The 107062-nt window shown below is 40.0% G+C and overlaps 1 protein-coding gene and 1 pseudogene across 1 annotated transcript; both read left to right on the top strand.

Annotated features, from left to right (window-relative positions):
* The first annotated feature begins 41932 nt into the window (after positions 1–41932).
* Positions 41933–64656, top strand: LOC118823556 (cathepsin L1-like). Its single transcript, XM_036593248.1, has 9 exons — positions 41933–41967; positions 50747–50847; positions 53633–53775; positions 53946–54140; positions 57099–57290; positions 58120–58285; positions 59524–59629; positions 63052–63153; positions 64398–64656. Exons 2-8 carry the CDS (start codon positions 50748–50750, stop codon positions 63149–63151), a joined length of 1002 nt encoding a protein of 333 aa, XP_036449141.1. The 5' UTR covers positions 41933–41967; position 50747; the 3' UTR covers positions 63152–63153; positions 64398–64656.
* Positions 64657–74973: 10317 nt separating this feature from the next.
* LOC118823864 lies at positions 74974–86085 on the top strand (annotated as a pseudogene).
* The last annotated feature ends 20977 nt before the right edge of the window (positions 86086–107062 follow it).

Here is a 107062-nt window from a genome sequence, read left to right on the forward strand (position 1 = left end):
TAGAGCCCAAAAAAAAATATGAACATTGACCACTTTTACAGTGTATATTAATGTAATTCTCCTTACCGATACCGACAAGCTGATTGGTTGAGAGACATTCTAACCGTGCTGATATTTCGCCATAACATCATGGGTTTTTCACAAACACTATCACTCCGCTAAAACACCATTGCTAAGCAACAAGTTTGACAGTTGTACAAGACGCTCAAGCCATTTGAATGTTTTTACTTCTTACTTTGCCACAAACAGAAAATGGATACTTTTATGATCACATTTCACCCACAGCCAATTTGTTCATACTATAAAGATGAGACTACACTAAATTCCGAAACTGTCATCACCACTGAGCAGCTTTTCAGTCGGCAGCTGTGACAGAAGAACAACTAAATAACCTGGAATCAGCCAAAAATTAACCCAATACCATTCGCCAAACGTGTAGTCTCATCTTCAGAGTCTGATCAAATCAGACTGAGCCATAAAACTGCAGTAATCAAAAACAAAAAAGCTTGCTCAGTGGTAACAACAGTTTGGGAATTTAGTGTAAGGAGCTGGAGAACAAACTGCCAGCTCTGCAGCGATTGAGCAGAGCTCGTTACTGTGACGTAGCAACAAACTGCTTCTTAAGGAACTGTAAGTTGGCGGAAGGAATTGCTAACATTAAAACATATTAAATTAGACGTTGACGGCCCAATGTATTAATTTCTTGCTTTATTTATTTAACTGTTGTATAAAAGCAATAGAACACTCGAGGTTGTGTGTTATCGCGCCTTCGGCTTGTGCCTGCGACCAAATCACAGCCGTGATGTTATTTTGCGATAGCACACTCCCTCTCCTGTTCTGTTGCTTAAATACACATCAATATAATACATTTATGAAAAGTATTCACACTGCTTTATTTTATATATATATATATATATATATATATATATATATATATATATATATATATATATATATAAAATGTAAATAAACATATAAATACAGTAAAAAGTAACAATATTTTTCATTCATATATTCATACCAGCGCAACACACACTAACACACCACTGCCATTCCTGGGAACTGAATGAGCTGCACACTTCCCATGAAATTTGAAGTGTCCAGGACATGTATGAGAATTTCTTAATCTTGTGTGTGCAGCTCTGAACACTCCCAAACATGCATTTTGTTCAAGATTTCTAGGTACAGTAGATGGCTGATTATACATAAAGAAAGTGTCTGAGCATTTCTGAAAGTTTATATTTTTGTTACAAAATTGTTTTGAAACAACAACAGACACATTCTTACTCTCAAATATAAAGAAATAATTGTATGAACTTCCACATATTTCCATTTAGTCAAACAGGGTCAGCATGTACATCCTCAATATAAAGTGCAACTGCAAATAATACCAACATATTTTGGTTCATTGTTTTAGCATAATTAACATATCTGCGTGTGATGTTCTTGCAGCCTTGAAGTTCTCTGTATGAGTGGGTGATGACTGATGCATCTGGTTTTTATTCTAACTTTATCTGTTTTTATCTGCCACTCAGAATCAATACCATCATCCTGTCCAGACTGGTCTCTAAACTGGACACTCAGAATAAGTCACACAATGTGCCAGTGGATTATGGACTTCCTCACCTGCAGACCACAGTCTGTCAGGATAGGTGACCACACCTCTCCCTCCCTCACACTCAGCACAGGATGCCCAAAAGGCTGCATCCTCTAGCCTATGTTACATATGTACACTCTACACCTACGACTGCATCACAAAAAATAGTTCCAACACCATGATCAAGTTTGTGGACGACACAAAAAGAATCGGCAACATCACCAGGACCATATAGGGAGGAAGTAAAGCTCCTTACAGAGTGGTGCACTGCCAACCACCTCTCCCTCAATATTAGCAAAACCAAGGAGATGATTGTTGACTTCAGGATTGGAAGCAGAGTGCATGCACTACTGAGCATTGAGGGGATGATGGTGGAAAAGGTGAGCAGCTTCAAGTGTCTACATAGCCAAGGATCTCACCCAGTCATTTAACACATCATACACTGTCAAAAAGGCCCAACAATGCCTCCACTTCCTCTGAAGGCTGAGGAGAGTCAAACTGCCACAACGGCTCCTCTGCAACTTCAGCAGGTCAACAGTGGAGAGCATCCTGACAAGCTGCATCACCAGCTGGTATTGGAAGCGCCACTGCTGCTGAACCTAACGCCCTGCAGAGGGTGGTGAAATCTGCTCAGCACATCACCGCAGCTGCCCTCCCACCCATATTGGACATCTACAACAAGAGATGTCTGTAGAAATCCAGCAAACTCTCCTCTGACACCACACACCCCAGCCACTCCCTGCTTCAGCCTCTGGCATCCAGAAAGAGGTACCAGAATATCCTTCCCATAACCACCAGATTCAAGAACTGTTTTTATCCATGAGCTTTTAAATTGGTCGCAACAGGAACACCAAAAATACAAATAAAATAAGTAAACTATGTGAGAGCAGAAAAAAGTATATCTATTGCATATTTACATTGCATATAAGACAGATTTGTTGTATTTACATGAAAGCAGGTATTGCACTACGTGGTATGAGGTAGTTACAACACAATGAGTATAAACATAACTAGAAGTAGCAGCAATGTTTACAGTGTAGAATGTGCAGTGAGAGAGTCATAACAGTAGGTTATGATATGTTGCACAGTGTGTATGAACAGGAGAGGGGATATAGTGATGAGGTTCAGCACAGTTCAGACAGCAGGAGATCAGTACCATCTCTGCAGTAAGGAGACTCAATGTAGTGCTTGTCTGTTTTTCCAGTATAGCATGCAGGGGGTGTGAGGTATTGTCCAAGATGGCTAACAGCTTGTTGAGAGTCCTTTGTTTCGCCACAACCTCCAAAGAGTCCAGCTTGACTCCTACAACAGAGCCCACTTTTGTAATAAGTTTGTTTAATTAGTTCAGGGCACTTTTGTTAACGCTTCTGCCCTAGCACTCAACAGGATAGAATAAAGCACTCGCTACAACAGACTGGTAGAATGTCCATAGGGGCTTCGTGCACACACCAAAAGATCTCAGCCTCCTCAGGAAGTATAGTGAGTGTTACAGCTGCAGTCCAGTTTGTTGCACACCCATATACTTTTAGGTCCCCACCACCTCAACATCAACTCTGTCAATGGTGACTGGTAACAAGGCAGGTTTGGATTTCCTAAAATCCAGCACCATCTCCTTAGTCTTAGTGATGTTTAGCTGCAGCTGAGTCAGCATACACCAGTCAACAAAGTCCCTCACCAGCTTCCTGTATTTCTCCTCTTGTCAATTCCTCATGCACCCCACAATGGCTGTGTCATCTGAGAATTTTTGCAGATGACATGACTCTGTGTTGTACCTGAAGTCAGAGGTGTACAGGTTGAACAGGAACAGGGCTAATACAGTCCCCTGGGGTGCCCCAACACTGCACACCGCCTTGTCTGAGACACAGCCCTGCAGTCACACATAATGAGGTTGTCGAGTCAGATAGTCCATTATTCATGAGATGACAGATTCATCCACCTGCATCAGCTATACCTTCTCCCCTAACAGCACAGGCTGTATGGTGTTGAATGCACTGGAGAAATCAAAGAACATTATTCCAAATGTTTTCTGAATACATTACTTTCTTAAGTATTGTAATGCGGGGGTTCTCAACCTTGTCCACCTCAAGGCCCACCTGTTTACCACTAGAAAGCAGGAAGGCCCAAAAGATAACAAAACTGAACAGTTTTTCTTAATGTCATTTTTGGGAAATTTTCAATACAGTGATATGTGGGGGCCTACTCTTGCAATATGTGATGTATATCAGTGAACATGAAATATATAAATATATTTATATATTTTAGCTGGTAATATAAATATATAAATTAGCTGGTAAAGGCGTGACGCACAGTTACACAGACATACACAGTCCATCTCTTGCTCAAATTTTAGGCGATGGCACTTGCCTACTTGGCAATTACCATGCCTCTAAGTTTCTTTTACTTAAGTGTAACCACACCCAGAATCTCTAAAGGATTATGTGACACTTGAGCAGCGTTCAAAGAAATTGCATACTCATTATATGTAACCTAACAAACCAACCAAAACCTTTTCCCCACGTTAGCTCTGCCTAACGTGGGGATTAGCTCCACCCCTCAAAGTTCTTTCTTTAAAGCCAGCAAGAAAGAGAAACAGTTAGGAGAACGAGAAGAAGAAACAGAAAAACAGGGAAAGTTGGCCCTGAAGAGAGCGAGACAGCCAACATGTAACCTTAACGAAACTCTAAGTAGAGAAGCCCGCTCTCCTCGTTTTGCACTTTAGCTAAGTTCTGCAGATCTTAAATGTTAGTTGTTTGTCTTGTGTCTTAGTCCGTTTTGTTTCATTTTCTCAGTAATCTTAGTGTTGTAACTGTAAGATTAGACTATTGAAGAGCTGCATCTAGCTGTGTTTGTTTTCCAAATTTCGTTAATCCATTTTGAAAGTTTAATTGCCAACGATAGGCCGCTCAGAACCTAGTTTTAGAACAGAAACAGAGGCAAAACAGTGCTGACTGAAATCCACGTCAAGAGCCTGCTCCGAACACCGCCTGCCTCCATCACCAAGCAGAAGATCTGCGTTCCTTACCAGAGAGGCCGCCAAGCATTGCAAGAAGCCTGCCTTGCCAGTGGGGTCTGGTCTAAATCTTTGACCAAGGGCTCACATCTCTAGCGGCCTTGCCTTTGACCTGCAGACCCTTCCTAGCCTGTGTGAGCAGCGGCTCCTCTGCCTCAACGTGGCACACACATCAACCCGGCTCTGAGGTGTCCAGCAGCTTTGACCTTCGACCTGCGGACCCTGCTCCAGCCCATGCCAGCAGTGGCCTCTCTTCCCCTCATCGCGCATCACTGCGGCTCTGAGGCATCCAGGTCGTAGATTCACTCTCACTGCCCTTTTGTGGTCTCGGTCTCACTGATTTTGCTTTTCTTTATTGACACTTAGGCCAGCTTTACACTAGTATTATGGTTGTTCTGTTCGCTGCTCAAAAGCCACATAATTTGGAAAATCAGCTAATCTTGTTACTTTTGTTCAGTATATTCAATATCTATGGTTTTCATAACAAGTAATCCAATATTTAGTGCCTATATAACTTTGTAATCCATCGCTTTGTGTTTATATACCTCTATCAATAAATAACCCTTTATTGCAGTCATCTCTGTCACGGTGTGCATATGAAAAACTTAAATTCGGTTCTGTTCCCTGGATCATGGTCAAGCCCTCACTTGAATTTAATTAAAATATCTGTGTCTTACAGTAAGTAGGAAATTCGGTGCTTTTAAGGCCTTGTACCACTACAGTGGATGTCACACGATGGCAGCAAAACACTGTTGGAGCGGCATGTAAATGCACTCATTGCTGCTGTGGACCAACAGATGGCCTGTTTTCTCTATTGTCCTGTGCTGAATAGTTGTATAGTTGCAGTTGTTGTACATTTAAAGAAGACTTTATTGTATTTATTTGTATACTTTGTATTCATTATATTTATTGTCTGTCTGCACAGTTGTCTGCTGCTGTTCTGTGTTAAATGTAGCACTGTGTCCTGGAAAAATTACATTGTGTTCCTCTCTCAACACGTCTGTGATAAGAAGGAATGACAACAAAGCTCACTTTGACAAAACTTCTGTTCTCATCAGTTAATTCAGTTTTCCTCAGTGTTACTGGTTCTTACAAACTTATTGGTTTCAACTTAAGTCATTTTGTCACAGATACCTAATGACATCTTTATTCAACAATTTAAATCAATTTTAGCTTTAGATTCATTCCTGTCATGTGCAACTCCCAACCTGTCCACCAGAGGTCTTCCTTTCCTGAAAACTAACGGGCTCAATCACACTCTCGTTTCCTATTCCCCCTCTTCAGCGCTCCTACAAATAATCTCACTCCACTCTTTGCGAAGCATTGTTAGTCTCACACTGCAGTCCTGAGCCGTTATCCCCTGTGAATCATTTGACCTTGTGGTTTTTTTGATCTTAGTCATTTTGACTTTTGATATTCGGTTTTGTGTTGTATTTTTCTACCCTGGAACTTGAGTGTTTTTGGCCTTTAACTCTTTGCTCTGCCCCTGACGTTGCTTTTGGACTGTTCAATAAAAGCCTCATTATAGATCCAACAAGTCTGCATGGCTCTGCATTGTCACAGTTCCCTAGGATAGTCATGCCTTGCTGAACAATAAAGACATTTATAATTTTATACAGCAATTAAAAAAGACAAAAACATGCTTTTTAAATAAAAAACAGGAGAGTTTGGGAAATACCACATCAGAGTTCAGATGATGCAACGAGTCTGGTTGCTCAAAGGCGACACACGGGTATGCTAACCTGGTAGCTAGCGTTAGCATTAGTATTAACTCAGCTCGCTTGGAACCTTGACAGAGATTAAAAATAGGACTGGGTACTAGAACGCTCGTCAAGCCGGATGGGAATGGAATGTGACTGCTTAGAGATGCTTTTGTTGGGCAGACACAGCAAGAATGTGTTGGGTTTAAAATTACAAGGATTGAAGAGTTAAAGTGGCATTAAATTTACTAAAAGTAAAGAGTGGATAAACTAAACACTGACAGATTTGATATTTAGTTGTTGACACTTCTTTGTCATTTTCTGTTAATGTTTCTTCTTTTTTATTTTTTAACCGTTTAAAATTAATAACAGGGATTTTCCATCTTGACTGAAAATTAAATAAACAAGAGTGTGAAAGGCTGGTTTTTGACATTTGCATAATATTAATATATTAATGACTATTTGACAAAAGTTCATAAAACTTCTGCAATATAGAGTGATGATTGTCAGAGTGCTTGTCCTCATTTAGCAGTCTATGGTTTCTTGGCAATGAAAGCTTACTTTAAATAAGGGGCTTCAGCCACCCTCTTTTACCTCTCTACCCCTGAAAAATGTGGTTCCCAAATAAATTACTTTTTTTGGATTCTATGTTCTCTTTTGTTTCACTTTTACTGTAGTGCTACAGTAAAAGACCATCCTGGCAAACTATCTTTTTAGTTCTTCCCTTCATTTTGTGATTTCTTGTTCTGAACTGTGACTCTGGAACAAAACTTTCTTTAATGGAATGACAGAATTGAATCAATTATTAGAATTTTTTATTAATTAAATGATTAAATGCTCCATTTTAGAGAAACTTAACGTGGTGATAGGAACCAGATGTCCACCTCTAAAAGCTCCCTCACAGAAGGTTTTGGTCTAAAATGTACTTTAAAATTCCATTCATGGTGGAGGGATACATGCAGGGTGCTGTAAGGCAAAATACTCCCCAAAGCAAATGTATTTTTTCAAATTTTCCTCAATTTTACCATCATTAACATTCCATATCAAACTCAGTAGACACGTGTAGGTTGACTGGTGGTTTTGGATATCTGAGTATGCCATGCACCCATCACCCAGGCCCCAGTGATGGTCGCAAGAGCTGGCAGGAATGCGGGGTGAGGACAGCAAGGGAGTTTTCCTTCTCTCCCCAGCCGTCTTCTTGAGATTTCATCCTTGCTTGGGATTCAGGCCCGCCATCTTGCCGGCTCTCGCAGCCGTTATCGGGGCCTGGGGGATGGGCACATGGCACGTACACAGACCCGGCCATAGCGGACCCCCCCCAATGAAAGACCAAGTGCAGGGCAGGAAGGTGGGAGAACAAAGGTGCGATGGTGCGGCCTGGGTTGGGCCCTCGGTCACCGGCAAGGCTGGAGGCTTGGAAGCTACTGGCTGGTCACGATGCACGGAGGCTGGCATGTCAGAATGTTCAGAGTTGCACTGTCTTTGTGAGCTCATCATCAGCCAAACAAACCAACATCATGCTGCTTCTATGGTTTAGTTATTTCAGTTATTCAGTTATTATCAGAGGATATTGAGTCAGTCAGTCTGTCGTGACAATAAAGGCTAAGGTAGCTAGCAAGTTATTAAATTATCACATTTGTCCTGTAGATTGGATCTGTTTTTCTGGTATGCTATCAAGGGCACATTTTCTTTTCCTGAAAATGTACGAAACAGTTGGACTGCAGTTTTTACACCTTTTTTTGTGCATGCTTACTAAAAGAACCACTGATAATCATCGACCTGATTGTCATTGTCTTGCGGCCTGCAGCTCAATCTGGCTCACAGCCCAGTCAAACTGTGCCAGTGCTGAAGGCTGAGTTTTGCATTTTAGCCCTTCACATGGATTTCTCTCTTTACATATGCCAGTGAACAATTTTTTACATACAACTAAATGCAATGAATACATTATATATCAATTAATAAATGAACCAGTCTAGCTATTTTCTATTTTTAATTGCACTTGAGTAATATAAATTTTTTCAAGTAAATGGGGAGAGGAGAAGTAAAGGGCAGTTGTCTCATGGCACTGCCGAAGAGTGAACTGTTGTGTTCACTGTTGATTGGAAATTAAACTAAAAGTCAACTTCAACACACATAGCCAACACACTTAGCTTCTGTGGTTTAGTTTAGTATATTTCAGTTATTCTCAAAGGACACAGTGTACGGTTTAGGATTCCAAATCACAGACAATGTTGTAATCCAGTGTGTAAAACATTTAATACAATAGTTTTTACACTTTTTTGGTCAGATTTACTACAATAACCATTGATTATTGTGTGCCTAATCATCATCTACCATGACTAAGTCTCCTGGCCTGCAGCTCAGCCAACTTCGCTACTATGTTAAAAAAAAAAGTGCCCTGGGTCATGACCCAGTCAGACTTCCACAGTGACGTGTCCCAGCTCGCAGCACAGTCAACTCTGAAACCACGTTTCTCCTGGCTCACAGCTCTGTCAAATTCTGTAGTGAAGATATTCCCTCTGGCTCACAGCCCATGGGCCAGATAAACTAATTATGGATCTTGGTTTCTTTATATTGACTTAAAATATTAAACACTTAATTGTATAGGGTCAAAGGCCTTTTGGGATAATCTCTTATAAATATATTTGACTATATAAACATATTTATATAGTCAAAACATCTCAACTTTCTCTGTTAGTCAGTGGAAATAGAAGAAAACATATTTATTTTACTCATTTTTATTTGTTTGATTTTGTTACAATTATAAAGCACAGTTCTTGCAGAGTTTATTTGCTGATAAGAAACTGATCTGAATAGATCAAGAAAAAACATTCTCACATATTCTAATAAACTGAACATAAGGCACATGTAAGACACTGCTTATATTTGTTGCTTCAAACAATGTGTACTAGCATGCATATTTCAACATTGCAGTTGTTTGTTTTCTAAACAGAATGTCCATGTAAAATATTTTGTTAACATATTAGTGATAAGTATGTGCTTATTAACACTTTATATATGCAAATAAATGATTTTTCCAGTCACACAAAAGTAAAGTATGGTGTGCTTCAAGGCTCTGTTCTGGGAACGCTGTTATTCTCCTTTTTAGTACTTTATTTGATTTATATGGAAACATGGCACTTTTTATTACATTGGCATTCAAAAGCACACTGAAATAAGCGTTTGGCTCAGTAGTTTACACTAGACACCATCATGGACAACTTTGATATTCTTGGCAAAATTCTTCTGCGTTTACTAGCAAATGCACAAAATAATTAATATTGACTGACTGGTGAGACACAAGATTTAAGTTGAAATTAAACTTTGTTGGAAAGTATATCATCAAAAGCTGGTGGTTGGTTACAGAAAATAAATCTACAAACCATATCAACCAGTCATAAACCATATAGGCTAGGCCAAAGGTAACCAACTTCCAGTTCATGGCGATTTACTTTTTAAATTCAAACAAAATCCAACATCTCTCACCATTCAAGGATAACATACAGGGATTATTGAAACACATCCAGAACGACATAAACCATCTATGAATTAAAAATTTTCACTTTATTTAGAAAGTTCCGAACTTTTTTAAGTGGGAAGTATGAACCAATATACTCAGCAGTTCTCTTCTTGAGTGCAGCATTAGCAATAGTATTATGTACAACTATGTGCAATCATGTTCATGTAGAATTATATACAGTAATAGATACATAACATGCAAACTTGTATATAAATTTAACCAATGAAGGTTCAATCCTCTGCCATATGTTCAAGACATGACTTAAAACAGTTCAAAGTGCTACACTGGCTACATTTCTCTAAAGCTAAACTTGCGAGAATATTCTCAAGGTGCACAGAGACCTCAGCGACCATCTACCATATGTTGTGGTTTTACCCAAAACTTTTCTAGACATCGTTTTTTGACACTGTGACGCTGTAGCAGAATCCAGACGCTCGCGGATAAACAGTGAAAACCAGGTTTATTAGAGTTTAGAAAGTCGGGTCCAAAAACAAGCAAAGGTCGGAGCCAAAAAGACTTATACAGAATCACAAAAGTGATCCTAACACTAAGCATACAAAACCACAAGGATAATCCAAAAACGTTGTCAGGAGAACGGGCAAAAGTGTCGAAAAACAGGTCCAAACACAACCGGGCAGAAGTACCAAAAGGGAGTATCAAAAGACAAGGTCAAGAACACGAAACAAGGGTCATAACAGGCAGTAATAGCAACATAGAAAACGCTCAGTAAGTTCTAATAGAAACAATACCTCGCACTGACTAAGGCTAAAGCCCAGGCTTAAATATTGAACTAATGTGATCATATGACATTGGATTCAGGTGTATATACTCAATATTCAGGAGATTGCAAACGCTGATAGGTGCGTGCGTGATAGTCCGTAGTCATGTGATCTCCTGAGGTATTGTGGTTGTTGGAGTCCCTTCTGAGCTCCAAGTCTGAATGATGTTGCCCAGACATGTGATCTCCCAGTGTATCCTGGGAAATGAAGTCCGATTCAGCCTGAGGTGTGACAGTACCCCCTCCCAAAGAGTCCGGGCGAACCACCGACTGAGGCTGACCAGGACAACCACCACACGCCCCACTGGATGTCCGAACCGGGGTGGAGCCAGGACTGTCGAGGCGCCGGACAGAGGAGCCTTCCTCCTGACAAGTCCTTAGACGTGTAGGAAGAGATCTTGACAGCTGTTTGCGTGGACGACCCCTGGGACGAGGAGCGGGTCTCTGCGGATTGCGGCTGTGGAAGTCCGCTATCAGAGCCGGGTCCAAAACATCTCTTGCAGATACCCAGCACTGTTCCTCTGGACCGTATCCCTCCCAGTCCACCAGGTATTGTAGCTGTCCTCCATGTCTCCTGGAGTCCAGCAACCTACGAACAGCATACACTGGCTCCCCTGCTATCACCTCCGGTGGGGGTGGCGTGACTCCCGGCGTAGCCTCGTCCAATGGCCCTGTAATGACGGGTTTCAAAAGAGATACATGAAAAGATCGAGATACTCGAAAGCGAGGGGGTAAATCTAATCTATAAGTCACTTCATTAATGCATTTTATCACTTTAAATGGCCCAATATATTTGGGCAACAGCTTTTTACAACTTCCCTCTGGCTGTCGGAAGTCCTTCGTAGCTAGCCACACTCTATCCCCGGGTTGATACACGGGAGTTGGGCCTCGGTGTCAGTCCGCTTGCTCCTTGTGTCTTTGCAGCACTTCTTCGATGCGTTGGTGAGTGTCCTCCCAGACCTGTTCGCTTCGAGCCATCCATTCATCCACCGCTGGAACATCTGACTGTACCCCAGTCCACGGGGCTAACGGTGGTTGATACCCTAGGAAACACTGGAACGGAGTCATGCCTGTAACCGAACTCGTCAAAGAATTCTGGGCCATACCAAGTATTTAGCCCAATCCGAGGGATTTCCGTGTGCGAATATTCTTAGAAATTTCCCCAGTTCTTGATTCACCCTCTCGCATTGTCCGTTCGCTTGCGGGTGGTACCCGGAAGTGAGGCTGACAGAGACCCCCAGGTGTTCAAAGAATGCTGCCCACACTTGGGAGGTGAACTGGGGTCCTCTGTCAGATACAATGTCCTCTGGTATGCCAAAATAGCAAAAGACCTGTTGGAACATTGTCTCAGCTGTTTGGAATGCACTGGGGAGATTTGTAAACGGAACAAAACATGCTCCTCTCGAGAAGCGGTCCACCACCGTTAGAACCGTGGTGTAACCTTGAGATGAGGACAAATCAGTCACAAAGTCTATGGCTAAGTGAGACCAAGGGCAAATTGGCACTGGTAAAGGCATGAGTTTTCCAGCTGGAAGCATTTTTGCAAGATCGGAGCCAAAAAGACTTCTACAGAATCACAAAAGTGATCCTAACACTAAGCATACAAAACCACAAGGATAATCCAAAAACGTTGTCAGGAGAACGGGCAAAAGTGTCGAAAAACAGGTCCAAACACAACCGGGCAGAAGTACCAAAAGGGAGTATCAAAAGACAAGGTCAAGAACACGAAACAAGGGTCATAACAGGCAGTAATAGCAACATAGAAAACGCTCAGTAAGTTCTAATAGAAACAATACCTCGCACTGACTAAGGCTAAAGCCCAGGCTTAAATATTGAACTAATGTGATCATATGACATTGGATTCAGGTGTATATACTCAATATGCGGGAGATTGCGAACGCTGATAGGTGCGTGCGTGATAGTCCGTAGTCATGTGATCTCCTGAGGTATTGTGGTTGTTGGATTCCCTTCTGAGCTCCAAGTCTGAATGACGTTGCCCAGACATGTGATCTCCCAGTGTATCCTGGGAAATGAAGTCTGATTCAGCCTGAGGCGTGACAGACACCATTTCTAAGACCTATGGCTATGATATTATGCCTCCTACAACCATTAATATTTTTGGTATATTCTCAGTTCCAGATGATTTCAATCTTCCTGCTCAATTACAAAAGGTCATTTTTCCTTTCTATTAGCCAGACGCTCAGTTTTATTTAAATGGAAGGATGTAACTCCTGTATCGTACAACCAATGTTTCCATTAAGAGATTTCACAAAACCTGGGATCCATTAATAAACTATGTGAATAGGTTACCTGTCCTGGAACTATGAACTCACATGTCTACTGGTGATGTGCTCTATCTGCGCTTAAACACATCATGATGCATGGGGTTTTGTTTGTTTGTTTCTATCTCTATCTTAGACTCTGTTAGTTACAAGGCTGTCTTGTAGAACCTAGTGCTTGACTGTAACAACTAGCTTCAGGTGTAGTTTCGGGTTGGCTAAAGGTGTGAATTGTAGGGGCCGGACTATGAGTCACAAGGCTGATAAATTGAGGAGGTGTTCCCAGGAAGAGTCAGTGCGCTTGTCTTCTGATTGAAATATAGTCTTTCTGCTGGTTAAGGTAGGCTCAGAGTTGAGACTTTCTCTATCTTAGACTCTGTTAGTTACAAGGCTGTCTTGTAGAACCTAGTGCTTGACTGTAACAACTAGCTTCAGGTGTAGTTTCGGGTTGGCTAAAGGTGTGAATTGTAATATTTGAAGTTTTGTGAAAATGTTGCCTGATAAATGGAAAAATCTCTTTAAGAGAAGTGCTTATAATTTTAACCAGTGAATCAGAGAAGATGATTTTTTATCAATTAAGTAATATAAACAATTTATTTGCAAATAAATGGAGGAGAAGAGAGGAAAAATGCCAGTTGTCTCACTGCACTGTCCGGCACTGAACTGTCAGCTCATAGTCACATGTCTTTACTCCTGACTGGTAACTAAACCAAATGTCAGTTTCAACGCACAAACCACTGTCAACCAAACCAACATCAGATTGCTTCTGTGGTTTAGTTGTTTATTTCAGTTATTCTTAAAGGACACAGCGTGTGGTGGAGGTTTAGGATTCCAAATCAGACACTTTTGTTGTAATTGTGTGTGTAAAACATACTGAAAATAATATTTCAACAATAAATCAAACCCAGTTTGATTTAAACCCATGGTCAAAAGTGTCCTGGCCCCTGGCCTAGTCCAAGGATTGGCAACATGTGGCTCTTTTACTGCCCTGTTGCGGCTCCACAGGGCAATTAGATTTTTAGGTAAAAATAAAATAATCCTCCTTTGTAGTAAAATAAGCTCTGCTGATCGTTCAAACACAGTTTTAACAGTAAATAGTCTTAAACGTTGGGGTTAATGTAGAACTGCTAATTCACCCTTTAACCCTGAAGATCAGCAAGCAGACTTTGTAGACAACAATCTTGCATAGCTAGTAGTTAACAAAAAGGCAAAGAAAAAGATTTAAGATGAACATTTATAATTTAGAGACAAATGGACTTATTTGTGGTTATAATCATTCAGCTGGTTTTCTGATACGTTTAATCTGCAGTGAGAAACTGTCAAACACTAAAAAGTCACAAAGCTGAAGTCAGCTTCTCGTTCGCCAGCTTCTTTTTCAAATTTTTCCATTCTACCTTAATTGGTACGTGCTAAAGCTTGAGAGACATAGCTTGAGAGACATATTTACAGCCAATATGGTAAAATGGACATAAACCATTGTGGCTCCCAAGGTGGTTTGATTTTTGCTGAAGGGACAAAATGGCTCTTCTTAACAGTTGGGCCTTGACACCTGCATGTGTCAAAGAGACCAAAGAGATGGTTCCCGCGCTCCTGCCTCCCATCCCCCCTGGCGCCCCTCTCCAGCTGGGCCACCACCTAGTGGGGACCTGCCTGAGCCCATACTATTGGGTAGTGCTGGCTTGCCTGATCATGGTCCTGGGCTTCAATCATTTGAGGCTAGGTGCCCTGGCAACACCTGTCGCCCATCGGGCCCGCACGGGCCCGCTCCTGTCAGGGGAACCAGTGAGGGGCCTGTGTTCCTCCTCGCTCGCTTCAGGGCTCTACTTGAAAGCAAAACTTTCATGGGGCCCTGTCAACACACCACCTTGCAGGCCTTCGTTGACTCAGGGGCAGCAGAAAGCTTTCTTGATGCCATGTTGGCTGCTGACCTGGGCCTACCATTTATCCCCTGGAGCGTCCCCTACCACTTATGGCCATTGATGGCCGGTCTCTGGGTTCTGGGTTCATCACTCATCACACTGGGCCAGTCACTTTGCGAGTAGGCCTTCACAGTGAGAGTACTGTGCTGTACCTCACCCAAGCCCCCCACTTACAACTGGTGTTGGGGTTCCCTTGGTTGAGACAGCACAACCCTTTCATTGACTGGTCCACGCAGTCTGTATATGTGTGGGACCCCCAGTATAATGGTCATTGCTTGGCTGATCCTGGCCCCCTACGAAGGGCATCCTCCCTCAAGGGTCCCACCATGCTGGACCTTTCAGGGGTCCCCAGAGACTACTGGGACCTCCGGGTGGTCATCAGTAAAGAAAAGGCCCAGGTCCTGCTGCCCCACAGGGAACTCAACTGCGCCATCAACCTGCTCCAAGGCACCACACCTCCCTGTGGTCGGTTGTTCATGCTCTCACCCCCTGATACGTGCTGCTATGGATGAATACATCCGAGAAGCTTTGGAGCTGGGTTTCATATGGCCATCTTCCTCTCCCACAGGAGCAGGCTTCTTCTTTGTCGGAAAGCCCTGTCCTGCCCGTCATGTCAACAGCATTTGAGGCACTGCAGCAAGCTGCAATATTCACTAAGCTGAACTTGCGCAGTGCTTACAACCTCATCTGCATTAGGCAGGGGGATCATTCGTTCATCATGCGTTCATCACCCCCACTGGGCATTATGAGTACTGGGTAATGCCCTTCGAGCTAATAAATGCTCCAGCAGTCTTCCAGTGCTTCATTAATGAAGTCCTCAGAGAGGCCCTGGGTCTTTATGTGTGTGTCGACCTCTACAACATATTCATTTACAGCCGGTCCCTCGAGGAACACGTTGTGTATTTTATGCGGATCCTGCAGCTAATGCTGGAGAACCGCCTGTACATTAAGCTGGAGAAGTCAGTGTTCCATGTCTCTATGGTATCCTTTTTGGGCTTTGTGATGTCCAAGGGCACCCTCCGCATGGACCCGGCCAAGATCAGGGCTGTGGTAGACTGGTCCCATCCTGCCTCCCTCTGGTTGGTCCAACATTTTCTGGGGTTTGCCAACTAATTCTGACGCTTTGTGTGGAACTTCAGTTTCGGGGTAGCTCCCCTCACCACCCTTACCCGGAAGACCCCAGGGCCCTTTCATTGGATCATTGAAGCCCAAAAGGCTTTCAAGGAGATCAAGGCGTATTAACATCCCCCACGGTCCTCCAGCCACCGGACCTGGATGAACCATTTGTTGTCGAGGTAGGCGCTTCAGAAGTTGGCGTGGGAGTGGTACTCTCCCAACACCTAGGTCCGGCCAAGAAGCTCTACCCATGTGTGTTTTTCTCCCACCGTCTTAGCCCAGCTGAATGCAACAACGATGTTGGAGACAGGGAGTTTCTGGCCATAAAGCTCACCCTGGAGGAATGGAGGCGCGAATGTAGGAGTTATATCCAACAGGCAAAGTGGCTCAACCCTTGCCAAGCCTGATGGGTGCTGTTCTTTAGCCACTGTGATTTCCTGCTGTCTTCTAGGCCAGGCTCTAAGAACACCAAGCAACATGGACCCTGGACTTTTTGCGCAGGCGGTTTTGGTGGCCTAGTATGGAGAGAAACCTCCGTGCCTTTATTGCGTCTTGCGAGATGTGTGCACACTGCAAGGCACCCAGGTCACAGCCCCAAGGTCTCTTCCACCCACTGCCCATCCCTGCGGGTCCATGGTCTCACGGTCATCCTGGTCCTCGTGGACCGCTTGTCCAAGGCATGCGTTTGTGGCACTGCCCAAGCTTCCATTTGCCAAGGAGACAGCGGAGCTTCTATTACAGCACATGGTCAAGGTTCATGGGATGCCTAGTGATCTGGTGTTTTCCCCTCTGCACTTGGGTCCGCCTCCCTGTCGTCCCATAACACAAACTAGCTCAGCAGTCTTTTTCAGCTGTTTGAAGCCATCAGTGCTGAGTGGAAAAATACTGACTCTTCTTTCTGTAAAAGGCTATCTGAAAGTTTACCCACAAGGCTTCAACTTTTAAAGAAATCAAAAGGAAAAGAGCTCCCATGCTAACTTACTGCATCGTTTAATTCTTGCTAATTTACCGACTTATGATTTGTTTATAAGACCATTGAAAGCTTAATGTGTTGCCATTTTGGGCTGGGGCCCTTTTTTTGCCGGAGATGTGAGAAAAGCAGCTGTTGCTGAGCTAAAGCTTAAATTAGAGCAAAGTTTGCGTTTTTGTTTATATTATGGTTTTTAGCCTATACTAACATATAACATACTGAGAAATATTTCAGTCAATATGGCAAAATGGACACAAGTTCCAATGTGAGAGATGTGATCAACATTAAAGCAGAACAGGAGCTGAACCAACACAACACAATAAAATTAAGAATTAGAAACTAAATGTTAATGACTGACTTGGAACTGAGTAAAGGGTAGATTATGTAAAGAATGTAAGAAAAGTACCTGGAAGTGAGTGAGTCAAACTATTTACCACACACTACTGTTGTGAGAACATTGTGTACATTGCCGTTGAGCAGTTTGTGGTAAGCCGAATGTGGTGAGCAGAATGAGGTGAGCAGAATGTGGTGAGCAGAAAGCAGAACTTTACAAAAAGATAATTACATCATTATAGGAAGAAAAAGAACAAGTCAAAAGCTGTAAAAGTGACAATGAACAGACATAAATCATACGAGCTTTGAGCAGGATCACTAGAAGCATTCACAGAAATCTGTGTGACACTTTATATTATTGCATATTATGTTTTTAGGACACACAAAGAGGAGAACCATATACTCTACATACTGTATACTCCTATAGCTTCTTATATACACTGCTGTGCAAAAAAATGGACCAAGTCCGGAATACTAATAGTTTTACTGATGGTTTTGGTCTGTTCAGAGTCCAAATTTAGACCCTATAGAGAATATTTGGTCTCATATTAAACACAAACTAGCTTTGCAGTGTTTATCAACTGTTTGAAGCCATCAATGCTGAGTGGAAAAATACTGACTCTTCTTTCTGTAAAAGGCTGTCTGAAAGTTTACCCACAAGGCTTCAACTTTTAAAGAAATCAAAAGGAAAAGAGCTCCCATGCTAACTTACTGCATCATTTAATTCTTGCTAATTTACTGACTTGAGTCTTGTTTATAAGACCCTTGAAAGCTTAATGTGTTGCCATTTTGGGCTGGGGCCATTTTGTTGCCAGGGATGTGAGAAAAGCAGCTATAGCTGAGCTAAAGCTTAAATCAGAGCAAAGTAAGTTTGCATTTTTGTTTATATTATGGTTTTTAGCCTATACTAACACATTAGCACACACTGAGACATATTTACAGCCAATATGGTAAAATGGACATAAAATATTGTGGCTTCCAAGGAGGTTTGATTTTTGCTGACAGGGCAAAGTGGCTCTTCTTAACATTTGGGTTGCGACCCCTGGCCTAGTCAAACTCAGCTTCTACAGTGATGAGCCGTTCCGGGCTGCAGCTCAGTCAAGCTCAGCTGCTACGATGAAAAGCATGTTGGCTTGTGATCCAGTCAAACCCTATTTCCATAGTGAAAAGTCTCCTGACTTACAGCCCTATAGCACTGAAAAGTGTCCTGGCTCGTGGCCTAGTGAGCCTCCACTGCACCAGTCAAAAGTGTCCTAGCCCACAGCCCCATATATTGGTGAGTAATGTTTGGTTCCTTTTGGTCCAAAACAAAATGCTAAAGTTCCAATGTGAGAGACGTGATCAACATTAAAGCAGAGCAGGAGCTGAACCAACACAACACAATAAAATTAAGAATTAGAAACTAAATGTTAATGACTAACTTGGAACTGAGTAAAAGGTAGACTATGTAAAGAATGTAAGAAAAGTACCTGGAAGTGAGTGAGTCAAACTATTTATCACACACTACTGTTGTGAGAACATTGTGTAAACTGCCCTTGAGCAGTTTGTGGTAAGCAGAATGTGGTGAGCAGAATGTGGTGAGCAGAAAGCAGAACTTTACAAAGAAGATAATTACATCGTTATAGGAAGAAAAAGAACAAGTCAAAAGCTGTAAAAGTGACAATGAACAGACATAAATCATAAGAGCTTTGAGCAGGATCACTAGAAGCATTCACAGAAATCTGTGTGACACTTTATATTATTGCATATTATGTTGTCAGTACACACAAAGAGGAGAACCATATACTCTACATACTGTATACTCCTATAGCTTCTTATATACACTCCTGTGCAAAAAAATGGACCAAGTCTGAAATACTAATAGTTTTACTGATGGTTTTGGTCTGTTCAGAGTCCAAATTTAGACCCTATAGAGAATATTTGGTCTCATATTAAACACAAACTAGCTTTGCAGTGTTTATCAACTGTTTGAAGCCATCAATGCTGAGTGGAAAAATACTGACTCTTCTTTCTGTAAAAAACTGTCTGAAAGTTTGCCCACAAGGCTTCAACTTTTAAAGAAATCAAAAGGAAAACCCACACTAACTTACTGCATTGAAAGCTTAATGTGTTGCCATTGAAAGCTTAATGTGGGCTGGGGCCATTTTTTTCATGAGAGTTACACCATAGAAGTAGTGAAGTTACAGAATCTGAATCACCAAGATTTAGACAAAAAATCTGAATTTGAAGCATTACTCTTTTAATAATATTGCTGTGAATTCATATCAAGTTGAACTTTTGTACTGTGAATGTAACAACATGGCTGGTGCAGCCAGTGTCTCTCTGGGGGATCATGAGTTCTACACCTGGAAACTGAAGCTTGGTGAGAAATCTACATTGTATCTGTCTTGTGAATAACAAAATCTCCATCTCCATTGATAAAGACTACTTGACAGCATAACTGATCTCGTTTAATAGTAAGTTTGTCCCTCTTTTTGCTGCAGTAACAACGAGCATTCTTCTGGAAAGACTTTACACTAAATGCTAAAACATGTTTTTCAGGATTTGCTTCCATTCAGCAACAAGGGCATTAGTAAATATTACTAATGTCACAAATCTGATGTTGGAAGAGAAGTCCTGGCTCACAGTTGGCATTCCATTTCATCTCAAATATGTTGGAACAGAGAGATCAGGCCGATCAAGTTCTTCCACACCAAACACATCAGATCATTTTTTTTATGGTGCTCACTTTGTGTCCTGCTGAAACAGGAAAGGGACTTCCTTTCACTGCTTCGCAAAGTTAAAAGCACACAATTCTTTAGAATGTCATAGTACGCTGTACTACTAAGATTTCACCAGGACTGAAGGGCCCAAACCAAGGAAAACAGCCACAGCCTATTTTTCCTCTTTAACCAAATTGGTGTTTTGTCAGGTAGTGTTCTCCTGCATCCTCCAAACCCATCCTAGACTGACAGACGAAGAGTGATTTATCACTTCAGAGAGTACAGTTACACTGCTTCACAGCCCAATGCTTAGGAGCTTGTTCAGTGGTTTTCCATGGGGGATTATACAAGCTGTGTGTGCACCACTGCAAGCCTGTGTACATATCCAAACCCCCTCAAATGTCTTTAGTTCAATTATACAATTTACTGAATTCTAGCTGTTTGCAACACTTATTTATTATGCATTGTTCAGTAACTATCATCAACATTTGGGAGGGTCAGTAAATCCTCCACCATCTCCTTCTCCAACTGTCACGCATCTCTCCGGCCTCGAATCCACAAGGACTTCATTTCCCAGAACCCCTTGGGAGATCATGTAACTGATGAACCTCCTCGTTCAACCAATCATCGCTGTAAGTCTCCTGAGTACAAGCCAAATTGCGAGGTATTGTTTATCCTGCAGAACTACTGATCGCTTCTATTGTGTTTTCAGTTTTTCTTTTCTGTATTTCTCATTGTTGTCTTTTGTCTTTGCCATTGTCTGTGGAATCGTACGATAGCTGAGTACTCTCTAGAATTCTGTACCCTGGCAGCAGGTAGCGGATGGAATGAACCAGTGTTACTAGTGTTGTTTCGCCAAGGACTAAACCCAGAAATTCTCACAGAGCTAGCAAATAGAGATGATGACTTAAAATTAGATCAACTTATCTCTCTGGCTATCTGGATTGATCAGCTTATTTGTGACTGATGACATCCGGGAAACAAAAGAAGAAGTAAACCACCAGCTGCGTTACCTTGGGTAATTCAAGAGCCAGACGAACCCATACAATTTGACTGATCTCGTTTGTCGGCTGAGGAAAGACTTTGTTGCGTGAATGAAAGGCTGTGCTTCTACTATAGAGGTGCTGGTCACGTTCTATGAGACTGTACCACAGCGCCTTATATCTGTGCTGTCTGCACAGATAAAAGGCGCCGACCCCTGGAAAGCCAATGTGGGGTTGGTTTCTAAGTCATAGTTCTTAAGTTCTTATGTCTGTGACTATCTACTGCCAAAATCTGTCCTCTATCATTCCAGCCCTGAACGATTCCGAAGCTGAGGGAAACTTCATTCATACAAAATTGGTTGAGCAGCTGCAGATTCCTGTGACTCCCTTGAAGGTTCCCTTATGTATCGCACTGGATGGAGAGCCTGTGGCACCAGGATCCATCATTCAAGAAGCTGAATCTATTAGAATGTGTGCCAGTGTGCGTCACAATGAACAAATTTGCGTCTTAGTCTTAGAATCCTCTGAGTTCTCTGTGGTACAAGGTCTCTCCTGGTTAGAAAAGCATAATCCCAATTTTTCTTGGTCCTCCAGCTCAATAATAGCCTGGTCAGAATATTGTTACCAGAATTTCCTCACCTTCCCGTTTTTTCCGGTCAGCTCTACATGAGTGGAAAGTCCTAACGCAGACAAAACATATAGCATTCCAACCGAATATTCGGATCTCCAAGAACATTTTAAAAAGGGCAAATGCCACTAAGTTACCCCTGCACCGTACATGTGACTGCACGATTGGCCTCATTGAAAATGCTACTTTGCCCAAATCTAGAATTTATGCAGTAACTCAGGAAGAGGAACAGGCTTTGAATACTTACATACAGGTAGCATTGGAACAGGGATTTATCAGACCGTCAACTTCGCCAGCAAGGACGGTGGCCTTCGTCCTTGTATAGATTACAGAGCATTAAACCAAGTGACTAAGAAGTACCCCTATCCTCTCCCACTAATCCCGGTAGCCTTAGAACAATTTGTAGTTATTTAATATTAATATTTTAGTAAATTAGACTTGTGTAGCACATACAATCTAGTGAGAGCCAAAGAGGGAGACGAGTGTAAGAGCATTTGTTACCTCTAGGGAGTACTATGAGCACCTTGTCATGCCTTTTGTTTTATCTAATGCCCCTTCTGTGTTTCAGGCATTCGTAAATGATGTTCTATGGGACATGAGTGGTCAGTTTGTTATCGCCTATATAGACGATATTTTAATTTTCTCCCCGAGACTTAGAAACTCACATTAAACAAGTCCGTTTGGTCCTTCAGAGACTTCTAGAGAACAGAAGCTGTATGTTAAGAGAGAAAAATGTGAATTTTATATGCAGTCAGTGTCTTTCTTAGGTTATGTGATCAGTCAGAACGGTGTTGTAATGGACGACCACAAGGTAGAAGTGGTAGTAAACTGGCCTCAAACTGCCTCAGTTAAAGAAATTCAGCATTTCCTGGGTTTTGCTAATTTTTACAGACACCCTTTACAGATACCCTTGACGGCCCTCTTAAAGGGTTCCTCCTGTAAATTGTGTTGGACTCTCGAAGAATGGGGGCATTGGTTAGAGGGTGCTAATCACCTATTCACCGTTCTGACAAATCATAAGAACCTTGAGTATCTCTGTAATGCAAAATGTCTTAACTCCCATCAGGCATGCTGGTCTCCGTTCTTTTCAAGGTTTGAATTCAAATGTGCAAAGCCTTCTTCGAACACAGGGGTTTCAGTTAGTTTGACTTCTAGGTATCACTCCCAATCCAATGGCCAGTGCGAGTGGATGTGACGCAGTGAAGGGGTCTGGGAGGAGACCCATCAGCGAATTGAGATGGTCCTCCAACAAAACAAGCAGCAGGCAGATCGCCACCATGGTGACACTCCCTCCTACCAGCCTTGGGACCGGGTATGACTGTCGACTCTGGACTTCAGGTTTGCTGAGGGAAGTAGAAAATTGAACCCATAAATATGTTCAAGATAATTGAAAAAATCAATGATATAAGCTTGACTTGCCTCCCCGTTACCATGTGTCATGTTCCTTTCATGTTTCCTTGCTCAAACCTGTTGTCCCAGGTCTATCAGACGAGGCTTCACTGGCTGACGTGCCTTCCTCTCTGGAGGAGATTGACGTGACCCCAGTCTATGCTGGACTCCAGGAGACGTGAAGGCCAGCTGCAGTACCTTGTTGACTGGGAGGGATATGGACCGGAGGAGCAGTGCTGGGTGCCCGCTGGGGAAATCCTGGACCCTGGATTAATCGTGAACTTTCCACGGTCAGCACCCAATTAAGCCGGCTCCTTGTCCTCGGGGTTGTCCATGGGTGACTTCTCCCTGTTCGGTCCCTGATCATCATCATCTGAGTTCTTCATCGGTCCAGCAAAGAACCAGCTCTGGGCGTGCTCCCTGTCAGGCCTCCGAAAGTGTGGGATGTTGTTGTCACTGTCGGCCTCGTTCTGTGGCTGTGCCAGACTCTTTGGGGAGGTACTGTCACACATCTCTCTGGGCTCGATACACATAAGGATTCCACTTCCCAGAACCCCTTGGGAGATCATGTGACTGATGAACTTCCTCATTCAACCAATCAATCATCGCTCTAAGTCTCCTGAGTACTGATTCTCTACACCTGTGTTCTTTGTCACATGACCTGTTTAGTTTAGCTTTTTAAGCCCGGGCTTTAGTTTAGCCAAATTGTGAGGTACTGTATCTGCTGCAGAACTACTTAGTGCTTCTATTGTGTTTTCATTTGCCCTTTTGGTCCACAGTGCAACTGCAGACATCAAGCAGGCAGAGGGTGCTGATCTGCCCAAATATGTAGATTTGAGGAGCATGAGCTAGTAGATTTGAGGTGCATGACTGAAGTTAAAACCAAGAACAACACTGTGACTCCTGCTGGGCCTTCAGTGTTGTTAGTTACAGAAGGACAGATATGGAAAAACACTAACTGGCATTCTGGTGTTACTAGTGTAAAGTGTAAAGTAATGTCTGAGACAGCAAAGTCAAATGACTTTAAAGTAGTGCATCAAAAATATTAAGCCAAGAGTGACTCTGTGTTCAGAAACTGGCCACTGATGAATGGCTAGGTGTAGAAATACAAGTTTTGGATTAAAACATGGGCTACATTCTCTTAAGGTCACAAGTAAGAAAATGAGTTTATATTACCTGTTTTCAACTATTTTTTAGAATGTATCTATATCCACCCCTTTCAGACATGGGGACAAAGATACCTATGACTGATGCCACAAAGCAATTTCTGACACGTGCATGTGCGCCCGTAGACAGAACTTAACAACACATTGGTGGTGTGGGCTGACAGGCAGCGGTACAAACTCTCATGGCAGAATCTGTAAAAGGACGTTTTTGGTGTGAAGAACACACTAACTGAGCTGCTTACCTGAACGGCTGAGCTGCTTTTTTCAATAATCACTTGTCTGCCGTTGCGTGGTTACTTACAGTCTCAGTTAATGTTATTGAGAGAGAGGAAGGAACCGCCAGACTCTCAGCGGAATGATAGCCTTTAGCCTTGATTTAGCCTTTATCGCAGCAGCCTGCTAGCCGGGCCTGTGCGTATCACTCAGCAGCGGGGTCTTGCGGCCCGTCACTTCAACCAAGCCAGTTAAAACACTAAAAGCCACTGATACTGACAGTGTGAATGATGGTGATATTTACTGAACTGGCGCTCAGAGATGCAGCCCGAGTGAACAAGATGCACGTGAGACAAACAACTTGAGAAATTTGGATGTGAAACAACATTCAGCCCTGTTTTTGAGCCAGAGAAGCTGCTGTGCTGATGTGTAAACACCACAGGTTTAACTGAACACTGTTCGGTTCTGTTTTTAACTGGTTTGGACAACGAAGATATTTTACATTTACTGAAGTTGTTCAACATGGTTCTTATTACTAAATATATACAATCCTATTTCTGAAAAAGTTTGGACGCTGTGAAAAATGTCAATAAAAAACAAAATGCAATGATCATTTCAACCTTATATTTCAGTGAAAATGCTTCAAAGACAACATATCAAATGTTGAAACTGAGAAATTTTATTGTTTTTTGAAAAAAAAAATATGCCCATTTCAAATTTGATGCCAGCAACACATACCAAAAAAGTTGGGACAGGGCAACAAAAGGCTGGTAAAGTTGTGTAATGCGAAAAAACACCTGGTGGTTTATTGGCAACAGGTCAGTAACATGATTGGGTATGAAAAGAACATCTCAGAGAGTCTTTCAGAAGTAAAGATGAGGAGGGGTTCATTACTCTGTGAAAGACTGCACTTCAATAGTGCAACAATTCAAGAATAACATTTCTCAATGTAAAATAACAAATAACTTTTGCTTTTCATCATCTATGTTACATAATAACATAAGATTCAGAGAATCTGGAGAAATCTCTGCATGCAAGGGACAAGGCTGAAAAGCAATATTTGCTGGCCATGATCTTTGGGCCCTCAGGCGGCACTACATTAAAAACAGACACGATTCTCTAGTGGAAATCACTGCATGGGCTCAGAAACACTTCTGAAAACCACTGTCTGTGCAGTTCGTCACTGCATCCACAGATGCAAGTTAAAACTCTAAAACGCAAAGATGAAATCATATAAGAACAGGATCCAGAAACGCTGCCAACTTCCCTGGGCCCAGGCTCATTTAAAATGGACATAGGGGAAGTGGAGATGTGTCCTGTGGTCCAGCAAATCAAATTTTGAAATTCTTTCTGGAAATCATGGACACTGTGTCCTCCGGGTTAAAGACCACTCAGCTTGTTATCAGTGCACAGTTCAAAAGTCAGTATTCATTATGGTATAGGGGTGCATTAGTGCACATGGCATGGGTGACATGCACACCTGTGAGGGCACCGTTAATGCTGAATGATAGATACATGTTTTGGCAACATATGCTGCCATCCAGACAACATCTTTTTCAGGGAAGGCCTTCCTTATTTCAGCAAGACAATGTCAAACTATGTTCTGCATGTATTACAACAGCATACCTCCATATTAAAAGAGTTAAAAAAGAGCTAGATGTAGAAATAATAAAAGTTTTGGATCAAAAGATTTGCTACATTCTTTGAAGGTCATAAACAAATTAGAAAAAAAGTTTTATTACCTGTTTTGAACGTTTTTTAAGAATGTATCTGTATGCATCTCTTTCAGGCATGAAGAAAAGACATGTTTTGGTAGACAAGGAAGCTGGTATCCCTGAACAGGCAGCCATCATGTCAGCCAGCAGGTACGTCATGTCCAGTGGAGGCAGCGTACATCTATCCATACAAGGCCAAGGTGAGGTGACTTTACGACAAGTAGAGCATATGAAATGGACAATTTTCTCTTGATCACAAATGTAGATGTTCAAGCAAAACATGTTTGTACCGGAAGTGTGCTTCTTAGATTTGCTAATGTAGCTAACAAGAAACAATGCTAACTGCATGCAAGTCATCACACACTAGGATCAAAAAATGTAGTACAACAGCATAGCTAAAACAGTATTTGCATCTTCAAGCACAATTTGAAAACCTGAATTTGATCCATAATTATAATTATTCATAATTCTTCATTTTTCAGCTTTAAGGAATAAAAAGAAGTAAACATATTTAAAAGGAATTTACAAAGAAACCCCAATAAATGCACAATATACTAATTTTTAAAAGTATTTTATATGTCCACTGTACATGAAAATACTGAGACTCTTTCAGTTCTTCAAAGAAACCTGTTGGGATACTTTGCTACACCTTCACAGTTCAGTCTTAGACACTGGTTGCTCATTCTGCTTCTCAAAGGCTTTCAGTAATATTTAGATCTGAGAACACCAGCAGCTTCTTTGTTCAATGTGTCTATTTCCTTTTCTCAGCAAGCAATTTCTCCTTTTCTCCTGCTGTAATGCTGGTATTTAGTAATTAAAGTAGATTTCTTCTTGGCTAGTGTCGAGGTATCAGTGGACGGGCACAGCTGAGAAGGCTTGGGTCCTGTTAGCTTTAACCACTTGGAGCTAAGCTAGTGCGAGTGGCGATGGCAGCAGCGGTGTAGATTTTAATTCATCTAGTGTGATTTCTGTGCAATAAGGTATGCTGCTGTGTGCATCACCTACATTACTGTGGTCTCTGTTTGCTTAGTCAGTAATTTGATGTTCTGTTTGTGTTCCGGTAGTACCTAGCCAAGTAGCATGGTGAATCTGGAGAGAGCCAGCACCAACTTTAGCTTCTGATTTACATCGTCAGCCTTATTAGTACTCCAGGTTTTTTTTGATTCTGTATTGTTCAAAATGTGTTTCTGTTATTAGCGTTTGGCTTAGTAACATGGCTGCTTTGCGAAGGGTTTACGAAGCACTTGAGTGTAGCTTCTAGCTACTGCTGCTAGTATCATTGTTGCTTCTTATTACTGCTGTTCGATTTATTGTGCTGCTAAAAGGTGTGTTTACATGCTATGCAGTGCAATCATTTATTTTAGACTTAAGTATGTGTTTCTGAGCCATGCTATCAAGTTATTCTTGAGAACTTGGTACATCTTGCCCTGTGTAGTGATACTTGGTGAAAAGTACCTTAACTTGCTTATCTGTATGTGCCTTATAGGGGATGACTGTTAAAAATGCACTGTGTCTTTCTCTTGTGTTATTTAACACATTGATACAGCTTATACCATGTGTCAGTTGCTGTCCTCTAACCACTTTTATAAAAGTTTTTGGGAGTTTTATTTGAGAAGATGCTCTAAATTTTAAAGAAAGTATTTTATTGTTTAAACTTCCCTCTAGCCTGTGGCCATATTGTGTGTGTAAATGGGTATTTAGTGTATTGTGGGCCACTGACTAGAGGGGTTGCAACTTCTTTTAGTTACTTTTATTCTTATTATTTTTATTTTCTTTTTAGTCATTTTCCTGTATCTACATTTGTGAATTTCTTGTGGTCAGAGGATAGACCAAGGGGTGGCATAGTCTGGTGTGCACTAACGGGGCCGTCACATTCTGGCGCAGTTGGCAGGATCATTTCTGAGGTTGTCTCCCTGTCAGTTTGGTAAATAATCAAGGTGTAGGTACTAGAGCAGCATCAGTTTGTGTGGTTGGTGGATAACAGCAGCTGGCGCACCAATGGAGAGGGCTCCATTGGTGAGCAGTCTGCACATGGAGACTATAAGTGGTTAGGTCATAAGGCTGCAAATGGGCTAGATATACCCTACAATGACTATATTGAGTTGGATGTGGTGGTTCTTGGGCAGTGCATTCCTGGGAGGGGAACCCTAATTGTCAAAGACCTTGAGAATGTCATCCTTAGAGGCTGTAAGACGATCACGCCAGGCATATTGGGGATGAATGTACTTGGGGACTATTATTGGACTCTTTTTGAACAGCATGGCTCCCGGCTTTTCCATTACTCCCCAGTGCAGTCGGCAGTCCTGGTGGTTCAGCGTGCTTTGCGACACTGCAAGAAGGTTGAAGCCATTCTTTTTTTTTGTGATCAAATGTTTTTATTTTTAAGATAGTGCCTCAATGTAATACAAAATACAGTAAGCAGCAAAAGACATAGCAACAAAATGAAGCACCCAACCACCCCAACACCCCCCATGTGGCACTCATAAACCCACCGCTGGTCAAAGAAGAAAATAATAGTGAAAAAATAAATAAATAATCTCTATGACATATCAAGTAATACAAAACAGGTTTCACAATAAATTGCGAATTTTCTTAGTTGCACTTTCCGAAAAGCTCAAGATCCTCCTGCTAGCTCCATGGATCCTTGCAGTTGAAAGTTCCATAATAATGATATCCACAAAGGCGAGGATCCATTGCCGCCAGCACAGAGAATGTGGAGGTTGCCAGCGCAAGGCTAACATTTTTTTTGCAGCTGTGAGACCAGCCAGCCAGATTTGCTTTTCAGCACAATTTAAATTACGTTCAGAGTCATCAATCAAGAGCAGAGTTTGGACTGTATTTGGAATAGTTTTATTGAGAATATCTGATAATGTAAAAGAAACCTTAGACCAGAACGTACACACATTTAAACACTCCCAGTACCTATGTAAAAATGTACCGTATGTACCATCAGAACAAAAATTACAAAGAGGAGATGGAGTAAGGCGCATATGGTAGCGTCTGCAGGGGGTTAAATAGGATCTGTGAATAAAATTATAGTGAATAAGCTGATGGTTAGGATTTTTAGAGGCTGATGTGATGTTATTCCATATAATATGCCAATTGATTTGACCATGGTCACTTTTTAGCTCTTTTTCCCATATAGTTTGTAGGCCTAAAGGTTTATATACAGCGCATAGTATAGTAAGATAAACTTAGGATACCCAACCTTTGGTTCCCATGCTAGCAACGAACAGTTTATGCAATAGGTGTAAAGGTAAAGTGCAGCCCCAAGGAACACCATATGCCTTCATGTCAGAGCGAAGGCGGAGATAGAGAAAAAATGAAAAACCTGGTATATTGTAAAATGCAAGCAAGTCTTGGAATGTCTAAAGTCCTGAATCATTAAAAATGTCATCCAGAACATGTATTCCCTTGTGTTGCCATTGAGGAAAGAAGAAAGGCTTATTAGCAGTAAGTAATTTATAGTTGTAAAAAATTGGGGAGCATTTGTGTCAAACAGTTGTGGTTTTGGTTAGTTTTTCTACAACCCGCCATGTTAAAAGTAAATTACTAATTAGAGGACCATGTCTCAGTTAACATTGCTTTATGGGAGATGAGATCTTGTAATCTGTGTGGAGCAACCAGACTTTCCTCAAGAGGCCACCAAGATGTTTTGATTATTTGAATTGAGCCAAATTGACAATGGACGAAAAACAAAGGGATAATAATATGATTTGAAATTATCATCTGTTAAACCATCAAACTACCATCTGTTTTACGCTGAAGAGTAGCGAGTTTAATTTGAGGTTTCTTGCCTTTCCATATATAAGCTGAGACACTGGAGTGAAGTTTGTACCAGAAACCTACAGGAGGAGGTAACGGAATCATAGAACTTATAAAATTAACTCTAGGGAGAATATTCATTTTCACTACTGATATACGGGTTTGAAGAGTATTAGGTAAATGACTCCAGTTCCTCATATCGTCACAGATTTTAGTAAATATCTGGTTAAAATTTTTCTTAACTGTTGATTGAAGGTATGAAGAAATTTCAATCCTAAGGTACCTAAAGTGATGTACTACAGGGATAGTTAAAGAAGACAGATTTATCTTCCTCATGGCATCATTCAAAGGAAGAAGTGCAGACTTTGTCTTATTGACCTTATAACCAGAGTAACTGCAAAAATTATCCAGAATGGATATGAGGAAGTGTTTCAGGTACATTATTAATGAAAAGCAAAATGTCATCAGCATATAAAGAAATTTAGTGATGAATATTATTAATGGTGATTGGAGAGTAAAGTGGGGATAGCCGAATCGCTCGGGCAAGGGGCTCGAGTGACAGAGCAAATAAGAGAGGAGAGAGTGGACAGCCGTGTCTAGATCCACGAGAAACTAAAAATGGAGATGAGCATTTGTTACCTGTCATAACCATAGCTGAAGGGTTGGCATACAGAGTTTTAACCAGTTTAATTAAATTAAGACCCAGTCCCATTATGTCCAGTACAGCCGATAAAAGGCCCCAATCGAGTTTGTCGAATTCTTTTTCTGTATCTAAGGAAACAGCAGCACATGGAGTAAGTATATCAGGTGCAAAATCAAGGATATGAAGCAGCCGACGAACATTATCAGAAGCAAGTCGATATGTTTCAAGGAGTGTTGCAAGGACTTTAGCAAATAATTTAACTGCTGCAGGAGGTTGGGTCTTTTTGTGGTTTAAGAAGAAGAGAAATTATTGCTGTATTCGCATCCCTCTGGAAAGAACCTGTTTCTATTGCATTATTTATCATGTCTAACAGGGGTGGACCTAGTTGAGAAAAGAATGTCAAAAAAAGTTCTGGGGGTATACCATCCATGCCTGGAGCTTTCCCTTTCTTCATTGCTTGTAGACCTTTTTTGGGTTCATTTAATGTTACTGGCTGGCCGAGCATATCGGCAAGGTTGAAGCCATTCTGAATGCCTCTACGCCTTTTAAGGTATGGAAGGTCTGCAGTTCGCGTTGGGGCCAGCACTCTCTTGATGTCCCCAGCTAGAGTCAACAGAGTTCTTGTCGGAGCCTTTGGACTTTGAAGATGGCCATCTTTCCAAAGGCCTGCTTGTGTCCCCTACTCTTGTCTCCACAAAGAGAGGTCTTCTGTACGCCCCTGTGGTTAATGTTGGTAATACTGGCTTCCCCCTTGCCATGTAATTGGCACTGTACAGTCTGTGGTAGTGACATCAGTGGCAGCACCAACATCCATCTCTGTTGATCCTTCTTGGTAGGACTGTCTGGCATTTGTTTCCAAAAGAGAGGTAGCTATGTGGTAGTATATTTTCCAAAGGAGAAGGAGACTTGGGGTGTACTACTCTGATTACTTATGAGATTCCATTGCTGGATGATGTCCCAGTGCGCCAGCCCTATCAACAGATTCCTCCTGCTCAGTATGAAACTGTGAAAGCTCATGTTCAACAGCTGTTGGACAGCTAGTGGGTACAACTAGAGATGAAACAACATTAAAATTTCATATCACGATTATCATGACCAGAATTATCACGATTATCGATATTATCGCGATATTGTTCAAAAGCGTTGAAAAGTAAAATAAATAAATAAATAAATACTGATACACAAACTGAAATTCATTTCACCATTACTATTATTATTTTTACTACTGTTGTAAATTAATATTATTATTACTGCTGTAATTATTATTATTATTATTATTATTATTATTATTATTATTATTAATTACAATAATTAGGGATTTCCCTGCATAGAGAATTAAATCTCCACCAACTCTGAGGTGGGTCTTAATGGAAAATTATTACTTCTAAGAAGTGTTGCACTCGAGGGATTTCTGTCCGAACTGCAACTGCAGCATTATTGTGCCGTTGTGGCGCTGAACCCCTAATCAACACAGTGCACCAGGAAAAACAGACAAAATCACAGAGGAATTGCGTGACCGCGCTGTGAGCTGCAGACAGTGTAGGACTCACACAGCGTGTCTTCACCTGTGGAGCTGCTTCTCTAAAAGCATTTAAAACTAAAACATAACTTAAAATTAACATGCATCTGAGCTGTGGCAGAAACACTCCTAAAGTTTAATCTCTGAAACTCTGCTATTCCTAAAAGCGGCACACAGCGTTCACTCGCGCAAGGTCCCGTCTCAAAGCACACTATCTTCCCTATGTAGTGCACTTCGTAGATCATGAAATAGCAAATCCTTCACCCAAAGAGTGCGTAAAACGTTCGACTAAGTCATCTACAATCAAAATTAACAACAGGTTACAAATTCCCTATTTAAAACTCAATTGCTTGTTAATGATGATCGTGTTTGTTTGAACAGTAGTGCACTATGTAGGGGACACTGAGTGATTTGAGACAGTTATTCTCTTCTCAGACAGTAAACACTGCAAGCGAGAAGGGGGAGCTGTGCAGATTGAACCTCTGCAGCATCTCGTTCCAGAGCTTGTGTGACTGTCAACTCAGAGCTCATTTTGGAGACGCTGCTCCACAGAAATATGTGTTAAAAGCTTTAGTTTCGATTCACAGTTGATTCACCGATTGTTTTTCTTTTTTTTTTTGACACTAAAAGCTTCATTTTATATTATTAACGAACCATAAACATAAGTTAAACCACACAAACCATGACATCTATTTCGAAGTCTCCACAGACTTCTCTGTTAAAGTTAACTTTGCATTCTCTAAAAAGTAGCGGATGGTGGTCGCGAAGATGACTCGTAAGGTTTGATGTGTTGCCCCCTTTCGCCGCTATTTTCTTTCGGCCTGTTCTGCAGACAGGGTGGTCATCTGCAGACAGGGTGGTCATCTTCAATTAACTTTCCTTCTGCATCCTTATAAAACCCAAAACATGACCAAACGTCAGACTTGGTCTTCATAGAAGGCTGAAATATCTCAGAATCTGTCACTACATTCCGCCATGTTCTCTCTTCTCTCCCTCTCACCCCCCCCCTCCCCTCTACACACGCGCACACACACACACACACACACAGAGCTGCGTCTGAGAGATGATTCTGCCTTTGTTTGACTCTGTAAAGCAAGTTTTTCACACCGCGGTAATCGACCACGGTTTTAACGATACTTTAAAGTTCAAACGGTACTACTAACCGTCATTAATTTTACCGTGGTTTACCGTGAAACCGATTACCGTTTCATCTCTAGGTACAGCCAAATGCCTGTTGCAGAAATAGACAAATTTAAGAGTGGTTTTTGTACTCTCTTTGGATTATTTGAATTTAATCAGATGCCATTCGGACTCTGTAACGCTCCAGGTAATTTTCAGTGCCTCATGGAACGTATGTCTGGCGACTGCCTTTTATCAATCTGTGCTTTTGTACCTTGATGATGTGATTCTGTTTTTGGCCACTGTGGAGCAACACTTAGAAAGATTCGAAGAAGTGTTTGCTGGCTCCAAAAGCAAAACCTGAAAGTCAAATTATCAAAGTGTTGGTTTTTCCAGCACCAAGTGAGCTATTTGGGGCATGTGGTTTCTGCTGAGGTAGTAGTGACTGACCCTGCTAAAATTGAAGTGGTTAAAGAATGGAGGCGTCCACTTCACCTTGTTGAACTACATTCATTTCTTGGCTTTGCCAGCTGTTACAGATGTTTTGTGGAAGGTTTTTCTAAGCTGGCAGCACCCTTGCATCACCTGGTAAGGAAGCTCACTGCACCCTGACGGAAAAGGAGGATCGCCATGATCTCTTTGGCAATGGCTTGGAATGAGGAGTGTAAGCATGCATTCCAGCTTCTGAAAGAATGACTTACCTCTGCCCCAGTTTTGGCGTATGTTGATTTGAACAAGCCCTTCATTCTGGAAGTGGATGCCAGCCACGGAGGACTGGGAGCAGTGCTCTCTCAGGAGCATGATGGAAAGGTGCACTCGATTGCTTTTGTCAGCAGAAGATTAAGGCCTACTGAAAGAAACATGGAGAATTACAGTTCCATGAAGCTTGAACTTCTTGCCATTAAGTGGGCTGTGACAGAGAAATTCAAAGAATACTTGTAAATCACTTTACCATTCTCACTGATAATAACCCTTGGAGTCATTTACAGACTGCCAAGTTTGGGGCACTTGAGCTTGAAATAACTCACTTCCAGACAAATGTAAAAAAAATTATTCTAATATTTTGTTGGTATAAAATAAACTTTAGATGCGTTGGGCATGATGAACAGGGCTTTATATGATTCTAAGTTGACAGAGAAAGCTTTATAACATCAATAATTAAATTATAATATACAGAATGCATCATATTTCAAAAGTCTTGAGGCAAAAGGTTTTGAGCCTGAGGGAAGGATATTAGATATTGTTAACAAGATATTCTTGAAAATAGATAATTACATTATATTGATATGAAGTTTTTGGTCATCAAGAAACTTAAAATATTGAATAAAACATCTAATAATGAATTAAGTTTAGCTTTATATTTCTATATACCTTGTGTATGCTACTCTTGTCTAGTTTTTCAAAAGTGTCATAGTGTTTGCTAGAGGGCTTCTTAGTCTTTATTAAATTTATAATGATGTGATTTCATACTGAATGTTTGCATTCATAATTAGCTTATTTTTAACATTACACTTTTTTCTCATACATCAAGCCTCAATATGTTCCTCTCATCTTTTAGGTCAATGGACTCTTGCAGGGAAGAGTTTTTGAATAGGTTTGGCAAACTACTGCTTTGAATGTTTTATAAGAGTGACTAAGTGTGTGGTGAGTTATTTTTGAAGTGCAGAGCATGTTTGATAGCATCAGCAGTGCAGAGAGATGCAGCATAAAAACTGCAGAGTGGCAGATAAAGCCAGATAATAAAGCCTGAGAAAGCCAGCAAGCAGGTCAAACAAAGTGAATGTTCTTTCAAGGCTTCAGTATATCTACATGGACAAAAAATTGTATATTTTTCTTAGAAATCTAAAAGGTTTTTGAAATTGCAAGCTTGATTAGGTATAAATTGTTTAACAAGTGAAAAAGAAAAACACCCTAGATACTTGATACTTGGATCCACACCCAAGAGACAAGACTTAGACTCGCACCCCAGAGCCTCAAGACTCAATTTGGACTTGCATCACAGAGACTCAACTTAAACTCACATTCCTTGAAGCTTGGACTGGACTCATATAACAGAGACTGGACTTCCTAATGTTGGCCACTTTGGGAGAAAGCTTTATTCTAGGTCCATTTCCTTTTCACATGTTGTTAGGAGTCCCTTTTTCTTTATAATTTTGATGATGTATTGAAATCTTGTTTTTTCACTTATTTCCTTTGACTTTCCGCTTCCTTATGCGATTGGATTAACTTATTTCTAATCTCTATTTTGACTGACTATTTTCTTTACAACTTATGACCACTATGAATATCTTGTTACGGTTCATCAGTAAGGTTTACAGGGACATATCAGGGACAATTAGATAAGTTTTGCTATATGTCATCTTGTCATGGTGTGTCAATATTCCCTCACCTTGTTTTCACTCAGGCAGTGTATCATTACTTTCTTATTACACTGACATGCCAAAAGTCATGAAACAGGAACTAGTATTTTGTAGGACCCCCTCTAGGCAAAGTACAGCAACTCGATGTGGCATCGATGCCACAAGTGGACAGAAGAGGTCTTGGGGTATATTGAGCCATGCCATCTGGATGGCCATCCACAGCACTGTGGTATTTGTAGATGAAGGATTTTGGGTGTGAATGGACCTCTCCACCACATCCCATAAATGCTCAAATGGAGTGAACGCGCAGGCCACATCATTCATCAGAACTCTCCAGAAAGATCCTTGAACCAAAAAAAACTTGGGCCCGATGACACGGTGCGTTATCCTGTGCATTATCAATGACATGTTCAGGCGGACCAATGGATCCAACCCATGGAAGCTAAAGAATGCTGCATTGACCTGCGGTAATGCGTGTGGGGCCTCCTGCATTGAATGTGGATGAGATTTCTGCCAGAGTCGCTTGTCTGATTGCATGGACAATTCTGGCCAGACGCTGCCGGTCACTGTGGGTGTTAACACCTTCCAAGATGCATTCCTGGTTTCATAGCATCAGTAGTGCAGAGAGATGCAGCAGGGTGGCAGATAAAGCCAGATAATAAAGCCTGAGAAAGCCAGCAAGCAGGTCAAACAAAGATGTTCTTTCAAGGCTTCAGAATATCTAAATGGACGGAAACTTGATATTTTTCTTAAAAATCTAAAAACGTTTTTGCAATTAAAATCATGAACAGTTTTTTGTTTAAACATTTTAAGTATAACAACATCCCAGATACTTGAATTGGATTCACACCCCAGAGATAAGACTTAGACTCACACAACAGAGCCTCAAGACTCAATTTGGATTCGCATCACAGAGGGTCAACTTGAACTCACATCTCAGAGACTTGACTCAGTCTAGAACCAATAAGATTCTTCCTAATGTTGGTCAAATGGGGAGAAAAGCTTTATTCTAGGTCAATTTCGTTTTCTCAGTGAGGTGTTCTTGACAGCTACACATTCTTTCAGACCCGTAGCGCTGAGTTGTCTTCTCACAGTGGAAGGATGGACAGAAACACCTGTTTTTTTCAGATCTAAAGCATGAGTGGAGCTTGATTTTCACCTCTCTCTTAGATGAAAGGTCAATTACTGTTTATTTGGTAGGGAACATTTTGGTGGTCTACCTTGTCTTACATATTTGTTTATTCTGTAGTTTTTATAAAATTTATTGTTACGTGTCCGGCCTGGATAAGGGGTGTCTGGCCGGTATGTTTCTCTCTCTCTCGCTTGCCCGTTCGTTCTCTCTCTTTTTCCCTCTCTGTTCCGTATGTCTCCTCCCTCAGTTGCTCCCTATCTCTGCTACAGGTTGGCTGCGGTGTCGGTCGTCGTTAGGGGCTTGACGCGTACCACTTGACGGCAAATCATCATGCAGAGTTCCGGCCCTGGAGGAAGGACTTGAACTTTAAAAGCAGCCCGGCAAAGCTCGTGAGGAGGCTGGCGTTACCCCTGTGCTCCAAGCTGTTTTGGCGTGCTCCTAGTTGTAGTTGCTGTCGCAGACACAAAAGCTTTCTGTTCTTTCTGCTCGTACAGTTTTCTGTATGTCTGTGATAGCTTTGTCTGTGTGTTTGTTCAGTTCATTTTAGCTTGTGTTTTCAAGCCTCGCACTGTTAATCACACTAGCTTTGCTGTTAATGACTGTCTATGCTCTCTCTCTCTCTCTCCCTTTCTCTCTCTCATACGCTGCTTTGCTTTCTTGGGGTTCTGGACAGGTTAGATGGGCGCGCTCATACATTTTACATCACGTAGCTGCCCATTGTATAGATACCTTAGGAAAGGGGCGGGCGCCAACTCATGTATTTGTGTTATGCCGTAGGGAAGCCTAGAGTAGATAGTTTTTTTTTTTGTCTACTAGGTGAGGATTTCAATTAAAGAGCTAGGGTAGTTTTTTTTGTTTTGTTTGTTTTGTTAATTTCTTTCCTTTAGCGCCGTCCGGGTCCAGAATCCCGTTCTTTTTGACAGCAAGCATATTTGCCTTTTTTTTTTTCCTGTAAATATTATACATAGTACTGGAGGTCTCACTCGAGTCATAGCCTGAGTGTGCTTTGTCCTCTACCCCTGGCGTGTAATAAACAAGAAAAGAAGCTATCCTATTTGTGTCTTGCTCCTTCCTGGTTCGTGCTGCAACCATCACATTTAAACCATATGTTACTGACCCCATTATCCCCTAGGCTTTCTTGAGTGGTCGTAACATTTATAAAATGTACAGAATGCTTTATATTTCCAAAGTTTTGTGGCAAAAAGTAAGAGGTGACTTAACAAGAAATTGTTCTAAATACAAATTTACATTATATTAAAATGATGTTTTTTCTGTGTTTCTCAAGAAACTTAATAAAACATAATACATTGTGTCTAGTTTCAGTATTTCAATCTACATTGTGTATGTTACTCTTGTGTTTTGTATTGGGCTTTTTAATCTTTCTTAAATTTATGTTAATGCAGTTTCAGTACTTAATGTTTGCATTAATAATTAACCTTTTTAAACATTTGACCTTTTGTCTTAAGTTATCCTCTTCGTATCTCTCATCTTTTAGGTCATAGACTTATGCAGGGCAGGGTTTTGTATAGACTAGGCAAACCACTGCCTGTACATATTGTACGATCTGGATAAGAGTGTCTGGTAAGTTTGTGGTGAGCCATGTCTGAAGAGCACAGCATGTTTGATAGCATCAGTAGTGCAGATACTAAAGGCTGAGAAAACCAGCAAGCAGGTCAAACATTCATGTAACTTCAAGGCTTAAGAACACCTAAGTGGACAAAAGAATAATTAATTTTTGTTAGCAATCTGAAAAATTCTTTCGCAATTAAAATCATGAACAGGTTTAAATGAATTATAAATAAATAAGACCCTAGAGACTTGACTCAGACTCATACCCAAGTCACTTCACTCAGACTTGCACCTCAGAGCCGAAGGGAGTTGTGACATTAATCATGCATTGAAATCTTGTTTTTTTCCACTTATTTTTCTTTCCCCCTTCCATATGCGATTGGATTATTTTATTTCTAATCTCCTCAGGAATATCTCCTGGAAACTGAATTATTTATTTTTAATGGTCATTTTGACTGGAAATTGAATACATGAAGGGTAGTCTCAGACTTGTACCATACTGTAGATTTAACTTAATGGTTCAAGCTATTTCATGAAATTAGACCTCTGAGGTGTCTATAACATAATTAGGATCAAGGAAGAGGATGAATGGAAGACCATTTTCTTGAAGCCACAATGAATATCTTGTTATGCCATTATTGCTTTGTAATGCCCCCTCTTTCTTCCAAGGGTTCATCAGTGAGGTTTACAGGGACATGCTAACCCATTTGTTTTTGGAACTGCCCTGTGAGTTTGACTGCCAGGTTCTTTTTTGCTCCATTTCTCTTTTGCTGTTGGAACAGCAGTGAATGGAAATATCACATGTAAGTATTCAGACTCTTTGCTATGACATTCAAAACTGAACACAAGTGGATCCTGTTTCCAATGATCATCCTTGAGATGTTTCTACTACTTCTGATTAATTCACCTGTGCTAAATTCGGATGATTGAACATGCTTTGGAAGTGCACACATTTATCTACTTAAAGGCCCACAGGGACAGGCAATGGTCAAGCCATAAGCTTCAAGGAACTGTAAGTAGACCTCTGAGATACGATTGTGTTGAAGCACAGATGTGGTACCAAAAGAACCCAATGACCACAATCGTAAAGAAATTTGGAACCACAAAGACTCTTCCTAGTATTGGTCACCTGACCAAACTTAGCAAACACGGAGGTTATCAAGAACCTGAAGGTCACTCTGTCTCCAGAAAGAAAGCCATCTCCACTCCAGTCGGGCCTTTATGCTACAATTTCCAGATGGAAGCGGGATTTGTGTGTCCTGCCTCCAACATTGGATGTGGATGTGATTTCTCACACTGCACCGTCCATCCCTGGTACACACGTGATGCTCTGGATCAAGGATTGTTGTCCCGCACTTCGTAAATGGAATATCTCATCCATCTGGCACCCGCTATCAATGGATGTTCCCAAGCCATCCCCTGAGTTAACACCAATTCTTAATCAATTTACACACTGCTATCCCATGACTTCTGGCATATCAGTGTAAATTACACATTTATACCACATGATATCCTTACACAAGCAACATATGACATGTCATGTCTAATAATGTCTTGTGAAATTCTCAGTTTGACTTTGTTCCCTAAAAATTGTGTTTTTGTGAAATTGTGATGTTTGTGTTTTGTGTTTGAATACAAAATCTCTACATTTAACTGCTCGGTTGTAAAACTCTGTTTTAAAGAAAGGGCTGAACATAGTTCTGGAGCTTTTCCCACAAGCTTACATTGCAGCAGCAATGACCATAAACTTTTGGGCCAGTTCAACTTTTTAGGTATACATTCAAACACAGGAAAATAAGCATCTGCCTCATTGTCTGTAAACACCTTTTAATCTCCAACTCCAGCTTCCTCAACCTCACCTCTAAGCGGATGTCTTCTAGATGGGACCGAGAACCAATTGGGTCTACATTTGGACCCTTGTCTGACCCCAATGCGTCCTTAAGCCTGACACCAGCATCCACCACTCCTAAAACTTGGTCTAGCTGATGCACAACACCAGGGGCTTCATTCTGCTCTGGCAAAATCCCCTCCACTACTAATGCAGCAACAGAGCAGCCTTCACAACAGTCTTGGTAACTAGAGATGGGACTGACACACCAAAAAAGTAAGCAATTGAATGCCGTCCTTCCGACAGCTATCAAAAGCCTCCAATGTGAGGCAGAGAGCAAACTCTGTGAGACTAAACACAGACATAGCAGCCCACAAACAAAGCAGCCCCACAACACCAACACCCCCACCCACAAAATGAAAGACCAGGCAAAATAAGAAAGAGAGGATGAGCCCCCAAATTCTGTGATGACCCAGTCTAAAGTTGAGCCACAACAGAATGAGAAAATGGTATATAGTAGCAACAGCTTACAAGGGACAAGGAACTAAAAACAAACAGACTGGGATGAAAAAGTAAAAAGTACACTGTAAAAGTTCTGAACAAAGACAAACACCAGTGCTGACTTCAGGTTGGCAGACAGTCTGTCTAAATAGCTCCCTAAGTAACCACAAAACAGATATTCAAACCTCCACTCCCAACATAAATGGCAACCAACCCAGAACACAGAACAGCAGAAATACAGATTATACAGCCAGAAGCACAGTAACCAAGCTAGTGAGCAGGTGAGCACAGGGCTGGCAGAAGACGCACAGACTGGTGCTTTACATCCACGGGATGTGAGATGGAGCACACAATTTGTGATGTAGAATGCACAAGACACTGGAGGCCAGGATGGCAGCACACGGACTGGAACACTGAGCAAAACTCTGAGCAGAGGAGCAAAAAGTGGACTAGAGCATCTGTGTACTGGTGCTGCAGTGCCTGGACAAAAGAGAGAGAGAGACACACACAATGTCCACTGCTTATACAGCAGAGCGTAACACCCCAAATGTGAACCTCAAAAGAAATCACAAATCACTATCACCTGGAAAGGGCATCTGTGACCACTTCGTCCAAACCTGTTTTATGGCAGGTGGATAAACAAAAACCTTGCAGTATAAGGGACCAGTGCAATAACACTGATATGTGTTGGACTTCACGACTGAGAAAAACTACAGGGTTGTGGTCAGTGAAAATTGTGATGGGAACAGACCTACTACCAAGCTAACAAGAGAGCCAGAGCTTCCTTTTCAATGATGTTGTAGGCTAACTGATGCTTTAATTACTTCTTGGAAAATAAACACACAGGATGGTCAATGTGATCTTCATCTTCTTGAAGAACACTGCCAGCACCTGTATCACTTGCATCGATTTCCAACTTAAACAGCTTATTGAGATCAAGTGCAGCAAGAACACAGGGGAACTGATCAGTAGCTGCTTCACAGAATCAGATGCTGACTGGCACTCAAGTGATCATGCAGAAGGGGCATCTGATTGCAAAAAGGTTAATGCAGGGTGACACAATAACCAAAACATTTGTACAAAAGCAGCTATAGTATTGTTTGCACCTCAACGTCAAAAGGCTTCACCCGACCCTGTCCTGCAGTCTTCTCAAGGTAGGAAATAACTCCTTTACCAAATTCACACTTTTCCAAATTTAGGACAAAGAATGCAATTTGCAAACAGCTAAAACCGTCTCTAAAAGCCACTGTTTGATCATTTTAGAAGATGATCTTGATAAGAGAGTCTGCTTTTTGTGGTGAGATGTTTATGGTGAGCTGTTTGTGGTGAGATGTTTGCTGTGAGCTGTTTGTGGTGAGCAGAGTGTGCTTACTAGCATATTTAGCACAGGGATAAGCATCATTGTGGTGGATTAGTCAAATAAAGTCACAATAAAAACGAGAGCCGACAGGGCCGATACATTCACCTCATCATTCACACATAGAGCTTCAAGACTGCAGTACATCACACAGAGGTAAGAGCTGAAACGCACAAACATTCATAAAATTACACTCATGTAAAAAATGAATAATACTAAACAGTCTTTGGACTTTGGAGCCGTTGTACTAGTGCTGTAAAATACTAATTCACCTGTTTCTACTTAGTTTCTTACCTTTTATGTATTTAAATGTTCAGGGACAGTGTGATGTGTAGACAGAGTTACAGGCTGAAACAGTAAGACTAAGTGGTGTTAGACCCGTAAATGCAAACTTACTTCTTTCCACCTTGTGTTGTATTTCACTGCATCTTACGTCAGGTGAAAAAAATCAGTTCTTCAGAATAATGTGGGTGATTACACTGAAACTATGACTCAAATACTCCATTGTGATCATTGTTGTTATGTTACTTTTACATGTTGGCTCACCTACAAACATGGTTATCCAGAAAGAGGCAAATATACTAAGATTCAAATTAATTTCAGTGACGGAAAAAACTTAGAATGCAACACAACTTTTTATGATTAAAACTTTATTGATGATTTAGTTGTTCATCTAAAGGGTTCATTACATTCCAACATGTTACAGACATACATGCTCTAAGTCTTCACTCATGGGACCATGATGTTCGTTGTTAACACCATGATCGTGGCAACTGAACACTGTGCAATTATATAAACACTTTATATACAGGAGATGGAGCTCAGAGTAACTTATACAAACTTAACATTGTGCATGTGCAGACACATGGGTCGATAAGCATTGCTAATAAAATAAAATAAACAAATAAATAGAGTTTCTGTATAAGTTACAGTATAAGTTTAAATGAGTAGTTAAATACAGAATAAGTGGGCCTTCTTCCTCACTCTTGAAAGTGTTAACAACATTATGAACAGTGCTACCTCAACAATGAACAAACCCTGGTGTTATGAGAACAAAGTTCCAACCATAACTTAATGTCCTTAGAGGGAAATACGCCTAGGCAATGCGCTGTGGGACAATGAAGGTGTGAGTTACTAGGCTAGCTAATATCCAAGCTTGTTGTCTGGCCCCAGTCTTGCACATTTCACATGCTCCGAAAGAACACGATGGCTTTTGCAGGATCAGTGTAATGCCTTGAACACTCTGTAGTGTCGGTTCTTAATGTAGCTGGGAACAGTAGAACGAATCTGATGCACCTGTCATTCAGGACTCAAGTGAGAGTCTTACGTCTCAGTGGTGAACATGACATCCTAACACAAAAACACAGAGAATACTGCACTATTGATTCATGAGGAAAACTCTAAAATGCTCTAAATTCACAGGTAGTTTTATTTAGACAGCTCTGTCACATAATTTTCATCTGACAATTGTAATAACTACAGCATGAGCTTCCTTTCTAGTCTTCTATTAAAAGCTACAGTAAAGGCAGTGCTGCTTGGAAGTTTGCAAATCCTTTAACATTTATGTGAATTTCTACAGGAGTTTGACTTAAAATTAGATCAGATCAGCCAAAAACAGATTATCAAATAAAACAAATAACATAAGCAATTGTATGGTTTTTCATTCATTTATTGAACAAAACAATCTAACATTATATGTTTTGGTTGGTAAAAGAATGTGAACCTCTAGAATGATCAGTTTGGTATAAGGAATAATTAGGGTTTTAGGCACATGAGAAAATTAAATAAAAAGCTGTTTATCTGGATAATATCCATAATAAGCATTTATTTGCTTAGAAAATGCAAATATTGCAATAAACACAGATAATATTAATACAATAAATACCAATTTTAAATTTAGTTCATTTTAGTAAGAAAGTAGAAAATGGCTGATTCCTGAATGTTGCAAAAACCTACATTTGTGTAATACATGTCCTGATCTGCTTCTTCCAATCAATGTCCTAATGTGCCTTTCTTTGGGAGGACAGTCAATATAGTGGCCACTGTACTAAAATTCTCAATGAAATGGCAGAAGAAATTGGCGAAGCCCAGAAAGCTTTGAGTCGAGTGAAGAGAGGTGGGGTGCAGCCATGGTGACCTTGGTCTTAAAGTGCCTGCTCAGTTGGCCTTTTGACATGACAAACCTGTGAAAGGTGACCAGATGAGTGTAGAAAAGGGATTTTTCCAGTTTCACATAAAAATGGTTCTCGAGCAAAGCTGGAGAACCCCCCATCGGACATGGACTACAGAAGAAAGCTGGCACATTTAGAGGACATCATGAGCTACTCATAGTGGCCCTATGGAATAATAAATGCTTTCTTCCATTCTCCACCCTGGTGGACCCTAAGAAGGTTATAGGCACTATGTAAGTCCAGCTTATTGAAAACTGTGTCATACACAACAAAGGACGATGCTCCTGGCGGTTATTTTTTTTTCAACCCAGGTAATCAATGCAAACGTATAGATCCCTGATGCATTCATCTAGGACCCAAAAGAGAGAACAGCCTCTGGATTTGCCAGAGATCTCCAGTAGATAGATCAGGGCTGACCAAGAAAGCATTGATCTGACTGGAGGCCACAGCAAGTTTCTCAATGCTGGATTCTCTACTTTAAGACCCCTAGCCCACCACAGACTGGGTGAGCCAATCCAGGGAAATTCAAATATCAGCTGCAGTTTGGGGGCCTGGGTAAGCAGAAGAAAAATCTGCTGTGTGTGCTGACCTAGTCATAAGGTGAGGGGCCATGTCTACTGGTTGACTCCAACCCAAGAGGGGCAACTTCTTGGGGCATTAATGGCTAAAACCAGTACAGGGACCTGAAGGTTGACTAGTAGCAGGTTTAGGCTGAAGTGGCATTGATAAAACTGCCTGCTGTCCCAGAGACTTGGAGCCATTTTCCAGCTCCCCATTCTGATCTGGTGCCAGCCTCCAATCAGTTGCTGGTTCCTGGTGCAGCTTGTGTGCTTGCTCCCCATCCTGATGCACAGCTTGTATGCTTGCTCCCGCTGTTGACCTGGTTTATGGACTGTCCTCCCCTCTGAAACTTCTGCTGGCCGTGGCTGTGCCTCCTCATGGTCCAGACCCACCATCTGTCGTGCATTTTGGGAGCTGCACCCTTAGGAGGGCATTCTTTCTTGATGTTCCCCCCTCTGAGGAAACTACACTTCGACTCTCCCTAGCTCCACCTACTCCTCCACTTCAGTCTGGCACACCTGCATTTAATTTGGGTTATTAGGACTCTCATAGATACACCTTTGTTTTCTGTGTTTGGTTGCGAAAATCTGTGTGTTATACCGAGGTTCCGAGCCGTGTTTCCTGGTTGTAAAGATCACAGATGATCTTTGAGGCATTGCCCTCAATCTGTTCCCTTTTCTTTTGGGTGTGGGTCAATGGATGGATCTCATAATTCTTACTGATGCCTCCTTGATTCCTCAGTCCCTGACCCAGAAAGTGAAGCCTACCGTTTTTCAGGACATATCAATACTTTAAATGTGCTTGGAAGTATCAAGGAGTATGGATAGAGGAGTCATAGGCTATGTTTACACAACAGGTAAAAGTGGCCCAAATCTGATCTTTTTCCTTATATGTGACACAGATGTGTCATCTGTGTGGCTGTGTGAACAGCAAAAAACTGACATTTTCAATTCCGATTTGAGACGCTTTCATATGTGGTACTGAAATCCAATACGTATCCGATCTGCGGCAATGCGACTCAGTCTGAACAGCCAGAAAGGAATTCATGCGACTATTATGTCAATCCAACTCGACATTTGTCATAATTTCGCACTGCTGAGACTCATAAATATTTAGACTGATGTTTCTGTACTAAAACATTAGAAGAGACTCATCGCAGACGCTCTGTGTTCAAAAGAAACGGCCGAACGCAGCCGGAGGAGACCGAGGCTGCAGCGTCAGACAACAGTTAAAAGAATCTGAGGACACGAACCAAAGATGTGGCCGTGGCCGAATAACGTGCCCTTTTTTCGATTAACTCAAACACATTGTGGGTGATGAGCCCAGCTGTCAGTCATTGGAACTTTAGAATCGCTCCTGTGATGCTGGCGAGGACGAAACTGAAAGCTCTGGGAGCGACTGGCGTTCGCTGGCCGTCATGATTGTTTACCCTTGGATGAGCCGCCACGTGAAGCATTGTTCTTTTGCGCATGCGGGTCGGTTTAGGAGCGTGATCTGTTCAGACTGATGTCACATACAGGTCACATTTAAAAGATAATGTGAACAGCCAAACAAAAAAATCGGATTTGGTGAGAAAATCAGATTTTGGGCCACTTTTACCTGCTGTGTAAACGTAGCCATAGATCCTTACAGGGCAGGACTTTTTTCATTAGTAGGAAAGCACTATTTATGCATTTCCTAAGATGATCTAAGTAAGAGTGTGAGTGTAGATTTGTGGTAAGCTGCATGTGGTAAGCAGAGTAAATTTAGTAGCATCAAAAGTGTAAAAAAGATTTCATTGCAATACATTTTTCAGACTATGCAGTGACCTTCAAAATTGAAATCAAGTGCACCTGGGTTTTGGTCATCATCCTTGAGATGTTTCTACATCTTCTAGTAAATTACCTTATAGTAAATAAAGTGCACACTTCTGCCTATATAAAGCCCCATGTGTGAAAGTGCATGCTAGGACAAAGATCTAACCATGAGGTCAAAGGAACCTTTGGACCTCCAAGGATTGTGTTGAGGCAAAGTTCTAGGGAAGGGTACCAAAACATTTCTGCCAGTCCTAAAGAGAAGTGGCCTCTATCATTCTTAAAAAAAAGAAATTTAAAACTACTCTAGTAAGGGTGGCCACCTAACCAACTGAGAAAACTGAAGAGAAAGGCTTTATTCAGGTGATCTGACTCTGACTTCAGAGATGCTGTGTGGACATGGATGAACAGCCATCTCGGCACCAGTCAGGGCTTTCCAGATGGAAGATGACCCTGAGTAGACGGCGCATGACAGCTGGTTTGGATTTACCAAACAGCACCTAAAGGACTCTCAGACCAAGAGGAGCAAGATTTTATTGTCTTATGTAATCAAACTGAACTCGCTGGCTGTAATGTTTAGTGTTACTTTCGGAGAAAACTAGACATTGCTTATAATATAGACAGTTGTTTACAAAGAAGCTGTTTGTTGCTTGTTGCACTGTGTGCTGATTTTGAAATAGTTAATGAAAAAGTATTTAAGGTGTTTCTTTTAAAGATTGTAAAGGATTGTGTGATTTTTGTGTAGTAAGATTCTTGGCTGGACTCAGTCTCAATTTTTTTGATCTCAAACATGGCATACCTGAATTTTTGGCTCCTTTCACATTTCTCTCTGAAGAATTTTTAAAGCTCTATCAGATTGGATAGAGTAGCATTGCTATACTGCTATTTTCAGGTCAAGTTATTACAGCCTGTGGAAGGGATGAGTTTGGGATATCACTCCAAAGACCTCCCATGTAGAAGGAGAATCCAACAGCTTTGGGAACCAGATTTGATAAGGACTGGAACACTCCCAATGTTCTTAACCCTTTAGGATGCTACACCTCAAGTTTATTTTTGAATTGGGAATTGGGATTCTTTTAACTTCCAGTCACCAACTTCTGAGACTCTGCTCCAGCTCCAACTATTAGATTGATTCCCATTTTGAATTCTATCAGAATTTCTTCTTGTCAGAAGACAATAGAATTCAGGCAAACTTCTGAATCTTAAAGGTACTCTGTGGCCAGCTGTTGTTCCTGCAGTCTTAAGTATTTAGTAGAGAATTTTAGTTTAGTCTTGTTATTAGCTGCAAGCATTGCATTGTACAAAGTTAACCTACTAAAACCCTGACAGGTTCAACATTGTTTCAAATAATGAGCCTTTCAATATAGAAACTGAAGGACTACACTGAGTATATATCGTAATTAAAAGAGAGTCAAAAGAATTTGAAATGGTTGGTTAGTCTGTAGTTTGTATAACAAATGTGCTAGCTAACTAGCTTAAGTAAAATAGCTGAAGGTATGAAAACTATTAGATTTCAACTAGGGCTTCTTATTGTTTTTGAGTTAATCTGCAGTTTGTATGTTGTCTGTTTGAATGTGTTTGGCACTTAATATCTCTACTTACTGTTTATTTTTAAGAAAATTACTTTTTTATCCTTATACATTACATCTGTCGTAGATGTCATATCACACATATACTTCAGGTCAGAGACTCTTGCATGCTTGTATAGCAGACTCGAGACAGTAGTTGAGACCAGGCATGCACACCCCAGGAAGTGGAGATCTGAAGGTTTATTCCTGAATAAAAGTAGCACGGGTAAGTAGTAGGGGTGCGGGAAAAAAATGATTTTTAGATGCATCGTGATGCGGACGTGAATGATTCTGAATCGATTCATAAATGTCAAAAATCGATTTTCTAAATATTTAATTTAGAACGTAATGTTGACGGAACGCAAAGGGAGGAACTTGGAAGTGGGTAAATGCAGCGCCCAGACACTCTGTGGCGGCACATAACAAAAATACACATGGATGAGTGAGAAATCCGACTGGCTCCCTCTGCATTAAAGCCAGGTTAGATCAGGAGTCACAACCCAAATGATAAGAAGAGGCATTTTGTCCTTTCAACAAAAATCAAACCACCTTGGGAGCCACAACATTTAATGTCCAGTATGTCTCAGTATCTGCTAATGTCCTAGTATAGGCTAAAAAATATAGATGAGAGCGCAGATTTACTTTGCTCTGCTTTAGCTGTAGCTGCTTCTCTCCCATTTTCACCAGAAAACTTTTCCTCAAAACTAGAGTAGTTTATTGTAAAATGTCTCTCAATGTTCGACTGTTTTACGAGGCTGAAGTCGCTTCTCATTCTCCAGCTTCTTGCTGAATTTTCCAGTTCCACCTTAAATTCTGACTGAGGTGCCCAATGTAAATGCGGCACCATTTAAGGTGGAACGGGAGAATTCGAAAGAGAAGCTGACTTCATCTTCGCAACGTTTTAGTGTTTGACGGTCTCTCGTTGTAGATTTAACGTACCAGGAAACCAACTGCAGTGCTTATAAATGCGAATAACGCATCGTTGCTATGTGACCTGCAGTCTGCACGGCAGTTCTCAGTCGTTGAGAACCAGGGCTTTCGCGCTATGTTGCACACTTTGGAGCCGAGATTCAGCATCCCATCTCGAAGATATTTTACTGACACAGCGATCCCCCCTTCTTTACAATGAAACCAAAACCGAAGTTATAAAATCACTAAAGAAAACGGGCAGGACGGATATAATGTGCTGCGTGAACATCGATTACCACTGGATCTTATTTCACCGTAACTGCGTATTTAATCACAGATGAGTGGCAGCAGCGTCTCCTGTGCTCCAAACGAGCAGTGAATGAGAGCCTTCCAGTTCACTTGCCACATCACTTCCATTTGATTTAATATATATTAAGATATTGGAAGTAAATTCATTATGGATCATTACAAATACTTTGCTTTAAAAATAGCAAGTCCTCGCACAGTGAGAAAATAGAAATGCTGTATAGCAAAAAAAGATGCATCGAGATGGACCGATAATCGTTTTATAATCGCATCGCAGCCCTCTGAATCGTAATCGAATCGTGAGGTGCCTAGAGATTCTCACCCCTAGTCAGTAGTAAGCTCATGCAGCCAGAACAGCTCTCTCCCACTCCCTATTGATAGCCAAAAACCTGCCTGAGCTAAACATCATCAAAGTTCCATTCAAATTCAGCATAAAATTGCCACACACCATTTAAACATGTTCTGTGTCTCTAAGCTTTACATTCTATGTGCCGTTTAAACAGAATTCACGGCTTTCATAGGTATTAAGACATTTTAGGAGGAGAGCTATTTAGTACGTCTTACCTGCACAAGCATCCACGATGCTTATAACAAAACCAGGTAAAACTGCTGCGTGTTTACTCTGGGTGTCACAGTATCACAGTAATTGAGGCCCCAGCTACAACACGTGGGAGGAACCAAAAACTGTAAGAGAAAAACGTCTAGTTATTTAACTATTTACTTTTCATAACACAAAGACATTAATTAGAAAAACAAAAACTTTTAGTGAAGTTCACATTACAAATATCCCAAAATGATTATGGCAAAAACAAATAAAACAGGAAAAAGTAAATAATAAAAAAAGTAACAGTATCTCAGCTACACCTGCAGAGTCTGCCGTTTATGGTGAGCAGAGTATGTTTACCAGCATCTTTATCTTTTGGTAGATAAAGTCAGATAACATCAAAATAAAAACAATAGTTGACAGAACTTCAGGGCTGCAGAACATTACACCCATGTAAGAACTAAAAGACTAGTACACCCGTAGACGCATTTATAAAAATTGCACTAATGTAAAAGTACTGGTAGCACTCTACAATACACATCGGTAATAACTGGGCAATGATATGGGCAATAAAATAACTTGTTAATTTTCAAGTTTTTAATAAATAATAAGTAAGTGATTGTAGCAGTAACACATCAGCCATGAAATCTTAAAATAATGTTAACAATTTGTACTGACCTAAAAATTACTGATAAATGAATGAAATGAATCTTTTAGCCTGTTTTGGAGGTCCCTCAGTTCAGTTCAGTTAATATTTTTGAATAAACTAAAAGAAATAGCGTAGACATTTTAATGAATTAATTTAATATATCCAATGCCAAATGTTTGTAGGAGGGACAGAAATCTTCATTTTCATAATAATTACGCCTGTAGAAAGGGGTTAAATCAACTGTGTGTCTCACTAATAATTCATTGCTGATCAGAACAGGGGACAGAAAACAGAATAAAACCAGAACAAAACTACATTGGAGTAAATTTCCTGATTGAATATACTGTGAATGTAATTAATGAAAATAGAAATAATTTCATTTTAACATATTCTACAAACTTTTTTCAACCCCTATTCACACTTACTCTGTGCAGAATGAGGGTTTTGCTCGCTCTCACCGCTCTTGTGGTCGTGGCTGGTGCAGCCAGTGTCTCTCTGGAGGATGTGGAGTTCCATGCCTGGAAACTGAAGTTCGGTGAGTATATACAATTGTGGTGTGCAAAAGTTTGTGCAGCCCTGGTCAAATGACATTTGTTGCTCTCATTACATAAATTTTTATTATAATGTTTCTTTTTCTCCAGTAAAGTCACTGTTTTGAAGATCAAATTCAAAATGGATATATATTTTTTAAACAACAGTAAATTTCTCAGTTTCAACATTTGATATATTGGCTTTGTACTATTTTTAAGTAATTATTGTAATTACATTTTGCTAGTTTACATAGCATCCCAATTTTATGGAAACAGGGTTTTGTGTAACGGGCACCCTGCATAGTCATAGCTTGCAAATGCTTTTTACAGCCAGCTAAGAGTATCTCAATTCTTGTTTGGGGGAGGTTTGCTCATTCTTCCTTGCAGAGCATGCACTGCACTTTCATGGTTTTTCCACAGATTTTCAATGAAATTTAGACCAGGGGACTTTGAGGGCCATGGCAGAACCTTCAGCATGCACTTCTTAAGGTTCATTGTGGATTTTGAGGAGGGTCCTGTTATAAAAGCCTTCCTCTTTTCATCTTCATCTTGTTCCCTGTGCCACTGGCTGCAACACAAGCCAAAAGCATGATTGATCCATCCTCATGCTCAACAGTTGGAGAGGTGTTCTTGTCATGAAATTCTGCACTCTTTTTTTCTCCAAACATACCTTTGCTCATTGTGGCCAAACGTTTTAAGTATTTTAAAGTTTTGCAAAGTGATATGCAATGGTTTGAACAACTGGGTTGAAATGGCTAAGTGAAAATAACACATCCTCTACAGAGAACACACTTCTGCACATTTTAAGGCACAATTGCTTTTTACTTACTGTTGCTTCCGTGGAAATGTGGACTAATGTAGGCTATCATTTAATGTTAACTAATAATATTTTTAGATATTTATATTTTATTTTATATTTTACAAAATCTTGTAAAATGAAATAATGAAACTTATTTATTTATCAATAACTAAAAACAGGTTGCATTTTATTCTAAAGCATCCTAATATGGTTTTGGTCTTGACTCAAATTCGACTACTATGAAGTCACAAATTTTTGACTACAACACTAGTATTTAGTCTGCTAATCTGGTGTATACAATGCTCTTTTACTACAAACACTACATAGGCTGTGACAAAATGAAAATATCTACTTCTATGATAAAAGTCATCAAAGGCAAGATGTAAATGGTCCATTAACATTTTTCATGGCCGTATTCTTTAACCTAGTATACTTGAAAGTCTAGGTTTTCAGTTGTGTGTTGCTTTTGACAGCTCATTGTTATTTTAACTCCGTTATGTCATCTTCATTGGTAAGTGTATGTGGATCCAGCAGTTTTGTTGTATAGTTCCAATAAGGCAGAAGAGTTGGAATAGATACGATGGAGACTGCACTGCTGTCAGCAATAGGCTGAACCCTGATGTTATCACATTGTGGAGAATATCATGTTTGAAAAATGTGGGTCTACCCACTTTTTCACAGTCTTACCCAAAATGTTTTACTGCCTACACCACTGGCTTTTAGAAAACTATATATTTTAGTATGGGCTTCATTTTTTAGAGCTCATAGAGGCAAAAATGGAACATTTGTTTCTGAAGCAACCATAAAAAATGTAACTGAAATGGTGAGCATATAAATGCAAAGTAAGTTTATCTCAGTATATTTCATCTAACTTTGTTGAGCTGAAACAAACATTTTGTAATATTATCAACTGAGCTCCAGTTTTCTTAGTGTCCACAGAAATAATGAGTTCCAGTGTGAGTTTTATGTAGTTTCAAAAAGTGTAAACTTTGTTAAAATCTTCTGGAATAAAAATCTTCTAAAATTTTCTAGAACCTAGAATTTTAAGCATATAGAAATGTTTTCTGTACTTTTAATGGTGTGTTTTATTGCAGTTTGTATTAATAGCAGTCTATCTGGGAGATAATGCTTTGTATGTTTAGCAATAAATCAGTTCAATATCTCTAGAACTACGTGATGGCTTACTGGTCTCGTTTACTGGTTTAATATAGAGTTTGTCACCTTTTTTGTGCTGCAGTAACAGGCTCCACTTTTCTGGGAAGGCTTTACACTAGATACTGGAAAATGTTTGTGGGGATTCGTTCCATTCAGCCACAAGAGCATTAGTGAGCATCACTAATCTTACAAATCTGACATTGGGAAATGAGGCCTGGCTCATAGTTGCCAGTCCATTTCATCCCAAAAATGTTGCATGGTGGTTGAAATGCAGGCCGGTCAAGTTCTTCCAAACCAAACTCATCAAATGATTTCTTTGTGGAGCTCGCTTTGTGTTCTGCTGAAACAGAAAAGGGTCTTCCCCAAACTGCTTCACAAAGGTGGAAGCACATAATTCTCTAGATTGTTATAGTACACTGTAGCATTAAGATTTCACTGAAACTAAGTGGCCCAAACCAAGAAAAACGGCCCCAGCCCATTATTCCTCCTCCACCAAACCCATCTCAGATTGCCAGATGAAGAATGATTTCTCACTCCAGAGAATGCAGTTCCACTGTTCAACAGCTCAATGATGGGGGTATTGTTACTCTCTAATTGAAGCCAGAACAATGCTTTCTATTGATCAGTGTTTTTCTTTGGCAATTATACAAGCTGCACAACTGAAAGCCTGTGTCAGCAATGTATGCACCTTAAAGTAGCTACACCCTTTTTAATTCACTTATTATAAAACAACCTAAAATATGTTACTAAATTGGAATGGAATTAATGTTTTATGTTCTGAAGGCTTATATATATATGCTGTTTAAGTATAAGTATATGTATCTGTTTCCTCTCAGGTAAGGGTTATGAATCAGTGGAAGAAGAGTCTCAGCGTAAGATGATCTGGCTGGACAATCGTAAGCTGGTCCAGGAGCACAACATGCTGGCTGACCAGGGCATCAAAAGCTACAGACTCGGCTTGAACCACTTTGCAGACATGGTGAGAACTCCCATACACACAAACCCACCTAAATGTATTTAATTTTTAATGCAATTTACTGAATATTAGCTGTTTGCAACTCTGTCATTTATTATGTGTTGCTAAGTTGTTATTGTTAAGTAATTATTTGTGAAGGCCATTAAATCTCCCAACATCTCCTTCTCCAACAGGACAACAAGGAGTTTCGGGCCAGGTTTGGCAGCTGCCTGAGATCCTTTAACATGACCAAGGCTCGCACTGCAACTGCAGACGTCAGTCCGTCAGGGGGTGCTGATCCACCAAATTATTTAGATTGGAGGAGTATGGGCTACGTGACTGAAGTTAAAAACCAGCAACTCCTTAACTCCTGCTGGGCCTTCAGCGCGGTGAGTTGCAGAAGTACAGACAAGGAAAAAAACAAAAGATAACTTGAAATAATAATAAAAAAAAAAACAGAAAAATAAGTGCTGACATTGGGCCAGGTTTTCATTCGCGGGTAAATACAGGTATTTCGCCAGAAAAATAAAAATATCAGGGTGCTTTGTGTCTCTCACTGTGTGTTGAGTCATTTAGCTTGCATAAAACTCCCATTTGCAGTATTTAAAATTGTCTCCTCACTATTTACTGCCAGTGCTACAATATATTTCCACAACTCTATCAAAAATACATGTCTTGTATGAATGTAGGAATATGCTGAAAGAAGCAAAGGCATTGCATGAACCTAGATGTCTAAATGTAGCCCATAGTTGGGCTAGGTTAGTGCTGGTCATGGCAAATTAGCTTGTAATGCCTCCTCACTCAAACAGCTAATTGCTAAGAATGGACTGTATATACCCAAAGTATGTCTACTTAAAAAGTTGACAGAGTATGTCTAACTTAACCCTTGCAAGAAAACACAGTAATGTGGACTGAATAAAGCAGCAGCCATGAAAACAATACAGAAATAAAGTAAAATCTTAGTAGCCATGTCATAAATCAACAAATTTGTTTTAATTAGCAGAGAACTCTTGAAGTAGTCTATTTGAGAATATGTTCTAGGGATAAACACTATGCACATTTTCTGTTTTATCTCATGGAGAACATGGTGATCTTGCAAAAAGACAGCAGCACTGACATATTAAAATAATAAGGCGTGAGAGCTCATTTAACCAACAATCAAACTTACACAAACAAAGGTGTGATATCCAGCACAAATTTAGAGTAACGGCAAAGTCAATAATTCCAGGTTTTTCCTAATAAATATCAACAAAAATAACCAAACACAAACCAAACACCTTTGTTCAAAGCATTGTCAACTGTTGAAATAAAACTGCTCATTTCAGCAAGATATACAGACATGACATTCAGAGTCCTTTATTAAACTTCTGCAACATTTTAGCCTCAAAATTCTCATCAGTGACTCTGGCTCTGTTTGGGGTGAGAATCAGGCCTTAATATTGCTAAATTGAGAAATGCATTATCTCTACAGGATGCAGAAAAGTTAGTTCATGCATTTATTACTTCAAGGCTAGATTACTGTAATGCCCTGCTGGCTGGATGTCCCAGCAAAAGCCTTAACAAGCTTCAGTTGGTCCAGAACGCTGCAGCCAGAGTCCTTACAAGAACCAGAAAGTTTGACCATATCAGCCCAGTTTTATCAACCTTACACTGGTTGCCAGTTAAATTTCGAATTGATTATAAAATTCTCTTACTGACTTATAAAGCTCTAAACGGACTCGCCCCTCTGTACCTGAGTGAACTTCTTACTACTTAGAACACAAGGTGCTGGCTTACTATTAGTACCTAGAATTAATAAAGTTACGTCAGGGGGGAGAGCTTTCTCATACAAAGCCTACTTACTTACTAATAATCTCTCCACTGCTGCAGAGCTGCTGTGGCTCCACAGCAGAACTAGATTTTTAGGTAAAATAACATAATCCTCCTTCACTGTAAAATCATTATAACACACAGTTCTAACACAGTTTTTACAATAAATGGGCTTAAACGCTGGAGTTAACGCATAACTGCTAATTCACTCTTCAATGCTGAAGACTGCTGGTCACACAGCAATGCAGATAACAAAAAGGCAAAGAGAGAGATTTAAGAGGAACATTGATAATTTGGAGATGAATGGACTCCTCCTCATACATTTAATCTGCAACAATTTGCGAAGCTGAAGTCAGCTTTCATTCTCCTGCTTCTCGTTCGAATTCTTCCTTCCTTAAATGGCTCAGCAGTACAATTTGGAACCTCAGGCACCATTTAAGGTGGAACGGAACAATTCGAACGAGAAGCAGGAGAATGAGAAGCGACTTCAGCCTCATAAAAAGTTGAACATTGAGAGACATTTTACAAGAAACTCATGGAAAAGTTTCCTGAGATGCAAGAAAAGCAGCTACAGCTGAGCTAAAGCTTAAAGCAGAGCAAAGTAAATTTGCATTTCCATTTATTTCATTTTTTCTTTCCTGTAGCGAAATTGTAGCGAAAATTATTGCTATAGCTCCTAGATACATTTCATAAACCTGTAGCGGCTACAGCTATTAGCTACAAGAATTGTAGTTAACTACAAAAAGTAATGCGCTACTTAGCTACTTCCCCATCCTTGGTGGTGGTTCAATGGTGATGCTAGGTACAAGGTGACCTAAAGTTAAACGTGTGGTGAAATCATTGCAACACATGGCTTGAAGTGGCTTATTGCTTTTAAAATGTCAACAACAATATAATATGTACTACAATATAGTATAATAAAATATAGCAAAGTGTAACTTTTAATAAAAAAACATTTAGATTAAAGGATTTTATGGACAACAGTAACTGTTTTATGTTTTTTTAATAGCTTGGTGCTATTGAAGTATAATAAGTATAAAATTTATATCCATGGCAAATGTGGTTCAGCCAATCAGATCTGTTGTACACATACAGATACAAATCATTTAACAACAATACCCATAATTCAGTTGCACATGGATGGGGTCTGATTTAGAAAAAAGTTAAGGTCTGAATGGTCTCTTTAGCACTGTAGGGCTGAACAATTCTGAGCACGAGGGGTAACCATTCCAGTGGCATTTCTACACAGATCCATTTTAACACGGAGCGCCAGCAAACAGTGGCTCTGATTTAGTCACACAAAAAGATAGAAAAAGACAGCGTAACCAGTCTCAGGAAAACATACAGTACGGCCCTGGGAACCATTTGGCTCACAGCAGTGTTCTTAATGTTTCTACGAAGGTCAGTGTCACTGCTAGGCTGGATTAAAATATGAGCTACATTCTGTACTCCATTGAGTTACAAGCAATTTATAAAATGATAATACCAGCTATCAATTATTTATTATTCATGTGTCTGTATGCATCCCTCTCTCACAGACAGGGGCTCTAGAAGGTCAGATGTTTCGGAAGACGAGGAGGCTGATACCCCTGAGCGAGCAACAGTTGGTTGACTGCTCTCAGGATTTTGGAAACAGTGGCTATAAAGGTGGTTGGCCGCAGTGGGCCTTTGAGTACGTCAAGTCCAGAAGAGGCCTGCAGGCAGAGTACACCTATCCATATGAGGCTGAGGTGACAATGACAAGTGGAGCTTCTGAGATGGACAATTTTCCCCGATCACAAATGTAGTTTTTCAGCCAAATAATTAGTCTGAAGTTAAGATAATTAGTAATTAGTCTGAAGTTCTTTAATTTTACTAATGTAGCTAACAAGAAATGATGCTAACTGCATGCAAATCATCACACCCTACCATAAAAAATGTACAAAAGTACAGAAGTACCAGCTTGAAGCAGCTTTTCAAAGCCTGTACTTTTAACAGAAAATTACACAGAAACCCCAACAAACTACAGCCCCATTTTTCAAAAAAGTTGGGACGGTGTGTAGAATGTAAATAAAAATAAAATTTAGTGATATGCAAATCATGTAAACCATATTTTTAAAGGAAAATACTACAAACACAACACATCAAATGTTGAAATGAGAAATGTTATTGTTTGTTGAAAAATATATGCCCATTTTGAATTTGAGGCCGACAAAAGTTACAAAAATGTCGGGAGGGCATGTTTACCACTGTGTTTCATCACCTCGCATGGTGTTTCATACCATAAAAATACCAAAAAATACTGAGATTCACTGTCAGGTCTTAAAATTTATATTCAGGTCTGCACATTGGGGTGGTCAATTCATTGTTTTGAGAACACCAGCAACTTTGACTTGTCAAGAAATAGTCCTGCTTGTTATTTACTTTAGCCTCGTAATTATTGTGTAAAACTAAAAAAGCAAAGCATATCTTGGCTACATTTGTGGTGGGGGGTAGACATTTTTCACCAAACTTTCACTTTAAACTTTGAACTAGAAGGCTAGCCATCCATACGCCCTGATTGTTTCTGTTTCTCTCCAGGTTGGGTGGTGCCGGTTTAATCAACAGAATGTTGTAGCTACCTGCAGGGACTACAAATCATTGCCCCGTGGAGACGAGAATGATTTGCAGCATGCCATAGCCAAAATTGGACCTATTTCTGTAGCCATAGACACTTCCGTATCCACCTTCCAGCTCTATAAGTCAGGTAAACAATAAACAAATCTTTACTCATCATCAAGGGTTAAACAGGGGTTTTTTTGCATTTGGGGAGCCCTATTTTTTCCACAGGTGGAAATAATGTGGGAGCAATATTGTTTTTTTTTTTATTATTTATTTATTTGTTATTATATGGAGTTCTCACAATGTTATCAGGAAAGTGTGATTAAAACCAATAGCCTAAAATTAATAACTAATCATTTTCTGTTCTAATCGCGTTATTAAGTCAGTTAATTTACTTGGCTGTTTTAGTATTACTTGCGTATTAATTTTGAAATCAAAATTACATCAAAATAATCATCTCATTATCATCTGATTTTATCCAGCTTTTCCAGATAAAGCTGGAAGTCACATTAATGCCTTTTAACTGGGAATATGAACTGTGACACACCCCATCAATAACCTTCATGTCCTTTTTGCTTTTTTCTTTCTCCTGATTTTCTGAGTTTCTGCATATCTGTCACACTAAAGTGTTTCAGATCCTCACACAAAATGTAATATAACACAAGGAGAACAAGTGGAAACACACCATGTGAAAAAGTAATTGCCCCTAAACTTGATAACTGCTTGTGCCACCTTTAGCACTGAAATTGGTATTTTACTGGAAATCCAGAGCCTCAGAAATAGCTTTGTAATCCTTTCCAGACTGATATATTTCAATTATTTTCTTTGCCATCTCCTCTGGAATTTGAGGCCTTTTAGCCTACTTCACATTGCTGGACAGGCTCTATTTTAAATGGTGTTTACATTCACCAGGGCTGGCTGTGATCAAGCCTGGTTGTGTGGACTTAATTTAATTCTAATCATCAACTAAATTTGGTTGATTGGTAGATTGTGTGTAGACTTTAATGAAGGACTTTACTTTTGAACAGTGCCGCTTAGGTGAAATACTTTAATGGATTTATATTGGAAATGATTTAGATTTGGATTAAATTACAGAACTGGAGCACAGCTCTGCTTCTCTTTTGTATGGACCAAATTGTGCCAAAACTCTGCTCCAGTGTATTCAGTGGCTCATTTTAACCTCTGCCCGTCACCACGTGCCGTCGCTACTGAGGCACACCTCCGACGATAGCGCCCTGTCAGAAGCTGCTAAGAAAAGTAGTCATATTTTAACCATTACCATGAGCTGTCTGTACTGATCCGCACATCTGAGTGCCAGGATACAAGAGTGAATTTGATGCTGGGAGCTGAGTCTGAGACTGTGGTTAAATGTTCTAATTGCAGGTGTGTATGATGAGCCAAACTGCAGCACTAAGCCAACTCACGCTGTCCTTCTTGTTGGTTACGGCACTAACTGGAACAAACAGGACTACTGGCTGGTAAAGAACAGGTAAACAAACGACATCAAAAAAGGAAAACATCAGAAAGACCCCTGGCCTATGAAATAACATCACCATACAAATGTGTGTTATACATGATGACATCATCCCATCGACCCCATTCTAATCGCCGACACTAATCTGGCTCCACTCTCTTGAAATTTTCTTTTTTCTTCCATCATGCCTGCTTACTCATTCCCTCCTTTCTCATGTTTATCTCCTGCTTCTCTGCCTAGCACATGGCTGTGATTCCAGTCTGTCCCATACTAAGCTTGACATCTATTGAATTTTTGCAAAATTTACTATCTTATGACAAATTTCATATTATATTATGTATTTTAGTGATTTAGCATTACACAATTGCTCAACCCACAGACCAAAGCCTTTCTTGTAGTCAACTTCGCTTTGTTTTCTTTCTCTTCTTCCCACCCTCACTCCTTTTGTCCTGCCCTTCCTTATCCCCACTCTTCCCTTCCCTCTTTCTTCTCACTCCATTATCTCTCATTCCTTCCCCCTCTCTTCCTTCATCCCTGTTCTTTCCTCTTTTTTTCATCCTCATCTATGTACAACTTAACCAAGTCCCTATCTCTCATCCTGCTCGCAACTCCTGATCCATCATACCTCCTCATTTCAGGTTTCCCACTTTTCAGCTGCCAAAACCAAACCGATCCTCACCTGCTCCATTGCCCTATCGTTGTTCGGTTGCCAACGCTTGGCCCTCATTGCCTCCTCCTCTTACTTCTGGCCTGCGCCCATACATCCTTTAAGTCTCTTTAATTTCTCCTCTTAATCCTGGTCTTCAGCTAGTTTTGACATTAGGCTGTCCCTCCACCCTGACATCCCACCCACTGATGCCCAACTCTCCATGCATCTTCTATTCCTCTCTGGCCAGCACTAACGTCTCCTCTCGCTCTACACTGGAATTGCTGTCATTTCCCCTGTGACTGATGCCAACCACCCCCCTCCCCTGTCCCACCTATCACTACTTGACTCCTCATGCCTCCTCAAGTTTCTCATACCTGCACCCATGGAGCATCCAGGCTCAACTTATCTACCCTATTTGCTCTGCTCCTCAGCTGGCTGCTTAAATCTCTGCCCAATTTGCACCACCAACCCCCTTGGAATTCCCCCTACCAAGGCCTGATACTTGACATCTCCTCTCTCTTCCACTTGTGAATCTTCAAGGCAAAGACTCACATCTGAGTGTCCTAACATGCCCTAACATGGCTTTCATCACTCCTTCACTGTTGACACCAGTGAACCTCCCTCTCTGAAGTTTTTAAATCCATGTGTCTACTGTGAAAATGACCAACAACCTGGCACAACTAAATGTCAGCCTGACACATTGTGTTTTTCGTCAAAGCCTCAAGCCAATGTCTTCTTGCCCAGATAGGCCTCATTATATAGGAAATTAATTATTTAGCCTTGCCTTCAGCTACACATTGTCTCCACCCATTTCTACCAACACTACCAGAATCAAGAACCACATCAATATCTTCTCAAGCATCTTACCCGCCTCCTGCAATGCGGCATTCTCATTCTACCTCTTTACTTCCCAGTCATCTTTCCAAACCTATAAGTGACCCCATGGACATTGCTACATGCCACAGGAGGGAAAAGGCCTAAGAACCTACAGCTCTTCTAGTCATTTCAACTACACTTCTGTCATCATTGATTTGACTCCATACTGTTGACTTCGGTCTCTCATCCCATTCAGTCCTCAGTCCAAAGAAGCCATGTCAACTTACCCTCACAGGTCTTTTGGGGGGCTTGAATTTTAAGCATGTGATCCCCATCCACCGTCATAACTGAGCATACAAAGCCTGGGCTTCTACACCCAACTCAGATACCGAAATGCTCCAACATCTCACAAACTGCTAGTCCTGAATCCAGCTTCAAATGCTCCTGCTGGTATACACTCATCACAAGTTCTCTAACGAAGATGCTACAGCCTGAATACCATAATTAGAAGGGGTGTCCACATATTTTTCATTTATTATATATGTGTTGGATTACAGTTAGATTAGAAAACAAATTACAAATCTATTTACCTATTACAAATAATAAAAACTAAAAAGATATACATTGACATGCCAAAGTCATGGGGTAGCAGTATGTAAATTGATTATGAAGTGGTGGTACCTCAGGGGGTAGCTTGGGAACACCCACAACTGTATAAGTTGTGAGGTGTTAGCTTGTGAGAGAGGTTTAACACTAGCTAGCGTGCTCATCGCAAGGCGATGCGAATTATCGAATTTCAAATGAGGCATGATGGTGAGTGCCAGACATATGGGAAATTACATTTCTGAAGTTGCGCAGGTATTTAACATTCCTCGATCCACTGTGTCGTGTGTGCCAGGAATACATCATAGAAGGCATTACAACCTACAGTGGATAACGTTGTGGCCGCCCACGGGTGCCTAATGATCGTGACCGAAGGCATCTTGCTAGATTTGTCCCTGTGAACAGACAAGTGACTCTGGCAGAAATCACTTCTACATTCAATGCAGGAGGCTCCACATGCATTACCATAGGTCAGCGCAACGTTCTTTAGCTTCCATGAGATATGGGAGCAGAAGACCCTCCAGAGTGCCTCTCTTAACACCATTACTCCAGACACACCACCTCACCTGGGTGCCTGAGGTTGCTAACTGGACCCAACATGACTGGCAACATGTGGCGTGGTCCGATGAGTCATGGCACGAAATTGTTTCAAGCTGAAGGTAGGGTTCATGTGTGGTGCAGACCCCATGAAGCCATAGACCCTAGTTGTCAACAAGGCAATTTGCAAGCTGGTGGTGGTTCCATATTGGTGTGGGGTGTGTTCTCATGGCATGGTTTGGACCCCTGGTCCACCTGAACATGTCATTGATCGTTTCACTGCTTAGTGACCATTTGCAGCCCTTCATGGACTTTATGTATCCCCACAATGATGGGATATTCCAGGAGGACAGTGCACCTTGCCATCCAACCTGTTGTCCAGAATTGGTTTAAGGAGCATTCTGGAGAGTTCAGGCAAATGATGTGGCCTGCATGTTTGCCCCAATAGAGCATTTAAGGGATGTGGTGGAAAGGTCCATTCACACCAGAGATCCGGCACCTAAAAACACCACAGTGTTATGGGTGGCTGTCTAGATGGCATGGCTCAATATACCTCCAGACGTCTTCTGTCCACTTGTGGAATTCATGGCATGTCGAGTTGCTGCACTTCGCCAGGCTAGAGGGGGCCCTACACGATACTAGTTCCTGTCCCATGACTTTTGGCATATAAATAGGCTATTATTTAGATACAGTTTCTTATGAAGACTAAGCTATGGCTAATTCAAACAGACATGAAAAAAATAACACTATTCAGGTGGGTAATGTGCAAAATAAGACTTCAACACAGATAATAACTCTGAATATGCAACACTGACAGTAATTTATTTTGCAGCTGGGGTATTGAGTGGGGTGAAGGAGGCTACATCAAGATGGCCAGGAACAAGAATAACCAGTGTGGTATCGCCTCATATGCTGTCTATCCTGTGGTTTAAAGGTATAACTTCTTTTCATTGGATCCAGTCCACAGAGATTTACACTGCTGAGTTCAGTTCCAGCTGCCCTTTTCAGACGGTCATTCAGACCAAGCGCTCAGAAGTTGCTCCTGGGGTTTTTCAGGTTCTAGACGAGGTCACCTAAAATGTCTAAACTACAATTAAGTTGTATTAATTTCAGTTTCAAATCATGTACATTTGCATAAGCACATTCTTGCTAAAGGGTTGGCTTTTAAACATCACTGTTCATTTATTTGTATGAAATCAGTCCAAGGTTAGAACAGATGTGTGTCATTCCAGTTGAAACTGAACTCTGCAGGTTAGTGGATCTCCTTGAGCTGGGATTGGATCTCCAGAATTAACCTACATCAATCAATAAGTTGTATTAATTAGAACTATAACAACATTCAAGAATTAGCTTCATTTTAGTTTCACAAAGTAATCATAAAATCAGGTAACAAACAAACAACAATGGAATACAATGGAGTCATACTTTACTTAGCCAAATTTAAAATTTCCCATCACTTTAAAGAGAAATAAACGTGCAGAGCACACATATTGTCACAGAAACTCAGAAATCAGGCCTGGTATTTTGGTAGGCTATATTATGTTTTGTACTGGTGATCTTATATTTGACATGAGACTACACTCACGATTTCGGTGGTTTCTGTGTGTAAATAACGGTTAATCCTCACTTTTTCTATAACATAGTTCACCTCTGATGACAATGTTACAGTATTACTTTTTCTCTTCATTATCAGGCAGCATGACTTTCATTTCGCTTTTGTTTCATGGTTAAATGTCCAGTACAAAAATCTCTTTCTATCACTTTAGGTTTTTGCTCAAGGAACAAAGTAAAATATACAAATACCTATACAAAACATCATTTAGCCTCACAAAATGTCAGAACTAGGCCTCATATTCTCAACATTCAGCAATTTTTACCATGACTGCCTGATTTCTGAGCTTCTGCAACCATACTGCATTCTGCATGATTATTTGGGGTTAATATGGATCAGTAAAATACAACCCTTTATTCCATTGTCGTTGGTTTACCAATTTAATTTTATGCTTAGTTTGTGAAATTGTAAAACAAAAGTCAGTTCTTGATTTTTCCACTGACAATAACAGAACCAAAAACATTTTTCAATGTTGTTTTTGAAATAAAAATCAAATGAACAGAAGGTACACAGACCAGGATGCAGCAGTTCGTATGTCAATTCTGTTAAAATTTGTTTTTCTACAGATTGGAAAGACAGAACGGAGGAGGTTACAGAGTGATCAGATCAAAATTTATTTACCTATGCAGCAAAAAAAGAGAAAAAAAATCATCAGTTTCTGTTTTTTCTTTATCTTGTTTTATTTTCCTTTCCTTTTTGGAGTGGTTTTAGCTTTAGATAAACCACTACAGTGCTTCTATCCTTTCAACAAAATAAGCATTGTCTAAAAAATTTAAATCAGTGTGAAATATTTCTGCTTCCTAGTGGTAAAATTATCTAATAAACTTTCAGCATTCACAAAATTCATGTGTAATGGCTTTGATTATTGCTGTGATTATAGTCAATAAAATATTTTGAGGTGTGACGGCTTTGGGAACAGTCAGACACGCACAGAGCAGGCTGAGATAGAAAATGTTTAACGATGGCAAATCCAGAATCATGGTACAGAATGTCGATACATGGGCATAAGAAACAATAAGGTCTAGACTAAGTAAAAAACAGGAGAACAATGGCAATAGTTCAGAAACACAGAAGATCAAACAGAGTCCACAAGGTGTCAGGCTGAAGTCGTAAACAAAAGAACATGCGAAAAACACTAACCGGGAAGTCAAACACAATAACAAAGGCTTGGTAATGCACAGGAGGGAACAATACAAACATGTACATATAGTCCAAGAACAAGTGAAAACAATCAATAATCAGGTAAGCCAGAGCGTGGATAGGTGGATTGCTGAGAGTTCGTGGTCATGTGACTCCCCAGAGGATTCTGGTAGTTGGAGTCCTGAATGGAGTCAGGAGTGTTAGTCTCTGCTACGCCAGCGGAAGGCATGACATGAGGTTATGAGCAGTGAAGTTCTGATTGATCAGGCTTACGTTACTACATTACATTATCAGAACATGTATGTCCAGCTGTCATAATCCAGGTGATAAAAATAGAATTGATAGATAAACATCAATCTGTAGTAGAACCAGAGACAGTTTGAGGGGATCTTGACCCTTTCTTATTTCTCCCATTACACCAAAAATTTACTGCTAAATGCTTGAGGGCACCTGCGAGTGAGTCCTCAGTGAATGAGGGTGAATAGAGCTAAAGAGCTAAAAATTTAATAATAAACATTTTTGTAACAGTTTATGAAACACCATGACAGCCCTAAAAAGAGAAAGCAGGAAAGCTGAACATAAATGGAGAAAAACTACACTTTAAATTGACTATGACCTCTTTCTACACAAAGACTTGTATTTTTAACCGTTTTAAAAATCAAAACTATGACCATTAACACGCCAAAGTCAGATAATGAAACCATGTTGTCTCTATGACCAGCGAGTAAAACACTCACTAAACACTTTATTCCAAGCATCTACCTTGTATCTACACTCTTTGTTCATTATATCGGCTCCACTGACCATATAGTTTCACTTTGTAGTTCTATAGTCACAGACTATAGTCCATCTGTCTCTCTGCATACTTTGTTACCCTGTTCTTCAATGGTCAGGACCCCCACAGGACCCCCACAGAGCATGTATTATTTGGGTGGTGGGTCATTCTCAGCACTGCAGTAACACTGACGTGGTGGTAGCGTGTTAGTGTGTGTTGTGCTGGTACGAGTGGATCAGACACAGCAGTGCTGTTGGAGTTTTTAAACACTGTGTCCACTCACTGTCCACTCTATTAGACACTCCTACCTTGTTGGTCCACCTTCTAGATGTAAAGTTAGACAAGTTTGTGTTGGTCATCCTCTAGTCCTTCATCTGTGGTCACAGGACACTGCCCACAGGACGCTGTTGGCTGGATGTTTTTGGTTCTCAGTCCAGCAGCGACACTAAGGTGTTTAAAACCTCCTGCAGCACTGCTGTGTCTGATCCACTCGCACCAGCATGATACACACTGGCTTTCTTACCAGATGACTAGATGACTATGAAGCACATAAATAATTTGATCAGACAAATTTTCTTCTATTAAAAAAGGAAAAACAAAGATCATTGTGCTTGGCAACAAAGAAAAGACACTTTTGCTTTCCTTGCTTTCCTGGCTTTAAAAACCAAAGACCAAGTCTAAAATCTTCACCTTCTAATAGACTAATTTCTCATCTTCACTGACCATATCAAAGCAGTCACCAAAACAGCCTTGTATTAGAATCAAAGGTTTGGTTTCCCAACAAGACGTAGAGAAGCTCATTCATGCTTTTTTCTCCAGCAGAGTGCACTACTGTAATGGTGTCTTAACTGGAAAAAAGACCGTTAAACAACTGCAGCTCATTCAGACTTAGCTGCTGCTTAAATTTTAACCAGGACCAGGAGAACAGAGCACATTGCTCCAGTTCACGAATCTTTACACTGGCTTTTAGTTAATTAAGTGCTGCTAGTAGTCTTTAAATCACTGAATGGCTTTAACCCAGAACACAACTCTGAACTGACACAACACTGAACATAAAGCACTGAACATAAAGCAAGTAGGTCTCTTAGATCCACGGATACAGGACAGCTATTAAAACCCAGAGTCCGAACTAAGCATTTAGCTGTCATGCTGCATACTACTGGAAAAAACTGCCACAATATCTTAGATGAGCTCCAAATGTAGCAATTTAGGTAGGTTTACAGCATACAGATAATCTCACATGTCAGACTAGAGCAGGCAGAAGTCATAACATAAAAATGCAGCTTATCCGATTAAGTGTCAACTCCAAACCTGTCCTCCTCTCCTGAATACTAACCATCAACAGTGCGTATACACACACACACATCTCCTATTCCCCCTCAACAGAACTCCTACGAATACTCTCTTCCTCCACTCTTTGCGTGTTACACTGCAATCCTGAGCCTTTCCCCCTTTGATTCATTTAACTTTGTGGATTTTTTGTCTTGGCCTTTTTGACTTCTGATTTTGGATTTTGTCTCGGATTTTTCTGGTACTTTTGTATGTCTTTTGACCTCTGACCCTTTGCTCTGCCACCGACTCTGCTTTTGGGCTGTGTTTCTTACCTTTGTTCCAGTTCAGTAAAAGCCTGCTTATGGATCCAACAACCCTGCCTGGCTCTGCATTGTTACAGAATGCTTCCTTGGATTCAGTGGGCCTGCAGAAACTGCACTCAGCAGTAGCTGCTTAAAGAAAAACTCACATGATTCACATGAACAACAATTAAGGTGCTTTAATGATACCATGAAAGAGTTAGTCCATGCCCTGCACAATCTGAATCTTGCACCCACAACAACACCCCCCCTCTAGCTTCATTGTCCCACTCAACCACCCACGACTAAAACACCACGCCTAGCCACCCTGATAAATTTGACAGGTTCCCCGGACAATGAGATGGCTTTTTACTGCAGGGCTGAAAGATTTACTGCAAGATTTATTTTAGTTGAATCTAGTTTATTTGACAGTCTCACTTGGGCCACGACAATGTGGACTGCACATAACCAGATCTCACAACCATTTGCTGAATTTGATGCTGCTTTTCAGGAAGTATTTGATCACACTGTCTGAAAAAGATTCAGGGGAGCAGTTGTTGCAGCTGAGGCAAGGTAGGAAATCAGCTTCTGAACTTGCTCTGGCTTTTTGCAGCCTAGCAGCCAAATGTGGCTGGAATGATGAAGCTCTGCAAACAATTTTTCATCAAATACTTAACAATACTTTGAGATCTGATCATCTAAGGATGATCATCTGAGCATTTCCTAACTCTTCTGTCAATAAAGCTGGACAATCTATTCCAGAGCCAACAACAAATTGCACCCCTCTCCTACCCCCTAGCCACAGCTTCTCCTTGTAAGACACAGAGCCTATGGAGATAGACTGAGCCAAGCTTTCTTCTGAAGAGAATCAACAAAGAAAGAGAGAAGGACTGTGTCTGTATTGTGGTCAACCAGGGCATTTTAAAACATCCTGTCCATCTTTACCTAAGGCTTCAATGAGGGTGAGTGTTCTGTTTTTCCCAGTGTTCGAAGTAGAAAACTCATTCTGACAATTAAACCAACATGGAACTCTCATCATGTTTGGCTTTTATCCCTAGTGGATTTAGGAGCAGCACCTCTTTAGACTGTGAACTGGCACTCTCCCTTTTTTTAGCATGCAAAACACCCCTCTCCATGAGGGGTCTTAATTCTTAAAATATTGGCACAGGAAAAATCAGCGAAACTACGACTCCTCTTACATTATTCACAGCCCTTCTTCATTCAGACTCTCCCTTTTCGTCATCGTGTCCCCTAATAACTCTATCATTTTAGGATATCCCTGACTAGCATAGCACAAGCCCTTTTTGGGCTAGTCCACGGAGGAACAAAAGCAGTGGAGTGTGCATTGTCTGACTCTCCCTTGTTTATCCCCAAATATAGAAAACCACCTACGTCCAAGTCATTTTTGCTCCTTAATACCATGATTTGGCAGATATGTTATGCAAAAGTAAAGCTGCTTGTCACCGCCCTGACTGGCCCTGGGACTGCTCAAGCTCTTCCCATCAAGCTCTTCCCAGGTACCACACCTTCCCTCTCTCCACACCAGAGAGAGAAGCTATAGAGGAATGCATAAACAAGGCCCTGGTTGCATTCGCCTGTCCACTGTGCCTGCAGCTGCTGATGGGACATTTAGCAATCCACATGACATTACAGGGTATTCATAGTATCCAGATGTAGTTATGAATGTCGTCTTTCATTCATCTTCCTTTCTGATGTTGATGAGGTTATATGCACTGTGCAAATCTGATTTTGTAAAAACCCTTGCATTTCTTACTTGTTCTATGGCAGAGGGCAACAGGAGTAGAGGGTATAGATTTTTTACTGTGATGGCATGCAGACAATAGTCTTTACCATCTTTCTTTTCCACAAAAAGAAACGATCAAAGAACAGAAAAGCTGATGCTCTGTCACGTATGTACGAAACTGAACAAACCAGACTAACTGAAGAAGCTGCTGGTTTCTTTTTGTGACAAGGAGCATAATGCTTCAGACGACTTAGCTCTAATCAATTACAACCAATAAATTTATTATAATAGAAGCAAATCTAATGCAACACAATTCTTTCCAAAAGTAAGAAGTAACTGTGTTGATGAGCAACATATTTTATCCATTTTTAATCCAGTAGCACATTCAATTTTCATTATACCAGTTTGAACCAAAAACATTCACAATGTTGTCTTTACAGTACAGGAATGTTCATTTAGAGCAATGGAAAACACAAAATAGTCCGTGCAAAGATAATATGTAAAATTAGGTGTGTAAAACTATTGTGTATCCTCTAGCAAACCTTGGTACTGATGGAGGGTGTGATAATGCCAATCTATTACCCTTTACTTCTGTATTTGTCTCATTGTTTAAACACAAACCTCAAATGAAAACCGCTGTTTTAGAAACATCGTGTGAAATTTCCCACACCCGTAGGTCATTTTCTCAGAGTACTAAATACATTTCTTTTATGTATTCATACAGAACTCTAATGTTGAAAATGAGCTACACTGATTTTTCATTCTACTGTATTATTCTCACATGAATTCATCAACATGCTCAGTGTGTAAATCTTTACATGCAAAAACACCAAACATACAGTTTTGTGCAAAATTTAAGGCACTTGAGTAACTGGTATCATGTGAGCTGATTCGAAGAACAAAGTTTAGTTCTGGATTTCTCACATGGATTTATTAAATTCTGTGTGCTTGACACACAACATTCTTTAGCGCATGATAAGTCTGTTGTTGCTTGGGGTCCCAAGGGAAAATCTCTCCCTTTGCAGTGAGTTGGTGGAGGCGGAAGCCAAAATTGCTAAACCACAGACAAACCTCTTGTAATAAGAAGCTTACTTGAGAAAGGCTTGAAGATGTCTTAGGTTACATGGAACTGACCAATTTAACTTAAGACATAAGCCTCTTCTAAAATAAGATAAGATAGTTGTTTATTAGTCAGACAATGGGGAAAATTCACAGCAGCAAAGGGATAGCAAGGCACTCAAGAAAAGAAGTAACAAGAATTAACAAACAAGGTTAACAATGTTACAGTTCAGTACTTATTACTGTATAGATAATATATATAATAAATTTACATAAAAAATATAAACTCTGTCCTTCACAAAATTAACAATATAAACACACACACACATTTTCTAAACCTCTTATCTTTCTGGGTCGCGGGGGGTGCTGGAGCCTATCCCAGTGGTCATTGGGCGGAAGGCAGGATACACCCTGGACAGGTCACCAGTCAAGCGCAGGGCAGGCAGACAGACAGACACATCCACACACACAATCACACCTAGGGGCAATTTAGCATGTCCAGTTAGCCTAACTGCATGTCTTTGGACTGTGGGAGGAAACCGGAGCACCCAGAGGAAACTCACGCAGACACAGGGAGAACATGCAAAGTCCACACAGAAATGATCCTGGTCGCCCGGCCGGGAATCAAACCCAGGCCATTCTTGCTGTGAGGTGACAGCGTTACCCATTGCACCACCGTGCCACACACAATATAAACATTCTAAATAAAAAAGCAAAAATCTTTACACTATAAGGTGCAGCAGTAACATCAAAAAACCTACAGATTCCATCTGGGTTTACTAAATAGGCTGCAGCAAATAACCGTTGGGGCCGAGAGATGATCAGATGTTGGGAGGTGATGGGGGCTCAAAGTAGCCCAAATGGGAGCTTTGTATTGAGGTGCTGAAACTCACTTTGCTCCTGTTGTGGCATGGCCAGAGTTGTCTCAGCTGGCTCAGTGACCTTTTAATCTTTTAGCCTCTATGGAGAGAGAAGAAGTAAGAAACATGCCTTCAATAAAGATCACCTTAGGCCAGAGTTTTTCAATTTTGGTCCTGAAGGGCCAATCTGCACAAATACACTTACGAAATCTTACGAAATACACTTACAAATGACTTGATTCAGGTATGTTTGAGCAGGGAAATCATCAGCTCTCCAGAATTAAAATGAAAGAAACCTATGTTGTTGAAAAAGTGTTTAAGAGCACCTATAGAGGTAGATATCAGAGATAGTGGATTTGTTACTGCAAAAAGTTTAAAAAATGTGGACATGAACATTTTCTAAAATCTGATTTATTGATCATAATTGAACAAATAATGAATGGAATAGCAATTTCTTGGCTAATCTGAGATGTCACTAGCATTAAGCAATATTCCAGCATTTTTCAAACTTATTACACATCTGTAACAACGGGCCACATCAATGGGTGGTGTTTTCAGCACCTGGATATTAGCTTCTACAATAAATCCATTTCTGCTGGTCTAAAATGGTTTGCTTTTACTAAGTAAACTTAATTATTGATAAAATAGTTATCAATGCTGATTAACCATAATCTAAAGCTGGACTGTAACATGGTTGGAGTATTCCTTTTTAATTGTGCTGTTCAGTTTGTGTCAGTGGAAATACAGACTGTGATGTTCCATTACACCTATGAGTGAACCCATCAAGTTATTTTTAGCAGTGTTTCAAATACTGTTCATGTAAAGTGTTGGAAATTGTTTTATTTTGATGTATTTTCTAGTTTTCTGTTTACTTTGCTGTTCTCATGGTTTGAACAATTACACCAAATGGCCTTACAACACCCCCTAAGGAGGATGTGCAGGGGCAGAACACAGTAAGGTATTTACGACAGGATTCCAATGTCCCACGCTGTTCTGTATGACTCTATTGGGGGTGGGGGGTCAGTTGCGTGGCATAAAAGCTGTGGGTCTGAGCTGCTGTTCAGATTGGGGTGGCACTAAGGCAGGAATACTGAGTGCTCTCTTTTTAATAAAACCATCATTATTTCTGCAACCCCTGGTCTCCTGAATCTCTTCCATGGCAAGATCAAAGATTTACAACAAAAGGTAAGTATCAATCTAGACAGTGCCTAAAGGTCAGTAGTGCCATAGAGGTTACAATGTAGATTATAATAGTGAGTAATGCTTTGAGAACAGCGTTTAGAAACAGCAGTGGAAAATGATCTGACTGTCTGCTGCGGCTTTTCTGCTGAAGTTTTACCACTGACTAGTGGTTTCCCACATATTACTCATATCAGTACCACAGGGTCTTAATATACAACTCAAACTGAAAACTCACTTATCCGTGGGAAAATCATTCTAACATACATCCTCCAGTTGTCCTTTCACCCGTGTGTAGTAAAAATATTTTTTTTTTGTTTTCAATAATTGCAATAAACAATTATAATGACTTGGATGGTTTTTCATCTTAGTGATTTCATACAGAGGGTAGTGCAACAATGTTGAGTTACAAATAAAAAGGTATGAAGTTAGGTACAAACACCTAGTAACAAAAATTGCTCATGGTTTTATTTTTTGGATTTTTCATTATTTTTAAAAATATAGTGCATGGGATAATTCCAAATATATTTCAACCATACTACTGTCAGAAAACATACAAAACATATTTTGCTATCAGCCTATCATCAAAATATCAAATAAACAATGATGGATAGGAACCCCACTATCTTAACAAGAATTGGGACACTCTACCCCCAGACGTGAACAGGCAAAACAAAGGGGTAGGGCTAAGTGGTAGGCAGAAATGGGATTGTGCCTTAGTGAGATTAGTTGCCATGACATATTATCAAGCTAAGTGTACTGCCAAGGATGTTTATGGTCTTTGTTTTGGCGCTATACCTTTTTTCTATTCGAGTGTTGTTTAATTATGCTGCTCCTGAGAACTTTGGGAAGCTCCTTTACCTTCATCATGATTGCTACTTGTGGCATGAAATCTTCCCAACTGGCACTGGTGTCTTTATGCTCATGTTTATAGGTAAAAGGTCAAAAGATTACATGATATGTGTATGTTTGAAATGGATATATGCGCTAGAGGTATATTAAATAACAAAACTAACGCGCCTGAATACTTGTTTCCCCTCACTGTAGTTTCTTGCAGATTTTCCAGTTAAACCATATTGGTTTGCGCACTTTCAACACTCTAAAATGATGTGTCAATTAACACCAAAATTTCTGTTTAATCTATTTGTCATACTTTGTCATACTGCTATATACTTTAACATGCCTTAATATGCACACTATATGAGTTCTTTAATGAACATAGAGATGTGTTAAAAATAAACAGATTATGGACATATAAAAAAAAAAAAACATTTCCAAAAAAGTCTGGGCACTGTGCAGAATGTAAATAAAAAAAGAATGCAATGATATGCAAATCATTTAAACCATATTTATGAAGGAAAATAGTACAAAGACAACATTTCAAATGTTAAAACTGAGAAATTCTATTGTTTTTTGAAAAATATATGCCCATTTTGAATTTGATGCCGACAAAAGTTCCAAAAATGTCGGGAGGGCATGTTTACCACTGTGTTTCATCACCTCTTCTTTTAACAACACTCTGTAAGCATTTGGGAACTGAGGAGACTGACTGCTGTAGTTTTGAAACTGAAATGTTTTCCCATCCTTGTTTGACATATGATTTCAGCTGCACAACAGTTCAGAAGCCCATATTTTGTCATATTTTTCATTTCATAATGTGCCAAATGTTTTCAGTGGTGACAGGTGCCAGGCTGCAGCCAGGTCAGTTTAGCACCCAGACTCTTTTAATGCGGAACAATGCTGTTGTAATATATGTAGAATGTGGCTTTACATTGTCTTGCTGAAATAATCAAGGCCTTCCCTGAAAAAGACGTTGTCTGGATGGCAGCATATGTTGCCAAAACATGTATATATCGTTCAGCAATAAACGGTGCCTTCACAGATGTGTTCGTCACCCATGCCATGTGCACTAATGCATCCCTATACCATTATGAATACTGGCTTTTGAACTGTGCACTCATGAGTGACATGAACAAGCTGAGTGGTCTTTAGCCCAGAGGATGCAGTGTTCATGATTTCCAAAAACAATTTCAAATTTTGATTTGTTGGACCACAGGACATGTTCCACTTCCCCTCAGTCTATTTTAAATGAGCCTGGGCCCAGAGAAGGTGGCAGTGTTTCTGGATTCTGTTTATGTACAGTTGCTTCTTTGCGTTTTAGAGTTTTAACTTGCATTTGTGGATGCAGCGACAAATTGTGTTCACAGACAGTGGTTTTCAGGAGTGTTTCTGAGTCCATGCAGTGACTTCCACTACAGAATCATGTCTGTACCTTTGATGATGAAAAGCAAAAGTTATTCTTGAATTGTTGCACTATTTGCTCATGCAATCTTTCACAGAGTGGTGAACTCTGAAAGACTCAGCCTCTCTGGGATGCTCTTTTTATACCCAATGAAGTTACTGACCTGTTGCCAATTAAGCACCAGGTGTTTTTTTGGCACTACACAAATTTACCAGCCTTTTGTTGTCCCTGTCCCAACTTTTTGTGTTGACATCAAATTCAAAATGTCTATTTTTTCAAAAAATAATACAATTTCTCAGTTTCACCATCTCATATGCTGTCTTTGTACTATTTTCAATGAAATATAGGGTTTAAATGATTTGCACATCATTGAATTTTGTTTTTACATTTTGCACAGCGTCCCAACTTTTTGGAAATGGTGTTGTATAATGTACAAGCCCTTCTTGATTGTTTACACAAATTCCACAGAATTTCCCCAAATGTTTTTATATGTTTTTTTTTTCCATTACATATTTGTCAAGTTTGCATTTTTTTTTCTTGTATCATTGTAAAGAAATTGTAAACATTTCATGATGGGTGGACCAGAAGAAATGGTCCAGAGCAAAATGGTGCCCATCGCCTGGGCTTTCATGACAGCCGTGAAAGCACAGACCACAGCCCGCAATGACTGCAGGGTGAGGATGATAACCATGAGGGCTGCGGGGATGGTGCCTGAGTCCCAAGAACTTTTTTCTGCCTATTTTAGTGCACAAATTCTATTTATTAGCTGAGTTTAAGTTTATGGAAAAAAATAAAAAATCAAATGTGCCACAGCCATGTTTTATGCTTTTTTTTCAATATGTTAAATTCAGCAAATGAACAGTAATTATAATGTGAATTAAAATATGCAGAAGCGTGTTCTCTGGGTGTTCCCTTAGTCACACTCAGAAAATCAACAACTTGGAATTGGCCAGGGCACTCAAACCTTTGCACACAACTCTAGAGCAGCAGATGAAACCAAAATACAAATCCAACTATTACCATTACTCCAACACTAGTCTCAACCTCTGAGGCTCCACCCACAGAGCTAGTCTGGAATTGTGGCTCATGAAACTATATAAACACACACACACACACACACACACACACACACACACACGCACACACACACACTTCACCAAACACTGGCAGATAACTTGAAGGTTCCACATCTGAAGCAGGTAAGTGTTGAAATAAATAAAAAATAAAAAAGGAAAAATACTGATTGTAAAAAAGGGTTAAAAAGTCTAGGGAAAAGTAAAAGGTAGCTCTTCAGAAATAGTCCATATTTAGTTAGCATTATACTCTTGGGATGATGCGGCGTCAGTGACCTTAGAGCAAGCGAAAACCCTGATAAGGGTTGCCAGGGAAAATCTCCAGCTCATGTTGCGCTTAAATCTGCCGAAAAAAGGCTGAAACTGAACTGAAATTCAATCACAAATTATATGGTCATATAGTCGTCATGTAGTAGTATATTCAGAGGTGGGTAGTAATTAGTTAATTACTAATTTACTTATTAGTACAGTGACGGTTTTTTCTAGTTCTAAGCACTGTGGGCTGAGAACTTTGGCCTGTTTTTGTCATAGAGGATACTAAATACAGAAAGGTCTGTAGACTCTTTAAAATGGGAAAACAGACATCATAATAAAACTGAAAATTGTAGTTCATGATTTCCAAGGGTTGTCTTAAACTCAGGAGAGTTTTGTTAGAGGGAATTAAATGCTGATTGAAGAACAAACAGGTCAATGGGCACCAAAAAATTATGTAGCGCTGCACACAGTGAGGTTCAGGCCTTGTAGTCTTCTTGAGAATGGAAGATGGCTCCATTAGAGAGCTGAGCATTTTGCCAGAAAACACAAAATAGCTATACTGACCCTGATGCTAACTGACCACAGCAGAGCAAATGAAAATGGTTTAATCCATAATCTGAAGTTGAAACATTTCGTGTGTACATTCAAATACATATAGGATGATTGTAATAAAACAAATAAACAATTATTATACAAGTGAAAGAGGTTGTAGTTTGCTGTCCTTTGAAAGAATTGAAATTCGAAAGTAATTTAACGGCTTATCCGCTAAAAATGTCAATGCAAATGAATGCTTCATAATTAACATATGAGCAGCTCAGTATAACCACACTTTTGACTCATGCTTTTTTATGGAAGTCCATTCCCACCAGGTTGGAGAATAAGTCTGCATTCCAAACTGCACACTAAAGCACTAGATAGTGAGTGAAAATAGTGCACCAGCAGTGGAAGCGCATTCATTAGTGTAGTACATAAACTATAGCAGCGTGTGATTTGGGACACAGCCAAAAACATCTTTATCTAGCATGGTGGCAGGGTGGGTAGCGCTGTCGCCTCACAGCAAGAAGGCCTGGGTTTGATTCCCTGGCCGGGCGACCAGGGTCCTTGCTGTGTGGAGTTTGCATGTTCTCCCTGTGTCTGTGTGGGTTTCCTCCCACAGTCCAAAGACATGCAGTTAGGCTAATTGGACATGCTAAATTGCCCCTAGGTGTGAATGTATATGTCTGTCTGTCTGCCCTGCGATGGACTGGTGACCTGTCCAGGGTGTATCCTGCCTTCTGCCCGATGATAGCTGGGATAGGCTCCAGCACCCCAGCGACCCAGAAGGATAAGCGGCTGGTTCAAATTGTAACTCATTGGGTTGAAATAATGACTTTTCTCAAGATTTTGGTTATTACTCTGTGAGAAAGTGCTTGATTATTTCAGCATAATGTATAATTAATTTGAGAAAATAGTATGTCATTTCACAATGTTATAAATATATAATTGCGACAATAAGTCATTTTTTTGATTATCTGTTTGGAAACATGTTGGTTTGGTGGTTTGAGCTGAACTTGAGTTCTGTGCCGAGTACATTTAGAAATCGTGAGGCATTGTAAAATCCGTGATTAATCACTGTTCGATTGGAAAGTGCATGGTTTTGACTCATGACGAGCACATCCAAAATAAATGTGATAAACTCTCTCTTTTTTTCTCTCAGCCACAAAAACAGCCTCCACGTTAGCACCAAAAATAAGGCAAGCTTTTCCAGGAGTTAAAGAGCAGACAGTATTTACGATCAGCCTCATTTAATCACAGTAAGAGCTTCATTTTAATAATCTCCGCCCAGTATTCTGTGTTTAGAGAGGGAAACTCCAAAAAATGAATAGGCAAGTGAGACAAATGCACAAAAGAGCAGCTCTGCTCCTTTGTCTTACATACACTGGAGCTGCTGCCCCTTTTTCAATAAATCATAACTAGTTTTTTTAAAACAGGGTTTGCGATGGTGCAAAATGTCAGTAAATCTGCCTCTTACTCTGTTTTAGAATGAGGATTTTGCTCACTGTTGTCGCTCTTGGTGAGAAATTTACATCAAATCTGATTCTGTATCACACATTTTTGCAGCTGAATGGTGTAAAAACTGCAGTGTGTCTTAGAATTACTGATTCTTGCCAAAGACTGTATGACTAAGTAATTCGTTTATTAGTTCCAATAATATTGTTCTGACTTATTCTGAAATAAACTTTTTAAAGTTTCACTATAGAATGTATTTAATAGGTTGGCCTATAACATTTCTTTTTATTAACAGAATTAAGAATGTGAATAATTAAGCCCCTAAGTAACAGCAAATCAAAAAGCCCAACTACAAAATCAGAAACATGACAGCAACTTCAAAGCCACAATAGCATATTCAGAAATGCAACAGCAAATTCAGAAACGCAACAGTAAATTCAGGAATGCAACAGCAAATTCAGGAATGCAACAGCAAATCGAGAAATGCAGTAGTAAATTCAGAAACATTACAACAAATTCAGAAAGATGATCGTAATTTCAAGAGAAATTCAAAACAGTCTCTGAGATAAAATTTGTGTTCTGAGTGATGGCAGCTCATGATGCCTTTTATACCTGGACATGTCTCATCTAATTAAAGCTCTGAGCCATTTGCCAGTTTCCTGTCCAAAATATATGTGATGAAGTTGTGTTTCAGCAGCTCAGAGAAAACTCTGAAGCAGCCTGGAGTAGCAGAGCGTGTATGTGTTTATAGTATGTGTATCTAGGGGAAATAATGTATATGTACTGTACACATACTGTATGTTTGTGTTCCACTTAGGTAAGAGTTATGGTTCAGTGGAAGAAGAGTTTCAGCGTAAGATGATCTGGCTGGACAATCTTAAGCTGGTCCTGGAGCACAACATGCTGGCTGACCAGGGCATCAAAAGCTACAGACTCGGCATGAACTACTTTGCAGACATGGTGAGATCCCACTTAGACATTTCATTACACAATTCACTGAATCTTTTCTGCAACTCTGTTTATTATGTGCTGTTCAGTAACTATATTTGACGTCTGGGTCGTCAGAATCCTCTCACCATCTTCTCCAACAGGATAATCAGGAGTACCAGCAGATGCTGAAGGGCTGCCTGGGAGCCTTCAATAAGACTGAGACTGAGAGCGCAACTACATTCCTCCAACGGGTAGAGAGCGCTGCTCTGCTCAGGACTGTGAATTGGAGAAAAAGGGGCTATGTGACCAAAGTTAAGGACCAGTGTCATTGTGGCTCCTGCTGGGCCTTCAGTGCAGTGAGTCACAGCAGGACAGACAGAGAGGGAGAACAGGATGGAGGGATAATTTGAAGTATAATTGGCACTATGCATTAAATATACACTGATATTCACTAATATGTTTTGCACTGTGTGTACTTTGCGCTATCTGTTCTTATATGTGCTGCTGTTTATGACAAAATTCGCAGGCAGAAAGAAAAGGAAAAACAAAGTGATAATGGAGAATAGAGATGGTGCTGGTTTTAGAGACTGCACACGTTTTCTTTATTTTTCCACCTCTGTTAATTTTCTGTTGTCCTTCTCTTTCAGACAGGGGCGCTCGAGGGTCAAATGTTCAAGAAGACAAAGCAGCTGGTAAGCTTAAGCGAGCAACAGCTGGTGGACTGCTCCCAGAGTTTTGGAAATAAGGGCTGTCAAGGTGGTTTTGCGCACAATGCCTGTGAGTACATCAAGTCCAGTGGAGGCCTGGAGAAAGCGAGCACCTATCCATATCAGGCCAAGGTGAGACTACCGTAGTTAATGATGCCAATATTTTTATTAAAACATAGAAATTCGTTTGTATCCCAAATGTAGTCGATCAGATCAATATTTGTTTTTTGAAGTTTGCGTCTTTAGTTTGACACTGGCACTACAATGCTAATGGAGCTAACATGTAATGAAAGCCAACTGTATGCCAATTAGCATGGTGCTAACAGCATGACTTTTGTCCATATATTTTTATCCATGGTATATCAGTTGTCAATATTTTTGTCAGCATATCAGGTAGGGGTGGGAATCTCTAGGCACCTCACGATTCGATTCAATTACGATTCAGAGGGCTGCGATGCGATTATAAAACGATTATCGATGCATCTCGATGCATCTTTTTTTCTATATAGCATGTATATTTCCTCACTGTGTGAGCTCAAGTTTCGAGTTCAAGTTTCAAATTTATTTGTCATTTGCACATCAGGACATTTATGCATTGAAATGCTTGTGGTGAGGCTCAGCTAATCACTCTACAGAAAGTAAGTAAAAATAAAAATACAAGAAAAACCAAATGAAATACATTAAATATGCACAAAATATACACAAAATATACACAGAATATAGAGACAATATACATTTTAAAGTGACTAAGTGACTCGGTGTTATTGTTATTTAAAGTGACTTGGTACTTTTAAAGCAAAGTATTTGCTACATTAAATCTGCAACGAGAGACTGTCAAACACTAAAAAGTGGCGAAGCTGAAGTCGCTTCTCTTTCGCATTCTCCCGTTCCACCTTAAATGGTGCCGCATTTACATTCAGCGCCTCAGTTACAATTTAAGGACAGGAAAATTCGAACAAGAAATTGGAGAATAAGAAGCGACTTCAGCCTCGTAAAACAGCCGAACGCTGAGAGACATTTAACTGATCTACTTCTGAGGAAAAGTTTTCTGGCGGAGATGGGAGGAAAGCGGCTAAAGCTAAAGCTTAAAGCAGAGCAAAGTAAATCTGCGTTTTCGTTTATATTGTTTAGTCTATACTAGGACATTATCACATACTGAGACATACTGGACATTAAATGTTGTAGCTCCCAAGGTGGTTTGATTTTTGTTGAAAGGACAAAATGGTAACATTTGTGTTGTGACTCCTGACCTAACCTGGCTTTTAATGCAGAGGGAGCCGGTCGGATTTCTCGCTCATCCAGTTGTGTTTTTGTTATGTGCCGCCGCAGACTGTCCGGGTGCTGCACTTCCGCGCTTCCAGGTTCCGCCTCTTTGCGGTCAACATTACGTTATAAGTTAAATATTTAGAAAATAGATTTTAGACATTTATGAATCGATTCAGAATCGTTCATGTCTGCCTCGCGATGCGTCTAAAAATAAATTTTTTCTGCACCCCTAATATCAGGTGTGTGATGATTTAGGCACGCAGTTTGTTCGGTGCTAATTGGTGGGGTCTTAGTTGTTAGCCTTATAGCTCCAGTGCAAAACCTTTTAGTTTTGGCACTGTTCATCTACATTTGGGGTGAAGGGAAAATTGTGGAAAATGGATTTTTGAAACTCTCCCTTTGAACATTGAATCAGAAGTGTTCCTGATTGTTCTCATCTCTCCTCAGGAGGGGCATGCAGATTTAATAACCAGAAAACTTGGGCTACCTGTTCTAACTATGAAGGGGTGGCGCCCATAGAAGACGCTCTGCAGTCCGCAGTGGCCACAATCTGACCTGCTTCTGTAGCTGTAGATGCCTCCCAACACAGCTTCCAGCTGTATGAGTCAGGTAACCCTAAAAAACCTGTGGTACTCATTAGCATATTCTGTCATTGAAGCACTTAGAGTATCTCAGAAGTAAAGAAATATCCGGTAACACTTTACATTAAGGGTCGCTAATCAATCATTAAATATATAATAATCAACTATTAGTTTCCCATTATTTAGTTATTAGTTAACTCTTCATTAAGCATTAGCTATTACTTAGTAATTGATTAAGAACTTATCAATTAGTAATTAAGTGCACTGTTAGTTGATAAGTTAGTTTGTGGCTTACTTACTCATTATCTGTGTGCTAATTGCTGCTTATTACATTGTTAATTAACTAATAAGTATTTTTCTTCATATAAAGAAGTGACGTGATAACTTACTAGCACCTATGTGTTAATCCCGCTAATTATCTGTTATTTAACTTTCCATCACCTCCATACATTCAGTTGTTTCACTTTTCTCACTTTGGTTCTTGTTCATTAAAGATGCTTATGGTCACATCTGACCATAAGATCAGCGCACACAAAATCATGGACGGTTTTGTTATTCATCACTTTCATCTTGGCATATTTGTACTCATATCTGGTAGGAGTGCATGTAAATTTGGGCATAAATGCTGGATATGTGGCTAATTAACCAAAACTATTATCAACATAATAGCAAAAATAAGAACAACAATAGAAAATTTCTATTGCTATTTCTATTTCTATTCTATTTCATGTTCCATTTAAAGACACATTACACTGTGCTTTTGTTTCATTCTACTGACTCACAAGCACAGCTTAGGTCATTCACTGCAATAATACAGCACTTATTTTAGGGAAGTAATTACACTAAACAATCAATCTAATATGTGAACAACACTGAGTATTTTGTTTTATTTCACATTTTATTTTTTCCAGTTGTTTTCATTTTAATACTATTAAGTTTGGTCAGCAGGGGAGGAGTGCACTCACTGCTGGACATCAAACTCCACCCATGAGCACGGCCATTAGCTTTCATGCCAAACACTGCCGTTTTATTGGCTGGCTACTGAAACATCTGCATGAATTAGTGTGTGCTTCATGTAAATGATATGTAAATGGTAAAGAGGTGCTGGTAGGCTGGTTTCATGCTATGAAGCTGATTTATCATTTATGCTCAAATCTCCACTTGTTTCCACATCGTACAAAATTGTTATGAATCAGACGCAGAGCAGTTCAAACCTTATAAAAGGCAAAAAAAAGTGTTTTTTTTTATGTGACTTTGATTATTAATGGCTATTAGATCTTTACATTTCGACCATTAATTACTTCTTAAATTCCACTTAATCAACCATTCATTGCTTCTTAAATTCCTCTTAACCATTAATTACCGCTTTTGTGTCCCTCCAAGTAAAGTGACAACACAAAATCAGTAATTAATGGTTAAGTAAAAGGAATTTAAGAAGTAATTAATGGTCAAAATGTAAAGATCTAATGGCCATTTTGTCATGATGTCTGTTGTAGCTCAGTATTTGAGCATTATAGTTCACTGCTAATGCTTAATCCGGACGTAATCGCGACTCTTTGTGAAAAGGGCCCATGGCCATTAGATCTTTAAATTTTGACCATTAATTACTTCTTAAATTCCTCTTACTTAACCATTAATTACTGCTTTTGTGTCCCTCCAAGTAAAGTGACAACACAAAAGCAGTAATTCATGATTAAGTAAGAGGAATTTAAGAAGCAATGAATGGTTGATTAAGTGGAATTTAAGAAGTAATTAATGGTCAAAATGTAAAGATCTAATGGCCATGGGCCCTTTTCACCAAGAGTCGCGATTACGTCCGGATTAAGCATTAGCAGTGAACTATAATGCTCAAATACTGAGCTACAACAGACATATGTTAGTTTTTGTGCACTATCATGACAAAAGGAAGTGAATGGAAGCACTGATTTAACTGTAAACACAGCTAAAATGCTGTGTGTGGTGTAGCCCTGCTTACTGCTGCTGCAGCTGCTCACATCAAGCAGTGTCTCTGTAGTTGTACAACATGCCAGCGATTTCTGTAATAGTTTTGTTTTCAAAAGAAATTAAAGTTCTTCTGTGTAGTATGAATTTGGTAGACGTTGTTTAGCTGTAGCTAGCTAGCAACGCTAGAAGCCATTTCTAACTGTAGCTGTGTTCCCAAAATAAGGAAGCTAGTTAGCTTTCATTAGCTGCTGCCACCAGCCGGCTAACGTGGAGCAGGTTCTGTGACGCATTTAGCTACAGGATGGCAGTGACTTCTGACATAAACACAAACAAAAACTTTTACATGTAAACTATATTTTACAGACCTCGTTTAAACTGTATTAGCTTACGGCAGGCTAGCAGGCTACAGTCGCTAATTAGCTAGCCTGTTATTAGCAGTTTTAGGAGCATCAGCTTTATGAGTAGCACACTTTAAAGCTAAGTTAGCTCTAACGCTGGCTATGTTAGCGATCTGTCAAACAGCATTATTCTTATAGTTTCATGGCAATTTTTGAAGCAGCACTTCAGAAAACATCCACCTTTCACTGCTCGGTCAAAAACGAGACTCCTAACTGAAAAAAACATCTGAAAAAGCTGATTCATGTTAGCCGGGCTAGTCTGGTTAGCGGTAGCTTCTAGCCAGTATAGCTAGCTTAATATAAACAAAGTCTATAACATTCATGCTACATATAGAAGTTCTTCTTTCTTTTGAAAACAGAAGATTACCGAAATCGCTGGCAGGTTGTACAAAGACACAGAGACGGCTTGATGTGAAGCAGCTGCAGCAGAACTGCAGTAAAAACAACACACAGCGTCTCGGCTCTGTTTACAGTTAAATCAGCGCCTCCGTCCACTTCTCATTCTCGCTGTCACAGCCGTGCAGGAAAACTAAAATACAGCTGTTGTAGCTCCGTGTTTGAGCGTTTATAGTTCACTACTAAACATTCTGACTGCGCGTCTGCAGCAGCTTTATGGAGAGGAAGTGAGTTTTACCCTGCTAATGCTTAAACCGGAAGTAATCACGAATCTTGTGAAAAGGGCCCATTAATCATCAAAGCTGCGTAAAAAGAAAACGTTTTTATAAGGTATGAACTGCTCTGCGTCTGATTCATAACAATTTTGTACGATGTGGAAACAAGTGGAGATTTGAGCATAAATGATAAATCAGCTTCATAGCATGAAACCAGCCTACCAGCACCTCATTTACATATCATTTACATGAAGCACACCCTAATTCATGCAGATGTTTCAGTAGCCAGCCAATAAAACGGCAGTGTTTGGCATGAAAGCTAATGGCCGTGCTCGTGGGTGTAGTTTGATGTCCAGCAGTGAGTGCACTCCTCCCCTGCTGACCAAACTTAATAGTATTAAAATGAAAACAACTGGAAAAAATAAAATGTGAAATAAAACAAAATACTCAGTGTTGTTAACATAGTAGAGTGATTGTTTAGTGTAATTAATTCCCTAAAATAAACGCTGTATTATTGCAGTGTATGACCGAAGCTGTGAGTCAGTAGTATGAAACAAAAGCACAGTGTAATGTGTCTTTAAATGGAACATGAAATAGTTGCAGCACTTGTTTATATCAATGCGCATGTAAAGTAAGTACATCCACTTTTGTACTGGACTGTCATGCACACAAATTAGTATTATTGAAATTTTCTATTGTTGTTCTTATTTTTGCAATTACAGATTATGTTGATAATAGTTTTGGTTAATTAGCCACATATCCAGCATTTATGCCCAAATTTACATGCACTCCTACCAGATATGAGTTAGTTTGTACAGATACGCCAAGATGAAAGTGATGAATAACAAAACCGTCCATGAATTTGTGTGCGCTCATCTTATGGTCAGATGTGACCATAAGCATCTTTAATGAACAAGAACCAAAGTGAGAAAAGTGAAGCAACTGAATATATGGAGGTGATGGAAAGTTAATTAACAGATAATTAGCGGATTAACACATAAGTGCTAGTAAGTTATCACGTTACTTCTTTATATGAAGAAAAATACTTATTGGTTAATTAACAATGTAATAAGCAGCAATTAGCACACAGATAATGAGTAAGTAAGCCACAAACTAACGACAAACTAACTTATCAACTAACAGTGCACTTAATTACTAATTGATAAGTTCTTAATCAATTACTAAGTAATAGCTAATGCTTAATGAAGAGTTAACTAATAACTAAATAATGGGAAACTAATAGTTGATTATTATATATTTAATGATTGATTAGCGACCCTTAATGTAAAGTGTTACCAAATATCCATATTAAATGAAACGGTTTGGCAGACAGTGATCCAATTTTGGACACAATCAGTGTTAGTCTATTTCACCAACACAGAACATTTCCTGATTTCTAAAACGTTTTTATTTTATATGGGTGTTTCCTTACGTTTAAAACACTCTTTACTGTATTTGGAGTGTGGTTTATGCATTGTGTAAAGTAGGTCGCATTTCTACATCCCTGGCTAAATGCACATTTTATCGTTTGCACATTTGGAATTTATAACTTACACATTTTTAATGATTGCAGGTGTGTATGATGAGCCAAACTGCAGCAGCACCAACCTGACTCACGCTGTTCTGGCTGTTGGTTATGGCACTGAAGGTAACAGACTAGACTACTGGCTGGTCAAGAACAGGTAAATGAACAGGTTAATGAAACACCCAACATTCATGATCATAATGAATCTAGGAAGGTTAAATAACATGCAACACTTTTGGGACACTTTTTTGGGTAATGTGCTTTATTCAGAAGACAAAACCAATATTGACAGTCATTTATTTTGCAGCTGGGGTGTAACTGGGTGATAAAGGCTACATCAAGATGTCCAGGAACAAGGATAACCAGTGTGGTATTGCCACATATGCTGTCTACCCTGAGGTTTAAAGGTATAACATCATTGAAGGTGGTTTCATTCTTCATCCACAGAGATTTACACTTTCAGAAATAAACTGTCACCTCTTGTCACTGGGAAGGGACCCTCAAGGGTACATCTCAGTACCTTTAGTCAGGGAACATAACTGTACCATAATCCATTGAAATATTTTAAATAAATAAAATAAAGTTGTATTGACACACACCCCGTCTCGTCTCCAGGCTTCTTATTTTATTGTACTGTTTTTAAAAACATTAGGTTATGAAGAGGTACAAATATGTACTTTGAATGAGACTTTTATAAACCAGATTGCAGGTGCAAGTAATTATCAGTTTGAATGACCATTGGAAACTCCAACAGTCAAAAGTTCTTTTGATCCAGAAACCCAAAATTGTTTAAGCTACAACCATTTACATTCCATATATTTGCTGTTTTCCATAGTATTTCCTATTAAACATCACCATCTCTTGACTTTACAATGATCTTGAAGAGCCCAAATCTGAAGATTTCTGCATAATAAAGTTCACCTCCTGCAACCATCCAAGCATTGGCCCTATCACAGCCATCCCTGACTCACCCAGCCCGAATTCATAACCGTACAATCAGGCTGCATCAATCCAGATTAAACTAGAGAACTCCAGATTAAACTCCAGATTAAAACTAGAGAATGTTAAAACCTGTTATGTCATAGTCAGACTTTTCACTAGGGGACCCCTCAAGACCTACTGGGTGGAACTGGACATGAGTAAATTGGGGAGAAAGTTGGAATAAAATAATAACACCTAAATAAAATAATAATAAAAAAATAATAAATTCATGTAAAAAGAAAGTTTGCAATTATTTGTGGGTAGTTATAGTCTAATTAGTCTAGGTGTGTGTGATTCCAGTTGAAACTGAGCTCTGCAGGTCAGTGGATCTCCTGAGATGGAATCTTCAGATTTAGAACTGAACTACATCAATGAATACATTGCATGTTTTAACTATAATACAATACTGTTTTTTTTCCTACAGATTGGAGAAAGACAGAACCTGAAAACCCTAAAGAAGACGTCATAGTCTGAAGATTTATTTACTGATGCAGCAATTTTTTACCTTTACCTCTAAATTACCTTTCCTTTCCCTTTTCACTTCATTTACTTAAACCACTATCCTTTTTGAAAAACATAATCAATTTCAGTGTGAAATATTACTGTTTTTGACTGCTCAAGTCTCTAGTTTATGAGTCCTTCTGTCAAGTCCTTCTGTTCCACCTTAAATGGTGAAGCCGTTACATTGTGTACAGGTAGCAAAATGTAACTTGTTTCACAAGTTAAGGTGGAACGAAAAAACATGCTAGCCAAAAGTTTTTAGTTCTTGTGACTGTTTTCTGCATTTCTTGTAAAACACTGAAGATTCTTCTGTAATAAAAGGCTTGTTATTTGACGCTGTATTGAACATGACACCACTGATAGATATGAATAAGATTAGCTTCTCCACAGTTTCTACATATTACACAAGTAATAAAAAAAGTCAGTAAGGTCTTGTGAAAATAAGGAATCATAATAATTATGCAGTAAGCAAACTAGTCTTTGATACAGTGAGCTGAACTTTCTGAGATCTGATTTCTGAGAAGGTGGCGCCCTCTGTTAGTAATTAAATGTATTGCGTCTCTGTTGCTTCATACACAATATACACTACTGCTGAGTTTAGGTCCACACAAGCTCCTTTTTTAGCTAATGATGACCTTCTGTAGCTGAATCGGGTCTATCAGAACAGATAAATACAAAATAGTTTGAAGCATGTAGACTTCAGTAGTGGAGCTGTGAAACGCTAACATGCAATAAATAGACATGTAAGGGGCAGATTTACTAAAAGAGCCACTGATTACTGACAGTCTACTGACACTTTGTGCAGAAGGGCTCAGGGAATTCAGCAGCTTTTCTACTAAGAACTTCTGTGTAAATGAATACTTCGACAATATAACCACCTATTTGGCTCACTTGCTGGATGAGAAAAGATGTTTTAGCCTTCTTTGATTCTGGTGTCTCATGAGGTCGACTTTTTTTCCTGAGAGTTTAACTTAGTAAGTTGAAAATATAAGTTATTACATACGTTGTGGCTGAGTGAAGAGTGTAAAATACTGAGTGTTTAAATGTACAACTTGTATTAAACCAAAGATTGCTTCAAACAAGTCTTCTACTGTTTTTTTTTGTGTTCTCACACATAAATTCATAGACCCAAACCATCATTAGTGGAACACCCAGGCATGCATGATCAATTTCAATGCTAAATATGACCCCCCTAACAAAGAGAAAATGTCCACATTTTCACACACACACACACACACATACACAAAAAGTGTTATCCTTAAAAAAAACTGAAATGAGCACATAAACTGAGTTTCTGTAACAGCCCAGCCTGTGGCTGGAAGACCTGCTAGGCCACCTTCGGTCACCAGAGGGAGGCACTGAGCACCTCAGTAATGAAGAGCAAATGGCAGCATCTGTGCCTTCTCTACTTAAGGGGAGCTCTCCCTTCTCACTGCTCAGTCTCGCGTTCTTTTTCAGAGTACTATACAAGTCTCAGCTGGTAATTTGGTAAAGGCTCCTAAAGTTTCTCTTGGGTCTCCCTGCTCTCTTGAGTTCCTTTTTCTGTGGTCAGACCAAATGCCCTGTAGCACATCTCATGGTTTTCTCTAGTTTACTCTGTCTTCCAAATTCACTGTTTGGTTTTGTTTGAAAAAAAAAATGCTTCTCCGTTCAGTTGAGCTAGTCAGTCTTTCTCCTGACGCTCCTTTGTTTGTTTTTCTTCCTCTCTCTCTTTCTCTTCCTCTCTCTCTCTCTCTCTCTCTCTCTCTCTCTCTCTCTTACATCATGCCATTCTTCAGGCATTAACCCCCCTCACCCCCATATGGATCAAGCCTGAAAGCCCAGAGGCTATGTTAGCAAACACCTTGATTCCAGGGCTCTAAAAACCAAAGACTACGTCTTGGAGTTCTAACTGACTCAGATCTCATTTTTACTAGTCATATAAAAACAATCAAAACAGCCCTCTATCATTCCAGTAGTCCACCCAGTTAGAGGTACAACCCCATTTCCAAAAAAGTTGGGATGCTGTGCAAAATGTCAATAAAAACAAAATGCATTTAAACCCTATTTTTCATGGAAAATAGTACAAAGACAACATATTGAATGTTGAAACTAAGAAATTTAATTGTTTTTTGAAAAATATATGATCATTTTGAATTTGAGGCCAACAACACGTTCTTGCTTAACATAGGATTTCATCTGCTCATCAGTTCGGGGTCTCCTTTGTCATATTTTTCATTTCATAATGCGGCAAATGTTATCAGTGGGTGACAGGTCTGGACTGCAGGCGGGTCAGTGTAGCGCTCAGACTCGGGAATATGGACGAATGCTGTTGTAATACATGCATAATGTCATTTGAGTTTGTCTTGCTGAAATAAGCAAGGCCTTCCCTGAAAAAGATGTCATCTGGATGTCAGCATGTTGCCAAAACATGCATATATCATTCAGCATTAATGGTGCCTTCACAGATGTGCACATCACCCATGCCATGTGCACTAATGCTCCCCTATACCATCATGAATACTGGCTTTTCAACTGTGCACTGATAACAAGCTGAGTGGTCTTTAGCCCAGAGGACACAGTGTCCATGATTTCCAAAAAGAATTTCAAATGCTGATTCATTGGACGACAGGACACTTTTCCACTTCCCCTCAGTTCATTTTAAATGAGCTCGGGCCCAGAGAAGGTGGCAGCATTCCTGTATCCTGTTTATGCATGGTTTCTTCATTGCCGTTTAGAGTTTTAACCTGCATTTGTGGATTGCACGGTGAACTGTGTTCACAGACAACGATTTCTAGAAGCGTTCCTGAGCCCATGCAGTGGTTTCCACTACAGAATCATATCTGTTTTTAATGCAGGGCCCAGGGATCACGGCCAAAAAATGCTGGCTTTTTCCCTTGCATACAGAGATTTTAATGATATTATGTACTGTAGATGATGAAGTAAAAGTTCTTTGCTATTTTATGTTGAGAAACATTATTTTTGAATTGTTGCACTACTTGATTGTGCAGTCTTTCACAGAGTGGTGAACACCTCCCCATCTTTACCTCTGAAAGACTCAGCCTCTCTGGGATGCTTTTTTATACCCAATCATGTTACTGACCTGTTGCCAATTAACTACCAGGTGTTTTTTAGCATTACACAACTTTACCAGCCTATTGTTGCCCCTGTCCCAACTTTTTTGGAATGTGTTGTTGACATTAAATTCAAAATGGTCATTTAAAAAAAATAAAATAAAATAAAATTTCTCAGTTTCAACATTTGATTTGTTGTCTTTGTACTATTTTCAATGAAATATAGGGTTTAAATGATTTGCACATCATTGCAATTTGTTTACATTTGTGTCCCAACTTTTTGGGAAATTGGGTTGTACCTCTAACCGGGTGGACTACTGTAGTGTTCTCTTAACTGGACTTCCCAAAGAAAACATTAAACAGCTGGAGCTCATTCAGAATGACCCGCTGCTAAAGTTATTATCAGGACTAGGAGAAAAGAGCACATTACTGCAGCTCTAAAATCATTCCCCTTTAGTTGCAGGACAGATTTTAAAGTGCTGCTACTAGTCTTTAAATCACTGGAGGGTTTAGGCCCAAAAAACATCTCTGATACTTTTAATGAATATAAACTGACTAGGTCTCTTAGATCTATGGATTAAGGTCAGCCAGTAGAGCCCAAAGTCCAAACTAAACATGGTGAAGCAGTGTTTAGCAGTTATGCTGCATACAACTGAAAGAAACTGCCAGCAGATCTTAGATTTAAAACATCTCTCATATACCTGTTATTTAGCTCTGAGACTTGCTCTTAGCCTTATGTTTTTAATTTTCTTACTATACCTAACTATTGCACCTTTGACTTGTTTAGCATTTTACTTTTCATCGTTAAGCACTATTTTTCTTTTGATGTTCCTTTTGCTTTTATTTATGTAAAGCACATTGATTTCCCTTTATGTATGAAGTGCACTATATAAATCAACTTGTTTTGCTTTAAAATTCAAGCCCCTAAAAGAGGCAGTAATGGTGAATGGACAGATCTCCCATGGACGGAGGTCTGAAAGAGCGATGTCGAGAATTCTGGGGGCGGCAATCTGCAATGGCAGAAGAGCAGCACATGACTGGGAAAAGCAGCAGGTTCCCAGGGGCACAGGCCGCATCTTCACAAAATAAACCAATGCTAATCCTGTCTGAGGGTGGAAAGGGAGCAGCATACTGAAGGCCACAGCAGGTAGGTGTGTGGTAGCTTCCAAGTACGGTAACTTCTCTTTCATCTCTAGTTGGAGATGCACTGCCAGTGACTGAGAATAAGCAGTGATGAGTGCAGTCTGGAAGAGAAGTTGAGTCAAATGTTGTCCGAGTAGATGGGAGAAAGGGAAGGTTCGGGAAGCATTGGTCGTGTCTGGAATGATGGAGCCATCCCAGAGGCAGAACAAGAGGAGACAGAAGTGCATGCTTGAGGATCTACAGGTGAGACAGGAATGGGAGATGCATGGAGTGTTGGCAGGTGGGACAGCAATGCGGAGAGGCAGTAGCTTTGATAGTGCAGGAAGTGAGGGGCAGAGTTAAGAAGTAAGTCTGATCAATGAGTGAAGACAAGAAGTAATAGGCAGAGGCATGGAGGTGTCAAATATTGGCAATAGAACAGAGGCAAGGGATGATTGAGAGAGTGAGGATTGGGTTGGTGGTGGCAGCTAAGGAACAGGAAACATGGAATGAGATGGAAGGATGGACACAATGGGAATGAATGAAGGAGGAATGGGATGCAGAGAGAGAGAGAGGATGAAGGGGTGAAGAGAGAAGGAGAGGTGGAATGAGGGACAAAGGGAGGACAGGACAAAAGGAGAGAGAAATGAGGGTGGGATGTAGAGAAAAGAAGATAAAGGGGAGATAAAAGGAGAAGAAGAAAGTGGGAGGGGCGAGGCCAGGCATGAAATTTACTACAGGAAAGGAGAACATCAGGAGGTTAAGAGATTAATGCAATGCAACATTGCTGAAATATATATTATAATATGAAATATCTGTAGACTTAGAAATATTTCTAGGCAAAAAATGGAAGTAATCAAGACCAATTAATGATCAATCGTGTGGTTTATGCACCAGTGTGAGCTGAGAGTGGTTGAGGAATCATGGCAGAGAGCAGGCCTTGTTTGTCTCCTAAGACTGATCATCACCTTGATTTATCAGTCTACCCAGGCTTTAGCAGAGCTCAGTAACACTGAGATTAATAACCAATCACATTGGTTTATCAGTCTACTCAGGCTTTAGTAGAAACTGCAGTGTTTATTAAGAAGCTGTTAATTGGGATCCTGATTTACCTAATGAGCATGCTAGCTGATTAATAGATAATAAGCAAGCATTGATGGTTTTTCTTTGAAGATTGTACGATTCTTTTTTAAATTTAGTATGTAATTGTTTAAAAGTATTATTGTAAAAATGTAAAATGTAACTGTATTCTGAATGCTATCTTTACAAAATGTAACTTGGAGTAATTACAGTTACTTAATTCTGTATTCTGAATACATATTTCTAAAACTTGCAGTCTGTCACAGTCCAGCTGCTTAAAGACACCCCTACAACAATGTAAAATGATAAAATCAACGTACAGGAAATGTTGGTTGCAGTCAATGCTGCTAAAGATCATGAAAGACATTTTTAATTTTTAGGGGGCAATTACCTTTTCACATGGGTGAATTGCATGTTGGATAAATTTGCTCCTTAAATGAGTTAAATATGTTGAAACTGCTTTTTATGTCTGATAAAGGTTCTCTTTGTCTAATGTTACATTTTGTTTAAATGGATAAAAGCACAGTAACAAATATGCAAAGAATGGGGTAAATACTTTGTGTACACACGGAGTATTTTGTTCTTTCGCATAACGTATATTGTTTTTCACATGTAGTACAATGTCTCTCAGTAGAGACCCTTACTTATTATTTTATAATTACTTATTGTGACAGTTCAACAGAAACCAGACGCTTGCGGATGGAAAGTTGAGAACACTTTAGTCACCAACAACAAACAGCACAAAAAGGGCAGAGCAAAATCGTCGTCGTGAAACAGGCAAAAAGGTCAAAAACACAGATCAATCAGAAAGGCAACAGTACCAAAGGGAAGTAGCAAAATACAAAAACGGGTGAAGCAGTGGTCAAAAACACGGAAATCGGATAATCAGAATAGAAAGGCTCAGTAAGTCTCAGTGGAACAATACCTCGCAACAAATCTTACTAAAGCCCGGGCTTATATACTACTAGTTCCCTATCTCTTGAAAATACATACAAGTGAAAGCAGTTAGTATTCCGGTGATTGTGAGCGCTGATAGGAGCGTTCGCGAGAGTCACTGGTCACGTGAGCCCCTACTGCACCATGGGCAATGGAGTCTTTGTCGGAATCAGAGTCCCGATAGCCGAGTCACATGATCTCCCATGGGATTCTGGGAGATGAAGTCCGTTTCATGAGAGCATGGCCGTAGGCGTGACACTTATATTTCATATATTTCTATACTTAGATTTAATAATTATTTATTTTTAATTAGCATGTGCATCATGTGCTAATGCTTTGGTTTTATATAATATGGCTGCAACACTTAGTTTATCTTCTTGCTAGTAATTTATTTTTACTAGCAAGCAGAAACAGGTTTCAGTTTCACAAAGGTCAATTCCACTTGTTTTTTTAAAAAAATCTGCATTATGGTTAAGATTGAAACAAAGTTATTCAGGGTGGTTTGGTGTGAAATGCTCCGTTTTAGAGAAACTTACAGAGTCAGAATTGTTCACAGTGGTGGTGATAGGAACCAGACATCCAGCTCTAAAAGCTCCCTCACAGAAAGTTATTACATGAAATGGTTAGGAATGTGCAGGCTGATGTTAGAGGGCATTGTGAGGCAATTTTTTTCAGATTCTCCACTATTTTCCATCATCAACATTCCATATAAAACTCTGAAGACATATGTAGGTTCACTGGTGGTTCTGGATAGTAAATAAAATGTCTATATTTGTGTTGTAGTCATGGTGACCCCTGGTTCCTGTCACCACCATTGTAAAGACATCTGAACCATTTCACAGCAACCACTCTGAATCACTCTGTTTACACCTCACACACTGAATAATGGAGAAAAAAAATATTACCAGGCTGAACTTCAAATAAGTTGACAGAGTGTAAGGACGCAAATGTTTGTCCTGTTAATTAGTTAGTTCAGTTAACTTTAAACTTTTTTTTCAATCACTATTGTTTTTTAAGGCAGCATGGACAGGCTGAGGGGGAGGAAAGAGTTAGTGAGAGACTTTAATATTGACAGTATGACTGAGAGATGGTGGGGGTTTTTCTGTGAAAATGTGGTTTTCCTGTGAGAGTGTGGTGATCTCTCTCTCTCCTCTCTCTCTCTCTCTCTCTCTCTCTCTCTCTCGCTCTCCTCCCTCTCTCTCTGCCTCTACATGTAGTATTTAACACATTGACCCCTTCACCTTTCTCTCTTTATACATGCAAAGGAATGATTTTTCACTCATACCAAGTTAGTATGGTTTCCCCCAAGTTCTGTTCTAGGATCAATTTTATTCTCATTATTTGTATTTTCACCATTATTTATGTGGAAGAATGGCAAGTTTTTTATACACATATGCGTAATAGAAATATCTATTCATGTACAGTATCCTTGACTGGGGAGATGTGGTAGATTTGAGCTGAAATTAAACTCTGTGGAAAAACGAATCATCATGAGCTAGAAGGTTAATTACAGGAAATCTTTCAACCAGTTACAAAAAGGCCAGTCTAGGCCAGAAGTCACCAACCTTTCAGCCCATGGACATTCATTTTTCAACCCAAATTCAACACAACACACCAATCAGGGATCTCACACATGCACAATATAAACATATACAGATTTTAAACAATGTTTTTATTTGTCAGAACAACACAAAACAAATTAAAATGATTTTAATTGAAAGGTTCAAAACTTTGGGAGAGACTTTATTGAATTTTAAACAATATTAGATACATTTTATATCAATTTATAAGTGAACCAGACTAGCTGATTTTTAATTGATATAAACAAATTTTTGCAAATAAAGGAGAGGAGAGGTAAAAGGCAGTCTTCTCACTGCACTGTCCAACAGTGAACTGTCAGCTCATAGTCACATGACTCTTTGTTTACTGATGACTGGAAATTATTTGAAGCATTACATTTCAGTACATGTAGCCAACAAAAGCAACGTCAGACTGCTTCTGTGGTTCAATTACTTATTACAGTTATTCTTAAAGGACAGTGTATGGGAGTTTAGGATTCAGAGACTTAATATTACGACATGGCCCAGTAATTCAGTGTAAAACATTTAAATGATGTTTTTTGCTCTTTTGTGCAGATTTACTAAATGATTATCATCTACCTGATTATCAGGTACTTGATTATCTTACACCATCACCGTTTTTGGCTTGCAGCACAGTCAACCTCCAACACTGCAGTGAAGAGTCCTCTAGTGCATGGTGTTGTGTTGTAGAGGCTCGTGACCAACCGAAGTAGGGGCAACTCAAGACTCACTTTTATTAAATGTCTCCACCAGCTAGTACAGCTGAAGAACTTCCCCTACTAGTAGCTTGTATTCTGCATTTAACAAACTATTACACTTGGCTAGACTCTTAATACTCTATCCCCTTTTCTGAATGCCAGCTTATTTTTTTCTAGCCCCTTGTATTTAACTTTCCGTTCCAGTCTTCCTTTGGCTTTTGTGTGAGGCAAGAAAACAATGCAAGCTTTTACATCTACAAGCATAAACAAATATACAACACTGGCAAGATCTCCAAATTTCCTGCCACATGAATACAACAACCAGTTTATTTTACTAAACTGGAGGTGGGGGTAGACTGCCCTTGTCCCTCTAATGAGTGAGGGGATTGTTCTGCCCCTTTTACCACTCAGTGGATCCAAAGGCACCTAGTGCTCTATGTAACAAAGTCTTTCAGGTGCTGTAGAGGCTACTTTCCCTCACTGGATACCTCCTGGAAGGTTCCGACTGTAGCTGAGTTGATGTCTTGGGATGGTGATTTCTGCTGCTGCTGTACTGACAGGCTGGATGTCAGGCAAGTCACTTGAATGGACCAATGCCATAGGCATTACCACCATATAAGTCAGTTTCTCCTAGCAAGATCTCAGAGTGTTTCCACGTAGTAGGATCTCTGTGCATTTGCATGACTTACAACTGTTGCTTTCTCTTTTGTGTCCTTCACCCAGCACATCCTCACCTGGATTTAAATGAGCCAGACTGGTGTGCTGTATGACATCTGTTGAAATTCCCTCTCTGCTTTAGTCTACTGGCTTGTTCTCTCTCTCACAATTTCTGAAAATGCCAAAATATAAATGGTTGAAACAGTATCAGCCAAACTGTGTTAGCAACGTTGTGAGCAGAGCTGATTTCTTTGATAGTGGTAGTCAAACTCTGCCACAGCGGTGAAAGGTTTCCCTGCTCAAAGCCCAGTCATACTCCACCGTAATGAGGAAGAGTTTCAGGGGTCATGGCCAAGTCAACTTCCGCCACTGTGGTGAAGTGTTTCTTGGCTCACAGCCCACAGCTCAGATAAAATAACTATGGATTAGTTCCGTTATGATAATTAAAAATGTTAAATGTGTGTGTATACACAGCGCCCTTACATGTTTTAACCACCAAAGAACTATACTTGATTAAATTGAACCATGTATTTTTTTTGTTTAGTCAAGGCATCTTGCCCTTCTCTGTTAATGGAACTAGAAGAAAACTGTGTTTTTATTTATTTTTACCATTTTTGTTTGTTAATTAATTAACTAATTAATTATAGCTGACACTACAAGTTAAGCTTACAGCATATTCAGAATGAATAAACAGCAAGAAGATCATTAACAAAACACATTTGAACATTTCTACCAACATCTGAACTTGGTACAGGCAGCCAAATAGCTGGCTAATCTCCCCATAGTTAGCATGAAGCAAAACATGGCTGGTACATTATTCAGAAGCTATAATAGTTTATTGAGAGTTTTTTATAAGAATAAAGTATACATACATCATCTAAACTGCTTATCCTTCTGGGTCGCGTTGGGGTGCTGGAGCCTATGCCAGCTGTCATTGGGCGGAAGGCAGGATGGACAGGTCACCAGTCCATTGCAGGGCAGACAGACACACATACACATTCCCACACACACACACCTAGGGGCAATTTTAGCATGTCCAATTGGCCTGACTGCATGTTTTTGGACTGTGGGAGGAAACCGGAGTACCCAAAGAAACCCACGCAGACACGGGGAGAACATGCACACTCCACACAGAAATGACCCTGATCGCCCGGCCGGGAATCGAACCCAGGCTATTTTTGCTGTGAGGCGACAGCGCTACCCACTGCGCCACCGTGCCGCCAGAATAAAATATAGTTTTACAAAAAAAACTTTAAATTTCCTTACCTAATGTGAAAAATAATACGATTTCAGACACAGCAGTGAATATGATATTCATGCTGGACATGAGTCTTTACAAGCAGCCACCAGACCTTTCTACTCTCCTGACACCAAACTGCATAAAAAATATGACCTAGAGAGGGCGCTGCAGTTCAGCTTTAGGAACTGCAAAACAGTGGAGAGAATTTCTCCTGAAACTACGTTTACACAGCAGGTAAAAGTGGCCCAAATCCGATCTTCTTTTTCATATGTGACACAGATGTGTTGTCTCTGTGTCAGTGTGAACAGCAAAAACGCGTTTAATCTGACATTTTCAATTCCGATTTGAGATGCTTTCATATGTGGTACTGAAATCCGATCTGTGGCAATGCGACTCAGTCTGAACAGCCAGAACGGAATTCATGTGACTTTTACATCAGTCCAACTCGACATTCATCATAATTTCACGCTGCTGAGACTCATAAACATTTAGGCTGATGTTTCTGTACCAAAAAATTAGAACGAACGAAACGGCCGAACACGGCCGAACATGGCCGGAGGAGACTGAGACTGCAGCGTCAAAAAATGTTTAAAGAAACCGAGGACATGAACCAAAGAAGTGGCCAGGGCCAAATAACGTGCCCTTTTTACGGTGCATTGTGGGAGATGAACTCAGCTGTCAACCATTAGAACTTTATAATCACTACTGTGATGCTGCAGAAGGCGAAACTGAAAGCTTCGGGAGCGACAGGCGTTCGCTGGCCATCATAATTGTTTACCTCTGGACGAGCACGCCGCGTAAAGCATTGTTCTTTTGCGCATGCAGGTCGGTTTAGGAGCGTGATCTGTTCAGACTGATGTCGCATACAGGTTACATTTAAAAGATAATGTGAACAGTGTTAGAAATTCAGCACCAAGAGCCAGGAGACTGGAGCTTCAGCGTTGACTGGAGTTTATTTCCACATACAGAGTACAGCGTGGTCGATCTGCAGTCAATCAGCAGGATCAGAAGTCTAGTCTTATTCACGTGCATGCAGACAATCATGCACGGGCACAGCTTGGTTATCAGTGTGTCACCAGTCTGGTCTGGTCACCAGTCTAGTCTAGTCCAGTCTGCAGTCCAGTCTAACAAGAATATTTTGGAAGGAGGAAGAATATTTAAAGAGGAGGAAGGGGGAACAAAAGGACTTTGAGGAGGGGTAAGGAGGGGTTGTAGAGCGAAGGGGGGGGTATGAATAGAGATGTAGGGGGCAGAGATAAGGGGGGGTGATAGTATCACCTTAAGGTCGTGAGACGAAGGGTCATTTAAATACAAACAAAGGAGGGTGGGGCAAGGTGAGAGTGTGACAGTTATCACTACTTCTGCCATTTGCTCTCTACAGTGAAAATGGTTTAGACCTTAAGAAAATAACACGAGGGAATAACGTATATTGAGAATATTTTCTCTCAACAGCCAAACAAATAATTAGAAATAATAAGAATAAAATAAAGCCACTTACAATGTGGGTTACAATGGCACTAGTTTTTATTGCATTGGCCTTCTGAAAAGCTCTCTGAAATAAGATTTAAATAATATTTCATGCATTTTTGTCAGTGGTTGAAACTGGATGCCATCATGGACCACTTTGATAGTTTTTGAAAATACATTTCAATTCAATTTCAAATTAATTGAATTCAGTTCAACTTTGTCATTATTCCAAAACAGAGTTGTACAGTGTAATGAGACATTGTAAGGCTATTCTCTGATGCAGTGATAAAAGACATAAAAACATCATGTGAAGCCAATAAACAAAAACACAAAGACAAAAGGTGCACGGACAGTAAATATAGACGATGTACATGGTCAGAGGTAAAGGTACAATTAAGTGCAAACTGTGGTAGAAATATGTAGTTTTGAGAGATTACAGCTTAGGTGTTTTCGTGTTAATTTTATTGGCTAATTTCATTAATTCAGCATTAATTGGAAGTGTATACTGTGTTGAGGCAAACCAGGTCAAGTGTGCAAATATAGTAGTATTGTAAATATTTGTCACAGTTCTTACATTGACAAGTGTACAGTGCAGGTACATGAGCACTAGCAGCTTAAAGTTCACATATACAGCTTACAGTATAAATATCCAAGTAGAGAAAGTACAAAGCTTAAATGTTAAATTATACAGAGTTCCAGTTAAAAGTGCAATGTGCATACAGGCCCCTGAGCTTGTGGAGCTCAGTGTATAGATATGCTAAATAAACTGGGAGGAACAGGGTTAGTTCAGTAACAGTCCATATTCTGTGTATTCATGTTCTAGTTGGTGTTGCTGGTGTGACCTGTTTAAGTACTCACAGATAAAAACGGTTCTTGAATCTGGTGGTTCTGGTTCGTATTTGCCAGTACTCCTTTCCAGATGGCAGAGGCTGAAGCAGGGAGTGGCTAGGGTGTATGGGGTCAGAGGAGATGTTGCTGGCTTTACTCAGACATCTCTTGTAGTAGATGTCCTGTATGGGTGGGAGGTCATCTGCGGTGATGTGCTGGGCAGTTCTCACCACCTTCTGCAGGGCCTTGTGTTTAGCAGAAGTGCCGCTGTCATACCAGACCATGATGTAGTTTGTCAGGATGCTCTCCAGAGTGGACCTTTAGAAGTTGCAGACCTCTGCAGGACTTGTTGTGGCAGGTTGACTCTCCTCAACCTTCGGTGGAAGTGAAGGCATGTGTGATGTGTCGAGTGACCTGGTGAGATCCTCGGCTATGTGGACACTGAGGAACTTGAAGCTGCTCATCTATTCCACCAACATCCCCTTGATGCTCAGTGGTGCATGCACTCTACTCCACCTCCTGAAGTCAACAATCATCTCCTTGTTTTTGCTAAAATTGAAGGAGAGGTTGTTGGCAGTGCAACACTCTGTAAAGAGCTTCATTTCCTCACTATATGGTCCCACAACATTGTTATCATAGTGTGTTATCATAGTTGTAATGTTACCGATTATTGTTGTGTGGTTGGCAAACTTGACGATTGTGTTGGAATTGTGTTTTGTGACACAATCATAGGTGTACATTGTGTACAGTATCGGTTAGAGGATGCAGCCTTGTGGGCATCCTGTGCTGAGTGTGAAGGAAGAGAGGTCACCCATCCTAACAGACTGTGGTCTGCAGGTGAGGAAGTCCATAATCCAACTGCACAATGTGTAACTTATTCCAGGAGTGTTCAGACTGGAGACCAGTATGGACAGGATGATGGTATTGAAAGCAGAGCTGAAGTCAATAAACAGCATTCTCATATATGTGTTCACTGCATCATCAGTATTGCATGGTAGGCAAACTGATGGGTGTCCAAAGTGCTAGGAAGACTCCTCTTTTTATGAGCTAAGATCAGTCTCTCAAAGCACTTTATCACTATATGTGTGAGACTGATGGGGTGGTGGTCTATCATGCATGTGATGATGGATTTCTCTGGGAATGGAATGATGATTGTGGCCTTGAAGCAGGCAGGAACGGCGGACTGTGCCAGGGAAAGGTTGAAGATGTTAATGAAGGTGGCAGCTAGCTGGTTGGCACACACTTTCAGGACCCAACCTGGAATGCCATCTGGACCGCCTCCTTTCCGGGTTGAGACCCACATCAATGTTCTTCTAATCTCATCTGTAGTCACTATGAGTGCTGGGTCCTCTGTGGAGGGGGACAGGGCAGTAGTGGTTAGCTAAGTGTGAGCAGTGGTCTCAAAGCAGGCAAAGAAAGTGTTCAGTTCAGCAGAGAGGGAGGTGTTTGTGGTCACCAAGTTACTGACTTTGCTCTTAGATCACTTGCCACATGCATTAGAAATCTGAATTGATGTTTAATTAGACTGTAGTTTGAGTGCCGTACTTGTATTTTGCAGCCCTGATGCAAAGCTGTCAGTATGTAGACTTCATTAGTAGTGAGACATGGTCACTCTTACTGAATGGAGGAAAAGGGGTGGTGCTGTAAGCATTCTTGACATTGGAGTAGATGTGACCCACCATGTTTTCCCCTTGTGTTGGACAGGAGATGTGCTGATGCATCTTGCAGAGCATTGTTCTGAGATCACTCTTTTGCCTTGTGGAGGAAATGTAAACAGCCACAACAATGACCATAGTAAATTCCAGAGTGAGGTAATAAGGCCTGCATATGCATCTTACCATCATGACCTCCAAGTCAGGAGATCAGAAGTCTTCAACAGTAGCTGAGTTGGTGCACCATTTAACATTCACACATACACACAGTCCCCCACCCCCTAACCCTCTGTTTTGAGCGATGCGGCCGTGAGGTCCATGCAGTGTGCTGTTAGTCCCTGTAGCATGATAGCTGAATCTGGTAGGCTGCTATGAAGCCAGGTTTTAGTAAAAGTGAAAACACAACAGTTCCTGGTTTGGCAATCTGTCTTGAGCTAGAGGTTCAGTTCATCTCGTTCAAGTAATCGGGCATTCGTGAGTAGTAGGCTAGGGAGTTGTTTTATAGTTAACTTCACTAGTTTAGCCTGGACACCCGGTCTACCCCGCTTTTCTTTATGCTCGCATGCCTGTCATGGTTGTCTTGTGGTCTGACATGAGGTCATGGTTGGACCACCGGGGCGAACAATGGGCAGCAATACTTCAAGAAACAGTAGGATAAATTTGAAGTCCTTACACAATTTGCTGATGTCCAGTAATGTTTGTCAGTTGCAGACAATATTTGACTTGCACATTCTTAACACACAATGTGTGAAATATACAAAATACACAATTAATGCTGCACATTGGCAGGAGAAGGAGTCTAGCTGCAGCTGTCTGCAGCATTGCTGGAAGCTATATAACTCATAGACGAGGTACTTGATTTGTAAGACATTTACCCACAAACGTGCAGTACAAGGTACATAAGTGATGAGACATGTTGGATTTAAGTTGAAATTAAACTGAATCATTAAGTAAATCATCATCAGCTGGAGGCTGGTTACAGAAAACAAGAGCAGCCTTAAAACTTTGAGTTAACTGAACTTCAGATCAGTTGACAGAGTGTAAGACACTATTAGAAGTTCAGTTAATTTTAAAGCAGTCAGTTCTGAGAAAGGGTGGTGCTTTGAGAGTTTATATGGAAGCAGACTGTAGCTGTAGTATGAAAATGTGGTTTTCCTGTGAGATAGCATGGCTCTCTCACTCTCCAAGTTAGAATCTGACATATACCACATTTACACCTTCACATAGATTTATCTCTTCATATATGCAAATGAGCGATTTTCCACTCATACAAAAGTAGGTATGGTGTGTCTTAAGACTCTGTTCTAAGATCGTTGTTATTCTCACTATTTATACTTTAAGTGCATTTATGTGGAAAAATGGCACGTTTTTCATAGTCCTTCAAATTAATTAATGTACGAGATCCCTGACAGGTGAATTTGAGTTGAAACTAAATGCTTTGGGAGAATGAACCATCATGAGATGGAGGTAGGTTACAGGAAATCTATCAACCAGTCACAAAAACCATCTTGATTCTACAACAGAGGTCAGAGGTCAATAACTATTTCAGTTATTCTTAAAGGATCAATTGGAGGCTTAGGATGGAGACTTAATGTTGTAATCCAGTGTGTAAACCATAATTAAAATCTATCAGTGTCCTGCAAGCAAAAGTGAAATTGATTAAAAAAGAGAGAGATGAGTTGCTGAACCAAAAACTAAAAGCAATGTAACCCCCATCGTGAAGAAGCATGTTTCTTTACAGAGTCCTTTTCCAGTGACGGTGAAAGCAGTTCTGGTTGAACTGGTCTTGAACCAACTGTTATAGAAACAGCTCCAATAATAGTCAAAGGAGAAAGGTGAAAGACAGATGGAGAAGTTGCAGTAACCACTACGCATTAGTCTCTGAGCCTAGTTCAAATAGATTGTTGGTGTTGCTCAAAGAGCTGATGGTGTGATGTCACAAAGTGAGGTGTCCTGGTTGCAGATATGTGCTGTATTACCGAATGCTTCAAATGGAACAGGGAGTCAGCAAAGCCAGGGAACACAGGAGAATGCATGCCACTGTTGCAGTGAAATTGGTTCTTTCAAATGCAAAATAAGAAGAGATTCAGAGAATAAAGTGAGTTTAGAAACTGGGGCTGTCTTCGCCTAGAGGTGGTGGGTAAACTGTTACAGCTTGTCCAGAAAGCAACTCAGTTTTCTGCCATTTCCACAGAGGAGGATCAATTAAAATTATGATAGCTGCTTTGGGAGAGTATTTAGCCAATCACATATGAGTTGGACAATAGGCTGTATGTAAACCTACTGTGAATCATCATAAACCAGCTATTTAATTAAACTATTAAACTGTGGTTGAAAGTTTAGTCTTTCATTGTTTAAGGCTGCTGCACTGGGATCTGTGCAACATGGGGTAATGGTGACCATGGTCTCTGTTGGTTCAGCTCATGTAGGTGTAATTATTGCCCAGAGGATTGGTGATTGGCTCTGCTCTCACAGTTTATAAAGTTTCTATTTTGCCTTCTAAAGAGTTTGGCTTCCCTGTCCTTATTGTTAATGACAATGTTTGACTGTCAAGATGGGGTTGTTCAATAATGTTAGTTAGTTAAATGTGGTCAAATCGGCAGTTTCTTCAGCAGGTAATGTCTGTGGAAAAATCACCTTAAACTGTTGATGTCCAAACATAACTTCAGTCTGTTACAAAATACAGGTGTTTTGTTTTGTTTGAACATAGGTTCAGGGCAGCGTGAGCAAACAGCTAACTGACTTTACAGTGAGGTTTAAAATGAGCTCATTGTAAAACTGCTAAGTTTATGTTAATGTTTTAGGTCTGACAGTAGTACTAGCCACACCATAGCTAGTCTGGTTCAGACTGATTAGGACCACTATTTGTGTGACATCAGAACAACGTTTTTGTACTGGGATAAAGAACAATGTGTGGATTAACAGAATTACACATAGCTTCTGTTTCTAGCTTGGTTTGAGTTTTGAAGTTGTTATGTAATAATACATAATACATATGCGCTAAAGTGAATGATATAAATAACCGGGCTATTTGGTACTATATGATTTTATAAGAGTTGAATTTCAATTCAACAGTTTTGAGAATCTCCATGACGGGAGAATATTGATTCTTGTAAAATATAAATTGATGATTATTCATCAGGGCAGTCAAGAAGTACATTTAGGATTCTTATGTGTAGATATTGACATAGTTCTGCAAGGCTCAGAAAGTTAAGAATAATGAGTTAGTATAGCATACAAACCTACTTGTAATCACCACTGAAGGGTGCACATAGAGGCAAATCTGTTTTAACCAGGGTGCAACAGCATATTCTCCTTGGTCAGATCACTCATCTTCAATTATGATAGTGGTGTATGATTTGAATTATAAGAGTGATTGCTGGTAATTATGGTTCTGTAAAGCTAAAATCCCTCAGTGCTTTGGCTATTTGTGAAGTTTCACCAGAAAATCTAGATTTTGTCACCAATGGCTAATTGCAGGTGAATGGCTGTAAAATGTGTCTTTAAGTGTTGTTGTTTTACAGATTGGAGTGAGACAGAACCTGAAAACCCCACAGAGGAGGTCACAGTCTGATCAGAATTTATTTACTGATGCCGCATTTTTTTTTACCTTTATCTCTGAATGATCTTTCCTTTACTTCTTTACTTAATTTAAAGTGGATTTAGCATTAGCTAAACCACTATCCTTTCTAAAAAGTAATAATAATCTCTGTGTGAAATATTGAATGAATAAAGGAGGAATGCAATGTAGAGAGAGAGAGGATGAAGGGGTGAAGAGAGAAGGAGAGGTGGAATGAGGGACGAAGGGAGGACAGGACAAAAGGAGAGAGAAATGAGGGTGGAATGTAGAGAACAGAAGATAAAGGGGAGAGGAAAGGGGAAGAAGAAAGTGGGAGGGGCGAGGCCAGGCATGAAGTTCACTATAGGAAAGGAGAACATCAGGAGGTTGAGCGATTAATGCAATGCAACATTACTAAAGTATGTATTATAATATGAAATATCTGTTCAATGAGAAATATTTTTAGGCAAAAAATGGAAGTAATCAGTATCAATTAATGAGAATTAACTAGTGAGCTGAGAGTGGTTGAGGAATCATGGCAGAGAGCAGGCCTTGTTTATCTCCTAAGACTGATCATCACATTGATTTATCAGTCTACTCAGGCTTTAGCAGAGCTCAGTAACACTGAGATTAATAACTGACCGTATTGATTTATTGGTCTACTCAGGCTTAAGTGGAAACTTGTGTTTATTAAGAAGCTGTTTTAGAATTTACATAATGAGCATGCTAGTTATTTAATAGATAATAAGCAAGCAATGGTTTGTTTTTTTGGAAATTGTATGATTCTTTTTTTAATTTAGTCTGAAAGTGTTTAAAGATATTATTGTAAAAATGTAAAATGTAACTATTCTGAATGCTATCTTTACAAAATGTAACTTGGAGTAATTACAGTTACTTAATTCTGTATTCTGAATACATATTTCTGATACTTGCAGTCTGTCACAGTCCAGCTGCTTAAAGACACCCCTACAACAATGTAAAAGCATGTAATCAACGTACAGGAAATGTTGGTTGCAGTCAATGCTGCTAAAGATCATGAAAGACATTTTTAATTTTTAGGGGGCAATTACCTTTTCACATGGGTGAACTGCATGTTGGATAATGTTGCTCCTTAAATGAGTTAAATATGTTGAAACTGAGACACTGTTTTCCAATAGTTTTAGAAGATTTTGGTCCAAAACATATTTTTAAATCCATTCATGGTGGAGAAATACATGCAGGTGATGTGAGGCAAAATAGTCCCCAAAGAAAACGCATTATTTCAGATTTTTCACTATTTTCCATCATCAACATTCCATATAAACTCAGAAGACATGTGTAGGTTCACTGGTGGTTTTGGATAGTAAATAAAATGTCTATGTTTGTGTTGTAGTCATGTCGACCCCTGGTTCCTGTCACCACCACTGTAAATAGTCTCTACAATGAACCATTTCACACCAAAAACACTCTTAATGACTTTGTATTTACATCACAAACACTGAATTTGAAGAAAATGAAGAAAAAAAAATGTTGCTACGCTGCTTTAACACTGTGAGGTAATAGAACTGAATTGACAGAGTGTAAGACACAAACGTTTGCTCTGTTAATTTACCATTAATAGTTCAGTTAATTTTAAAACAGTCAAGTAACTAACTTTTTAAGTTCAACCACTATTGTTTTAAAGGCAGCATAGACAGGCTGAGGGGGGGTAGGATGTTAGTAAAAGACTGGGGGGGGCTCTGTCACCTGAGTTACTGCCAAAACCACAGTATGACTGAAAGCTCATACTGAAAGTATGACTGAGAAAGGGTGGAGTTTTGTGAGTTTGTATGGTAGCTTGACTCTGTAGTGTGAAAACATGGTTTTCCTGTGAGAGTGTGGTGATCTCTCTTGCTCTCTGTCTCAGAGTTAGAATCTGAGACTGGTAGCATAAACACATTTAACTCTTCACATTTCTTCATGATTTTCCACAAATACAAAAGTTGGTATGATTTCCTCTTTTTGTTCTATTTTCCTTTTTTTCTCACAGTTTTGCAGTTGCATAGTCCT

This window comes from Colossoma macropomum, unplaced genomic scaffold (genome assembly GCF_904425465.1).
Source record: "Colossoma macropomum unplaced genomic scaffold, Colossoma_macropomum, whole genome shotgun sequence".
Classification (NCBI taxonomy): domain Eukaryota; kingdom Metazoa; phylum Chordata; class Actinopteri; order Characiformes; family Serrasalmidae; genus Colossoma; species Colossoma macropomum.

What these genes read in the sequence shown, in the direction of transcription:
- LOC118823556 (XM_036593248.1), top strand. Translation starts at nt 50,748, where the DNA reads ATGAGGGTTTTGCTCGCTCTCACCGCTCTTGTGGTCGTGGCTGGTGCA. An exon ending in CCTGCTGGGCCTTCAGCGCG is followed by an intron (nt 54,141 to 57,098) that starts GTGAGTTGCAGA and finishes CCTCTCTCACAG; the next exon opens with ACAGGGGCTCTAGAAGGTCA. An exon ending in CTTCCAGCTCTATAAGTCAG is followed by an intron (nt 58,286 to 59,523) that starts GTAAACAATAAA and finishes TTCTAATTGCAG; the next exon opens with GTGTGTATGATGAGCCAAAC.